Here is a 144,179-nt window from a genome sequence, read left to right as displayed (position 1 = left end):
TAGGCGTTACTATGGAGATAGAGGTTAGGGATGTGCTTTGCCTGCTTCTGCATCTTATTTTACTTACTGTCCTACTGGGATTGATGGGTTCCTCTTTGCTCTTGATTATTCTGCTTTGGCTTACATTGTTGCATGTTGTTTGTTTGGAATTTATTTTTGTCTTGATGCTGCTCCCTTGGCTAGGTCTCCATTGAAAAATAGATTATTTTTGGTGACATCTTTGATGCTAAGCAATCATTGCTGTGGTGTTTTTGCACCGGACTTCCCAGAAATCACTTGGAAATCAAACAGTGTGGCCAATACTGTGATGTCTCTTTGTTCGTATGTAAAGACACAAGATGTATTCCAGATAATAGCCAAAAGATCAGGAAAACAAAAGCTATAGAAAGATATGTTTTGTAACTGGCTGGTATGAAACAGTAAAGTAGCTGCGCTTGGCCTCACAAAAACAATGAAAACATTGGTAGAACATGATCTTGTAATTGCGCCTGATGAGCAGGGTGACGCAGTGAGTAGGGAGATGATCCTTCAACCGGAGGAGCCGGTTTCAAGCCCCCATATCAGCCAGCATTTGCCCTGCTGAAATGTCCTTGAGCAAGACACTGAATCTCTACATACTCCAACAGGTGCTATTCTCTTGATGATTGCACTCCCTGTGGAGGGGGGGAAGCGTAAAGCAAATTTCCCTTTGGGGGATCAATAAATTATTATTATTATTATTATTATTATTATTAATAGCCCAGTAATAAGTGTTGCACCATAAACCATAAATGATGTGCCACCACAGTAATAAGAGTCCGGGCTGACTGGCTTTGTTTTCAGTGAACTTGTGAACTTTATCCATCACTGTTGTGAATAGTGATCATCCGGACATGTAGGGAGGAGGCTGAAGAATGATGATGGTGTGAGTGTGTGTTTGTGTGTGTGCATGTGTGTGTGTGTGTGTGTGTGTGTGTGTGTGCATGTGTGTGTGCGTGTGTGTGTGTGTGTGTGTGTGATATTAACGTTTGTGTCTGAGAAAACACCATGTGACCTGAGGCCTGGGAAAGTTTGTCTCCGATTAACAATGCAGAAGCTTGCTTGTGAGAGGCCACACACACACACACACACACACACACACACACACACACACACAAATGCATATATACAAGCTTATATACAAGGGAACAGCTTCAGGGTAAATGGCCAACAGTCTATTCAGACATGACATTTGGCCTCAAACAGTCCTTTCTTCGAACCCAATAGATCAAATCTGATCATGCCGTCTCAGTGAATGGGATCATATTGGCTATTTTATTATGTAAGTGGCAAACAACTCTGCAGCATCTCTTTGGAAATCACCATCTCAACTCTCTTAAAAAAATACACCCTCTGCCATATAACGTCTTTGATCAACTTAGCACTGTGCAATGAAAAGATTGGTAGCATGTCTTCAGTATTTATTGCACAACAGTGCTTTTGAGATGATGCAAAGCTAGCTCCTATCATCTACAAAACACACACATTGTGCTACAAGTGGTACTATGTACACTAGTGAACAAAATCAATCCTGGATCTAAGAGCTTATTTGTCAAAAAGTTGATCTATTCCTTTCATTAGTTGATCTATTCTTTTCACTGAAAAGACAGCTTTTGATTCTCTGAAGACTCAATATCAAACTATAAAGGCACAATAAATATTTGTAGTGTCTAGAAAAGTGCATGACATATTGAAACCTCATTCATAATTTAGACGTTCGTTAAAAGCTCTTGCTTTAGTAGAAGGAGGGGGAATGTAATTTATCATGTCTTCGCTTTCACTTTACCATCTTGCTTTTTCATAGTGTAGATACACAAACTGAAGCCTTGCCCTGTCTATTCAAATTGTAATATAACTAATAACACTGACAATAAGCAATTTTTGGCGTTGGAATATACTGTTGCTATTTAACCATTACCATGAATCTACAGTATAATCACATTGATCTGAACCCATAGGAAATTGAGGCTGGCTGGAAGATGGAACATTTCCGGGATGACAAAATGTATTAAAATTAAAGACCAATCCTAATTCAACTTTAAAACATGCATGTAATAGCTTCTACAGTCTAAACTGAAGTCAAATGATTTGCATGCACATACTATGAATTCAAAATTACCTTTTCAGCTTATTAATCACTTGGGTAGTCAGTATGGATGTCTAAAGTTTAAATAGAACATTTTTTACTTCATGAGAAACTAAAATGAATACTCGTTCAATCATGTATCACATGATAATCGCATTACCCACAAACTGTTAATAGTGTAATTTAGTAAGTATGAAGTATAATTTAGTGAAAAGAACACATCAGAAAGCATGCTAAAACATCAAAATATATACACTATTGATCCTCCTGAGACATATCTCTGACATGACAGCAGCTTAACGTCAGCTCTGCTTTGTGCAATAGAACAGGAATGTCAGGCCATGTGGCATTTTGACTCAGCAAGGTTTGCCAAAAAGTCATTTCGGGGCACGCTAATCTGTGCATAAGGAGACTAACCCATGCCCCCGCACAGCCACTCCAATACAACAGACCAAATAACTGAAAACATTTTGGACAAAGCCATTCAGCCATTCAGCCAAATAGTATTTGCAAATACTTTTTAGGATTTGTTTCATCCTACTTACAGGCCAGATGGCTAAGAAGTGCTGCTTAGAAAAATACAAAGGACAAGTACGACTTGTCCAGTGGAGTTTGCCATATTGATAGCCAATCTTTTTTTCTTCTTTTTCTCATAATTCAGTTGTATGTGTACTACAGAGCAGATTCTACATCTCTGTTCATCCCTAAGAAAACACTGAATTATTATTTTTTTGCATTTGGAAAGAAATGTACATTATTTATTGTCTATTTTGGTCTTGGCCTTCAATAGGACTCGCTCACAAGTCATCTGTTCCTATATGAATTGTCCTGCTGCAGTAAACCACGCCATCTGGTAGAACAAGGACCATGAATTATGTTCAGCTACTATAGGGCTAAGATTTGGTGCTTATAGTTTGTTATGTCGGTCAGAATATACAGACTACAACTACAGCTATGGTCTACCATACCCTAGTTCATCAAGCGTCACAGTTTAGCAGCAACAGTCTACCATCACCACAGGCTTACCGTGTAACATTGATCATAATACAGCTCTGCTTGACTGGAGGTTGTGGTTGACTACAGTTTGTCATAGTGTTTAACATGACAAAATTGATGAAAAGGATAGAAAGATAAGTAGAAGAATGGTTGGAAGATGGATAAATGAAAGCAAGGGTGGATGGAGGGATAATGGATGGATGGATGGGCAGCAGAATGATGCTAGTGGTCGTACTGATGATGATTGATTGAAAAAGCATGAAGTGATAATGACACATGAATGGACAATGAGTAAATAAGCATAAACTAATTATAATGGACTCACTTGTGCTGAAATGGCTATTTCTGGGGTATGTATGTACTTTTACAACACACACAAAAATGACCCAATGTACCCAATATCAAATATGCACAGTTCCAAGAAGTAGTGACAAACTTAATTTCCGGGAGCAGACTTATCAACATAAATCAGTAACAGCTATCTGTATCTATCTGTGTAATCTCTATGACTTTACGTAGAACTCATACATATCTGCATAATATGCGCTTGCTCATTAATTCACTGGTTTCTGATAATGCATGTCTACTGCAAGCACAAGAAACAAATATCTGCCTCATAAAGGGTTTCTATGGGAATGAATTGGCTGTTCATGAGCCCCATGTTCAGTTCATTGAATAGGCAGCTGCTGGAGATAATTTGGTTGTATTCAAATGGGCTCAAAACCACAATAAGCTCTTGTTAACAATAACTGTGCAAATACATGAAATGAGATTAATAAAACATAAGAAGCGACACAAAATTTACAGTGGGCAACGTCAAAACAAATGTGTTTTAAAAAGTGATTTAAAAAATGGTCAAAGTCCTGCCCTGCCTAAGTTCTTCAGTCTTCCACAGCCTTCACTTTTAGTCTTGAGTCTTGCCTGATGATCTCAAACTGACCTCCGGCTCATAGGGAACTTAGAGGCCAGTTTCATCATGATTACTGAAATATTTTCTATATCTAACTGGTAACTAGTGGAGTGTAGGGATGTAACAGTTTGAGATTTTGATGGTATATAAACATGGGGAAAAGTCAAATGAGAATTTTAGAAGTTTAGAAGTTTTTATTGTATTGTATGTTTTGCGAATTGGATATAAGTATTCTTCTACAACCTCCTGGTCATTTTGAGGTATCCAAAAAGCGTGATTCACTCTCATGAGAAGTTTTGAGCCTCTCGTGTGCACATAAGGCTGCATTCAAGAGCACAGAACTGTCGACATAGATACCCTAGCTTCTAAAATGCTTAGAAAACTGGTATTTTAAAGCGCGGTTTATAGTGGCATCGGTTAATCACTGCATCCCTAGTGGAGAGATGCTTAAACTGATGAAATATGGTCTCTTCGTTTGGTGCCAGTAAAAATCCTAGCTGCTCCATTCTGAACTAGCTGGAGACTTTTGACTTAGGCAGGAATAGCGGGAAATGCAGCAGTCTCAATGGGATATAAAAGCATGGATGATTTCTAAACCTGCAGAAACTAGCCCTGTTCTTCAAAAGTCACTGTCAAAAAATCACTCCTATGTTTCTGGCCACTTATATTGGAGTATCGACTAGGATCCTTTTGAAATAAAAAAATCCCAGTGAAATAGCTAAACAAATATGAAGCCATTCATAAACACACCTGGATATATGACAATTGTATCATAGCTTGTGTGTAGCAACCGCACAAAAGGTCTGCCACAGGTTCATTTCAGAGACACTTTCAGACTAACAAAAGATACCAAGAAATGAATATCAACAGCAATTTTACCTCTACAAAAAAGCTTCTGCATCAGTGGAAAAGGAATTGCTCTGTCCTTCCCAGATTCCATCCTTCCTTTAATTCAAGTAGATTAGGTCAGATACAGACGCTGACAATGAACATCCCTTTTAATGGCCCATTAACAAAGTACATATCTAATTCACTTTCATCAAGCTAAAGCAACCGGGGAAAAAGGGCCATTGAACACTGCTGTCCACGCTCTTATCAAATATATGCCGTAGTTGTGCACAGTTCATTAGCAGAGTAGGAACTTATGGAGTATTTAATGCACCTAATAATGGCTCAAAAAGCATTTTCTACACACTGATTCAGCAGTGAAAGCTAACAACTCTCGAATATGAACCTCCCCCAATGGCCAACCAACGCAGCCTGTCTCGAGCTCAAGCACGAGTTAAATGATTGCAGTGGGGAGGAGGGACATGGGAAGAAAGCATGTCAGGGTAGGAGGGGGAGGTAAGAAAAAGAGAAAGAAAGAGTGTGGGAGGGAGGGGGACGAAGTATAAAGACAGGATAGAAATGAAGTGCTTGGGGCATTTATGTGCTTTTATAGGCAAAAAGCAAGGTACAAATTAGGCCACACTCAATTAAGTCTGTGAGACTTGTGCTCAGGGGACTTTCAGCTCTTAGAGAGGTTGTTGACAATACAGCGCACAACAAACTATGGCTTAATGTACTATGGCGGGGCGGAGTGCTTCCATATAGCAATTTTTTCCCTCTTCCCTCCTCTTCTCTGCTCTTTTGTATTCTCATTTACTTTCCTCTTCTCTGTGCTTTTTACATTTCTCCTCATCTGCCTTTTTTATCATCCTCCGCTCCTCGTCTTTTTTCTCATTTCCTCTACTTTATACCCCTTTCCCTTCTTCTCCTCTCCTTTCCTCCCCTCTCCTCCTTCCCTTTGCTCTCTTCTCTTCTCTTCTCTCCTCCACTCTTCATTCTTCTACTTTTGTCTCTCATGCATCACCCAGAGCATTACTGAAACTTAACTCAGCCAACGACTTTATGACCATCATATTGCTTGTTGTCTGTTCACCAGCAAAATATTAAAACACATTACACCGAGCAATTTACCAACTCATAAGCGAAGCACTTTGAATTTGGGAACAAACTCTGTCACAGTATGAAGATAAAGCCTGGTCATTCTTAGTTTTTTATGTTAAGTCCAATATGTATTTCATTTTGTTCCATATAAATCCACTTCTAAAAGACCTGATGTGCCCTGGGTTCACCCTGGGCTACTCTTTAACAACAGCCAGTCCAGAGTGCGTGCATTTTTTTTCATCCTATCCCCAACGTCGTGTGAAATGAAAACAGCAGGACGAGCGAGGTTAATGAGTTGCCACAGATGTGCTTTCCACATGGGGCCTCAACTTCCACGCTAACACTAATGATTGGGATCTATTCTCTGAAGAAGTGTGCTGGCTTGTTGGAGCGCTGGCAGCCTTCCAAAGACGAGTGCAGACCACAGAGCCATAATCTACAAAGGCCAGCAGCGTTATTCAGCTCAGCACCAGCTTGTTGAAATTTAACAGAAGGAAAATGAAAATGGTAAAAAAAAATCAAACGAATGGGTATGGAAACTTGCTGTCTCTCTCTCCCTCTCACACACACATTATCACTCTCTTTCCTACTTCTAATTTCTCTGTCTCTGTTTCAATTTCTGTCTTTCTGTCTCTCTCACCTCTTCTCTCTCTCTCTTTCTTTCCTCTCTCTTGCAGTGTCTCTCTCCCCACTCTCCACTCCTGAGGCTAGAGCTTGGTGGCAACTGTAGCGTGATGTAATGTGAGCAAGCGGAACCTGCGAGCGCTCGGAAACGGGCCAAGTAAACATCCTCCCCCTCTCGGCCCTGGCATGACCAATTTCAAAAAGGGACATTTATTCCCAATTAATTCAACTCCACCATAGTGGAGGAGGAATCGAGATAATGAAGAAAGGTAACCAAAAAAAAAAAAAAAAAAAACTGCTACGGCTGTGTCTCCCTTTGCTCTCCAGTTGGACAGTTACATTTTCAGGACCATTCTGTGCAATTCAAACCATCACCGATTTCTGGCAAAAAAAAATCACAGTGCAATAAATGGAGGAAAGTATGCTTGTTTAAAGCGCGCAGAGCTAGACTCACATTGGGGTCAGGCTGTGGGTGGTGAGTCAATATATCCGGAGAATTTTTATCTTCGTTTTCTGAATACTTGGAGAAAGTAAAGTTGAGTTTTGAGAATTGAAAACTACATTTAAACTTGAGAACTGAAAACTTGATATAAAGAGTATTGAAATCGTCAGAAAGTATAGGACACCATACTGTAGCTGTATAAATGAAGGTTAAATAAAAAATAAAATAAACTGATGACATATCAGAGGCACAGTGAGACTACACAATGGTTGTTCACAGCTATAGAAATTCCTAGTGACTAATAGCCATACGATTCTGATTTACAAAGCAGTAAGCTGTTTTTCCCACATTATTGTCCACTTGCAAATGATCACACTGATGCAAGATGACCACTTTATTATTTGCCAGACCATTCCTTGTGCTTTCTGGCAGCTAAACAGAGAACACACTTTGAATTTTACAAACAATTCCATTCCAACAAGAAAGCCACAGTGCAGCAAGTGTTTGTTCCTTTTTGCTTTAATCTGTGTGTAAGTCCTTTGTGTTTGTATCCTTTGACTTGAATGTAAGCCTGCAGTTAAAAGTGGGACTTCTATGATGGGTAAACAGAAGTTACATACCGAACACGGTCCGGGCCGGAACTGATTCCTTATTAATCCAGAAGGAGACTTGGGCCAGGATGACGGTCATAATACAAGGAATGTAAGTCTGAATCAGGAAGAAGCCCATTTTCCTTTGCAGGTGGAAGTGAACGGTCATGATGACATATTCACCTGAGAGAGTAAACACAGAGGGCATCCTGTTTTTCTATTGCTGGCAAATCACCAATTCATAGACACACAATGGGACGGCCTCATGTAACATCTAAATATGAAAGGGTCCATCCCAAAAATGCAAAATAGCCATTTTGGAAAAAAAAAAAATATTGATGATGATGATGTTTCATTATTAAAATATTACACAGCCTTTACATTTTTACTGCTTTGTAAGTTAGAGTCTCAAGATAATAACTCAATAATTCAATAGTTTTGCTTTCATCATTTTGTAACAGAATGTATTGCAATTTTTAGCTATTTGACAGATAACTCATTTTGGAATGAAACCTTTCATACATGAGATATCACATAAGACTGCCATAACCTCGGGGAAATGTGCTCTATGATTTGCATACTTTAAAAGCATGTCACACATCATTTCTAAGGTCGAAACCTACCGATCACAATGAAATATTCAGCTAAAGCTGAGACAGAACAAATTCAGAGTGATATAATCTGAAGATATACAATGAACTAGACTCAGTAGCCAGGGTTGTATGGTTGCTGTAAATGCTTGAAACACTATAAATGGATGCAGTTACAGTCACAATTAATAGATGCAAAATTGTATCTTGCTTTGTTAAATGAAGGAACCGTGGCTTGCAATTAATAATGTAGGTACACATACACATAGGATACGCTTATGTCATTTCCAGACAATGCTGAGTGGAGAATTAAATAATACGAAAAGCATAAAATAAATAAAAGAACACTGAACAACAAAGAGAAACCCCATTGGATTTCTGCATGCACTATTTACGTTACAGTACATAAATACAATTGTGCACATTGAACACTTAGGAAACAACATTTGGTATACTATGCAAATGCATACAGCTCATGTTACATTAATGCAATTTTATCTTTGTAATCAATCAGCAGTGGAGAATTCATGCAATCAGCACTGTAGCCATTGTTCACAATATCAATCCAGTACTGAGCACACAGTGGAAAAGCATTTACAGAAATCTTTGCTTACCTGTGTTTGACTTTAACCGCTCGCTTGACACCGTCTGACCAATGAGGTCATACTGTAGCAGGCTGGACGATTCCTGCGGCACCTCGACAGAAGACAGAGGGCCTTTCTTCCACGTGTACACAATCTCACTGATGGGGTAAGCATCTAGACAGGATGGGCAGAGGGTGAGCCGAATACAGGAAGAATTGAGACATCCACCACTTGAAAAAAAAGTGACGTCTACTCTCACAAAATGATTGAGAGCACAAAACTCAAGCAAATTGTGGTACTTTTTAAATGATAATGGTTGAAGGGGCAGTAAGTAAGATTTTTTACTGTCTCATAGCACAAAATTACCATAATATATCTGCAGGGATTGATAGGTTGATCAAAACCAATGACTCAACAATTACTTTGCCAGGTGCTGAGATTTCTGGCTATCAAAACTCACTTTACGGCCCACTGTTTTGAAAAAAAAAACTCCCAACCTTCAGAACACACACACACACACACACACACACACACACACACACACACACACACACACACACACACCTACACACACACACACACACACACACGCACACACCACCAACATTTGCATATTCAACTGCTCAGCAACGAACAATGCTGCTACGATTGGCATCGCATCTTTACCTCTTCACTAGACGTTTCTGTTGAATCTCTGCTCTAATTAGCTAGTTTACTAGTCTCTACTGTGAAAAGGGACTTTATTGTTTGTGTCAATTACAGACCACCGTAACTCAAAGGGACTGGAGGGGCTGTGGATGTTATTGCAATTCCTACTGGTGACCAATAAAGGTCGATAGGAGCCATAGATTACTTAATGCCCTTTTCAATTGAATTCCTAGTTGACAAAATGATGACATTTTTGCAATGTTGGTCTTCTATACTTCAGACATATTGAATGATCAACTCCAGGTAAAGATGTTTTATTTTTTTTTATTTCCCCAAATGTATATATGGCATTTTGGAAATGAATTCTTCGAATGTACGCTGTCAGGCAGTCAGTCATTCAGTGAGAGAGTGATCATCCGAGAGTGACACCATCTGTCAGACTAGTGAGGCTTAACAAAAACAACTTACAACTCCCAAACTTAAGCGGGCAGGCATGGCCGTCCATCGGGAAGTTCATCAGACGCATGGGGCACTCCGCATTTATAGTTAATCTGTGGGAAAAGACAAGAGTTGAAAAGAGTGTTTGATTTATATTTGATACACAAATACTGGCTAAGTAATGACAACAGTTTTAAGTTGAATCCCATCAGTGTGGCACCATGCTGTACAATAGCTGCCACACTGTTCAAACTAAGCATATTTGATGGATGGAAGATGGATGGGTGTACAGTATGTAGATGTAATAATTTGTTGTGTAAAGGGAACATATCATAACTTGTTCTCCAGAACAATGTTACTGTACCTCTTGCAAGGGTAATATTTGACAAAACATCATTACAATTTATATAGTTAATTACCAAACACTTTATATCCAGAGGGGGAGGAAATAAATAATTTTTTGAAATTCATCATCCTAATATTTCTAAAATAAAATGATCCAATCAGATAATCCAATTATTTTGTTCACCATGGACTTAGGTTATGCACTGCCCTTTAAAAATACTGTTTTCATTTTATTTTTGTGCCATCAATAACTCAGTAGGGGCATCATTTTTTTTTTTTTTTTAAATGGTAGATAACTCATTTTGGAGCAAAGCTGGAGGCTTGTTTGTCTGAACTGCTTTCCAGGCCTGCCTTCTGTATCAGATGGTGGATCTCTCATTTTTGGAATGGAGCTCTCTTCATTTCTTTTAATCTGTGTGAATATTCTTGGATGCTTGTTTGTTTGGTTTGCTTTCCAGGTCTGTGCTCTATTCCGGTCCTGGCTGGGGAAAGAGATATTGTAGCTCACTGTCCAGCACCGTTACCTCATGGTGTAGAGGATAGTTCCGTTCTGCATGATGCGGAACAGCTTGTTGGGGGTGGTCATGTTGTGAGAAATGGACCTCTTGCCATTCCGGAAAAAGGTGTCCGGTGTCCAGATCTTGCTGACCATCAGGTTGTTGAGCCGCAGGATCTCGATGGGGCCCTCAAATTTTAGCCGCTCGTCAATCCATGTCTGACGGAAGAACACGTCCATGGTGTATTCCTGTGGAGAAATGGCAGATAGGGACTGAGCCATGGATTCATTTACTCCTACTACTACTACTACTACTACTACTACTACTACTACTACTACTACTACTCCTACTACTACTACTACTCATACTACTAATACTGCTACTACTACTACTACTGGTGCTGTTACTACTATTTCTTCTTATCCTGGAGAGAATGGCAGGTGGGATGAGAGCCATGGATTCATTGTAACTTGCTGGATGGAGTATCGGCTACTGCAACTACTTCTACTACCATTATACTACAGCACTACTGCTGCTACTACTACCACCACCACTACTACAATCAACACTTAAGTTTTCACTCATTTATACATTTTGAGACCAAGAGCTTTAGACATTAGTAGCTAGTTTAGTTATTTAGCTATACGGTACATTCCAAGTTACTGAATATGTATTATCTATTTATTTTTCCAGACACACTGCATTGATTATAAAATCCACTTGTTATTGACAATTGTATGTAGTATATTCACTTCTTGTAAGCTCCTCAAAGTAGCAACAGGGTGATGTTTGTTTTTGATATATATATATATATATATATATATATATATATATATATATATATATATATATAATTTGATGGTCTATTCCCCCACATCTGTGTCAGATGTTTACAGGATAAGGCATCACAAACGGATGCCAAGAGGTGATTAAGCCAGTAATCAGAAATACAGTACAAGTACAGTATCAGCATGAAGCATGCAGTCTAATTCAAGCCTGGATGCTTTTAGATAAAATGGATGGCTTTGCTGCCCAGAAGAGCCCTTTACATGCCTGCCTATAGGACTGCCACTACCATATCACATGGCAAATCAAGTAGGCTTTAGATGCTGTGAAAAACAATATAGGGTGTAACAGAAATACAACGCTCAGCCTATCCCATGACAGGAGTAGACAGCCTATCCCGTCCCGGCATCAGCCACGTCTCTCCCTCTCTCTGACAGGGGGATTGTCAACCAGATTAAAATCCTAAGCTGCACTACTAATGACATCCTGCCCAAATGCTGGAATAATGAAGGCTGGGCGAACCGTGACTTGAGGCTGTACACATGGAGTTACTGGGAGAACTGTACATATTCTGTCCTGTTACACGTACAATGCCCTGGACGTGGCTAACAAGAAACACATGCATGTGTAAGACAGCTGAAGTAGCTTGTGTACTCAGAGGTTAGGGTGCGATACATACCATCTCAACATCTGAAACAGGTCCAAAGCTGGTGACAAAGATGTCAGTTTTGACCTCTGTAACTGGACCTGTATACAGCAGAAGGTAGTTGTTTTGATGTAGATAAAAACAATCACCTCAGATCACACATTACAATGTTTTAAAAATATGTAACAGTTAAAATAATGTTATATAAAAATGTATACATAAAAAGCAGAATTACATGTTTCTTTAAATAATAGCAAATAAAAATGAAATTGATTCTGAAGTGCCAACACAGCCCAGTTCCCCCACTATGGTAGGACAATTTTGAGCAAATTTGTTAGCTGTTAGTTTTGTACTAATTGCTTAAAAGAATTAGAAACGTTAATATTTAAGAATTTCACCAGAAGCACTGGAAGATGTGGTAGCTACTACCAAGACACTGATCTGCTCACAAGAAAATGAGTCACGCACAACTATGGGGAGTAAAACTTTTATCTTCTGACAAAAGGGACATCCATCCCACAATTTATGAAGCAACAGCTTGTTAGAAATACGAAAAGATCATTGCCATACCTCCAAATCCAGGTCGCAGCCTGTTGTCATAGCCGTCCAGTAATCTATCCAATATACGCGTGATGTTATCCAAATAAATACTGGTATCACTGTGCTGATTTCCCCAAACACTGCTCACACTGTAACTAAAGTACATATTCACATTATGAAAGCTCATTTCAACCGATAAAAAATGGATGCAAATTCAGAGTTTCTCAAATTTACATCCATGAACAGTCTTTAGTTGCCGTGCGTAAAAGTCGGAGAACAACACAAAAAATAGTTGAGATACTCACCAGGACAGAAATAAGCAAGTTAAAAGGAAAGCCATGCCTCGCAGACACCCCACAACTAGAAAGCCCTGGTCAACTTTTAAAATCAGCATATTCCATAATTTAAAACCATGTTTAAACGCGGGTCAGGTATTAGTTGTGAACCGTGCGAGGCTATTGCGCCAGTCCAGCACGACTTGACTTCCTCTCTAGTGCGGTTGCGCCCGCCTGTCTGAATCGCTCAGTTGGAAAAACCTAAAGAGTTTTTTAAGAGAGTGAAGAGGAGGGACGAGGGGGCATTAACATTAATCGAATAAGGCATTCTGCGAGAAATCCACTATTTTTTTTATTTTTTTGCAAAAGCATGGATATTTAGAAAAGGTTCCTTCTGCATGAAAATGATGATGATTTCTGTCTATTTGGCTAAGAGAGGCGAAGAGAGAGGGAGAGAGAGAGGGAGAGAACGAGCGAACGAGAGAGAGAGAGAGAGAGAGAGAGAGAGAGAGAGAGAGAGAGAGAGAGAGAGTTTACACAGATATTACTATCATATCAATGGCTAGTACAGCTGAGTGACCTTATACATATCAGTTTTAACTGATTTCATTTTTCTGACAGCCTTTTCAGTCTTTGATGCCGGTGTGTATGTGTGTGTGTGTGTGTGTGTGTGTGTGTGTGCGTGCGTGTGTACGTGTTTGTGCGCGCGCGTGTGTATGTTTGTGTGCGTGTGTGTGCGTGTGCACGCGCGTGCATGTACGTGAGTGCATGTGTCTGTGTTACCAGAGAGCTTCATCATAGACAGAAAATAGCTACTAGAGATAAAGCATGAAGAGCAGTGATTCATATAGTGGTTGGTTGAGGAGAGTGGGTGGTAGATACATTTACTGCAACTCCAAACTCACAATACCCATAGGCCGAGAACAAGGGGAAAATACCACACTGTCAAAGTCAACTATTCCAACTGGGCTGACATGACTATATTTCTGTTGCAAAACACAATTGAAGAAATTGCATCATTTTCACTGGTTCTCAGTGAAGTTGAGATTCCAGTGGCAGATCTAGCAGTGTGCACAACCATCAATGGATCTGTTATGGCACGCAGACAGAAGAGAAAAGCAAAGGAGGTTGGTTGTGGAGTAGTTTTGAGTTTGACAAGGCCATGTTGAATCTCCACAACAGAAAGTGCATTTGTGTTGTTACTTTATGGGGAAATTTGCCACCTTTTTTTTTTTTTGCCTAAAAAGCTAATTATAACCATAAGTAAACTAACTGCACCAGAGAACTTATGCCTAATTCCTTAAATAGTAATGAAAAAGATTAATTTTTGCAGTAGTGATTGTCAAGGATCTACTGATTTTTGACTTTACATCTGCTATCTGCTTCCTCTGCGCGTCCCTTCAGTGAGCATCTTCACTATGGTCTCCTGTGCTCAATGGGCTAGAAAACTTTATTTCAGCTCAACATTACTTTTTCATTATAAGTGGTATCATAGTCACACCATCAATAATTCATGTGAGGGAGAAAAAAATATAGGATATTCTTCTGACAGCATTAAAATGTGGAGACTGATTATGCAACATAATCCTTCAACTCTGGTCTCTTTGTACTCAAAACACAAGTTATATAATGATCTCGGAATATGATTTAAATCATATGCAAACCGACAACAATGGATCACTTTTAGATCAAGTGCATCCAGAGTTTGTCATATCAAGGATTTGAAAGAAGATTAGTAAGTTGTTATTGTAATGTATCTGATGAATGAGAGAGATTATTTTTGGTTTACTGTTTGGTCATTTGGAATGTCTTTCATAATACTAGATGAATCAAGTGCTCTTCTGTACAAGTACATCTAGGTAGTATTTCTAAAGTAATATTGGAAGTAGTATTGGTAAGATTACTACATTTTCAAGTTTGCACAAGGTAACTGGAATTATTCCACATATTCCACCTAGACACACACACAGATTCCTACATATATACGTTTCTTCAGGGTGCAAGGTCTCCTGCAGTGCAATGCCCTAGAGAAGATTAGGGTGCTGTGCCTCGTTCATGTCGACTTCGACAGTCACTGCTTTCCCTGTTTTATAAAAGCTCTATATACAAAGCATCCTGACTTTCTGCATTGCGGCCTGGGGAGGATCTCTGTCAGTTCAAAACAAAAGCAACCTACCACCCTAAGTGACTAATTCACATTGGACCTATTCCAGACGCATCACTAACGATCCCACCCATATCCTGTACAGTGAATACATCTTAATGCCTTCTGGACGGCGCCTCAAAATGCCTGCAGCAAAAACAAACAGGACTCTGAATTCATTTGTTCCCCGCAGCATCAAACTAATGAACTCGCACAAATGCACTTTACCCCCTGACCCTGCACCATGATCATGATCCTAACCTGCTGCAGCACCTAGCTTACCTGAATGTTGAATAATAATAATAATGATAATAAATATAAATGTCTGATTCAATGCTCTTACATGCAAGGCAAATTCCTGTACAAGGCTAAAATAAATGAAATCTGAAATCTGAAATAGACATAATACCAGTTACCCTCCTGTGTGCGCTGGAGATCAAACCAACAACCTTTTGTGTTTTTGGTCATAATCTCTATTCTATCTCTAGGCCAACTTGCCACCCAATAGTAATGGTAGGAGGAGAAATAGTAGTAGCAGTAGTGATAGCAGAAATATTAGTAGTAATAGTAGTAGTAGTAGAAGTACTAGTGGTAGGAGTAGGCGTAGTGGTGGTAGTAGCAGAAGTAGAAGCAGTATGCATAACAGTTTGTTAGTAATAGCAGTAGCAATAGCAGGAATAGGTGTAGGATTGGTAGTAGTAGTAGTAGTAATAGTAGTAGTAGTAGTAGTAGTAGTAATAGTAGTAGTAGTAGTAGTAGTAGTAGTAGGGGAATTCATAATAATAATTGTAGTCATAGTTATAGAGGGAATTGAGAATTTATTTTATGTCATTTGAAAACAAGTTTCAGTTTCTCTGTTGCCTTGACTGAATATAAAGTCAACTGACCCCAATTCTGTGATGTACTTGGGTTCTGATCTTATCAACAGTGAAGTCAATCCATCTGACCGACCACAGCACACTGACCATTATAGGCAACTGACCTGATTCACAGTGTTGGCATTAGCCGAGGTTGTGGATGAGCCAGGAGGGCTCTTAGGAAGCGGGCTTATTCTAGATCATTGGTGTGAATCTGCTCGGCATGCTATGTAATGCACCCATCATCACAGGCAAGCAAGCAGGGACATACACATATAAACACACACACACAGAAACACACACACACACACACACACACGCACACAAGTGACACAGGCAAGGGCCATTACTCCTTAATCCATTTCTATAGCTGCTAGCTTTAAGTACCATGCACTGGACACACCCACACATATACACACACACAGAAACATTATCATCTCTGCTTTTTATAAGGCATGTCATCCATTAGAAGAGGCTATTCAGTATTCACACACAGCGAGTGCAGTACAATGCTGAATTCACACTCAATAGAGAAAGGGGTCTTCAACCACTCTTAGTTAAGGCTGGAGAGGATAGCCATGGCCTCAATCAATGTGTGTGATTGGTCTGGTGAAGCATGATTCCTTTTTTTTCTTGCCTGCCTTGAAGCCTTTGTGTGTTTGCTTTCCTCTCTCTCTCTCTATCTCTCTCTCTGTCTGTGTGTGTGTGTGTGTGTGCCTGTCTGCATTGCCTCTCAGCCTCCCTGCCTGTCTGTCTGCATTGAGATTATGCTCCTGACTGAAAGACATACAGGCTTGCTGGCTGGTTCACTGGCAGACTGATGGCTGATTGACTGAAGGAATGACTTGCTGGCTAGCCGGGTGCCAAAATTGCCGGATGACTGACTGACTGACTGACTTATAGACTGCTATTCTAATGTAATGCCTGTCTCCCTGACTTACTCACTGTCAGACTGGATGACTGGCTGAGTGACTTTGCTTCCATGTTTGGTATCCAGGCAAATGTCCACCATAAGTGCTGCAGAGGGTACTGAGGCTGAGATAGATTGGTTAAATCGTGATGAGAGCTATGTAAATGCAGCTCATTATGACCCTTAACGGGAAGTGATATTAATTGGAAAATCCAAAAATGGATATAGAGATAATTGTCAGCTCTGGTGAATTCTGTCACCCTTCTTACTGATTGTCCTGACATGTCCTGACATCTCCTCTCTATTCTGTCTGCCCCAATCCAGACCTTTTCTGCAAAATGGTCATTAGTCTCTAGTGCCCATGTCAAGTGAACAATGTTAAATATGAGGAGACTATTATCTTTAATAGACAATATTTCTACAAAATATAATCACTGCTCTATTCATTAGAATTAAGGTTTGAATTGAGATGAAAATGGTGCAGCGATAATGGTGGACTGCAATTAGGTATGCCTCATTCTATGAGAACAATACACCTCATACGCCAGGGTGGGAAACAATTCAATTATGCCAATTTAGGAAAATACAATTACATTCAAAAGATAAGAAGACATACTTCAAAATCCAACGGGTTTTGATGAAGAAAAAACTTGAGTAGGAGTTTGTTAATTACTTCATTATTCAACAAAATAGGACTTAATTAAACAGGCCATGATATGCACGCTGTATTTGATTCCTCATAACTCTCTCTCTCTATTACAGCCTCTTGAGCAGCTGGGTGCATAGCTGGCAGATTCTCGCAAGAAACTTTCCAAAACTCACTGACCTTTGAGGAGAGGGGAGCTCTCACATGGCAGAACCAGAGGGGGTTCTTTGTTAAGCTGCATGTTCAGTACCAGTCATTCAAATTTTACTTTGGCACGCAGACTGACACTGACACGCACACAAAGAGAGAAATAGGAAAATATTCTATTCTATATTCTGTAGATAAGATGTACAATGCGTAGGTAGACAGACAGACAGACAGACAGACAGACAGACAGATAGATAGATAGATAGACAGATAGATAGATAGATAGATAGATAGATAGATAGATAGATAGATAGATAGATAGATAAGATAAGATAAGATAAGATAAGATAAGATAAGATAAGATATTTATTAATCCCCTTGGGGAAATTCAGGTAGATAAAGACAGAATAGATGAAGACAGAGTGAAAAAAAGAAAGAAAGAAAGAAAGAAAGAAAGAAAGAAAGAAAGAAAAGAAAGAAAGAAAGAAGGAAGGAGAGATTTGAATTGAAATCTGTATATGTTGAATGCTTTACATCTATAGTTCAGCACCATGGACAGTACCAACCTCCGCCTCATTATTACTACATTGAAGTATACAGTACATGGCAATGCAAAGTGAATGGTCACAATCCAATACACAACAAAACAACTCTCGCCTAGTACTGGTGTCAGTGACAGTTTTTGCTTGAGCTCTTCATTACATTTTATTACCTAACAAGTGTATTGTCTAAAACCGTTTCTGGCCATACCGCAGTGCTTCTATAAATACATGATCTCCCACATGAGATGGACCCACTGTACTTCATGAGCCTCACCATGTGGTATCTATGGTAACCACTTACAGTAGGAGAAACTCAGCATGTGTGAGGGAATGTGTGTGTGTGTGTGTGTGTGTGTGTGTGTGTGTGTTCTTGTATTTCTATACTTTTGAGAGCCAAGTGGATCACAAGGATAGAAATATGAAGAAAATCCTCCAAAGTGAGCAAAACCCGCTTCTTTAAGGTCAGGAGTTGGGTTTAGAGTTAAGTTTAGAATTAAAGCGTGTGTGTGTGTGTGTGTGTGTGTGTGTGTGTGTGTGTGTGTGTGTGTGTGTGTGTGTGTGTCTGCATAACCTCATTGCTTTTGAAGTTCAAACTTACTGATTTAGAAACTTTGGGTAAAGTCTCTACCTCTAACATACACATAGTTCTTAAAATTCTCTGCTCCTTAGACATGATGTGCTGCACCACCTCCAGTGGATGCAACGTAGGGAAAAAATTCCACTACAGTTTCCATGGAAACCGAACCACATCCTAGTAAGATAAAGTAAATGTTGATTTTGAGAAAGCTCTTGTCCTCACTGCCTCAGTTGACCTATCGCCTAACTGCAGCCAAAAGTTTCACAATGAACTATGGTGGATAGCTGCCAACAGCCAGCAGCACAGAAAGCAGGAAAAAAAGGCAGTAAAAAAAATACAGAAAGTCAATTCAATAAACTTTATTGCCTCAAGGTTTGTCTTTGTTATTGAAATGTAAATGTTATGCATACAATTATTGATTGTTCCTCCGAATGACTACAGAACCCAAAACTTGGGACACAACTTTCTGTAAATGCACAAACACACATTTTTGCAAACAAACGCATGCACACACACACACACACACACATACACACACGCATGCACATGCACACAAACACACACACAGGCAGACACAAACAGTACACACATATAATTGATTGATTGCATACATATAGCAACAAAATCACACACACACACACAGTCAAGCACACACACACACACACACACGCTGCACAAACATTTTATACACATACCAGGAGTGGATGGAAAAACCCATATTCCATGACAGTTTCTATGGTAACCAATCCCTTTTACTGAGATAAAGTTGATGTTTGATTTAAGAAAACTTTCTTTTCTTACTGCCTGAGCTGACCTATTGTAAAATGCAGACAAAAAAAAAAAAAGAAAAAGAAAAAACAATATTGGAAAAACTTTAACAGCATGCACCCCTGCCAACGGCTAGCAGTAAAATGCAAAATGAGTCACAACACAAAGTGAAATGAGCGCTGGCAAGTTTGTTGAATAAACTTTATTTCAATAAGCCTCTCGTCTCTTACTGAAATTTACATTTTTTATACTCATAAAGACCTTCCATTGACGGCATTCAGGTTTTAACCCTTTCTGTAACCAAAATAACCTAATCCTAAACCCAAATCCTAATCAAACCCCTTGAATATAGCAAAAGAAGCACACACACACACACACACACACACACACCAATCAGTACACTACCAGGGTGTGCAAGGGAGGACCTATACAGTACTTGCTTTGAATTAAACTTTTCATTCCTTTAACACACATTTGTTTACCATTTGGTTACATTTCATTATGTAAAACGCACACACCAGTTAGCTGATGCTAAATTTGTGCTGACATTCTGAAACATTGCTGTGAATTATGATATTCCTCCTACAGCAGATGTAAGAATAGAGATTTATTATACAGTCTCTATGGTTACCGCTCGTCGTTATGGAAAAAAAGGATCTCTAATGTCAAGTCAAAGTCAGCGAGCCTGCAGAGGTGGTAGTTGGCTAAACTCTGTGGCACTGTGTCTTCAAACTGAGCTGATCCGATTTAGTGCGACCTGGTCAAGGTAACAGCTGGTTCTCCGTCAAGGTTGCGGTCCGCTCACTTTCAGCTGAGTCCATTGAGGGGGTAGATTTCTTTAAAGTTCAAAAAAGTTCTGATTGAAACGTTTTCATTCCAAATTCATCATAAATCAATTGACAATGCATCGTTGGACTGCTTTAAAATCGGACTGCTTTATGAAAAAAAAAAAAAAAAAAAAACACGTGTTGTCAACCACCTTTCATTTAAATTGTTTTGTCTAGTCTAGTCTAGTTTATTTATATAGCCCTTCATGACAAGTCTCAAAGGGCTTTACATACCATCATATACATGCCATATACCATACTACATACACAGTATATACTACATATATATACACATCATATACATTTTATACTAGGTCATATACATACTTCATATACAACACACAAACAAACAAACAAAAGATTTAGTCTTTAGTTCACCTGACCAGCATATCTTTGGACTTCCAAATTTTGTTTCAGTTTTCTGCTATTCATCATACTGTAAGAGCAGGTCTCACTTATTTAAATGGTGGAAATCCCATTTTGAGACTAAACTTGACACTTTGAAAAGGCTGAAGTGAAAGCTTCACTGACTTAGCTCTTGATCTTTGTAATCTGCAGGTGGCATGGCGGAATGGCGATGCTAGAGGCCAACTGCTGTGTTATCATCCTGTGTCACTGACTAAATCACCACTACTGATGCCAAGACACCAAAAGAGGGGCTTTTGGCAGGAGCCCTCAAATAATCCCTCTATCTGTCCCTCCTTCCATCGTTCCCTCCATCTTCCCACCCGTTCCAACTGTGGCTAAAGCTGACACTCACCCTGGGCTCCTGTCAGCAATTCTGGCAGCGGTGACCAGCGTCTGTCAGGGATGGAGTGAAAGAGGGAGAGAGAGAGAGAGAGAGCGAGAGAGAGAGAGAGAGAGAGAGAGAGAGAGAGAGAGAGAAAGAGAGAGAGAGAGAGGGGTGGGGGTGGGGGGGTGGGCAAGGAGTTGGCCCTACTGTCTGTTTTGGTGTTAGCTTGGCAGTGAAGGACACTACAACCTTGAGGAGGTAGCAGGTGGCGCCTCCTCTGGTGGAGGGAGGGTAATGAGGCGTAAAGGTTGGCTGATGGACTCCGTTTGTCCTGCTTATCTACACTTCAGAGGTCAAAGCCACCACCGTGACATTTTGCCTGGGACAGGTGGAGATCCTGGCCAACAATAGCCTTCTGGTGGTGCCAAGGCTCGCATGGATACCCTATGGACCGCGACGCATCCAGGGGCATTTTGAGGGGATGCTGATGGGTTATTTTGCCTTCAGGAAAGGTGGGAATTGACAAACGGAGTGCAATCGATGTGGATAGCATAGTGGACTATATGGAGGTATGACAAATTGATGGCCATCACTGCTGGTAAAATTCAGATCATCAATATCAATCAGATCATCATAGCCTTGAACCCTGTAAATAGGAAAGATAGGCAACAGTGAGGAAGGCCATTTAGATACCGATTGATTATTGATAGATCAGAATAAAATTTGGATGACTAAATCGGGAAAACAGTGATATAAAAAAGTACTTTCAGAAAAACTGCTTGGCATGGGAACTTTTTCTTAAGTTTTACATTTTTTTTCTATTATTTTCTATAGTTTTCTACAGTAGGTGTAATAATCTACATTAGGAATAAACAATAAACAACAACCAAAAAACCTCTCTACATTAGGAATCGCATTGCTTCCCAAAGCTTAATCCAGCTCAGATACCACAAGATCATCAAACTCCAGGATATGTTGTGTTCAAGTCTCAAATAAAAATTAAATAAATAAAATCAACCATTTCCCAGTCAGCTATGATTACACTATACTGCACCGGCAGCTGTCACTTTTTTTGGTTTCCATGTTCGTGTTGCGTCTCAATGACCTAAAGAGCTCACCGAATACCTTGTCAGTAATTAGAAGGCCATCATTTAAATGCACCTTCCACAGGCCTATAATAGATCTCTCCCACTGAGTTAAGGAGCTTTAATCAGCGATGTCAATGCTGTAATTGCAGTGCATATAAAGGAGAAATACAGAGAGGTGTTTTAATTGCAGGGGATGGCAGAGTATGCAATTTTCATCCTCGGCTGACAAGTTGTGTTTGAAATTATTAGCTATAAATGTTATGCAAGTTAACTGTTGAAGCTTATTTCGTTAGGTAATTTTTGATCTAACATCCGAGCACAATTGTAATTTAATGTGTTCATTTGTTTAAATTAAGAACAAATGCCTATTCAGATACATTCTGTAGATAAGATGTATAATGCGTAGGTAGATAGATAGATAGATAGATAGATAGATAGATAGACAGACAGATAGACAGATAGATAGATAGATAGACAGACAGATAGACAGATACATAGACAGATAGATAGATAGATAGATAGATCGAGCCATACATACATACATACACATACATATACATATATGACACATACATAGCTAAAACCAGGTAGAGAAAACAATACAAACAATACATCTATCATCAAATTTCTATTTCTATTTTGAGTTTAATGTTTGAATGTTTTTGTTCTTTTTTTTCACAGTGTTGATGGCCGTTTCCAAAACATTCCCCTGAGAATAAGTGGGCAAAATGATGCCATCATATGTCTGCCATGTGCTTTGGCAGTCTATCGCCTCTCCGTCTCTGCTGATCTGGATCCATATCAGATAGTCAATCCACAGGAGGCGTTACCTGCTGAGAGCAGACCAGGTGCAGACTCCACAGTAAGACCACGAGCTGTAGAGGTTTATCAGCCATAACAAAGTAATCCATCCTCATCCTCACCACCGTCCCTCTGGACGTGCCTGAAACGTGTGAATAAATAAAAGCTGATTGTCTTGGCTTTATGGGTTTTGCTAATATTTGGTGAGGTTTTACGACAGCTTTAGCAAGGTTTACTTGAAACATTTGTAAATTGTCCACATGTTGGCTAAAGATTTTTTTTTTAAGAAATTTTATAGGCCCATATTTGCAAAGGGCAAACCCCATGTAGAGTGAGTGGACTTTATTCAGATCATATTAAACATGAACTTGGTCTTGTAATGAGGTCGATTTTTTTTTTTTTTCTGAAATGTAAAATGTAAAATGATAGTAGATGAATCAAGAAATCCCCCAAAAATGTCTTCAAACTTTTGAGTATCAAAGGAATAATCACAGCTATGACAAGATTGCATCATCAGAATTTACTTCAAAAAACATAAATATCTTTTTGATGAAACATTTATTTTACTTTGAAGAGTTCATAATTCTGTAAAAAGTGTTTGTGTGTGTTTGTGTGTGTGTGTAGAAATAAAACTTTTGACATTGAAAAATCTTTGAACGCAAAACCCAGCTAAACACTGACAGTATGTGACATTCTGTGCCAGTATTTATTGAGTTGTTGTTTTTGTTTTTTTTGCCTTGTGTTGTTTGTTGTAAAATCAGAAGCCAATGTCATGGCAGAGGATGCATTGAGATGTGTTATCTGTGTACACAGGCACAATGTCCACACACACACACACACACGCACACGCACACACACACACACACACACACACGCATGCACACGCATGCACACACACACACACACACACACACACACACACACACACACACACTCCTTCCCAACACATTCCAGCAAACAAACCCCAGTTTGCAGACAAAGGGCAACACAAATAAATGTCTTTTTCAAACACACATTGCGGGCATCCTTTTTTTTTATTTATTAGTACAGGACAACCTGAATTTGCGCTGTTTGAAATGCATGTTTTTTGACTGAGGGGCTCGGAAAAGCAGTCATTATTATTTTCCTCTTAGTGCAAAGATGCAGAAAGAGGTAGATGAAGAGAGAAAGGGGGAGAAAGAGCCCTTTTGGGAATGTTAAACAATTCAGGAAATCAGGCATTAAGAACAGCATAGGAGGTCAACATGTTTGGTTGTGAGCCTCACAGCCAGTTTCAAGGGGATGAGGACATCCATCCACTGACATTGGGAGAGTTATAATACAATTTATTTCAACTTTATACTCACAATATTATGACTGGCTGAACACTCTCAAGTCCCACCATCTGTTCCCCCAGTGATGAGTATGAGTGAGATATGGCATGCATACTCAAAGAGGTCCTGTCATGTGAACCCATGACTCATAGTGATCATGCCAATGTACTGCATGTTCCAATCACAACCAAACTCACATCCATTACTTGGATACACTGACTAGAACTTGATGCTCAAGCATGTGCATAAACTTGAGATTTTGACTTTGATTCTGAGATTTGGTTGATTAGAGAATGGCTGTAAAACATGGAACATGGCCCCAGAGGAAAATGTGTCACGATGATTGTATAATCCAAGTGTTTGTTACAAAACTGAGAGTATGGGCTGGAAAGTGAGTTTTGAAAGCCAGATTTCTCATCACCTGGCCAAGTAATCATTGAGTCATTGGTACTGATCAACAACCCTACCAACCCCTCAGATATATTATGGTCATTTTGTGCTATGGGACAAGACAAATCTTACTTACTGCCCCTTTAAATGATGTTTGGAATCAGACTTTTCAGATTTCAGATTTTACTGTAATTCTCAATTACAGCGCCCCCATCAGACCAAATAGGGCTGCATATATAATCATTTTTATTTTATTTTTATTTTTAATTTCTATTTTAATTAATAAAAAAAAAACACCTTCAACTTCTTCTGAATTCAAGTATTTAATGTGAAATCGGACTTAAAGTGATTTCTAAATCTCAAAATGAGGCAGTAGATCTAAATTGAGGTCAGTCATGATTGTTCCAGAGTATATCTCTCATCTTCCTGGTAGGACCACTCCTATCCCCTTCCTTCCCCATCCTCCTGGGCTGCACAGCCGCTGGGACACCTACACAAGGCTCACTGCTCTAGCATCCGCCTCTGATCCCACCATATCCATGACTATGCGTGTCCGAGTTTACGCAGTGGCGCACATCCTGCTCACCGGTGCGTGGAGCCACAACCGTGCATGGCTGTGAGATGTGGCGAGTGTGGGCTTCAGTGCATGCTGCTGCTCCGGTCCATGCATCTCACTTCATGCCCCGAGGCATTTCATTGACGCGGCGCCTCGTAGCGGATTCAGCCACGCTTCTCGCTTTCGTCAGAGGCCCGGATGCGTGGAGATCGATGCGTGAGCAACTGTGGAAGCTGTAATGCATTTCTAGTATGGACCCCCCCCCCCCAACCCCCTTGTGCGGAGACACTGAGGGAGGGAGGGAGAGAGAGAGAGAGAGAGAGAGAGCGAGAGAGAGAGATACCCAAATTCAGCACCATGGACAGAGTCATCAACTGAAAGTGAGGCGATTTTTGGAACAAAAGAGTGAGCAAGCGAAGAAAGGTATTCTATTCCCTCATCTGTCCCGTGGGACGTTTAGGACCGTTACTGTAGAGTGATAGAAAAGTCATCTTTGGATTACTACTCATTTCCTTTCATCACGCTGCCTCTGACGGCGCCCTTGTGCGCTCACCCAAACTACAAGCGCAGCCTAGTTTTCTATCACTCTTTTACAAGCTCTTCCTCTCACGCAGACACACGCACGTACACACGCAAGTACACGTACACACACACACACACACCCACACACACACACACACACACACACACACACACACACACACACACACAGGGAGGGGTTGATGTCAGTGCCCAATCTCAATATTTTTGCAGCATACTTAACATGAAATAAAACATCCACATTATATAATCTAGTGTATAATGATAGGCAGGTTTTTCATTCGCCCTCATTCTTTTCTTCAAAATGTGTAAAACATGTGTTCCACATTGTTTCATGTAAATATAAGTGGATGTTCGTGGTCAAAGTACACTAGGGAATGTTTTGTTTTTTTTCTTAACCTTTTTTTATCCACGGAAGGTCCACTGAGCATGTATGCTCTTTTCCTGCAATGTCCTACTTCACATTCATGCAGTTACACACATTTACACCTGGGAGACCAGACTTCTAGTGGTGGCCACTGAGCAGCAGTTGGGGGGTTAAATGCCTTGCTCAAAGGCTACTCGAAGGTAGCTGTTGGGGGAGAAACGAGCGAAAGGGAGAGAGACAACCCCACCCCACATTTCCCCAGCCGGTCCCGGGGATTCGCACCGACAACTTTCCGGTCCCAAGCCCGCTTCTCTATCCATAATAGGCTACAAACATATTGGGTTTAAAGAAATCGCAAACGGAGGGAGACCCCCGTCTGCCTCTGAGTAACTTGTACGCTTGATCCTCTTTCTCCTTTAAATTTCCTCCGTGGCTGGGTACTACCTCTGCCACTACCACCAGCAGCATCAGCGCTGCTCCTTGATGTTGTGGTCGGGTGTGCGCATGCGCCCGGCATTGGAATTACTGCACTGGCCAGAATAAGTTGGATCTCGTCTGTCTTCACTAAAAGAAAAAAAATAATCCCCCAAATTATAACGCAACTATGGCAGTGTTCAGAATAAGGAGAATGAGGTGTTTTGGCGTCTGGTCGTTCCCCCTCATAGTGGCCGTGGTGTGCGCGCAAAGGTAAGTGGTGGGGTCGGGAGGATGCTACACTCATTTTACTTAGTGTGACTGTGTTACAGACAGCATGGGAAATACTTGGACACTTAATGGTCCAAGAACGTCTCGTATCTAAGTATGTTGTCTTCCTTTTCTCCTTTTTTTCCTCCATAGTGCCGGTGTCAATGACCCTAGCAATATGTCTTTGGTCAAAGAAACGGTGGATAGACTGTTGAAAGGTTATGATATTCGATTGAGGCCAGATTTCGGAGGTAAATGAACTCATATTATCACCAACTCTGATTGACTTTGTGCCTTGTCAGCCTGCATAATGCTACAGTTTTTACTCTTACTACGATCGTCGCTGATAACCGCTTTCGGTTTGCATTTTTTGGAAAGTAAAAAAAAAAACAGGCATTCCTCATCCGCTTCTGCAGGTAGCATAGGAGCTTTTATATGTTACAGCAACAGAGGATATCGACATTAGGGGGGAAACACATTAGGACCTACGATTTATGGAGGGATGGGTAAAACAGATAACACAAGTTTGTATAGCCTATTTGGTTGAAAAATGATCATAGTAAATGGTGCTTATCAACTCTCGTAGCGTGCCTATTGGAATATTGGGCATATGTGTGTCCATTCGTGATTATAGTCCTGTTCCTATTCAGGTGTTGAATGCGATGGGAAATATGTTTTAGCCTAAATGATTTTATGGCAAGAACTTTTAAGGGGAATTATCGACACTTTCACCGCAGCTCAGCGCATCTATTCCCACCCGAAATGAACACTGTAAACTATTATCCGGCTGACAACAGCGAAATTCACCAGTGTTAATCTGTGCTGCCATCACGCACACAATATTAACTGTTTCAAACTCGTAACATTTTTGCCTGCATTGAACCATGACATGTCTTAGGCTGCAGATGATGTGTTTTTTTCCCCCATTGCTGACCGTTGTTTTGTTCTGTCCCAGGTCCTCCGGTTGGAGTGGGGATGAATATAGACATAGCCAGCATAGACATGGTATCAGAAGTCAATATGGTAAGTAGGCCATTATCACTTCTCCCTTGACGATTAGTGCCCATTCTGGACTCATGATCCCCTGCTATGCATAAACCCCACCAGGGGAAATACCTCCCCATACCACTGGGGGAAACCTGGGATACCCCACTTAATGCAAGGCTGTGAAAATGTTTTCTTTGCGATCACTCGCATTGATTTGTAGGTTTGACAGTACAAATACAATCACCGTTGTGTCCAAGGGATGAAAGTGAGTGACACCTCTCAGAGATTTTGATCAGATGGACATGAATGGACGCTTTCTTTTTGGTGTCATAAGCTGATTACTACTTGATTTGCTTTGCTGATACACAGTCAAGCATCACTAACTTCCCATTACAGTGATTTTACAAATACAATCCCATTCTGCTCATCTCTCACATGCCTTACAGATTGCCACAGTACATTTTATGAGTCCATGTCTGCAAAGGCCTATACAGTCCACCATTAAAAAAACACATTGGCTTATGTTCTGTTTGAGAAACAATGCTTTAGATTTGACTGTCTCCACCTTGTTTATAAGTACTTTACCAGAAATAGTTGCTGTGGAAGAACTTGAGAGATGAGAGGTGTGGATATTAGAAGTGGAGAACAGGTTTTGCTTCATACAAGAGCACCTCCTAGTGATGGAATCGTAGAACTGCGCCTCAGTTTATAGAGGAACCTCAAGGCTGGGTTTTTATCATCACGGAAGGTCACTCTTGACATTTATAAAAAATTGACAGGGTAAGAAAAAGTGATATTTATGGCCATATGCATGAGATTTTGATAGGTCCATTGTCATCTGAATGATTTGATATTGTCCCTTTCTGTGGCTGACCTCCACTATTTTAGTTGAACTTGTCAAGTTTCAAATTGCAAGTCTTTCTACAGTGTGTACAGATGTGTCTTGTTGTTATAGTTGTTTTGGTGTTACTAGCTGTGATGTGAGTCATGTTGTGATGTCAGAGGATGATTACACGCTGGAATATTTTTGGCAGCAGCACCCAAAGGCTGTTGTTCACGTTGTTATCTTTGTGCTCCTGTAGACTGTGTTGATGAGTACAGATGAGATGAGAAAAAGATGAAGCTGTCTCTATTTGCATGCATTTGCATTGACAGTACAGAAGAGCTGCACACACACACACACAAACATACAGAGGCACAGGCAGACACACACACACACACACACACACACACACACGACACAAGATCCAGGTCTAGGGCCCTCAACAATAGGGCTTGAATTCTGCTTGAGTTCTTCTGGATTAAAGCTGTATTACCAAAGCAAGGGTTTTTAAAGCAGCCTTACATTGTGTGTGTGTGTGTGTGTGTGTGTGTGTGTGTGGGGTGTGTGTGTGTGTGTGTGTGTGTGTGTGTGTGTGTGTGTGTGCGTGTGCGTGCGCACGTGCATGGGTTCATGCATGTGTATGTGTGGGTGCTCATATGCATTTGTGTGTGCTGTCTTTCAAGAATCTAACCCAAATATGACGTCATCCTTTTTGTATCTACATCGTAATCCCCTAATACAAAGAGCCATTTCATACAGTTTGTTGATTGATTTTCATTTTTTTATATCGTTAAATGCTTTCTAGAAATAAGCTAGGCAACCTACTTGCCAATGGTTACTATCTCAGCTTAATCATAGATTGACTCCTAGGTCATAGTGGTTCTCTTTATTGATTTATTCTGTTTTGATCATTTTAAGGCATCTCTGCTTTATCAGATTGCATGCAGTAGAGAGTGACAACCACAGGACAGGAGGAGAGGGGGCACAAGCCAGATTTCAACCCAAGATGTTACCAATATATGACATGTGTCCCAGCCTGCTGAGGCAACAGGGTATCCCGATGGCTGTAGTGCTTTGATTACTATTCACTTCACTACTATCATTTCCTCTGGGCTTCAACTATTAATGTGGCATGAAAAAAATAGATTCCAGCTTCACTATGCTTGCCCAGAAGTAAGTCCAGCGTTTACATTCACATGCACCCACATGGCCAAATAACACTTCCTTCTAGTCCATATGATCCATCCAAAATTACCTCCCTCCACCAAATAAACAACAAATCAAAGCCAGTACCACACAGCTCCTTTGATCATGCTATTCCTTTGTGAGGTTTAGCCCTCTAAACGCGTTCTAATGTGAAAGGTGAGTTGTTACCACCTGACCCATTGGACACTCGTGGAAAGAGGAGGCCACATGTGTGGGCAATGGTGCGGCTTCTTTGATCTGCTCCCCTTCCTATAAATGTAACCAATTTTCAGGATAGCAGCTGGTGTAGAACAGGAGCACTTTCCTTTTTTTTTCCATTCTTCTCTCCCATCTGGCTCTGTGTCTGCCACTTACTTTGGTGCAAGGATAGAACCACACACTGTGCACTTTCTTTAGAGAACAGACGAGGCAGAGGGAAGAGGATAATGGAGAGATGTAACTGAGTGATGTATCCAACAGTGCCCTATTACCCATTATGGAGGAGTGGGGCATCAGTGCTTTGATGTGTATTAGAACATATCCTTCTCCCACCCACTGCTACTACCTCACTGGCCCATGTTGAAGGCCTCCCACTAAAAGCAGATACATGAGGTACTGACAAATTTATTTGATTTTTCCAGGGACGCCATTAAAACAAGGGGCCACAAAGAGGTTTGTCTCGAACCATCTGTTTTAGCACTCCGTTACCGATGTCACAGAGCAGAAACCCATTTAGAAACAACATAGGCTTCTAGCTCACATTATATGAATTGCCAAACTAAAGTAAGCAAGCCTTCAAGCGTGACTGGCCCAGAGGACAGGAAGCCCTCTCCGGTTTTTGTCACGTAAGCAGTGGTGATGTGCAAACACACACCTTGGACTCAAGCTTGTCTCACCCCAGACCCCAGCCCAACTTTCCTGAAGCTGAAAGTTAAAGAAGGAGTTCTGGAAGCAGGTAGTGAGTGGTGACTGAACACAATGTGCCACAACTACAAAGTGCGGTACAAGTGTGAAATCCTATTCAATTTCTTTGAGTAAAACAACAAATCAACATCTTCTAGGGTTGCTTTTTCTATGTTCTAATAATTTATGCAAAATGTAAATGGTTTTGGTAATTGCCCTTAACCTTTTCACATCTGTCAAGCAACTGCATGATCATTATATTTTAATTATCTGGAAGTGCTAACAAGCTAGCAAACTTCCGTGCAAACTTCAGTTCAAGAGAGGAGTCGTGTTAGCATTTTGAGACTTCAAGAAAAAAAACATTTTAATGATCATGCTGTTGTTGGACACCCATGAAAAGGTAATAACAAATTATTTACACCATGAGCAAGCACATAAAATGTCAATTTATTGGTTTGCTCATAGAAATTGAATAGGGTTTCACACTTGTACCGCACTTTGCAGGCGTGGCCTTTTTGCCGCGTCATCGCCATTCTTATCTATGGTCTTCAAAGCGCAAGCCTAAGGTTAAAACTGTGCACTCATAGCTGTCTCCACTGAGTCATATAGCATGTAGCAAACTACATTACATATTATTTAGGCCTGGAGCCAGGCATGGAGTGAGGAGGCTGTGGCTGGTGTTCATTACATACCCATGAAGGGTCATTTGTTCCTGGGTGCTCCTAGGTTCCTAGGTCCCAGGCCTTGGAGGGTGAAAGAGGATGGGATATGGACATGTTTGACCTGGGGTTCAAGTATCTTACATGTGTGTATGTGACAGAGAGAGAGAGTGAGAGAGGGAAAGAGAGAGATAGGAGAGAGGTCTGACATTAACAACTTGCCATGTGGAGAGGCAGCAGCGGTGCGGTGTTGGAGGGAAGGTCATGTACCTAGTGCTGCTGAGGGTTCATACTGCATGACTCAGAGGTGGACATACAGAGAAGGACACCACACTGAATACCAATGGCATGTTAGACAATTCAACCCAAGGCAGGTGGTTTGGAAAGCCGTAATTCATGCATGGGTCAGAAGATGTATGAATGGAAAATAGAGATATAGAGGCTTTGGCTGACTGATTCTTTCTTTCTCTTTCTTTCTTTCTTTCTTTCTTTCTTTCTTTCTTTCTTTCTTTCTTTCTTTCTTTCTCTCTCTCTCTCTCCCAACACTGCCTCTATCAAGCCCTTTCCTCCACTGCCATTTTAGTGAGAGTTTGCTCTCGGTTGAGCTCCATAGCACTTGAATCCTAAGCCAACAGTTTTCACAGGGGAAGAAATACTCCTGTCTGAGGATGAACTAAACTTCTTATCCTCCTCCAAAAGGCAGAAATACCATTATTGATGCACATAAAGGTCAAGAGGAGCTTATTGATTGCTTGAGAAGGCACTAGGAATTCAGTACCCCCCATTTTAGTACCCAATGCCCTCCACTCCCCCCACCCCCCTGAGCAGCTCAACAGATCAAGATATCACTGATGAGATGTCTGCTGTATAATATAATATGTATAATATATAGCGATTGCACTGGACAGTATGTATTATACAGATGGGATAGAGTATAATGGATGTTAGCGGAAACACATGAGATTATTGCTTGCCATATGATAATAAAAGGAAAGAAAGACTGTGGATGCACTCATATGGTATTGCGTAATCTCTCTCTTCCGGACCTGAGAGCTTTAAAAATGATTAAGTCTTCATCTGTAGTTCTGTCTAAATCCATTTCCCAGCAACACTCCATATTATATTGCTGATGTGGGCATAACTGATGTAAACTGATGAGCAGTCAGTCTGTCAATATCGCTTGAATAGGTCAATATCACTTAAATGGGTTTGCATGGCATGGATTAAACCATTAAATGTTTAGTGTATGATGGCGAGGGTGAGAGAAAGATCACCATAATCAGCTCATTGTAATGTTAATGGTATTGATCAATACTGTAGATTGATGGCATGAGTAATCTCTGAAGGCAATGAATGCAACTTAACTTTATTTTTTTGACAGGATGTAGTGCCTCTAATGTCTAAATGTTTTGCTCAGGGTTTTTCCAGAGTTATGGACAGAGTTTGGTCATTGCAGTTTTCATGGCATTTCCAAAATCTTGCTCCATGATGGTTGCACAGTAGCTAATGAGTCTGTAGAGACAGTGATGCGGAGATTGACTGTCTGGAAGAAATTCCAGCTGTGGGGAAGAAAAAATAAATAAATGTCATGCAAACTTCCATTAAAATTTTTGATTTTTTTTTTTTTCCTGACACTCCAACTTTTTCCCGCTGTTAAATAAATTGTCAAAACTGTCAAACTGAGCTCCACACTATTTTAAAACTCCTAACAAGTTAATTAGCAAACCAGGGTCGACCTCATCCGCAATCATAATCTTTGATGTGAAGTATTTACTTTGTTAGGGAGTAGACAAGTAGAATTTAAGCTATTAATGTTATTTGATCAGCGAGTTGAGCTAGCTGTAGTGCTTTGGATATTGTGCCGCGCGAAGAGAAGCTGCATTTCAAAACACAAGAATGTTGTTTACCGTGGAAATCAAAAATGGTTATTTGCACTCTTGGAATACTTCTTGGAATGCTTCATGTATGGTTGGCTGTAACTGATGTATAAAACTAGTTGTACCCTCAAAAAATACGCCATTAAAGGTTTTAGAGTGGTTCCTGAAAGCATCCCCATCTTATCCACAGTCTATATCAAGCACACTGGCATATAGGGCAGACATGGAAGAACTTGTACAGTCAGGATGCTTTAGTGTTGTATGTCTCCACACACACACACACACACATACACACACACACACACACACTCTCTCTCTCTCTCTCTCTCTCTCTCTCTCTCTCATAGGCTACTTACACATACACACATGCATGCACATGTTCACAAATCCTAATCCCTCACTAGTCTCCAGTCATGTTTCGTCACAAACTGGTAATGTTAAGTTAGCCTCCAGGAAAGTAGCTGTCTGAGTTATGTAACGGGCACAGCAGAGACGACCTCAGCAAGGGTTCAGGGAGAAGAGGATAGATACTTGACTGGATGCTGTAGCCTAATGGAGTGTGGTGGGGCGAATATAGGAAGAAAGCCAGCCTGTAAGGATAGGATCACTGGTCAGGTTACATGATGGTATAAGCTTTGGTCAGACTTAAAATGCAACCTAGGGTGGGTTCCTATGCTTGCCATGGAGTAGAATAAGTCCAACATCTCTGATCATCTTTGTAATCAACACAATTTACAAATCAACAACATACTCTACACTCTTACTCGATCTAAACTGGGAAAACACAACATGAGATTTGAGCTACAGCTATCGGACGAGATTTCAAAGCTGAAATTGGCCTTGTGTGTGGGAGCCGGCGACAGAATCTTAAAATCACTGGAGTTGCGGAAGGTGCTGAAGGAGGCAACCCCACTCTTTTCATGGCATTTTCCAGAGGTACATCGATTGGGTTCACAGATCTTTAACTCCCAAACTAAAGAAAGAGGAATGTCGTTGCCCCATACTGGTCCGGCTGCATTATCTCACCCAGAAGGAGCAAATTTCTCCCCCTCACCAAAAGTAAAGGACAGCTCTCCTACCGAGACTCGCCTGTTCACATCCTCCCGGATCTCTCTCAGAAGTTAGCAAATTACGCGTTGCCTTCAACCCAGTGAAAGTTAAGCTGCGTGAGGCCAAGATCGAGTACAGCCTATACTTTCCCACTGTACAAACTCAACACCCCAGAGGGAGCAACCAAGTTCTACCACAACAGGATCGCCCTGCAGCCCAACTACGCTGCCTAGCAGACATCATCACATATCGGTTGATAGCTGTATACACATGGCTGGCCTACCAAAATGTAAGAAGCAACAGGTGATTTCATGTTTGTAACAGATGTCTAACTTTGATAATTGTATCCCCTGAATCAAAATGACTAATTATGTTAGTGGTCGAGCTGTCTCACAGTGCCAGTGTCTATCATTGTTAGCTCTGCTAATGTGGCTAAATATGCTTACGTCTCTCGCTCTAAAGTGTGGGGCGCAATGTCCAAAGAACCCCTGATGGGTTCTACTGAAGGAGTAGTTTGTTTCTTTATTTCTGCTTGGGTTCAGTTTTACACAGGACAAAAACATTCTGCTTTATGTGCAAAACGTGAACTGTTCCAATGGACTACGGTAGTCTAGTAAGTCATAACTTGTAATGGACAAAAATGGGGAATAGTGAAATGTTACAGGCCACTGATTAGTGGCAGCATGATTTGTAACATTTTATTTATGTCTTTTATTTGTTTTTTGTTTTTATCCTGTGGGATTTATTTTATACTATGCTGTGATTTAAGTTACTCTTTTCCAATATTTTAATTACAAGTGTCCTACTACAATGCTGAAGGATAGTGTAAATATAGTTAGTTAGTAGGAATTGAGCTGCTCCATAAATTGCATGCAAAGCTCTAAAGCTTCAGGACCCCATGGTTTTACCTCAGACTTAATTAATTTTCCCTTTACTGCTTGATATTTTTAATGAATCATTTGATTCTGGGACTCTTCCCCCAACTTTTTACTAGGCCTGCCTCTCTATTCTGCTTAACCAGCCTGCAGGTCATGTGCAGACCATCATTACAAATGCATGTTAAGTGACCAAGCTTTGTTCAAGCCCACAGAAATTTATTTTAAATTCTAGTCAAGAATTTGACTGTAACAAGGTCCATCACTGACCTATTCAAGTTGAATTTTAAGACTCTATTTGGATGTGCAATCAAAGATTTTGGCCCGTGGTCCCATCTCCCTTAACAGAATTAAAATTAATATTCTATGAATATCCCAAATTTCTGCTCTGGATAAAGAAATCTGGATAAACTGGATAAAGAAATTACTTGTTTTATTTGGAATAAGAAATCCCCTAGGATTAGGAAGGACTTTTTACAAAGGCCCATCCCATGCCCCCCAAAACCATTTGGGGGGCATGGGATCGGCCAAGATTTTACATTATTACTGGGCCTCTGATATAAGAGCCATCTCTTTCTGTGCACAGGCTCTTGCGGCAGAGGATCAACCCGCCTGGTTGCAGATAAAGCAGGCACTGTGTCACCCCACCTGTCTGAGTGCACTTTTGTTCTCCCCTTTACCAATCCAGTTGTAACACAGTCCCTTAAAATCTGGACTAAAATAAGACAACATTTTGGATGGCATGAAAGCTCTCTCTTCACTCGTTTGTGTGCAAACCACTTTTTTTGCCCCCTGCCATAATAGACTACTCATTCCAATTATGGACTCATAACTGTATTAAAATGTTGAAGGTTTGTACATATATATATATATATATATATATATATATATATATATAAATGGATCCTTACCCTCTTTTGAACTGCTCAAACTCATTTTTTTTCGATTTCTACAAGTCCACAAATTTGTTAGATCCAATACATTTACATTTCCTAGTGTACCTGATAGCAAACCGATGGAATTTCCAACAGCTATATCTCTAACTTACTAGATATTTCTCTGCTTTATGTGAAGTCGGGTTGGGAAGAGGATTTGGGCATTGAAAATAGAGCAATGGTAAGATGGAGGAGGAGGGGGTGCACTCAGCATCTATATGCACCAGGCATGGTCTTATACAGTTTAAGGTGTTGCATCGCATTCATCTCTCTAAAGTAAAACTTTATATGTATCCACATGTGGACCCACTATGTGACTGATGTAGAATATTTCCCGCCTCTTTGGGGCATACCTTCAGGCTTTGCTCTAAACTGTCAAACTTCTGGTCCTCTGTATTCAAACACTGTCTGATATTTCATGTCAGATGGTGCCTGACCCCATGTTGGGTTTATTTGGGGTACTGGAAGAGGATAGTCCTCTTAAAGGACCCATTGTAGCGAGGTTCATAACCCTTTTAGCATGCAGACTAATTCTCTTGAACTGGAAGCAAGCACAGCCTCCCACTCATGTTAATCTGATCAAAGATGTTATGCAGCACTTTAAATTAGAAAAACTCAGATTTACTCTCTGATGACAATCCATCATGGATTATGCAGAGGATAGGCTTTAATTTCCCCCTTAACTTTGTTGTTTGTAACTCTGTTGTTTCATTTGTGTTAAATGGTTTTGTTTTTGTTAATCTGTTTCTATGGGATTTTGTTAGTCTGTTTAATTTTGTATGTTTTGTTTTTATACATCATTTGTATCCAATGCCTTCTGTTGTCTCTTTTGTGTTTTTTTTGTGTCCTGAGGCTAACCAAAAATTGAATAAACATATTTAAAAAAACAAACAAAAAAAAACGCAACCTAGTCTCAGCTCACTGCTCCTGTTCCAAAGGCACTATTTTTTAATTGGCTAGAATGGAATTTGCATCTGAAATACACGCAAATATGCTAGTTGACTACCATATTGTGTGCAATGTTAAATAGACATGGAGAGTTAAGGCTAGGAGGGAAGAACACAGCAGTGCACAATAGTGTTGGCCTGCCATGATGTTAGCAGTGTCAACTTTATATATTTTCTGTCTCTGCTGTCACCAGAACCTAAAATAGGGTTAGGGTTGGGTTAGGGTTAGGTTTGTAAAAACTTGTAAAGACTGGACAGATGTCTAGGGTTTAGATCTGTAATCCTAACAAGCATAATGAGAGACAGGTAGCATTGAAGTTGGCTGTATCCACCCACACAGAAAAATAAAGGTGCCAAAAATGGTTCTTCGGAGTGATGCCATAGAAGAACCATTTCTGGTTCCACAAAGAACCTTTCAGAACCTTTCAGTTCCAGTTCGCACCTTTATTTTTCTGTGTGAGATGTGTATCACATGAATGGAAGCACAGCTCAGTCAAAGGACCATGTCTTCCCTCATGGGTGCCTTATATTTGGCAGGTATTTGGGTAAATTGGTTCATTATAAATTATAGATTTAATCCCTTCATCTCTTGATTGTCCAAAGTAAAGAAATGACTGACTGACTGCATCTCCAAGTTGTCCTGAAGGTCAATAGAACACAAATAACTGAGCTCTGATGCCTCAAATCCTGTAGATATTCTGTTCACATTCTGTAAACATCTATTTTCTTTTGATTTTCTATTTTAGTCCTTCATTCATCAGGCTTTGATGCGTGGTGCACCTTATGCGGCAAATGGTTATATTTTCAGCCCGCTTTCTCTAAGTAATGATTCCTTGGGCACCTTTCACTTTTCTGGGCCTTTTTTATATGCTATGTCTATTCCACCTGCCTTCCGCTCTCCCACCTGAAGAGCTTGGCTGCAACCTGCTAGGCTTATCAACAGATTGGGAAAAAAAAGGAAAAAAAGAAACACAAACACAGAAGCTGTATACATTACATATAGTATAGGTCATGCATCATTCAGAGAAAATATAGTAAGTTTTTGCAAGGGGAAGTCACGAGGGAGGCATGAAGGGAGGGACGGAGTGAGCGAGGGAGGAATAGATGGATTGTGTGAGCAGAGCACTGCAACAGCCCATGCTCCAACTTGCATTATTCATGCTGGTATGTTTAGATACATTTGCTTCCCTGCAGAGCTTTAGTAATCCATTTAGATTACACTCATATGGCACTTGAATGTAGTAAAAGGACAGGCATCGAGTGGATTGTTTTTGTACTGATAAGGAGATTTTTATGTCACCGCTAACAATGCAGAGCGTATGGGTAGGTGTTTGTTCATTAGCTGAACCAATTAACTTAATGTAAATGAAGACGGGGGTGGTGTTGCATTGCTAGTGACGATAATGATGATGATGATGATGATGATGATGATAGAAGGAGAAGAAGAGATACAACAAGTAAAATATGAAGTGTTTTTTTCAATAATCCTCCTATTCGAGGAAGAAGAACATCAACAAGAAAAAGTAGGACCATTCTATAAAAGAAGAAGAAGATTGTATAGCTCCCCTGATAATAGAAGAAGAAGTGTACATCACACATTAGATCACAGGGAGCACCAGCCTCCTCCACTGAAAGGCTGTTTCTTAAGATGAGGTACTGAGACCAGGTGAAAATAATGGCTGGTTTCTTAGTGTGGGCACAGCCATAAGACTTGGCATTTAGCTGTGTGCACTTCACAGCACTTTATCAATTGGTGATTTGGACTTGAGTTCAGCATTTACAAATGTGTGAGAGTGCGCTGATGCTACAGCCTGTGAGTCAGACCCATTTTCTTAAGTGTTTTTTTTTTCTTTTCTTTTCACTACAGGGGAACTTTTAAGAATGAATACAGTAACTTTTACACTCTCAAGGGGCCGTCTCCCCTCTCTGGATCACAGGTTATAGATCTTTGGAAATCTTTATCTTAACATTGTGTTTGAACTTCACATTATGCTCTTCTTGCTGATCAAATATGCAACAAACACAGATCTGCACAGTACTTTACTCAACCTACTGGTTAATTAAAAAGTTTCTTCCACTAGGGAACCAATCCAACGCTTTGTGGAATGGAACATGCCTGTCTGCTGACCCTCAAAAAAATATGGTGTTCTAGAGAATGAATGTATGATATGGTACTTATGTAACAAGTCCCTTTGGGAAGACATGCCTCGGCTTGTCTAAGTGGTTTTTGCTCATTTCGTTTATTAAATGAACTTCTTACAGTGAGTTAAAAGCTGAGGGTCTTTTTACAGTATCTTAAATACAGTATACTAAGGTATACTTTACTGAATACTAATCAGAATGCTACTGTAGCATTGAGCAAGGTGAATCTTTAATCTTACCATACAACAGCAGCTATCTAGAAATATTCTACATCTTTTTTTATGCCAAGATAAGTCATTGAAAACAATGAAACCGTATTCCAACTCAATGTTCCACTCAAGACCTGACTGACCTGATTTACAGTAGCTGCAATGGTCAGAGCATCATGGATAGGTGTATTTCCAGCAACCGCATCACTGTTGCACACTCCAGCAGTGACATTCTCCCTTCTAATTAGTCTAAAGTATGTGTGGGAGCAGAATCCCTCGTGTATTTAGCACCCATGGCTCTTCGGTTCACATTGGGGGCCCATCAAAGAGGGCTATCACTAACGTGGCTTGTAATGGCTGGAAGCGGCCACTTGTCCGCTCTGCACTAGAGAAGACCCTGCCATAGTTCATTACAATCAGGGCATGTTAGTAGTCCCTGTGAGGTCCAGTGTACTTCTGTGGTATTATTAGCCTCATAGTGTACAACACCATCAATCTGTCTGCTCCTTTATTTAACCCATAATGGTGATAATGGGCTATCATGCGCGCGTGTCACCAAAAAAAAAAAAAAAAACGTTTATCAATTCCTTCATCATCATCATCTGTCAGCATACCTTTTAAAAGATGGTGTCATGTTTTTATTGCTCAGATTAAAAGCCAGCGCTTGCCTTTTAGTTAGCTAGACAAGTCAGTTATTTAGCCATTATTTAGCCATTCAGCAACATAACAGCACCATAAAGCCAATTTACTCCTCTATTAGGTTATGCCCTGATCCTGGCAGTATTTTGTCATTTTGCTAGCATGCAGGCATCTACAGCAAGCCCTGAGACGCATGGTAATCAGGAAATATGTTGATCTGCTATTGGAATTGAAGATTTGTAAAGACAATGCAACCGAAAATCCATGTTGCATTTATTTATAACTTCCTGCCAACTCATTGTAGTGATTTGTTCCCTAAAGATTGCAGGTCTCAGTGGAATTAATGTCAGTATACAAAATACATAAAGGTCTTCCAGCAAGAGCTCCCCGCTAATGCCTGAGGGCTTGTCATGTTACGAGATCGCAGTTCCAGAATATACATTTTTTGGTAATACTTTACTTTTTCTGTCACTCAATTCATGGTAAATACCAGTAAATTTCTTTGTATATTTCCCTGAAGTAATCAAGATGCTTTATAGTGTTGAATCTGTAAATAAAATCAGTGACAGTCATTTTAAATTTGACTATATTTACCAACAAGCTGGCACGCAAGGCCTTGACAAAGTTCTCTGCAAGCAAAGCCATCCCAAAATAGCTGTCCTGAAACAAATACAGCCATCGACATATAACGTTAATATGAGTAAAACACAGCATACATGCTTTAAAGATCACTGCAGATTCCCACAGGTTTTGTGCAGTCAAAAACTCATAAGCTGTGTGTGCCGGGGCGTCTGGGTAAATGTTGACTGAAGATTTAGACCCCGATTATTTCTGTTCCCTCAGCAGGTAGCTTAGGATCTCTTTGAATCTCATCAATAGTCTGTACAACAGGTTCCTGCAGTCTCCCAAACTTTGGCTTTTTGTTCCTTGGATGCTCTTTTAAAATTACTTTTCCTCCATGTTCCAGAATAGTCTGCAGTCTAGCCGCAATCCCTTTCTTATTCCCTGCTTTTGTTTTTCACGACTGTGCTCATTACTTGCATGGCTTACCCACTTCTTCAACTTTTTCTTTTTTTTTCTTTTAATTTAAATTTTCTTGTCCTTTTTTCTTTTTTCTTTTCTTTTCTTTTCTTTTCTTTTCTTTTCTTTTCTTTTCTTTTCTTCACTCACTCTATTACTTAAGCACCTATATAGGTTCTTCTGCATATCCCTATAGGACAAAACATATGGGTGCAATGTAGAACCCTTTTTAATGTGTATGTCTCAGACTCATGGACTATTGTATGCACAGGAAACAAGTAAATGAAAACTAAAACTCAACTATGATGTGGGTGTATGCTGACCCAAAATACAAAACAATATATTTTTTTAAAGAACCTTCTCTCAGCTCTTTCATAGCTGAATCATTTACAAACTAAGAACCCTTTTGCAACCCCTACTTTTTTTAGTGTGTTCTAAATCTTCCTGTGTTTGATCAAGGCCATCTGAACACACTCAAGGCCGTGCAGCTGGGGACCCATTCTCCAGAACACCCCCCCCACCCCCACCCCATCCCCGACCCCCGTTTCTCAATAACCATTTCACTCAACAATGTTTCTTCCGGCTTATTTACCATTTGAACGGTTTTTGCATCTTGTCATGTTTCTCAGACTTTGGACATCTTGAGACAAAAGCATAATCTGCAGTAACTAATCTTGATAAATGGAGTGACATACAAGCATCAAAGCACACACACACACACACACACACACACACACACACACACACACACACACACACACACACACACACACACACACAATGCATGCACACCCATTTTATAAGCTGTGACAAAGCACCAAAGATGTACTGCTTACATCGTTATTAATGATACAGACACTGCTTATTGTGCAATTAGTAATAGTGCTCCAAATGTCAAGGGAAGGCAGGCGTGTAATCAATTCCCCCAGGTTAAACCAGCACACTAGTTAGGCCTCTGATTCAGTGTTGCCTGTGACAGTGAATGATGGGGTGGATGTTTAGCCATCAGGCAGCAGCCCTTTCCCTCCAGCTGCAGGCCTAACCGTTAAGCAGTAGCATCTTGTTTTCTTGTCAATGGGCTGAGCGTGGGGAGTATGGGACAACATATTGTCGTTGTGCCATTCGCTTATTGCAGGGCGATAATCTCCACACCTGTCCTCTTCCAAACGGATTCCCTCTTGCATGTGCTGTTCCCTCATCCCCCCTATCTCTCTCTCTCTCTCTCTCTCTCTCTCTCTCTCTCTCTCCCTGTTCAATAATGACCCGAGGCTGGGGCCTGTTGCAGGGAGAATTAGAGTCACAAATCAAAGTGGGTTAATCAGCGGGCCTACTGTTTCAGGAAGCATCTCTCAGCTCACCGGCTCCACTGCTGTATTTGTTTATGTGTAAGGGCACATTCACACACCAAGCATGTTCGAGGGCGGTTTATTTGAACTCTGGAGCGTTTACTCCTTTAGTTCAGTTTGTTTGAGATCAATGCCCTTTGAACTTGGGTGTGGACCAAATGACCGTACCAAGAAGGCTGAACATGTGGGTCTCAATCCCCTTCCAAGTGAACTGAGGTGTGGTTCCTTAGGAGTGAGAACGTGATCCAAACCAACTGCAGGAAACGACCCCACACAAAACAAAAACACAAGGTTTTATGGATTTAAGGAGACATATGTTGACATCTGATTAATTACTCATACTTGCAAAGCCTACCATAACAAAATGAACCAAGGGCAAACCGCAGTCTTGACTGATGCTCATATTCAGCTTTTCCTTCATGTGTCCTTAACTGGTATGAACACCATAGAAGATACATTATGACAAAGAGCATAGACAAGTCTATCTTGCTTAGTTTAAGTTGCTTAAGTTACAGGGACTGGAATCTGATTTGTTTTGACTCCTTCCTGCCGTCAAAATCTCTAACCTTGCAGGATGACAGTTTACCTGTCCAATAAACAGTAATTCCAATAAATGAGCTACTTGTGAGTTCAGGCGACAAGCTTCTAATTGGGCAGAGTGTCCATCATTGTGGCTCCCTTATACTCCTTCATCACTATGTTGTCAGAGGGGGACTGCTATAGCCAGAATCCCTACAATACCCAGGGAGATCAGTGACTGTAATGTAAGTGAAGTTTTAAGTTAAGTTGAGGTAAGTTTTCCCAACTCAAGTCACAAGTAATTTACCTCATGATAAACTAGGCCTTGTGATCCATCATCACAGTGTTGTCAGGGGGGCGACAGACCCAATAAGTGCTATACCCCTGAAAACCTCCACTGCTATGTGAAATGAAGGAAGACAGCAGGAAGGGTTGGCAGTTGGTTAAGGGAGGACTCAGAGGGTTACAGCTTCGACTTCGGGTGCTGAGAGTGCCCAAAATTACTAAAATGCCTCGACCAAGGGCACCCGACCCCAGCACATTTTCCACTGTTAATAAGTGTTGATTTTTCAGTGACAATTATTTGATGTTGACACGTGTTGATTGGAGCGTTGTTTGTTCAATCATAGAGTTGATATGGCTTCGGGGCGGCTGTTCAAAACTATCTAAAAGTGTTGAATTAACTCTGATGGGTTTGGACCTGTATAAACACTGGCATAGTGTTGATTGTTACACTCTCAGAGTTAAATGAACACAGACAATTTGCTCCAAGGACAAGTATTGGAAACTAGGTAAGATTTGTTAAAAGTACTACAGCACAATGCAATAGTTGTTGTCTTTGTCTTAGCGGTTGTATATGTCCTTGGAAAAACAAAACTACACATTGGCTTATACATGGGCTCGTAATGAACTTAGTCTATAGTTAGTAAATTAATGTCTAGTGAAATTGATTCAAAACAGGTTCTTTTTACGATTTAGCAATGATGAGGATATATAACTGATTGGTGGAATGACTTACACAATGATCCATACTTCTGAAAGCACATACACATCTAACTGTACTATCACCTGTCCCATGCGAGTGTATAGCCTACTGATACTGATGTGGTCCGTTCTGTTCAGCTCTATCTTACACTATCCAAGCTTAGTGGTTGTTTGGGAAGAGCAATACCATACTTGTTTCCCTGCTCACTGTTGTGTAGAGGAGATAGCACTCATCGTAGCATGGGACCTATTTTTAGATTGTTAATCAAGGTAACATGTTCAGACTGACACTCTCAGTGTGATATCCTATAAAGTGTGAGCAGAGTGAGATTGCTTCATTTCAGCTCATCTACCCGCAGAATGACCCAACGGAGGTCAAAATGGGGTGTGTGTGTGTGTGTGTGTGTGTTTGCGTGGTTTTGTGTTTGTGCGTGCATGTGTGTTTTTGTGTTGTGTGTGTATGCTTATGTCTGCACACGTGTGTTTGCGTGGGATGTATGTGAATTCATGGGATGTATGGGAACTGTATGGGATGTATGTAAAATCTCACGTGTACGTCGCTTTGGATAAAAGCGTCTGCCAAATGAGAAATTGTAAATTGTAATTGTATGTATGTGAATTCACATGTGCATATGTGTGTGTGTGTGTGTGTGTGTGTGTGTGCTGGTGCGTGTATGTGTGTACGTGTGTGTGTGTGTCTTTGCCGTTGGTACATACAAGCTGAATAAGATTCTCATTGCTCTGCTGTTGTCATCTGTTGTATTGTCATCACAGCCTTATAATTGGAGGTCTAGGGTGCCACCATATTATGGCTCGTGTCTGGCACTGACAGACAGATTTCACAGGGTTTGGACACTCATACTGCCAGTTGTCAGTGTCCCAGCATAAGAAGAGAGTGTGCTTTATCACAGCTTGTCAAAATACTAGCCGTTGATAATAGCCAAACAGAAGAGATGGTGGGTGTGGATTGGTTTTCACAATAGCTGGACATGACACTAGACATGGCCCGTATTTTCGTGAATCAAGGCATAAGTGATGACGCAAGGTGATGACATCGAAGGTGATGATGCAATTCACAGTGCTGGCTCACTTGGGTGTGACGAATAGAGTTTTGGTAATTTCATGACCAGAGACGCTGGCGCACCGGCAGCACAGCTGTAAAAGAGGTTGGATAAGGAGGAATAAATTACCAGTATGTGTGATAGAGGCTGGTTCAAGCATGGCCAATCAAATCAGCTCCTCTCATCCCCTTCATAAGCAATGCACTTCCCATACTGACAGTTTGGTTTCCTCTTGGTCTCCCATGAGGAAACCGGTATCCTTGTCTGGGTGGTGCAGTGTCGCAAGGCGCAAATATACGACACCCTAAACACACCGCCAAGGGCAGATGATGTCCCATTTAAAGTTACTAGAGATATTGATGTCCTTGTCACCATGTTTTACGTGCACAATAATACGCACCGACAGTTTTATGTTGGAAGACGATGATTCACACAATAACCACATGTACAGTTACAACTAACCTTAGTACAATAACATGTGTTTCCATTATTTTGTTAGTTGCCTGTAGTTCCTTTTACAATTGAAAAGGTTGCATTCAGTTAGTCATGTTTGTCACTATTGCCAATACTGCCAGTAAGGCAATAGTATGTTTATGCCTACATAACTCACAATTCCTCATTATAATCCTGTTTACATGACTAAAGTAGCCTACTTACTGTACTGTGATTATCCAGAGAGAATTGTGAAAAAAAAAAAAAAAAACTTTTTTGCTTAAAAAAAAGACTCCTGTCCTGTTACTATCAAATTAAACCAAAAGTTGCATCTGTTTTGGCTGTTACTTTTTCCAACACTTTACTGTTTCTTCAGTTGTCTTAAAAGTCACTGTAGTTGGCACTGTGCATTTTTCACAGTGAAAGGTGGTAAATTGACAATGATATAATTGTCATACACATATGCAGCCTCTTTGCTCACACTCTTATGTAAGAGCTCCCACTGTGCTTCCCTCCTTCTTTGGAGAGGAGGAAGTGGAGGGGAAAATGAAGCAAAGAACATGTATGGTGGCTGTGCTGTTAGAGGGAGAGTTAGGTTTTACATCAGCAGCTATGCTAAAGCTGAAGCCCAGAACAATTCCCAGATTTTTAATTATTCAGCCTTATATTGCCAGCTATGGGAGCGTATTCAAGGAAAAGATAAAGAGAAAAGAGAAACTGGATGAGAGGTTAGCCAAGCAGAGTAATGACAAGTGTTTAGAAATGGTTGTCTTCCTGTGGACGTAATTCCTCCCACTTACTGCATCTCCCACTCATAGATATTGCGTGCAAGCAAATGTGTGTGTGTGTGTATGTGTGTGTGTGTAGGTGTGTGTGTGTGTGTGTGTGTGTGTAGGCAAGAGTTGACTCTACCTTCAAACACTTGTCTCATCTCCCTCTATTCTTCTGCAGACTAGTAGTTTGGATATTTTAAGCATATTATGGTAACAATGCAATGCACACATAAGGCTCTTCTTCTATGGTTTTCTACACAGTATAACCCGTCTGCCTTCTGTTCAATCAGTATCCAACTTGGAATCAAAAGATGGACAACGATAAAAGGCATGTTTTTCATTGTTTGGGATTTTTTTCCTAAATAAAAAAAAAATGAGTACTGGTTGTACTGCTAACAAAAAAAAAGGTCAACAATCTTGATCTCCCTCACCAGTTAAGGAGGTCAGATGGGGTGAGATGAGATGGGAAACAACTCCCCTCTACAACAAATAACATGGCGAGGATTAGTGTTGACCATGATGTGTGTGTGGGTTTGTGTGAGATGCATTTTCATGACTGTATGGGTATTAGGGCTTCTCGATGCTCACATCACAAAGCCATTATTATTACCTTACATTTCTCAATATGTGGGTCATTGCATGTATGAAGCTGGATTTTTTTGTCCTTCTCTCAAATACCTTCTTAACCAGTGAATATCCCAGATTGAATTCACTGGGATAGAGAAGGGACTGATGAGTGAAAACATCAGACTAACAACAGTGATTTACATCAAACTACATCCTCCAAGAAGGTATAACTAAGCTGTTTAATAGGTAAAGTTTTAAGAATGTAAACAAAAAGGGAGAAAAAGACAAGGTGAGGTTATTGGTCCCTAAAGTGCAACAAAAATAGGTCAATGTTATTTTTCTCTCCATGCAAATGAATCTGTTGATTGTATCAGCATCACCGGCTACACCTTCATCAGGTTACAATGCAATCATCACCATCCTGATGTAGGCGTAAACATGTTGGTGTGGATACATTTGCATGGAGAGAGTGTGAGTTTCATCAGAACTGCTTTTGGTGTTAGGTAATATTTTATTGAGATATATGACATTCTGCCAGTGTTTGGCTTGATTTGTTGACATTTGTTGACAATGCACAGTGGGTGTATTGTTGTCTACTCTACAAGCTGAATAAGTTCATTTTAGTGCAATCCTTACATGATGCTGCTTTGCAGGCTTTTTTTTCATTTCAAATTATTGAATAGCAATGAATATTCAATTGCTGTCAAGCCAAAATGTTGGAAATCAAGGAGTGTCAGTTTGAGTAGAGCTTGACTCAGTGGTTGGTCAACTTGGTATCATGAAAGCCCTATGAAAGACCCACTAAAAGAATAAATAATTGCAACCATAGTCAATATGTGAGCTGAACATTTTTAAACACCTTTCTGACATGCCATCATCACTGGATACCTCACTTATGCTAATAATCAAATTATTATCTTTGTGAAAGGCAGAGAGAACATAGAAATAATTTTGTGATTACATTAGTGGGAAAAAATAGTATATTTTATGAGTGATGGGTAAAATGTTGCTAACAAAAGAATGAGGATGAATGATGAGTATCTCCAATTTCTGTTTACTTTCACAAAGTGGCACATGCACTTTGGGCTACAGTATGTGATGGCTCTGTAAAAAAACATGGATTGTTACCTCTAGAATGACTTGTAAACTGCAGAACCCTTAAAGAACTGCTTGGCTCTATACGGTACCTCAAAGTTCTTTATGTCACCACTTATGATTCTTGCAGTGAGGAACCATGTAATAATGAATAACAGTATAATACTTTATTGATCTTCTTAAGGATCTTCATGCTTGACTGGAACTCACACTGATTCAGTCTCTTACTCGAAGATACCTGCCTCCGGTTGAAGAATGCTATTGCTAACCACTAGACCACCCTACCACCCACAGAGATTTGAATATTTTTAGTGTATGGCAGCTCCCTTCAGAGAGAACCACTAAAGAGCTTATTACAATGGGGTAGAGTTGCTTTTTTTTTTGTCTCTTCACAAAATCAGAAGTATGGCAGGAGCAAGTTATTTTAAAGTCTGGAATGAATTTGTGTGAGAGCTCTTGTGCACGAGTTTAAGCTCCATCTGATTTGTGTTCAATGACATGCAACCTCTTTCCCCTTTACACAGAAGCTTGACCCACTTAGTGATTGTGTCCCACTTGTGCCAGCCTCTGGCAGTGCAAGATTACACTTGCCCCAGTGAGTAAAAAAAAAAAAAGCAAATTTAGAGATGCCAATGACATTCATTTTACCACCAAAACAGACCAAAGCCAAACACTGAAGACTATACCAAGACGAAGTGTTTGCAAAGCATTCCATTCCTAGTAAAAGAAAAAATCACAGTGTTCTCTTGTATTGACGAATGGCTCTTCAACTACCCAGCCATTTTATGTCTCTCACATCAATATCCCTGCTTGTGTTTTTTGGTAGGTATTTGATGCCTGAAAGGTGTGAGGATGGATTGAATCACTTTCTACAATAACATGGCTCTGTCGTTATCCTTGTATGTCATTGCCACATACAGTACGCACACACACACACTCTCACACACACACACACACACACCCACACACACTCGGAAGCTGACACCTTCCTAAAGCACCCCTGCGTCTCTTGTAGGTCAGTCCAACTGTGAGGAGATATTGCTTCTTCAAGGGTGTCCTTGCTCAAGGATATATGCAAGCCATCAAATCTGGACAATCCAGAAACACACACACACACACACACACACACACACACCTCACACATGGGGACGTGCATGGACACAAACAGATGCACACACACACACACACAAACTGGATTTGTGGGTCACATACACAAGATGCTTCTTTCTCCCGTTGATAACCTGTGCTTTGTTTTCACTCAGACTCCATAGCTGCCATCGATCCACAGATGTCTATATATTGCATTATCTCATTGTTGACAATGTGGAGACGTGGCGTGTGCTTCTTGGTACACTGTTCGAATAGCAATCAGCTCGTTCCTCAGTTCCCCAGCCCTCCATAATGTATGAGGTGAGGGACTCAGTTTCCTCCACTAGATCACTGTGTTTGTATGTATGTATGTGTGTGTGTGTGTGTGTGTGTGTGTGTGTGGGTGTGTGTGTGTGTGTGTGTGCGTGTGTGTGTGTGTGTGTGTGTGTGGTAGTCAAAGGACAGCTGTCTAGAGTTTTGGCAGCACCGGAGAGGCAGAAGTTTGGCAAGATAGCCTTTAGAAACACAGAAGTACACACCCACACATTTTCAAACATCAAACATTATAGACAAGGCTGCACAATGACTTAGAGACACGCACAGGTACATGTACGTGCACCCACACTCCCACACACGCACACACACACACACATACAATAACAACCTCTTCGAACTGGGGGAAGCAGTAAGTGGGACAAATGACGTGCAGGCAGACAGACTCTCATTTTTTACCGTTTCTCGTCTCTTTGGCCAGCTAACCTTCCGTCGTCTGTGAATGACAGCTGAGATTGAAACCTCCATCAACTTCCCCCCCTGTCTTCCACCGGGATTCAAAAGCACCCTAATAATCTGAGTCCTGCTCTCCCCCTTCTCTTCCCCTCTCCATCACCCTCTCTTCCTCTTCCCCCCAACCCCCCCCCCCCTCCCCGAATTGCCACTCCACTCTACTCCTCTCCAGGGACACAAAAGGGCCTGCAGATGCTCCAATCGACTCTAATAAATTGCATGTAGTCAGTTAGCTGCACGGCTGCCAACTGGCAAGCTGTGAACCCCCTGCTTTGGGAGAGCACTGAAAAAGGATCCCTAAATTTGATTCACCTTCAGCAGCAGGCTCTCTTGAAAGCCGTGTCCAGGCCAAACTAAATGATGAAAGAGCAGAGTATGGGGAGAAGAGAGGTGGGGGGTTTATATAGAGAGAGAGGGGGAGAGAGACATAGAGAGAGAGGGAGAGAGGGAGGTTAGACAAAGTACAAGTAAACAAACAAGAGTCTCTGCTTTATTGAAGTCCGTCATCTACTTTCCGACATGCCATAAACTAAGGAAATGGTCTTAGGGAGAAAAAAAAAAGTGGACTGACTCTAAGAGCTTTGTTCAGTGAAGAGTAATGCCCTTCTAGGAATTCAATCTCAAAGTCTGAACAACACACAACAACACTCTCACTGTCCAGCATTTTTCACTATTATACTACAAACACATACACATGTTTACATGTACACACACACACACACACACACACACACACACACACACACACACACACACACACACACACACACACACACACAGGTATAAACAGATCTAGATGACAAAAACAGATTAAATTGGTCCAGCTTATATACACACTACCAGTCAAAAATGTGGACTCACCTGATTGAATGTATTATGTTTTTCATTATCTTAGAGCCATTTTGATGTAAAGGCTTATGCTTCAATGCTGGAAATTTGTTTCTTAGACAAGTAGAAATAGTGAAGTTGATGCCTATGTATGAATTTCTTTCCAAAGCCTTTCCTTTCCATCAAGGCAAAGGATGGCTATTTTAAAGAATCTAAAATATAAGATAGTTTTGATTTATTTAACACTTTTTTGGTCACTGCATAATTCCATTTGTGCTATTTCATAGTTCTGATATCTTTATTATTCTTCTAAAATGTGAAAAATAGTAAAAATAAATAAAAATGTGTGTGTCCAAACTTCTGACTTGTAATTAACATGCTTTCCTATACATCTTTCAATATAATCATGGGATATTTAATGGTATTTTCAATGTACGGTGTCAACATAATGCCTTCCCATTGCAGATTTACGACATGCTGCGGACAAGCTGTTCAAAATGCAGAGTAGAATCCTAAGGACTCCATACACATCTCTAGAGACTGGGGAATTTATGTCATACAGCTGTGTGGGGATCAACTCGTCTATTATTAGGCCACTTTGCAAGTGCTGTGCCCTATGCCCATATCGTTGAGGGCATGGAGAACATGTGAGATGGGAAAATGAGGGCCACTTGTTGTTGGAAGGCTTTTTGGAGAAACGGAAGTGGGTGGATGATAGAGTGCGGTATAGATATATGGCGGAGGGATCACATTTCCTCCCCACTAAAGCTGTTTAAGAGAGAGGAGGAGAGAGAGAGAGAGAGAGAGAGAGAGAGAGAGAGACAGACAGACAGAGAGAGAGGAACTCAGAGTGAGGCTGCTTTAAAATTCAGTCCCTCTCTTCAAGGTCAGAGCACTATAGGAATAATTTAAAGAAACATGTACCCTTTTCCCCACTGTCCCTCTCAAAAGTTAATTTCCAAAATGCTACACACAAATAAAAATAAAAAAATGCCATAGAAGAACCATTTCTGGTTCCACAAAGAACCTTTTAATATCCCAAATTACCATGGCATAAATGTGGAAAATTTGGAAAAACCAAACCTCTCCAAGTCTAAGCAAAGGAGTGCAGAAATGGTTCTTTAAAGAACCTTGGTCTGAAAGGTTCTTGGTGGAACCAGAAATGGGTCTTCTATGGCATCACTCCGAAGAACCATTTTTGGCACCTTTATTTTTTCTGTGTGTATATATCCAGTCTGGAAAAAAAAAAAAAAAAAAAAAAGAAACATTACCAACAGGTTCATCATTCAATTTTTTTTTCTAAAATATAGATGATCCAGTCTGTAAAAGTATTATCATTTTGACAACCAAGGACTTACCATAATTTCTTTTAATTTTGGCTTGTCAATCATTTTTAAACACTAGTTGCCGTTTACTTCAATGACGAAAGTGTCGTTTTGTAACGAAACTCCTCTTATAGCGGTTACCAGCTTCACGCCAGCGAGCTTTGATGGTGAGATATTCAAATTCAAATGCTTTATGGGCCCTTCAGAATCCATCTAGCACCTCAGAGGCTGATCCAACACCTGTCATGTTCTCTAGACGGCTCCCTAGGCTGTGTCTGTTTAGCAGTAATGATCTAAGCCATTCACACTCGCCTCCAACGTGTTCCCGCTTCCCTTTTCCCCCACCGCATGCAGATAGGCGCAACAGGGACTCCTCGGAGATTGAGATGGATGGATGGAGAGAGAATAGAGGGGAGGGAAAAGAGAGGGGGGGGGGGGGGGGGGGGGGACGCTATTGAGGGAAAGTGGATGGAAAGAGATTCATGTGAAGGAGAGAGAGAGAAAAAATGGAGATGACAGTGGCGAAAAGAAAATAGGAACGAGAGAAAAAAGAGGAAGGAGTAGAGCAGATAAGGAGAGGGATAAAGAGGGGGGGGGAGAGGGAGAGAAAGTAGCGGAGGGAGGTCATTGCTGGTGCTGAAATCAGAGTCTGGAAGTGAAGAGCTGTGAGAATAAAAGCAATTTGCATCATTGCTCCGCTGAGCTTTCCAACGCCTTTCATTTCATTCATTTCACCCCTTCCAGCAAACTCACCACACCATGCCTTCACTCTAAAAACTCACATTAAGGGTGCTGGAGAGGATGGGAAAGGAAAGGAAAGGCAAGGAAAGGGGGAAAGAAAGAGATATATAATCAATATACACTAGTTAGCCATCCTCATTCGCCCTCCTTTTCTCTCTCCCTGTAGACTCAACCCTCCATTCCTCTTTCTCCATCCTTTGTCCTCCTCCACCTCACCCCTCCCCGACTCCTCCTCCTCGCCCTCTGTCTCCTCCTCCCCTTCCTTCTACCTGTCCTCCGCCGCATTGTCCACCTCATCCTCCTCTTCCTCTCTTTATCTTCCGCTCTCGTCCTTTCCCTCCTCCTGCATCGTCTCCCCTCTCTTTCTCCCTCTACTCTCCTCATCCTCCATTTGCGTTTTTCTCCTTTCCCATTCTGTAAACCTTGTAGACCCAGCCCAGGAGCATGTCTATTAGCCTCGGTTAGGGCGCCCAATTGGTTCCCAATATGTTCCAAACCCAATTAAGGGAGTGGTTAACGTGATTAGTTTGTATGGAGTGGTGGACTGGTTATTGTGGGTAGTGGTCGTACCCAAGAGTAATACTCATTAAAACATAATACACCAATAGAGACACAGTGGGAACTCAGCCCTATGGGATGGAGCTCCTATATTTAGCCATGATGCTGATGTTCAAGCCGTATATGGCAAAATACAAAATTAAAGCTCTGTGTGTGTGTGTGTGTGTGTGTGTGTGTGTGTAGTTCAGCATGACCCCCTCTAGGCTGTAATTGTCCCTGCTACCGTAACGGAGCCTGAGGCAGTTTTTTTAGAGCGAGGGCAGTTACCCAAATGCGTCAAGGCTATTCTAATTGTGGTTTAATTGTTAGTTTGTTGTTGTTGCTCTTGTTGCTGTTGCTGTTGTCGTTGTTGTTGTTGTTGTTTTTGTTGCTGTTTGTTGCTGTTTATGGCTGCTGCTTTTGCTATTCTTGCTAATGTTGTTCTCACTCTCAGTGTCGAAGCACAAACAACACAAAGAGAGAGTAATATCTTTTGACAACAACTCCCTTGCGAATATATATTTGTTTTTCGGCCCCAGAACACAACAGGCTCTCCTTTTTGAATCGTCACTCATCTTATTTCCGTTCTGTGGAGCCGCTTGATCTGCTGCTAGCACTTTGTTCATTGTGAAAGCAGATTTTCTGTCACCAATCCTCATCTGAAGGCCAGATCTTAGTTTCTCTGGCGGTTTATAGGACTAGCGAGATCACCTTGGAAACCAATCATGTGCTGTCGCTGCATCGGTTCAAATCAGGTTATTGCTCTTCAGTGACCATTGGAAACAAAACCATGAAGGGAACATGTTAAATAATCAATGTGGAACTCGGGGCAGCCGGGCGGCTCGACATGCCGGTGTGCCCCAATTACCCTCTTCTCCTAGGGATTGATGTGTTTGTTCTCCACAAGTTCAGGTCGATCTTCACTGGTCTGTTTGGAAAAGAAACAACATAAGGAAGTTGGACGTTTCAGCCTCCTCTATAATGCAGGAAAATTACCCTCCGCATGCCAGCCTGAGCCAGTTTAGCCCAGACTAGAAAAGGCCTGGCAAATTTTTAGACGGCATCAGTTAACATGTGACTTATCATTCATGTGAGCAGTGTGAGATGGTTAATTACCAACACTTCTGGTGTTCATGACTATCCCCGGCGGTCACATCACCAGACTCAAACTCTAGCAATGTCCATGGCACGAAAAGCCAGTATGAGACTTGGATTCCTGAAGGCACGTCCTCTTTTGTAAAACTATGATGACTGACCAAACACATAGATGACATTGTCTCGATTTTCTGCCTCTGTCTGAGAAATCTGCCCACACAGGGACACTGACGTAAAATGTGCCCTTCCAATGATGAAATACAAACTTGATGTTTGCAAGAGTACATATTGGAACTCATCAGCTGGGATTGGACCAGAGCGTGGGCTGGGCTTTGTCACAGATTGTGTGTTCAATCAAGACAACACAGCATTACCTATTTCTGAAAAGTCAGGCTCTCTAAGGCTACCTTAATGCGCTGGAGGCAGAACCTTATCACACTGAAAAAGGTGACCTTTAGATCCATCAAGTTTCACTGGCTGAGCTTTCAGCAGGGTTCCAACATACTTTTCAGTAAAAGTGCCTTACTTTTTCCAGACCTTCATTTCTTGACCAGACTGGAAGATTTTGGTCAATGTTGACAAGTCTCAAGTCTCATGTTTTTTCATGTAGCATTCAGTTTGAATTCAATATTTGTTCAGCAGTACCATACACTCTAAAAGCAAATAGTCATAGCTTAAGACTAAAGTTGACTTGACCCTTTGCCTGACTTGACTTTAGTTGGGAGGTATGCATGATTGGAGTGAGTGAAACTACGTTGACATAAAAAAACTCCAGCTGTTAACACCAAAGTGCTGCAGTAGCACAGTGTTGTAACTCAGAGAATTGCTGAACAAAATAGTTAATTAATGCGTTGACTTGGCCACTACAGTTAGAAAATCTACAAACTACTTCCTGGTATGTGGATGTACTATTAATTGGTAAACAATGTAGGAAATTAACTGGTTGTTACTTAACCATTAATAACAATGACTAAATATTAACATGAAAATTAATAATGATTAATTCACCATTTATCTATAATGGTTCTTGTTCTATATATAGTGATATAAGCATATGTTATATATACAGTATATTGATCTCGTGTGGTTAACAGGATCTGACAGTGTAATAGAATAGAATAAGAAATCATCAAGATGAGAAAACCGCACAAGCACAGCAAGAAGCATGCCGAGGCATTGAAAATTAGTTATCAGTTATTATGGATCGTCACGAAGCAACTGAGCAGCTTCGAGGGCGGGTGTGAGAATATAATGATCACTTTGTATTGTCCTCTCCTTGGCAGCTTGGCAGCACAGCACATTCTGCACTCATAAATCTAACATCATTCTACCCCCCCTCCCCCTCTCTCTCTCTCTCTCTCTTTCTCTCTCTCTCTCTCTCTCCGCCTCTCTCTCTCTCTAACATAGTTTATGTACTGATGCTTATTATGACTGTTGTTATGACAGCCTCCCTTGCACTTACATGCGCACAGCCGCAGCAGTTATTCTGGTGATTTACAACCTCCTCCTCCCACAGAGAGAGAGAGAGAGAGGGAGAGATAGAGAGAGGGAGAGAGAGAGGGGAGAGAGAGAGAGAGAGAGAGGGAGGCACACTAGATGTCTTTGAGGAGCGCTGTACATTCACAGTAAATTGGCCACAGTGGCACCTCCGCTGGGCCCGTCCGACAGAGCAAACCACAGCTAGCTCAGGTAGACGGCCCTCCAACAATATGCCTCTCATGGATGACAATGGCGACATTCAGTCAGCTTAACAAGTCCGCCCCCAACGTCATAATGCGCTCCTTATTCCGCCATGGCTGCTGGTCTCGCCAAACTTTTGACAGCCACTTAAGAGTACTTCAGATTGAAAAAGTGGACTCCGCGGTGGGGAGAATTATGCACATGCCAGAATGGCTGAAGGTTTCCACGACTGCGATGAAGCTTATTATCGGGGTGCTAAGGCTGTGTGATGTAATACAGAAGATCATGACACTTGTTATCCAATCCCTGCTGTTACGTATTGCGTTGCGAGGGATTTTATAACAATGGGAAAGCTTGCACAATCCCCGGGGTCAGGTGAAAATCAAAGCTGCACTGTTTTCCCCGATCCCTCTGTTCACCCCAGGGTGCGATCCCTGAACCGCAACACACACCCGCACTCACACAACATATACACACACATGCACACACACACACACACACACACAGGAGACAGAAACATCGTTGAAATGTATAGAGCCATCTCTCGTTTCTTGCTGTAGTTTCTTTGAAAGGGATGTGATACGCCGTACTGAGACAGGCAGTCAGAGAGAGAATATTCTCAATGTACAGACAGACAGGACGTGTGTATGCGTGCGCTCATAAGAAAGAGAGGTAGAGAAGCCTCCCTGATGTTTAATACATCACAATAAATCCTCTCGTTTCATGGTGTGTATTGATGAGTGCAGAGAGGATAGATTTGGAAAGACTACATGGCAACAAGCATCTCTTCTGCCGCACGTGCCGCGGAGCGCAGCGTGCCAGAATGAGCGGAGCGCGAGCGGTTACATAACCCCCGACCAGGGATGGAAGGAAAGCGTTGGGAAGGCAGCACGTGCAGCCAAGGATCGGTTGTGTGCAAGTGTATAGAGCAGAGCTGGAGTCCACTTCTTATTTTATTGCTCTTTGAGGCTTAATCTTAATCTCTCAAGCCAATATGATCTGTTTGAGTTACAGGATGAACAAAGACTTAAGAATTGTGTGTGTTTTACATTGCTCAGTATACTGCCAAGGCCTGAAAAAAAAAAAGGAAAGCGTCTTTATTTGTGTTGAATCTATAGCAGGATAATGTGAAATGAGCTTTATGAAACTCGCTGTTTGACACTTGTTTTGCTTGGGTGATTCTCTTGTGATAGGACATGCAAACAGCTAGTAACCTCAAAAATAGATGGATTATCCTCATTATATGGCAAAACCATAGCAATCTGGAGAGAGATGGTCAAGTTGTATGCCTGGGTTACTGGCTGTTTTTATACATCTGGATTGTAGTAATGGTTTTGGATAGCTGTATTTGGGAGTATATATGGCTTTCCAATCAGCAGCACAGCATCTGTGTGTGCTGTGTTGTTGGCTGGGGAGTTGTGCACTTGAGATACCGTTTTATCCATATATCAATCAGTATCCATGACTTGATACCTGTTTAACCTTGGACACGGTGTGTTCAAGACAAATATCCCTTGGGTTTTCCTTATCTTATCTTATCTTAACCTAGCTGTGGTGTATACCAAGTATTTTTATTGATTTATTTTCCCTACTCTTGTTTGATCACTGTTGCTATAGTAACAGTGTCTTGTAAGCCCATGTGGGTGGGACACCATAAGGAGAATGATACTATAATAAAAAACAACCATCTGATCATCATCATCATGACCATTATATGCCTGTTGTGCTTAGATGTTACCTGAACAGTGTTGTGCAAGATTCTTCCACAGGGCAAAAAGTGATAAATTCTTAAGGAATGTTTCCCTATAGGAGATTTATTTTGCTGCTTTTTGCTTTTTTCTGAAAGTGAAGAAAAATACAGCTTCAGTCACCAGTAATATTCTGTAATTTGCATGTTTTTTTTTTTTTCCACTGCCTCATTTTTAAGGTAATCTTCCAGCATCCCACTAGGCCACTGCACAACCCCCCACATTTCCCTTCAAACCACCTTAAAAAGGCATTTCAGTGTCGCTTCATGATGCCCCTTGTGTTGAAAAAACAAAAACAAAAAGAAAGACATTTTTATATCATCTACCACTGTGACACTTCCTGTGAATGTCAAAACTTGAACTTTTAACCCTCCCATACAGTTTTTGACCATGATTGACTTACATTTTTCTATTCCCATTCCAATTCCAATTCCAGTCCTGAACCCCATAATTGCCGCTCTTAAGCTATACTGTTGTGTAGGTTTTTGGGAAGTGAATTCTTAAACTTGTGGTTGTCAGCACCCCCAAGCCAAGTACGCTACAAACAACAACAACAACATGACAAAACCCATTTAAGTCAAACAAAGACTTCACTGTGCAAAGCTGTTCCTTTTCCCCGACTGCATCCAGTCAATATCCAAGCCTCCAGTTCCCAAGGTGCAGTGGGATGTCAGATCTGTAGCCGACAGGCATAGTCAAAAATGCATGTTCAGCCTCTCTGCTAGGAAGTGGATGTGCCAGTCATGACAAAAAGTTCCCTGAGACAGCAAGTTTATTTAACTTAGTTTTTCATGGATGGATTGCTATGCATCTTACTTTTAGTGAGCTACATGAGCAGCCGGCTGCTGGCTTGACTGTTTTACTGTGTCCTAAATATACCGCCGGGACATTTTACTGTAAATGATCAACCTTTCTGTATTTGTATATAGGAATAAAATATGAACCTGTATGTATTGTGCCTGTATGTGTGTGTGTGTGTGTGTGTGTGTGTGTGTGTGTGTGTGTATGTGTGTGCATAGGTACAAGTCTGAGCACATGTGCAGTGATGTGTATTGGGGGGTATTTGTGTGTATAGTCTATGGATGGAACCAAGAATATAGTTATAGTTATAGTTATCGTTTGGGATGTTTTTTTATAGATATAGTTATAGTGTGAACACAGACATTCTATTTACTGAGAACAATTTGAATCTTTTTTATGTATCTCTGTTGGCATATGAATGAATCTGTCCATAAGCTTCTACTTCATCCTTGCCGTCCCTTAATAAAAAGTAATAAGGAAATTGCTCATGATGCTCATGCAGCTGACTGCCCCTTTTCAAAAAAAAAAAAAAAAAAAGAAATAGAGTTCATACAGCAGCAGAACTACTGGGTACATTTTTTCTTTTCCTTTTTTTTTTTTTTTTAAGAAACTTGCATGTTATGTAATGGTAGCAGCATATCCAACACACTTTGAACTCAGACTCTGCTATGTAATGCAGACATATAACTCCAAGGCTGTGCTGTCTGTGTTGGACTTGATGTGATGTGAGCGCACTGAGAGGAAAGGGGATAGTCTGCCATTCTGGTTGTGGGCAGAACAGATAGGAGAAAATGAGTGAATATGTTATGCAAGAGCAACACAGTGAGCCCATTTCACAAACAATACTTCCCAATAAGACAACCACTGTCAGAGCAAATAGAGCATATATGAGGTATTTTGTAAAACAGATTTTCGGGGGTTGTTTCAAGGTTATCTTCTTTCGTCTGGACCATGTGCTCTCTCTCTCCCTCTCTCTCTCTCATACACACTCGCACACACACACACACACACACACACAGTTGCACAGATAGACAGAAACACACAGCACACCCACCCACCTAGCCACACACACACACACACTATACCCCCTAACCATACATTAACACACCCAAACTGACACATGCACACACACTACACGTCCACCATATCTCTCCCTCTCTTTCTCTCTCTTTCTCTCCCTCTCACACATGCACACACACACACACACACACACTTTCACACTGTCGTACTTACCTCATGTTTCTATGAACAGAAGGAATTCCCCGTTGCTCTGTACTGCGAGTCTTCGGCCTGTACTGCTACTGCTGCTCCGTTTGATTTTAAGTGAACTTCATCCAATATTGAAGCCTAGTCTGGTCTAATCTGAGAGCTAGCAGTGGAACAATCTTACAGCACATCTGTGTAAAATGGTTCCTTTTTGAAGTAACCCACTGCTTCTCTCTTTCTCTGTCTCTCTCTCTCCATTTCTCTCCTGTTTCATCCCTCTCTCTTCCTCCCCCCCCATCCCACTTCCTCTGCTCCCCCTCCTTCTTCCCCCTCTTTCCCTTCCCTCCCTCCTCCTCTTCATCCCTCTCCCTCCCTCTCTCTCCTCCTCCCCTCCTTCTATCTCTCTGTGCCCTTACAGGACTACACATTGACTATGTACTTCCAGCAGGCCTGGCGAGACAAGCGGCTGTCCTACTCTGAGATTCCCCTCAACCTGACCTTAGATAACCGGGTGGCTGACCAGCTCTGGGTGCCTGACACCTACTTCCTCAACGACAAGAAATCCTTTGTCCACGGCGTCACGGTGAAAAATAGAATGATCCGACTGCACCCGGACGGCACCGTGCTGTACGGCCTAAGGTGAGATTTTAATCTGGACAGGACTGTTTGTTAAAGTCCCCATGAAATGAACTCCCATTACTTTTACTTGCTGGAAAACAGTGTATCTTTAATGGTGACCTCATGCTGCACCAGTAGGCGTAAATTAAAAATTCCAACCAATAAAAACATCACAGATTTTTGAACAATCCCGCCCCTCCGCACCCCTCCCATCAAATAAAACTGCCTTTCTCTCCCTGACTCAATTTCCATTGGTTTAGACTTTTGAATGATCCCTCACTTCAATATGTCCCGCCCCAACATCCTGTTTCAACAGGAAATGCATCAAATCAAGGAAGTAAAGATGTCATTTCATGGGGTCTTTAAAGTAACACTATTCAGTAGACAGGATCACATGTGTCATCGTTTGCATGTGCAAATAAACTAAAGTAATGTAATATCTCCCACATGCTCGAGGCGGGAGAACAACTCCTAATGATAGACTGTACTGCCAAACTCAAAGCGCTCTTATATAAACAATATTAATCTTCACTTCACGCTGCTAAACACTTCATACCTCATCTCTTTTTCTTGTTTTGTAAGTGTACTTTTTATTTTTCAAAAGCAAGCAAACCTAGAAAAAAAAAGAAAATATAATTTTTACCAACTTTGACATCACAGTGAGTCAACAATCATTGCTGCGTTGCATCTAGTCAGTAATTAGCTCATTAGAATGGGATGAAGAAACGCACTGATGTGAGGTGCAACATCGCCCCTGAGCGAAAACGATCATGTTGATGATGAAGTGACCTACTTGTGTCCTCATTCACAGGACATGTGCAAATCACCAACTAAATGCTTCTATAACACCAATTTCTCCGCCTCCGCATAACTTACATCACCCCAAAATTATAAAACAAGCAAATTTACCCAAGCACATTGTTAGGGGTAAAGACTTGGAAATGCAATCTTGTCAGATGGTTGAAATAGTCATCCATCTTAGTCATCCATCCTAGCAAATAACACTTTTAGAGCAGATGGTTCTTATTCTTACACTCTTCTCAAACTCACTGTGATGGATGAGTTTCTTGAAGACGACAGCTGTCAACATTCAGTGTGTCTATTAGACATGTACACAGAGCAAAGACTGAGGTACTGCTTTTACAAAACATTAAGTTGAATATTTCCCCCTATATATGCTTTGGGCAGTGATCGCTTCATTTGATATTCTGAATATTTCCACAATCTGAGACTGTTACAGCATAATATGTTAACACGACATGTCCCACCTGTTTCCACTTTGCCAAAAACAAATAGGCCATATTACACTGACTTTGTAAATTGATCGATCCATTCCACTGAGTTTCAACCTCTGAAAGTTATTGTGATGACAGTGCACTTTTTACACCTCAGTGATGTCTCATCAGTTCATTTTGCAAATAGGCCTCTGATGCCCAAACTCTATAAAAAGTTATTGAAAACCATAACAACTTAATGGCCATCATGGCAGCACATTGGCGCTGCTGTGGGGAAGTGAAATTAAACACTGAATGAGAAAGAGAGAGAGAGACAGAGAGAGAGAGAGAGAGAGAGAGAGGGGGGGGTGTTGAGAAAAGAGGCAAATTAAAGGGTTAGAAATCTTGCCAATATTGCTCTCTTCGGTCTTCTCCTTGAGTGTTTTCTCTCTTCATTATTCACCCACTACCCTGTTAGATTGTTTTTACTACTACTACTACTTTACTATATGTTAGCATTCACTGTGATGGCTCAGGTTTTTCATGTTACACTATGTCTCTTTATCTACCTTGATCACAGAGGAGAGTGATTTGCCAGTTGTTCCGGAGAAACACTAATTGTTCATTAAAATATGTCAACCGCAGAAACAACATCTCTGCCAAGGGTAGATGAAAGTTAGGTGTTGAAGTCCAACATTATTTCTGCTCCTGATTCTGAATAGCAGCAAATAAGCAAATGGAAGGGAAAGAAGAGAAAAGGGGTGGAGTAGAGAGGGAAATCCAAGGGGACACATCTTGCCCTCCTTTACAGATTCCACTTTCCTGGACTAATTTCCTATTTTTTTTTTTTTTCAACCTACAACTATCAATTCCATTTTCCTTTTCATGAAATAAACACCAAGGCCTTGAGTTGTCGGCAGCCCATTGTAGAAATATACTGTCCAATATCTCTAATAAGAGTGTCTCTTACAAACACTTTATAACTAGTTGAGGACTTCTCTGCCAAACAAAGGCATGGTAATTGGACCCTCAGGCCTTAAATCATGTATTATTGCAAAACGGAAAGGAACTCTTCCCCGAATATGGCAAAGTGTCCAATTATGCCCGAGTATTCACAATGTTACAAAATGAATCCCTACATTTCTTTTTTCTTTGTCCCAAGTTGGCTCTTCTATGTTCTTTGAAAGATGTTATTGCCTTCAGACTAAATCAGAAATTCTCTGGCAAATGCCAAATGTTCCTGACAAGAACAAACTTTTCTTAGGAATTTGCTCCTTTCTTGTCTGAGAAGAAAATATCTATAACAGTGACAAATGCAGTAGGTATTACAATTAAGTGCACTACTCTTACTGTCCATCCTTTGACATAATAGATGTGTTTTATGTAGCTTGCGCTTGGCTTTGTAAAATCGTGAGGCATTATAAATCAGATTGCTGAGCACAATAGAGTAAACATGCCATCAAATAAAATGCTCAGTGAGTCTTTGAAGAGGTTTGATGGGTTTGTATGTTGTTTCTTGAGTCACACTGAGGTCCATTGCAGCAGGGAACAAAATACTCAAAGTAAATTACATGAAAGCAACGGTAGCCCAGGACGTACCCACCTGCAATGCCTTGGGACATCAGTGTGACATCTGGTACCTAGCAACGTATACCATTCATTCAACAAGCATGGTGCATGGGTCTGCCAGTGTGCACACTGATTGCAAGTTCAAATGTGGACAAAGGCTTATAGCAGGAAGACAGAAAGGCACCAGCAGACTTTGAAGGTCAGATTATATTGAAATAGAACTCAAACAGTATGAATCGGGCCTACGTCGGGGCATTTGAGGTAAAATGGATAACGAACAATATCAGTCCAACTGTTGAATCCAATATGTGATTGAAAAAGCCATAATCACTTGGAATAAGGGGTTTGAACATTTCCCATACAGAGCAGAAGGTGTGACCCAAAGTCAGTGTAATATAAGCAAAATTTTACTCTGGATAAATTGGGATTAGATTGAAGAAATCCCTTACCCATGACACTTAATATCATGTAAGGGTGACCAGATTTTTACAAGCCCCAAACTGGGACATGGGATCTTGGATATTGGGCCATTGCAGCAGCAAGTAGTAATAGGATACATTAAAGAAAACAGGATATAAATAAGAACAAGGCAAAAGGGGGTTATATAAACAGACGCAACCAACAATTCCAACAAGGAAATATGTATGAAAATGTGCAAAAAAGCATGGATTCCCACATTAACAGGACTTACAAAAACTAGTAATATCAGTAGCAATAGAACTCACTGAGACAGAAAGATAATGTAAAGTATGTGCATTAAGAAAAAGTTGAAGAATTATTTAAAAATCTGAAAAAAGTAGTAGCAATCCAATTCTGGGACAGAAATGTGTTAAGTGGTACACATTGGGTCACAATATTCATCATCATATAAAAAACAACAGGGTTTCAGCAGCTCTTGAAACCCTTATGCTTTATGCAAATATGTATTGTGTTGAAGACCATTTAATGTGGCCTACATTTATGATATCCTAACACAATCTTCCAATACTCCAGGTATGTAAGCCATGTTAATACATGAATGAGGATGATAAGACACCGACTGGATGTGCAATGAAATGATAAGACAGGCTTAAATCTATCTGCAAGAGAAGCCTAATGTGGAAGGCCAACTGAAATGCAACCTCTTCCACTTACAAGTTTGTCAAAATCCCAAAGTACTTTATCAGAATTGCCCTGAGTTGTTAGAGGTAAGGTTACCACATGCACCAACCTCAAGCTAGACCTACTGGACATCGACTCCAACATAAAAACCTTTTCAAAATCGAAAAACTTTTTTTGGATTCTGTTTTATCATAAGAAACTAAAAAAACGAAGGGCTTTTTTTTTATGTTATTAGGTGAGTCTGTTACTGAGGAGGTGTCTGATCTAATGCACCCTCCCTCCCTCCCCCCACCCTCCCTCACCCTCTTTCCCTGACCTGTGGTCAGGGAAAGAGGGTGAGCCAAATCATTCCCATACACAAACAGTGCAATGCATTGTAGAGAAGGGAATCTTTTCATTGAGGCCGTTTATTGGAAATGTAATTGGATGCAGTGGGTCCATAGATGCTGATAACAGACACAGCCAGACAGAGAGTGTACAAACAAATGATGAATATTCACACACACATTTATTTGCCATTGAGCTGCCAATTCATCCTAGGGATTCATTATGGTGGCTTGAAGGCAAACTGCACCGACCCTTTTTGTGAGCTGCTGTGTATTCATATGCACACATCTGTTGACATACAAAGTAGTGTTTCCCTTTTTTAACTTGTAGCACCACTGCATTGATATTCAAAGCTGAATCCACCATTTAAAGGACATTCTTTTTACTGTGACTAAACAACAGCAAATAGCAGAAATTGACTTCAGAAAGTAGAATAATAATGATACAAACAATAATAATTGCGTAAAAGCAAATGGTAAGAAATTACACAAAAAATAAAAGAGCATTTCTATAATTTTCAGGCAGGCCTGGCCAGGACAGCCACATCTAAAAGAGGGTCTTGTCTTTGTTCTTTATATGGGTTATTTGCTGCAGGCTAGGCCTCTGATTTGAAAGCGAATATTCTTCCTTGAACTGACTAGTGTGTTCGTGACTGAGGATTAGCAGGCACTGGGAGACCGCAGGGAGACTGCAGAAGGAAAGGAGGTATTCTGAGAATTCAGCAGAGAAACAAGGGTGCAGAAATAATGTCCCATTTTGCAAATCAACATCAGATTGAACAGACTCACCAACAAACTCAACAAATCATATTTTGCATATGAAAATTTTCAAATAACATACATTTCCAGTTAAATATGAATCTAGCTTTACAGGTCATTGAAGCTCACCTAACCAACAATCCTAGATGAGTATCCCTGCTGGCCTAGGCGTCTGAGGGATTTTGTATCCCATGCATCCTACTCCCCTACTTTTCCTTGGTGGGCTGTATGTTGGAAACAGCTGGCTGAGGGGACTGAGTGCTCTCTGAATGCTGTCATCCTCTCCTCTCCACTTAAATTAATCATTTAACTCCAATGCATGCATTTCATATCTTCTACCTCAATTGGTAGAACTCCTGGGTGGATCGTGAGTGCGTGACTGTCTACTCTACACCTTTCCTTGGGTTGAATCCCATCGAATGCTGGAGGCCCATGAGGCCACTTGGCCCTGATTTGACCTCACAAGTTTGACCCAATCCAGGGAATGAGTCTTACAGCAGAGTCTGGTAAATATGGAGGGTCACTGCAGGTGATGCAACATATGGGGCTCAGTTGGCGCAGTTGGCAGTGCTCTCAGGCAGTAACCAAGCAACCAAGGGCTATACTGGGACTGTGCAAGAAATGCTGCTGTGCATCATTTAATGGATGGGACAAGAGGGAAAGCATGAGAGAGTAAATAAAGAGCCCTTCTCAGGCATGACAGTGTGTGTGCAAACAAGCTCATACACAAGTATTCATCCACACAAAAGCAAATATACAGACAAACAGATGTGCATGTACTCACACACAGACACGCACAGAAAGAGACAGACACAATCAGACACGCACAGAAAGAGACAGAGATACAATCAGGCAGTCTTGCACATGCACGCGTACACACACACACACACACACACACACACACACACACACACACACACACACACACACACACACCTTAACCTTTACCTTCCTCACACACAGTCTTTCCTCCACCAGGGGCACTTGCTCAGAAGTTCTACACCATTGACTCCATCTTGACACAAAGATCAGAAAGTTACCAGAAAGTAACCGGCAATTTGCTCCTTGGTTAAACACTTCGAAGTCGTAGAGCCACATCACCTGCAACAAACGCATCAGAGAGAAATAAACGCTGACAAAGACGGGGGACACCAGAGAGAAAGAATAGGGGAATCTATCTAAACCTCTTAGGCTCAAAGAACCTTCCTGCCTCACTCTGAGGGGGCAGAAACCCCTGGGGTGTGTAATATGAAACAGCAAGTTAACGCTAGAACTCTTCCTTTTGTACTTCTGTATTGCTATTAAATGGAGCTCTGATGATAGTCTCCTTGCCTTCTCATCCCACATGCTGGCATCCCCTCTCCTCAACTCACCTCTCCGTTCCTCTCTGCTCATCTCTGCACTCCTCTCATCTCTTTCGCCTTCCAGTCCTCCCTTCATGTAGACATTTCAGGAGACTTCATATTCACACGGATGTCCACAACATCCCATTCAGGGCCTATTGTCCCAAACCTTTCCTTTTGCACTTCACTAAAGCCAGAGGTGGAAAGTAACTAAGTACATTTACTCAAGTACTGTACATAAGTACAGTTTTGAGGTACTGGCACTTTACTTGAGTATTTCAATTTTGTGAGACTTTATACTTTTACTCCACTACATTTCAGAAGGGAATATTGTACTTTTTAATCCGCTACATTTATCTGATGGCTGTAGTTACTGGTTACTTTGAAGAATACTGCTTTACTGGCAAAACATACAATAAGCTCATAAAATATGATGCGTTGTTAGAGTTTAAACTCCCCAATGGTATACGGAGCAGTTAGACCTACAACATTAAAATACTTCTTACAGGTTAATGCATCAATAATGTAACACTCTGAAAGGGACCATGCTTCAGAATGAGTACTTTTGCTTTTGATACCTAAGTACATTGTACTGCTAATACTTCTATACTTTTACTTAAGTACATTTTTGAATGCAGAACTTTTACTTTTAATGAAGTTTTTTTCCCATTATGGTATTGCTACTTTTACTTACGTAAAGGATTTGAGCACTTTTTCCACCACAGTCTAAAGCAATAACACCAACCAAATCCATGTGAGGCAGTTTAAACCGCATTCATGCTCCCATTTTGCAAACCCAGTCATTACCATACACTTCACTTTGGTAAGGATGTTCTCTTTATCAAGTTAATGACAGAAAGACGACAGATGAAAGAGAGAGATGCAGAGAGAGAGAAGCCATATAGAGATTGATTTGAACCCCTAGAGCTCAAGACCATTAGATGAGTTATATCGCTTGGACATAAACACAGACGATTTACAGACAGAGCAGGATGTTGAGCAATTCATTTTTTTCTCCCAGATTATCTGGCTTGCTGATCCACAGGATAACCCAGCATCCAGAAGACATATGAACAAGCATAGAACTATTTTGGCTTATGCTTTCCACCAAAATAGCCTGTGTTATGTATTATTGTATAGCTGCATCATCATTTCACAAGCTTGCTGCCACATTGTATCAAACATTTTGCTTTCCAATATGGAATTACATGCATCGTGTGTACTATATGTGTTGTAGGCTTGGATTTCAGAATTGGGTGGATGATAGGATGGGACAATTGTGTCATATGCAGTTGTGATAATTGCGAAACAGGAATGTAAAAAAAAACTGTCCAGTGTGAAGATGTGAAAACATTGCAGAGGCTGTAGGCCCAAATGATAGGGGATGAAGAGCAAAGAGGGGAAATAGAGAGAGCAAAGAGGGGAAATAGAGAGAGAGAGAGAGAGAGAGAGAGACACACACACAAGGGTGATTATCTTTGCAGTGTAACACAGAGGATTGGACTCAAGATGAGCTTCTCCTCTGGCACAAATTTATCTATGTTGTCAGGTGTGCCTAGATGATTACCCACCATGCCGTGCTGCTCTGTGGCAACTCCCACAGTGGGAGTCAAGTTCTCACACAAGACCAGAGCCGGGGAAAGAATGGCATCCTATTACTCACAGCCTCTTTCTTATGTTCCCTTCACAAAGTCTGATGGACAACATAACCTTATCTATTGACTCATGGCTGGCTGGACTTATTATCCCATATCATCCATCCCTGGCTATTTGTTTTGATAATGTTTGGAAGGGTAAATGCTATTATGCTGATATTTATGCACAAAATAAGATATGGGCAGTAAAGCAGAAGGCTAGCTCCTTAGCCACTGCTATGTGTTAATAGTACAATAGCATTAACCATACTAGCACATATTCTGATAAACACTCTATCGAGGGGTTTGCAATAAATAATGTTATAGATTCAAAACTACTCTGTTCTATGTGCAATTAATTTCAATACAATCGATGCAGGTGATTTGTAGAATGGAATTTCAGTGAGAATTATGAAGGACATGGCACTGACTTTGGCTCTCTGGGTGCCCTTTCCTTTTTGGGTCACACAAACAAGGTGCACAGATACTGTCAAACTACACATGCTATTTGAATCCTTTTTCTGTTATTATCTAGAGGAGTAATCAGAACCTCAAAAGGCCTTTAGTGTTTTTACTCTAAGAACATGATGCTGTCTGATAGTATAATTTGCCTCAGCGGGCTAGACATTTAGATTACATAAGACTTTTTTTTTAGAGCTGACTTTTGGCTCACTTGGCTACTATGTCTCATGTAGTGTAGACTGAAAAACATGTTCAGTTCAGTTTGAGGTCATGACGTGATATTCTCACACAAACAGAAAAGCCATCCAAAATAGAACTCAAATAGAAAAAGCAAATCATATAAAAAAAAATTAATCAAAACTGACATTGTTTTTCCATGTTTCTCCATGCAAGTAAACACATGACCAGTTTCCTATCATCATTGACTGTATTGAGATATTTGCCCTAGCCTAGGTGATGACTTGTTTTTATGTCAGAAATGGATTCTGCCAGAGGAGAAGTAAAATAGTTAGGCCTCAGGTGTCAGCTGTATGCTCCACTGTTCCCTTTTGGGTCAAGCTCTTGTATCTGTCTATACAATCACCCTCCAAGCCATCCCAGTTGAAATGAAGATAATAATCTACAGACTTATTGATCTTTCTCTCGACATACTCCATAGAGTCAGGTATTGTAGATTTAATGGTGTTGTGGCACCTCAGGTGCTAGACATGAAAGCTAGATCCATTTCAGCCTTCCCTAGGGTAATATGATTTCCATTTGTCATTTAAAGCACTTCCTTAGATAAAATTTGTCAACCGAATTATAACTCTGAGACCTTTTTGTTAATGAACAATGCAGGCACAAGAAATATACCAGGGTGTTAATATGGAAATGATTACAGCAGTCCAATGTTTATCCATAACTCCATTGAAGTATTGTTGAGATTTCATATGTGCATATCACATTATATTTTCTATGTTGGATGCTGAAGTCATTAAACTCTTCTTTAGTGTCTCGAGATACAGATTGAATTGATACAGTAATCTGAAAGACTGTCACCTCTCAACATAAATCACATCTTATATTTTCTTTGTGCCAGCGCCTCAGATGCTCATCCCTCTCAAGTTGAGGCTGGTGGTTAAGAGCTTTTACAAGATGGAAAAAGCTTCAATTCTAAGTCAAGACACACAGCAAAGAACACCTCCCACCTCCCCATCTCTTTTATCTTTATTTATTCATATTTCATGGCTTTTCACACAAGAACGACAGCGTTCACCAAACAAAGCACTGTCAGTCAAACCAGGAGAGGGAGGGATGGACAACTGTGTCACAACATTACAATTACTACTGTGCATGCCACTCACGCAAACCCTTGCAAAGCTCAAACTTAATTAGACTTTGAGTTTCAGTTATATATACCACATATTTGAGTTATGAATATTACAGTTATGACACCTTTTTTAGGAATGATAATAAAATAGCAATAATGAATTTTGATTAACTCAGCTGTGCACTGAAATCTGTTTAAAACACTTTCAAATGTGAACGTGACCGACCCCCTGATACAGTAGACCAGGGGTTCTCAATGCGGGGTCCAGGGCCACCAGGGGTTCTTGAGGGGGTTACAGGGGGTCCCCAGCAAATTGATGAATTGTTAAACTTAACCATTATTTCATTTACAAAAAGTTACCGCAATTAGAGAATGTAGAAGAATGATTATTTTGATCATTATTTCACTGTTATCTCTCTACTTACAATACAGACAGTCATGGAATTCTGGACAAAATCATCAAAATTGTATCAAAAGGGGGTGTGTGGCTCTAATGTGTACTAAATTAGGGGTCCTTGATATGAAAAAGGTTGAGAATCACTGCAGTAGAGTATGCATATTTGACAGATACACAATTTCCGGAAGGCCATCTCTTCAAAATTCATTGGAATGTCATCAGGTTGTAATCCCATGTAGTGCATGAATGAATGACATAGAGTTGTCGGCGTGTCAACGCTGCCACTGTTATCTGCAGCCTATTGCTGCGCTGCTGCTGTCCCACAGACTTTGCTCCCTACTGTGTGCAGCTATGATTCACCTCTCAGGTAAGGCCTAACAGAAGACCCGCAGGATTATCTAAACAATGTTCGAACTGGGACACAGGGATTAGGTTTGGCCCTATAATCCCTAACAGACCCCCCCACCCCCTTCACCCACCCCCTCACCCCTTTAAGGCTGCTGCATTTGTCCATACAGTGTGTGAACCATGTAAGGCTTGTTTAGTTAATCATCGTTTCCTGAATATTACATGTTCACCAGTAGGGATGGGATGATATGCTTATCTCACAATATGATTCGATACGCGATATGGGGCTCACAATTTGATACAACAATGATACGATGTAATAAATAAAAGTTCAATGACAACAAAGTATGACTGGGCAGAATTATGTTTATTTCTGAGCCACAAATCTTTCTAGCAATGCCATTGGCTGGCTAGAATGCAAACAACATTTCAAAAATGTCATGACAAAGTGCAAATAATATCATTTGGATGGAGAGCTTGTGAAATTGTGATGGTCAAGCCGTCTCATTTGTGATTACTACAGCAGAATAAAATGGAGCTAAAATTGCGATTTATTTTTCTGCCCCACAATACGTATTTTCACATTTTTGTATTGCGATATATTGAATTTCGATATATCGTCCCATCCCTATTTACCAGAATTCTTGGAGAAAGGTGATTTGTCGTAATTACAAGTGTTTATTTATGGATAATTATATCCCCAGAATAATTTAATTCACCATTATGTTGGAAGTTTTTTTCTTTGAATTTTAAATAAATTTGTAAAACCTTTTGTCATGACACCTTGGAAAGGAGTTTGGTCTCCTGTTTAAACTTCCTTTAAAGCTTGGTCCTAAGTATCTGTAGTGCAGAAAATGGCTCTTGAATAGGGAAGAGATTATCTACACATCTAACTCCATCCAGTGGTGATTCACCTAAGGATCACTAACAGTCTCTGTGTTATCAATGTCCTCATCAGGCTATTAACTTTATCTATATACTGTACATTGACAAGATATGGACCCAATATATTACGGAGGGCAATCCCAATGCAACTATAAAAAGCAGAAGCCATTAAGCAGCAGCATGTGTCCTTGCCTTGAGGATGCAGTTATCTGACAAACCTGAGGCTTGAGATACCGATTGAGATTGTGATCTTATGTTTTCGCGACATGGACCATCAGCTTCACTTTTGCAAGTAAGGGGAAAATATAGGTCTCATATTTTTGTCATCAGTAGAGAAGAACTTGAGTGAAGAAAAGCTTGGTCTGCCCAGTGTGACCCTCTTTGGGAGTGGTCAGTGGTGTTCATCATATGAAGGTGGATGCCTGTATTATTGAATCCCGCACAATATCTTGCGGGTATAATGTATGGGAATAATTCTTAGTGCTGTGTGCGGGAATGTGTGGTCTGAGAATTAGCTGCGGGACGTTGAATTCTTCTTAAAAGTTTCAGCACCACAGGCAGGGACAGCGCCGGAAACCACCACTTAAAGTCCCTGTGAAATGAACTCCCATTACTTCTATTTCGTGGAAAACAGAGTATCTTTCATGGTGACCTCATGCTGCACTAGTAGGCGTAAATATACATTTCTAACCAATAAAACAGATTTTTGAACAATCCCACCTCTCCACACCCCTCCCATCAAATAAAATTGCCCTTTTCTCCTTGACTCATATTCCATTGGTTTAGACTTTTGAATGATCCCTCACCGCATTATGTCCCGCCCCAACATCAGACCCATGCTCAGTTGTCATTTGACTTCAATTGAGCCAAATACCCCTACATTTGATGCCTTAATAATCTGTTGAAGTAATCTGTTAAAGTAACTGAAACGTCAATAACAATCTATTTGAAATACTTGATTTGAGCTGGGATGGTGTATTGAGTGACTGCCCTTCAGCTAGAGGACCCGAGTTCAAGCCCTCATATCAGCAAGCAACCCCCCCTGCTGAAGTGTCCTTGAGCAAGACACTGAACTCCCAGCTGCAGGGCTGCTGCTCTGTAGTTGACCCGGTGCTCTGACCGGGCTGCGGAGGGGGCAAGCTAAAAGATAAATTCCTCACTGGTATCAAAAAAGTCTCACATTATTATTGAGTACAAGTCCAATGTTCTGTTCACACTGTGGCCTGGAAAAGCCATACTGGCCGCCTTCGCAGGGTGTCAGTCAATGCAATGACAAACTGCCTTCTCGTTACCATGGTGATTTTGACAAATAAGAGACTCAACCATTCATTGTGCATTCATACAATAACTGACTTTAATAAATGACTTTTATGTTTAAATATCTAATTTCATTTCAAAATGTTTAAGCAGTTAAATTGTACATAACTTAAATTAAATATGATTCCCACTGTAAATTAATAGGAAGCCTCACAAAGAATTGGAGTATCTCAGCCAAACAAAAATTTTGCATTCTTTTTTTTTTTTTTTCAAATGGACAGTCAGGAAAGGAAAGCTTTTGCTTATTCTCTACTTCAGCTGGAGAACAAGAAAACAGCAGCAGATGGACAACTGTATGTACGTTCATCCATTTTGCTAGACTTTTCAACATTCGGTTTGTTTTCAACACCGCAGCAGAAGGCAAATGTTATGAAAATTCTAAGTCAATTTGCGTTAGTACTTTCTGCCACTGATGGTGGAGTTTACTGTTGTTTTCTTATTGCAAACAGTGAACATCTGGTTTGCCATCTACCGCAGACCACCACAATGTGAACGCAGCATAAGAGTGTGTCCTCTCTTTTCAGGATCACAACCACTGCCGCTTGCATGATGGACCTGAGGAGGTATCCACTGGATGAGCAAAACTGCACACTGGAAATAGAGAGCTGTGAGTAATCCCTTCATTCATTTATTGATTATTTTATTCTTTCATTAATTTATTCTGTTTCTTTGTCAGTGATGAATTGTATAAAATCCCTAGACTGCTGTCAGTGGTGGTTTTGATAGCTAAACATTGAAAATAATTATATAGCTTTTCAACTAGTATATCCTTTTCAATCTATAGCCTGGGCTGTAACTGACCTGTAACTGGGTCCTGGAATTTATAATATAACATTTGATGGGAAGGATTCCCATCAAATTTATAATATGTTCCCTGGTAAAAGTAGAAACCTTTTCCTTTGAAAACAATAGGCTTCAGCTGAGTAAGTTCTTTTAGAAAAAATGAATTAGAACAATTCAAATAAATACTATGGAAGCATTTTGATTGTACAAAAAATAGGTCAGAGAAGGGAATGTCAATTTCACATACTACACTATGGCGTATAGACACTAGGAAGAGTGTTGGGAAAGTTGAGCAAAATAGTTCTGCTTAGCCTATGTTCTGATTAGCCTAATTTGTATTTTGGTGTGTATCAACTCTCTGTGGGTTGCTAGTAGAGACTGGTGTGGAGGAGCTGGGATTGCCCACACCAGATGAGCTACCAGCCACGGCTCATTTGGTGGCCCCTACCTCCATTCATGTGCTATGGACTGCTTTGTGTGTGTACTTTGTGCGCTGTCCACGGTGCTGAAATAGAGCTCTAGCGGCATCACTGAAGCCCATTACATTGCAAAAACCCAGACAATTTATGACCAGTTAACATCACAGGATGTTGATTTTAATTTAAGAAACTCTACTAAGCCATGCATAGTAGTAGTAGATAGTAGGTGGAATATGATGATGCTGCTGCCTAGTAGGAACAAATTATCTGGTGTCAAGCAAGTTGATGCCTGTTGCAATGGCTCTTGCAGTCTTTTCTATTCTTCTGTTTTTTCAGGGGCTTTTCAGCACTCAGACAGTGTTTAAACACTTAACACTTTTCTTTTTATTTAGTGGTACTTGTATTACTTTTTCTCACTTTACCACTGCAGTCGGACAGTATGTTGTCCTACACAGCTGATTGCCTGGCTGCAGGTCCAGGGCCAACGAATACACTGTCTGAGCTGCTGGCACAGTGGAGAGGGAAGACAGCAGTGCGAGGGTGGGGGAGAGAGTGAGGAGAATGGAACCTTACCTTCCATCGATCATCATGGGGAACATGAGATTGCTGGGAAACAAGATGGATGAGCTTGGATGAGCTTAGTCAGAACTCAGTTGGATTACTGTGAATGCAGCCTAATGTGCGTCACATAGACATGGATACAGGTTGACACACTAGACTGTGCGATCGCGCTGGAAGGTCTTCAGCTGGTGCTAGCAGACAGAGAGAAATAGAGCGTTAAGAGGAAAGGAGGTGGTTTCGCCATTTTTGTCAACTGGCTGTGGGCTTGCAGTCATATTACCTGCCACGGGAGTTTTCAGATGACATTGCTCTTGTTTACATTCCGCTTTAGGCTGATTGTCCTCACATCGCGTGACGGCATTCACTCAGTCATCGCAGCATCCCAGCACCTTCATGGCAAAACTCTATCAATTAGGTTGAAAAGCTCCTTCCAAAAGTTATCTAAGGATGGGCACCTCCAGGATACATGTGCATGATTAGCTACATCCTCCTCACATTCTCTCCAACAAGTACTTCTGATTTTGATTCATCCTATTCACAATAAGAGGAGTTCTGAAAAAACAGCTGACTACTTTCCACTGGAACTCTCCAAGAGTTTGCATTTGCTACTTACGAATCTCCTGTTCAAGTTCACCTTCCCATTTCTGCCTAGTATGAGATGTGTTATCTTGCCTCATGGCTGACAAAGACCTGTGCAAATTAGTTATTGGTTTCCCAACATGTTTGTTACATTGAATTAGAGCAAAATATTGCTCAAGAGGAGAGATCAAATCATGGATCCTGACCCATTTTGGATGTCTGCATAAGAAACTGTGAATCTGGATTCTTTGGTGATTTTGAGCATGTCCCCCTCTCCTCCATACTGACTAACCCAATATGTCAAATGCAAAACAGGGGAGTATAAGACCTGGGAGTTGTTGTGTGCAAATGCAAAGGGTGTATGCAGCTCCATCGCTACAGATCACAACCTGATACATCTGGTAGTGCCCAGATACAAGCCAATCGTCCAGCAGCAGTCTATTGCTGCCAAGACTGTGAGAGTGTGGTCACAGAAATCTATGGAGGCTCTACAGGACTTATAGCTCAAGGACGAGAATCTGTTCTGTGGGGTGCGTGATGAGGATATTGGAGGGCTCTCCCACTGCACTACAGATTGCATCAATTTCTGTGCGCACACTACGATTGAACACAACCATGAAAACAGTCTGCTGTGTTCCAAATAACAAACCCTGTATCAAAAAAAAAAAACATTAAATCCATCCTCAGCAGGAAAGAAGGGGGTTTTCAGTCCTGAGGATAGGGAGAAAGTTAAGTCTGTCCAAAGGAAACTGAAAAGGAAAATTTAAGATGGAGAGGATTGGAGCAGCAGAATAGTGTGAAGGAGGTGTGGAGCGGGATGAGAAAGATCACTAGCTATAAGCAGCCAGGCCACATGGGGGGAACCAAGAGAACCAGCAGAGGGCAAACCAATTAAACCTTTTTTCTCAACAAGTTTGACAAGGTGACCCCATGGCAGCTACCCATTTCTCTGTCTCTCCCTTACTGATGACGGTGCAGCTGCTTACATCACGGCCCCTTCCCCCCACCCCAGACTGTTCATCACACCAGAATACAACACCACAGCCCCTGTCCCACCTCCCCAGCCTGTCCATCACCGCTACCCAGGTGAGCAAGTGAGTTGGGGAGGCTCTGCACAGGCAAGGCAGTGGGTCTTGGTGGCATAAACCCCAGCATGCACCTGTCAGGTAGCAGAGGTTCTCTAGCACCTCTTCAACCTCTCATTGAGTCTCAGGAGGGTTTCTCAATGATCCAAAACATTCTGCATTGTCCTGCTGCCCAAGGGGAGATACCCCACCGTCCATACCAACTACACTGACATCGCTCATGATGAAGAACTGTGGCAGGCTGTTCCATATGGAGAGGCCTGGACACATGGTGACAATCATTCTCTGATTTATCCAGTGTTTTCAACACCCTCCAGTCCCTCCTGATTGGGGAGAAGATCAGGTGGACAACGCCAGTGTTTCCTGCATTACTGAGGACCTCACAGAAAGGCCTCAGTCATCTGCGATGCTGTAAAGTAACGTGTGGTGCCACAGGGGACTGTACTGTCACCTTTCTTGTTCACTCTCTACACTTCTGATTTCATATTCAACTCCGGGTCATGCCACCTCCAGAACTTCTCGGATGACTCTTCTATTGTGCGATGCATCAGCGAGGGCAAGGAGGAGTACAGGAGTCTGGTGGAGAGCTTTGTCAGGTGGTGCAAGGAGAACCATTTGCAGCTCACTGTCAATAAGACAACAATCTGGTTGTGGATTTCCGATGGAGCACAAAGTCACCGACAACTGTTGCCACCCAGGGTGAGGAGTTAGAGGTGGTACAGTCAGGGATACAGGCGTGATCAACAAACTTGAACTCCATCTTAAACAATACTGCCCACACCTTTTTAGCTGATGCAGCTACAGAGCATGTTAGTCCTCCACCTCATCCCTCCAAGGCACAACACAGGGCGCTTTATGCCAACTGCCATCACATTGTACAGCGCTAACATGGTCTTATTGCATATACTGTATTTCATATTCTTGGTACATTTTCATACTGTGCATATTTTTCATTCATTTCATTGTCTCATTATCCTTTACTAACTACTCTAACCCTTCTATACCTTTAACACTTTATGTAATCCATATATCAGATACTTTTCATATATCTCTATTCTCTAATGCATCCCCCATTCATATTTCAAATCAATTTTTATTTTATATTACTATTTGCTGCTGCAGTGACCCAATTTAACTATAGGGATCGTTAAAGTTTCATCTTATCTTATCTACTAGATAGAAGCATTGTTATAGTCAGACATATGCAAATCACAACTATGCTGAAAAACAGCAAAATAAAAAGATGCAAACATGACAGTGGAAATGCCCAGAATAGCTTATATCAATGCCCAAATGAAAATGATATATTCATCCATTTGTACCACAATATGTTAAGTGGCCTATTGCACAATATGTTTCACAACAAATAAAATACTGAGATGCACTCTTATGCATAAGGTTGCAATAAAGATGCTACAGAGTATCTCAAAGGAAGCCATCAACAGTCTGTTGGTTAAGTAAATAGTAAAAGAAATACACAATCAAATATAAAAGCAAATATATAATCACATTTAGATCAATATACAATCAAAAAAGACACCATCATCAATTGCTCTCAGTATAATACATCTTTTTCATTTCATTCATCACTTGAAGTTAAGAGCACAAAGAACCACTACGCTTGTCAAAATCTTTTGCCATTATCCTCAAAAAATATGCTTAATATATTTTGAAATGCCTCATCTGGGAAAAGCATAGTTTTGTGCCTCATTTTCCACAAAGAATTTGTTCTACTGTTCTCACCAAGGCTACACCAAAGCTACATACAGAATAAGGTCACAGACTGGGGAAAGATGAGGACACAAAGTATTGTAGCAGTTCTATGTTCACGCTACCCTAATGAGGATGACCTTCATGCTGACATTACTCTACACAATACTGCTTGCCTGTCATCTATTGTTTCTCTTGCCAAGGGGAGCAATGAGCAAAAATGCCTTAATCAAACATAATTGGGGACCTGGTATGCCTCTGGTAAGTTGGCGTAGAGCTTGTAACTGCAAATGTTACCTCATACTGCGCAGTGTTCATTTAAACTACTTGTTTGAACATAGTTCAGTGGATGATGGTAGGCAAGTGAGGGGGAGAGAGGGACATTGGGAGTTTACAAATGAGCATGGCTCACAGCACACCTAGTCATCAGCACCCCAAGCACACATCCCTCTCTTTTAATTTGGTGACAGGAGGCTTTTTTCACCAAGTTTAAAACATAGTGGCAGGGGAGTAGTAACTGTATGCGTGTGTATGTGTATGTGTGTGTGTGTGTGTGTGTCTGTGTGCATGGATGCATGGATGTGTGTGGTTGTGTACATGCGTGTGTCTGTGCTGGCATACATGTGTGCGTTTCATTTTATGTGGAGTTGAAAATGCGATATGTCTGGCTGATGAAAGTGTGAAAAACACACAAGCCCCCCTTCCGTTTCATCTGTGCTCTGGGAGTCGAGGGGCTCGTGGAGCTGCAGTGTGACGGGGGTCTCTGCTGATTTGGACTGTTTTAGATCTGGTCTGTTGCCTTGATGACTCCACTCAGTGGTCTGGACTTTTTATGCAGCTGTGTTCTTTCTCCTCTCTTCTCTAAATCCCTGAGTGTGGCTGTTTTTCTCACTCTATTGGTCTCCACGTGTGCCTCTCTCTCTCTCTCTCTCTCTCTCTCTCTCTCTCTCTCTCTGTCTCTCTCTCTCTTCCTCTGTCTCTTCCCCACATTTGCCATTGTCATAATTTCATACTCTACTCTTTCTCTGTCTCCTGGCTTGTTTCCAGTGAGTTTGATTGCTGCAATGTCTCCTAATACCCCTGGAATTGAGCCACTGAATGATGTCTGTGATTTAACGAGCTTTGACAGGTTGAATATAACTTCAAGCACTTTCAATTATGGATCAGGCTTTCATTCCTTCATGCTGACCTTTTCTAATTCTTTTAGACAAAAGTTAAATTGCTGACCCTGATTTAATTAGCAACTTTTAATCAGGGAATAACAAGCTGTTTCAGCATGGTTGTTGCTGTATCAGCATGGTTATTTTGTGCAAAGAGGGATGGACCTACCGTATTGTTTTCATTTCCACAAGAAAGTTCATTCGTCTGTTATAATTATCAAATTACCATACACAAAAGTCTCAATAGAATATTAATCATGTTGAAATTTTCCTTGTTTCCCAACCTGCAAAGGTCTGTCGCCTGTTGAATGAAAGAGAATTCAGGGAACAGAAACATCACAAACACCTCAAAGGGCACATTGAAAATTACCATTGGACTGTCCCTGGAGAAAAGAGCATGAAATGTAAGAAATAATGCCTTTCAAGGAGCTCCTCTGTCTGCTTGGGTGTTTACAGGCAGAGTTCCTTTTGTAAACTGTGCCTCACAAAATCAAGCTTGATTTCCTAAGTTTAGTGACAGCTTGGTCACTGTCTTTTGTCGATAACATTTAATTGCTTTTCATGTAACTAAACAGTTATTGCATCATTTTATAAAACATGTTTGATACATTTGTATAGTGTATGTATGGTTGCCCTTAGGCACCGTCACTTCACGAGTTTCAGTAGCCCATGCTTCCCAAGCAATGGCCACTTGTTACCAATCACCTTAGAATTACACTGGCAATAAATAAATAAATAAGGGCCCTAAACTATATCATCCTTAGTCTTCTGCTTAGACTGTTTAATAAGAGAGCACTGCATGAGGATCTCAGGCTGTGTTTGGGCTTATAAGGGGTTAAAAGCTCAGAGATAGTGCGTTATATGTGAAAAATAAATTTTTAAATTCAATTCCAAATTGTAAAACATATGGAATAAAGCTCTGAAGCGGGGCTGTTAAACTAGTCTTGTTATTTATTTATTTTCCAAAACTTGGGAGAGGTAAGGCAATTTCAAGATTGGTCTGTAATTGTGTAGGGAAAAAAAAAACTGATGACAATAACAAACCATTTCCAAGACTTCCTTGAACTCTTGGAAGAGAGCAGAATATCAATGGGACAGTTAGAAGGCTTCATCTTTGATATGATCTCGACTATAATCTGCAGAGACAAAATCAAATCATCTCCTCAGTATGTGAGGAGATGTCACGGTCTGTGTAATGCCTATATATATATATGTCACCAATAGTTGTGGTAAATGCTAAACTCTCTCTGTAGTCTAGAGCGCACTTAAGACACAACACAATTAGTGTGTTGTGATTATTCTGTCTGGAGTAAGTAATCCTTCTCCTGGGTGTCATTTGAGAGCAGTGTAATACTGTACATCCAACATGACAGCACACTCATTCTCTTCTTAGGAAGATTAGTTTAATGATCAAATGTGTTTGCAGTCCCTCCAGGATTGAAGCAGCTTTTTTGGACCACACTGCAAAAAGAAATATCTATCTGAACAAGTCATTTAATCTAGTATTGAGTCAAACAAGTAAATAAATCTGCCAGTGGAGTAAGATCATTTTATGTTTCCAATGCAACAAAACTTATTTCAAGATTTGTCCTGTATCTAGACATTTTCTTGATATTGGTGGAATGATCTGCCATATTCTAGCTTTATTCTATAGTAGTGTGGCCAGTTCTGAACCAGAAGTTGTACCCCTCACCTACCCTCTTTAACAATTCATCCTCCAAGGAGAAGCTCCAGACATTGTGTTAACTCTTGTAGCATTGTGTGTCGGTTCTTCGATAAACATGGGCTATAATCGATCAGCTATAAGTGATCAGGATTACTGCCCCTCTGGATATGAGAGCCAACATTTACGTAGCAGGTAAAGAGAATGCCTCTTTGTTTGCAAGGAGTCTGTTATCTATCATGCTATTTTTTTACTGCTAGGACTTGATAAGAAGAACACTACTACTGATATATTTTTATTATGAGCCAAGGTAGATTTAACCTGGACCCCTGGCCTGAATACCGCACTACCTCAACTGATGTTCAGCAATATTGCATGAGCGCTAGGTTTATGACCTTGCAAGCCAAACTCCTGTCAGCCTACATTTGTTTTGTTGCTTCTTGCTCAGCCACTCTATAATGCATACATAATCCAGGGCTTCAGCTAGTGCAGTAGGCCACACAAGACTTTACCTCAGTGAAATGAAAGACCCTCCTTGCATTATTGAAAAATGTCAAACTCCTGATGTTCTGGGTCACTGTTACAGTAATGTAGTTTACAATGTATATGCACTGCGGTAGCTCCACCTTCACAGTAGGTTGGTTCTAGTAAAAGTGGATGCAACATTGATTTCACAAGTATAGCAGCTGTGCACCCCTTCAATAAATCATAGCAGAGGGAACAGTCACTCACCCATTAAAAGCAGAACACTTCACAAAAGCTTTTTGACATGAATTGCTGCTTTGGGCCCATACATATGTAACTGTATGTCTTATAGTCAACCCTTCAGGAGACAGCAAAATAGGTACATTAAAGTAAAGCTGTTTTGAAAAAGAGACACACAAAAATCCCAGACACACTCACCCACACATTCACATCCACACACATGTACACACACATGTACACGTCCCAGTTTTTTCTGTATATTGAGAGTGGCGTGCAGGCCACATTATCACTGTTATTTCACACAGTTGTCAGTGCTGTCGCAATGAAACTATCATCTCATCACAGCATCCCTACCAAGTAATAGTTATATTTTCTGCACCAGCGATCCACATCATATGGACAGAGCCTCCACCGCTCTCTCACTCGCTATCTCTGCCTATCGGAGCCCATTTTTAGAAACTGCAAACATCCTCTGGGGTGTGAACGGTTTGTACACTGAGGTTTGTGTGGTTTATTTATTTATCTAGTTTGGCTTTAGATGTTCCAGTCCCTGTCCAGGCATGCAATCAGCTGCAGCTTACTGTGTACCGCAAAAGTTTGGAGACATTTTTTAATTGGACACCAGGAATAAGATTAAAGTGGCTTTGAACTGTGTGGAATCAAAAATTCATCTGAGCCATATTTAAGAGCGGAGGAGTCTCCTTAGCACACAGAGGGGAGTAAGAGGCAGGCTGTTGTTCAGGATTTTGATTTGACTTGTCCCTTTGTGTATGTGTGTGTGTGTGTATATGCCTGTGTGTGTGCACATTTGTGTAAACACTGCACAGTGCATCTATGTCTGTTGATATGCATTGAGTTTGCATGAATTCCCTCTTGTAAACCGTGAAAAGAGCAAGCCTTCCCAAACCATGCATTGTTAAGGTTACAAGTCTGGTGTTAGCCTTTTTAATGTATGTATGAGGTGTCTCTAACTCACAGCCCCCTGGACTCCTTGTGTTCTTTGTAAACTAATCCGGGGGCTTAGTTGTTAGCGCAGCATTGAAATTTCACAATTTTGGTATTCATGGTAAATGAATCATGGGAGTTGTGGCATCTTTTGATCTTAGGTTGCTGTTTTCTTCTGAGGCTTGTACACCATTGTATGTGTGAAAAGCCATCTGTTCTCATTTTGATGCGAAGGAAATCGGATCAAAAGGCTTTTTGTTCCTATTGTTGTTGTTGTTATTGTTGTCAATGCTTTTGCATGGCTCGTAAGATGTATGTCACTATCACAAAGGTGTTTATTGCATATTGGAAAAAGTAGACTATTGTCTGACTTTTTTACAGGTATAGGGTGTTTCACAGACCCCTTTATGACTGAAAAAACCTTCTTTATCCCTGATTGTGTTTTGCCCAGAGCAATATCAAAGCCAGCATTTTATCTCCCTCCAAAATCCTCTTTGCCCATTAAAACAAATCAATTGAGACATTATTTCATAAGCTTTATAAAAGGGCCTGGAGTCAGATTTGGTCAGGAAGATATGCCAGAGTCCCAGTTAAATAGCTTTAGTATTGTATTGCTATCTCCTCTGATGCTATCACGAACAATTTCATTTATTTTTAGCCTGTCAACGTTCCCAGACTTTGGAATCCCTGAGAGAAGACTTTGTGCTAGCGTAAAATATGTATTGTCATATCCATAGAGTTTATACTGAAGGCAGCCCGTGTTTTACTGGTTTGAGTTTGCATCTCTTGCCACTGACAGAATCAAGGAAAGCCTGCCAGTGGGAGTATTCTTCTTTCTTCTCTCTACCCCCACATTTATTTTCTTTCTCTTGTTTCATCACTTTTCTAGTTCATAGATATACTTTAGAGTACCTCCCTCTTGTTGTCTGTGATGTATTAAATATATGGGAGATGCGCTCTCTCTCTCTCTCTCTCTCTCTCTCTCTCTCTCTCTCTCTCTTCCAGTTGATGTCATGCAGGCCATGAATCAGGAAGATCCATTTGAGCCAAATGCCGTGAAGTAATAACTATGACAACAAATTGAGGCAAAATATAATTTGCAAAGTCAGGCTCAATGACATAGAGACAATGGAGTTAAGTGGATGGGAGCAGCTCGACCAACAAAAACACAAAGACCAGAGCAGATCTTTAGCAAAGACTATTTGATATGTGTATAGTTTGTGCATTTACTGCTCTTTACTGGAAATGTGTGTACACAGGTCTGCTGTTGTATGCTGGCAGTTACAAATGATGTAAATAAACTATTCCTGTAAACAAACAGGGCGTAATTGTCTCCTAGTCAGATTTAGCTCATTGCTGTCATCAAATCACCTGTCATTTCTTAATAGTGTTAGAATCATTAGGTGTCAGTTTGTATTCTTAAAGAAGTTTTATTTCCTCCATTGGAATAAATTTAGATTTTTAGCTTATCATGCAGGCGCAGCTTTACTATAACAAGAACAGCAAAGTTGTTTCGGGCTCTGTGAGGCTGGCTCCTACATTGAGAAAAAAAAGTTTGGTCGGACCTAGGTAGATTGTCAGTGTTAAAAGGTGTACCGGTGAAGGGAAAGACAGGTGGTGGTGTAGCCCAGTTGTAAGCATTTTAAACTGATGTTTCAAAGTGTGAGGCGTGCCTCCACATGCCCCCCTGTGGAGGCACGCCTCACACTTTAAAACATCAGACGTCCAGAGGGGTGCGGGCACACGGAAGAGATGGTGAACCCACTACTTGATGTGAACGAATGTCTATGTAAGATATCTACATTTATCTAAATTCAGAGACTCCAAAGATGCTTTTAAGTGCAATTTCAGGAAAACTTTCCAGAGATGGTCTCAAAAACAATCACAGGAAAACTTCAGGTTGCAGCCAAAAGCAATGTCACGGTCATGCAGTGCAAAATGCAAAGGGAAAAACACAACTCTTACCAGTGACTAAGCTCTAGCCTAAAAAAATAGAAAACCAACCTGAAAGATTAAAGCTATGTGTGATGAGACCTTCAGTCGAAATCTGAACCAAAAGATTTTACAGTTCAGTGTGCACCACATTTAAACTTAGGTTGCTATACACATCTCACTTATGTCTACATGTAGTTAGCGACAAGGCATCTTGCATTACATTTCAAGACAACATATTTTAATAGAAACTTGTGCAAAATGCCATGTAGCAAGTTAACGCAAGATGCATTTTCTCAAACTATATACTGTGTGTAGATGTGTTGAAAATAGCACATTGTTTTTTAGAGAGTAGTACAAAGTGGGAATATATTTGAATGTAGTGAACGGCCAATTCCATTGCTAGTCATTAGAAATAGGAGAAGTCATAGTGTGAGGATGTTGGAAGCAGTCACTGAAGAGTCTGCTTTAATAATTCATGGCAACTAAATAGGTCACACAAGTATTAATTAAGGAGAGCAGGGCATGGGGGAGAGAGGAGAAGAGAGAAAAGAAGAGTAGAGAGAGGGAGAGTGAATAGGGAAAGACGGGTGGACAGAGATAAGAGTGGAGATAACAGAGAGAAGAGAGAAGAAATGTGCAGAAAGATAGAGAGAGAACTGTAATCAAATGGAAAGAAAAAACAGTGGTGGGGAGGAAAGGGAGAGAAGGAGAGAACAAGTGAGAGTAGAAGAGAAGGAGAGGGAAGGAGAGAAAAGGAGACAAGATGAGAGAAGAAAGAAGAGAAGAGGAGAGAGGGGAGTGTGGTGAGGAGGCTTGTATATTCAGGACTAATCAATGAGACAGTGTGGGAGTTCCCTCTGAATTATTCTGTCAAACATCCCTTTATTCTTGATCCAACCCCATGCTTCCGTCACCACCACCCCCACACACATATACATATTTGTGCAAAGCAAACACACTCTCATTTTCTCGCTGTTAAATCTGTCTTTCGTCAACATACAACATACATGTAGTAACAATCACACACTGTAATACAAAAAAGAATCAACTTCCACACATGCAAGCAAAATGATATAGCAATATCAATAATACACCGACACGCATGCAAACACGGCAAAGAATATCAGGATATCTCAGCAAACATGCAGTGGTTGTAGCCATCAGAAATTATTATTATGTTGCATGTTGAGATAAAGCAAAACATTCCTAATTCTTGTTTAATCTGTCTCCTGCTGTTTAGTTAAAATGGGATACCACACATGCACATGCACTGCCTTTGGACACACCCGATTGAATGTACTATGTTTTTCATTATATTAAAGGCATTTTGATCTAAAGGTGTATACTTAAATGCTTGAAATTTGCTTCTTAGACAAATATTAGTATAATATTATAATATATTACTATAATATTATATAGTGAAGTTGATGCCTATGTATTAATTTCTTTCCAAAGCCTTCGCCTTTCCATCAAGGAAAAGGGTGGCTACTAAATCTAAAATATGAGATAGTTATTCTAAAATGTTAAAATAAAGAAAAATGTGTCTCTCCAAACTTTTGACTGGTAGTGTACATCAGTAATCATCAAACTTAGTGTTACAAAACCATAAAAATCTACTTGCAGACTTAAGTTGCCCTTCTGTTTGGAAGACAGAAAAACATGTCCGTTTTATGATTTAAAGCAACAATATGCAACTTTTTGCCTTGAGGCAGCAAAGTGTATGGCAAGTCCTGCCCTCCTCCCCCTCAGTTGGGCAAGTTCACACTCCAACACGTCAATCATCTTGATTACCTGTCAGAGGAACTCTGGGGGATTATGTAGCACTGCTAGCTTGCTATGTAGAAAATGTAGCAAATTGGCTAGCATCCTCTCTGTCAAACAGTCTACAAGCTAGTTTTGTGTTGCTTCTCAGCCCTTTCGTCTCCTTCAGACAGCGCCAGTGTGGAAAAGCCACTGCCGTCATCCATGTTTTTGAACGAGCTTTAGCTTCGCTGTGCTTTCTTTACTTACTGCTTTCCGCCATTGTTTTTGTTGCTATGATTTCCCTGCACTGTAGCCGCTAGCCTCACCTTGATAGTGACAACCCAGCTCAATGCTGGTCACACAAATACAATATCCCCAAAACAAGCAAAAGGGGGGTTAACACAGGATCCCAGGTGAAAAGTAAGCTACTGAACTGGCCATCTGCTTTTGGCTGATCTTTGGTGCCAGGTGATGTTACCACCTGTTGTGCTCTATTAAAGGTGACATCACCTGGTACCAAAGACCAGCCAATAGCAGATGGCTAGTTCAGTACCCTACTTTTCATCATGTCAGGCTTCACCACAGATTTGGGTTTGGGGTTTCGTTACTCTTTAATGTTATTTTAATGTGGAAAAAGTTGCATATTGCTGCTTTAATTGACTTCCATGTAGTTCGGCACAGTTTCAATGGTGAGGTGCCCCTCTGTAGAAGTGCTCTAACCCCAGCCGCCTCCTGCCTCTCCTCATCTCCTCCTCCTCTTCTCTCTGAGCTCAATGCTCTTATGCCCTGAAGTCAGCAGACATGACAACTGCACCCGAGACAGTAGGCAGTGGATTATGCAAGAGCCCAGTTTCATGGTCTAATGAAAATTCCCTACTTTTCTTCTTCCCTTTTTTTTTTACAGGACATGTCATCAGTTATAACTACAGTGTACCATGTTACTCAATCATTTATTGCCCCTGTCCACCGGCCGCTTAGCTGTCCATGTCTCCACTTATTTGGCTAGAATGAGAGCAAAAGCGGAGGGAATAGCTTTGCTTCAGATGAATATTAATGGATCCCGCTGCTCATCCCTTCACGGATTTTATTCGGTTTTAGTGATGAAAATGGAAAAAGTTTGGTATTTATTCACTCTCACTATTGGTATTAATTATTGAGTGGCACATGGGACAAAACATAATAAAGTTGACTCATATGGTCAGTCACATATATGCAGGACTCCCTCAGCTATATTGTGTGGTGGGACACTGCTGTATGTAAAACCTCAAGCTAGTTTAATAATTTAGCATTTTACAGTCTTTAAATGCTTTTTCATAATTCAGTTATTGTCAATAATGTATCTGCAGTACCAAGACATCAATTTTGAGGTGTAGGTGTAACTTAGGTCTTGACGATGATGATGATGATGATGATGATGATGATGATGATGATGATGATGGTGATGAGAACTATAATAATCATGATGTTAGTGATGAAAATGATGATGATAATGATGGTTTTCTCTTACTACTTGCCATAAATCAACAAAATAAATTACCCAACATGTGCTTCCTTGTTTGAGTCAAGGGGTGCTATTACATGGAGGAGTCAAGCAATTGTCAATAGCATAAAAGTGGATCATGGGACAAAGAGCACAGGACACATTTATGCTGGTACTTGAAAAAGTGTCAAAGCATCAAAAAAAAGGTTTTTGAACCACTTCCATTAACTGAATAATCATGAGATAGTTACACTACTTTAGCTTCATGGCAATCAGATATGATTTTCTATGTCAAGCTCACTGACTCCCATTCATTCCCACCATTCTGGCCTAAACGTGGATGACACCTACTGAATTAAATGCAAAGAATTGTGGGATAGATGTGTCTGGAAAGGTTGGGTAGATATATATATACATATATATATATATGTATATATATATATGTATATATACACATTTCATCAGGGTACACACTCATCCTTTGCCTGTGGATTCCCACATACTGCATAACCATATATTTAGATGGCCAGTAAACCAAACATAAACATCTATTTTGTATTTTTGTTAACCTGTCATGATATTAGCTGTGTCGAATTTTACATGTTTTGCTGTGTCAGCTGTCAACAGACTGTAAAAAGGTAAAAAAAATGACAACTTTGTGATGTTGATCAATTAATAAACTGTACCCCACACAAGTACCGGAGGGGCCATTACTGTGAATACATAGAAACCATTGTCAATCATTCTCTTGATGTGTGTCCCCCTCTCAGATGGTTACACTACAGATGACATTGAGTTCTACTGGCGAGGAGGGAACAACGCCGTGACGGGGGTGGAGAGGATAGAGCTGCCCCAGTTCTCCATTGTGGACCATAAGCTCATCTCCAAGAATGTCGTCTTCTCCACAGGTAATGTTCTATACAGCTCTGAACTGGCCAACACATGAATCACCCCAGTGATAAAACTGACTCGGTCTTGTGTTAGTCTAATCTAGATGTAAAGTATACAGTTTACATATCTCCTTCCCCGCACCACTATTCTTTTCTGAAACCCAGTGTGAGAAGAAATTCAATCCAAATTGCAGGAGCCTCTGCCAATCATCTGTGATTTATTAAATGGTAACATCCATAAATCATGTTCCTTTCCATAAGCATAAGGGTCTGCTTTTTAGTGACAACTCATTTCTTGGCAGAACCAGCCTCTGCACTGCGAAGAAATGCCATTTTAAATTAGTCATTATTGGTCATTCAGCATGCCATAGGCCAACCTAGACCACAACACACTGCAGAGACTGCAATGTGTTGTGGCCATGTGTGTGTGGGTGTGTGTGTGTGTGTGTGTGCATACCCCCCCTTTCCCTTCTACCTCGTGTATATCGGTAAAGTGGTTCCATTAATAGGTCAGACTGAGATCACGGTCTTTGATCTCACATGTCATTCTGAAATTGACTTTCCACTGACTGGCTAGCACATACACCACTATGTACGAAATCTTATGACCTCCTTCCAAATATGATGTTGCACCCCCTTCTAAACAAGCCATGTCTAAATTGCCTCAAGATAAAAAAATCTCTTTTTAACCCATCTCCTCCCCTTTGTTTTGTTTCTCCAATGGATGCAATCAATAAGGGATTACAGATTTCAGATGGATTAACCTGGCTAACCAGTTTATTTCATGGGCAGATAAGGTGGTCCTGATATTCTGTGCACTCAGTGTATTGTGTAACATTGTGTGTGTAGTAGTATCTCATATCTACACACACTTTACTGTTTCCCTTCATTTCCATTAAAAAAAAAAACATTTTATTCTTTACTAGCTCTTAGGCTTCTTGTCCTTGCATTTCATTATCATTATACTGCTTGCAATGATGGCAATACACAAATGTTGACTCATTTCGCTGTTTGCACTTATTGCTGTTAATAAACGTGGATGACACCTACTGAATTAAATGCAAAGAATTGTGGGATAGATGTGTCTGGAAAGGTTGGGTAGATATATATATACATATATATATATATGTATATATACACATTTCATCAGGGTACACACTCATCCTTTGCCTGTGGATTCCCACATACTGCATAACCATATATTTAGATGGCCAGTAAACCAAACATAAACATCTATTTTGTATTTTTGTTAACCTGTCATGATATTAGCTGTGTCGAATTTTACATGTTTTGCTGTGTCAGCTGTCAACAGACTGTAAAAAGGTAAAAAAAATGACAACTTTGTGATGTTGATCAATTAATAAACTGTACCCCACACAAGTACCGGAGGGGCCATTACTGTGAATACATAGAAACCATTGTCAATCATTCTCTTGATGTGTGTCCCCCTGTAAGGGATTACAGATTTCAGATGGATTAACCTGGCTAACCAGTTTATTTCATGGGCAGATAAGGTGGTCCTGATATTCTGTGCACTCAGTGTATTGTGTAACATTGTGTGTGTAGTAGTATCTCATATCTACACACACTTTACTGTTTCCCTTCATTTCCATTAAAAAAAAAAACATTTTATTCTTTACTAGCTCTTAGGCTTCTTGTCCTTGCATTTCATTATCATTATACTGCTTGCAATGATGGCAATACACAAATGTTGACTCATTTCGCTGTTTGCACTTATTGCTGTTAATAAGAGCATCAGCTAATTGCCAAGAACGTAAAATGTTATGTAAATGTACAAACACACATACGAACGTTCGAATCAAGCCCTGCCCTCAGAGACACAAGACCCTCATGACTTATTTAACAGCAATAAACAAAAAAGAATGCTGTCTGATACCATGATTTATTCATCTCTCCTACATATTCATATGAATTTGTCATGCAAGCAGTTGGGAGACGGGCAGTGGTTCTGCTGAATACAGTTTCTGGGGGAACTACTCCACTGAATAAGAGTGAAAAAATGAATACAATAAGATGGTAGAGGGACTCCAACGATGACAGTCTCAGGAGCCTGCCTTGTCTGCAGTGGAGTCACAGCTTCCACACAGCCCTATTAATAACTTATTGCCTCCTGATGAATGCACAATGTGTGTGTGTGTGTGTGTGTGTGTGTGTGTGAGAGAGAGAGTGAGTGTGTGCGTGCGTGTGAGCATGTGAGGGCACGTGCGAGCCTAGATGTGCATCTGTGTGCATATTTGTGGTTGGTTGTGTGTGTGTGTGTGTGTGTGTGTGTGTGTGTATGTGTTTATGCCCTTACGCAAACATGCATGAAAGTGAGTTTGTGCATCTGTGTGTACATGTACGCGTGTTTCTATGTGCGTGTGTGTCTGTGTGCATGCTGTGTGCCTGCATGTGTGTGTGTGTGTGTGGTCAGGACTGTATTATGTTACACTGCGATACGGAGGACGGGGGATTCCCATTTAATGTGCTGTCTATTGCAACAGGGAAAGGACTGACCCATGGGTCACTCAGAGAAGCAGACATCAGCAGAAGCACTTGGCATTTATCCAATACAAGTGCTATGTTTCACTCCGAGGATAGGCAAAGTCCTTGTTGCCCTTATGAATAATAAAGCTTTACTGTTGCACCTCCATTCTGTCATTTTCTACCCACGCGTACCTCATGAGGAAATAATTCAGTGATTCACTTGGTAGCACAGCTAACCTTACCTAACTGAAATAGCAAAGCTAAGTGGTGACATTCTAAGTGGAGATGAGCTTGGGGAATTGTTTGGTGCTTTCAAGTAATAGATTTAATCCTCCTCCTGCTTCCTCATCCCCTGTTTCTGCCTGGCTTCACATTATACATTGCAGTGTATTCTGGCTCCTCTTATGGTGCCTTCTCCCATCCAGTTGTAATTTGGTTATGCAACTCACACCAAAATACAGCCAATTCCCCAAGGACAGAAATATGTGTGCTGACATAATTTGACTTCACCAGGGCCCTGCTGTGGGCTTATTTCAAATAGAGCAGAGATAAGCAAAAATGGAGGCCTCTACAGACAAACCATCAACCCTCTCGCAATATCGTGTATAAACACAGGCTTCGGAGAACAGGTAATTCTGGGGAGTGCTGATGCTACAGTGCTTTGGAGACAACAAATATGCCTTTCTGCTGAGTGCTTCTGCTGTGGAAAATCCAGGGATGAGGGAGAGGTGCTCCTTGAAAAAACATGGGTGGGCCTGAGCAGTCCAAACACTGCTTATGTTCTCACCAACTCAGTGGAAGCTAATGTCAATAAAAGTGCCTTGCGGAAGAGATATTGAGGGAGAGGAATCTCTAAAATAGCATAATCGGGATCCATAAAGGCCCAGCGTCTGTGGAAATACTCGTCATCTAACGTTGATTCTACTTGCTCTTTTTCTCCCTCCCTCCTCGCCTCTTTCTACAGGTTCTTACCCTCGTCTGTCCCTGAGCTTTAAGCTGAAGAGGAATATCGGCTACTTCATCCTGCAGACCTACATGCCTTCCATCCTGATCACCATCCTCTCCTGGGTCTCCTTCTGGATCAACTATGATGCCTCTGCCGCCAGAGTGGCTCTGGGTGAGTATCTGCAGTACAAAGAGTAGAGATAGACTGGGCACATTTAAAACAAGAGTGGACACATTTAAAAGAAGATTTCCGTGAAATAGGCTGATCAGGGGAATCTAAGTGAAAGCTATGATCACTCATTCCCTAATTTATTTTATCATTCACATGAAAAGGGAAACCGAGATGAAGGTGTGGAGACAAGCTGAAGAAAGCTTTTCAAGCCTTGAGGGAAGTGAGATACGGCTAGAGTAAAAGGGGATGCATTTCAATAATTTCAATAAGAAGATATTTCATGCATCAGTGTATATTACACCTCAAGATATATTTCACCTCAAGATTATAAGGTCTGAGGATTCGGAGAGGGAAATCTCTATATATTGGAGGTATTGGGAAGGGGGTATGCATCAGTTTGTATGTGTGTATGTGTTGGACCTGATTGGCTTCTGTCCTGAACATCATCGCCTGGATCAAATATGATGCCTTAGCTGCCAGACTGGCTGTAAATGAGGTGTGTAGATACACATTTTTCAACAGTATCCATCACCACTAGATGCACTTTCCAGTGTTGTGAAGGGGACCATTTGTCAATATCAAGAATCCTATTTATATCCTCAAAGAATATACATACCTCCTGCACAACTGTCTCAGCCTCTGAAACTGTAACAACAAATACATGTCCTGTCTTGTTCACCATCTATATCAATGAAATTGTCTCTTCCCTGCATGGCTGCCTAATTCATCTTTATGCAGATTATACTATTCTTTACTGTATTGCTGATTCTGTTCAATTAGCCATTGAGAAATTGCAACTTTCCATTAATGCACTGCAACATGCTCTTATTAACCTTAAACTGGTACTTAACGCAAATAAAACAAACTTCATGGTTTTCTCGAGATCCAGACATGAACAGTGTAGAAGATACATACCAGTGCAACAAATGCCGCTGAAGCCCAAGCATTGGATGCTATTGAGTGATGGATGACCAGGTTGATTTGTTTCCACTCTGATTTGAGTGCCTCTGTGCTTTTTTGGAAGTCACAATTTCCCTCCGTCATCCTCGATTATGTAAACCCCATGTAGCCTATGAGGTTTGTATTATGGTTCTAGCTTACTCTGTGTTTATCGGAAGCTCCCTGTCTTCCTTTCACCCACCTCCATCTACCCACCGCTCCATCCGTCCTTCTACCCATCCCTCGCTTTAGACGACAAGGCAATCTCGTTGATTGAAGACTGACCTGCATTTAGTGATCCGTGAGGGAGGCATGCATGGGATTTAATGAAAAACAGTAATGCTCCATAATGGAGACAGGTCGACAGAGTTAGATTGGGAGATGTTGGGTCACCCCCGATCTACACTATGGTCAGGAACCACTTTACTCTGACCTGGTTTCAAGCATTAAAGTGGAGCTGTAAAGACTGAATCACATGGCCGCCGTGCCGTAGAAATCCTTTGTTGTCATTGTTGAGCTGTTGCAGCAACAGCTTGGGAAATTTGCCTGAATCCTGTTTTGAGCGGTGGTCGCCTGACAGCTTTGCGGCAGCTGTGTAACAATTCAGTTATTGTTTGCTCAGACACTCAATAGAAGTTGCGCTAAACATGCTGTGTGTGCTTTGAAAGTAGAATATACAGGTGTGTGTGTGTGGGAGTATTCGTGACACGCTATAGGAGTAGGCCACGGCACACAATTATTTAATCATGCATGGAAAATCATATTTAAGCTTTCAAAGCGGGTTTATCATGCTTTTTATATATGGCATTTATAATGCATTGAAAATATAAATTTTACTGTAGCTTGTGCATATATGGATTGCTCATAACACGTGTATACACTATTGCATTCAACACACATCCAACTGCCAGTGCTAAGCTGAGAAAAAATGATACTGAAACCAAGCAGAAATTATTTTTTTTTGTAAAAATAAATAAATAAATAAATAAAAAAAGGCCAGTTTGTTTAATAAGTCAATGTGACAGTAACTATCCCCTCAGCTTGGTGGTCGAGGCTTTTGAAGGTTCTCAACAACTTTTCTCTGCAGGAGTTCTCTGCTAATGAACAAGACCAAGGTTGAGATATGAATTTCAAATCACTTAAATGCTTCAGGTGCACTTTTACCTTGTTTCGCATGCATACTTTGAAGCCACGGTGCACGCCCTGTGGCTCCATTGATCCTGGCAGGCTTAATCAAGCACAAAGCTCAAGATTAAAACTGTCATGCACAGAACTCGAATGCAATTCCTCAACGACTTGTAAATCAACCATCCAACTAGTTAGTGCTGAGATGCTTAAACAAAGCCCAGCCATGAATAATAACAAGACATAAAGTTCCATCTTGTCATTCTAGTGTTTCTCTTCCTTGCAAGTAAACATTCAGTATATACAACTAGGCTATATCATACAGTATACAAAATACATACTAGTATATAGAGCATGCTAAGTCTGTTGAATTTCAACTACTGATATCTACACTATTTGATACTTTGAACTCGTGATTGGACGATATGCTTATCTCACGATGCAATTCAATATGTGATATGAGGTTCATGATCCGATACAACCACGATACGATGTAATAAATAAAACCTCAGTGACAACAAAGTACGACTGTTCAGAATTATGTTTATTTCTGAGCCACAAATCTTGCTAGCAATGGCATTGGCTTGCTAGAGTGTAAACAACAATTTAAAAAATGTCATTAGAAAGTGCATAATATAATTTCTATTGAGATTTTGTGGCATTGTGATGGGCGAACCGTCTCATTTGTGATTACTACAGCAGAATAAAATGGAGCTAATATCGCGATTCACTGTTCTGCCTCACGATACGTATTGTCACATTTTTCTATTATGATATATTGAATTTCAATATATCCCATTCCTACTTTGAACACAGAATATGGGAATGTCCACATACTAAACTTGACACATACAGTTGGCACACAAAGTCTGTTCTAGTACTTGCAGGTCATAGCTACCCGAATGGAATTGCTCCCACTCTGTCATTTCCCCCCTTTCAAAGTTCCAAACTCTCACAATTTCTAATGTATTCTATTTAATATGGTCTGCCTCTCCCAGGTATCACCACGGTACTCACCATGACCACCATCAACACCCACCTGAGAGAAACACTCCCCAAGATCCCCTACGTCAAGGCCATAGACATGTACCTGATGGGCTGCTTCGTCTTCGTCTTCCTGGCCCTGCTGGAGTACGCGCTGGTCAACTACATCTTCTTCGGACGGGGCCCTCAGCGCCAGAAGAAGGCAGCTGAGAAGACAGCCACGGCCAACGAGAAGATGAGGATGGATGCAAACAAGGTTGGAATAGCTGATCTTTATTTGTAAGCTATGGTACAATGATATAATCTCCATGACTCATACAGTGCTTTTTAGACCTGTATCTTATTAGCATTTAGCAAAGAATTTCTCCAAACTTTCACACAATAATTTAAACAGGCAATCTTTATCTTATGTATCAACTGATGTATCAAAAAAAAAAAAAAAAACAATATCTGAAAGCAAGCAGTGGATGTAGATGAGCTCATATGCACATTTTCAAATGTGCATATGATTTGTTCTGGATTCATGAAATCAGATGTTTTCTTTATTTTGCAGTGAAATTAGGGCTGGGCGATTAATCAAATTTTATTTTCGATTACGATTTTGGCTTCCCACGATTATGAAAACAAGAAAATCGAGATAAAACGATTTTTGTGCCTCATTCCGTTTAGCAATGTTGCTCTCGTTTTGTCTTGTGTTGTAAATCCAGCGCACCCCTTTCCTCCGCAACGGTGCGCTCCGCTCCGCCCCTCCTCCAAAGCCCAAACATGCTGTGGTATAGTTTCAGCTGGAGTCGGTAACAGAGAGCCGGCCGGCGCGTTTCTCCGTTTATTTTTAAACCTTCCTTGAAGATGACAGAAAGAGAGCCGTTGGTCGACAGGAAAGGTAAAAAAAAAAAAATCATTGGTGTGGAAACACTGTACAGGCCCACGGTGCGTGTTCAATTGCACTGAAGCACTGCGACATGGTTAAATTACCTAATTCCACTAACGTTACTTAAATACCACGAGGTAACGTTAAAGTCACCTACCGTTTAAGTCTGTATGGCAGCGAAGACAAGTTACTGTCTACAAATCCCCATTACTGACTGTGGTATGTTAAGTTTCACTTTTGTTTTCACACCGCGAGACCCCAAATTACAGACGTGATGTGATGCGACATCAGTCAGTCAGGTGCCTCTGTTACCTGACTAAGTGACTGACTGAAAGAATATAGAGATATAGTTTACCAATATGTTGAATATTTTGCAGTAGGTTGTGACAGTGCACTACAACATAGTCGGTGTTATTTATTTTTTATATATTATTTATTTTAGTTATTTATTTATCTCATTTTTTTTACTTTTATTTATTTATTTATTTGCATTTATTTCTTTGTTTTTCAGTTCAATTATATTTAAAGTTCAAAGAAATCCAATGGGTTTTTTTTAAAAGTTCAATAAATGCATGATGTTCCCAAAGTCAATGAGTAATCGTGTTAAATAATCGTGATCTCAATATCAATCAAAATAATCGTGATTATGATTTTTGCCATAATCGTGCAGCCCTAAGTGAAATATGAATTCAATTATTCATAAAACCGTCCAAGGAGCTCAGAATAATTAAAACCAAAAAGACAAGATGAAATGTCACCACTTCAAATGGAGGGTCGGCCTAATGTTTCCTGCCTTCTGTGTGCCAAGTAGAGCCAGCCTAATAAGCTTGTACTACCCCTGTTTGAAATCCAAATGAGACGCTGCCAGCTGAAAGAGAGGAAAAGACGGTCTCTCTGCCGCTGTGGTTCTTTGTCTTAATAGAATGGCTTGCGCTCTCTTTCCCATTTTGTGTTCCCAACTGAATTGAACCAAATGCTTACTAGGAGAGATGCAAAATGGCCACCATAAAATGGCTATATATGGGCACAGTGACATCAATTGAATACAAAATGCTCACTAGACTGTTCAAACTGTTCTCTGCAAAACGGTTGCATTAAGCTCCTTTGACATCAAGTGAATGCAGGATAGATTTAAGGATATATTTAAAAGTAGAAAGATGTATGGACCCCTGTGTTAAGAGTGTGGTTTAGGCAAGAGCAATATAATGTAATGAGGAACTATAATAGGATGAGAGTTGGGAGTTCACATGTTTACAAGCATGTACAGAGTTATTAGTGAATGCAAAGTTTAAATTATGTCCTAAAATGTACATTGTTGCCGACTTGTACCTGCCTCCCCAAACCCAACCCCAACCCCATTCCATTACCTTTCCATGGCTCAAGTAACCATGGCAATTTTGTATGCTTGCAGTGGCTGGTGGGGAATGTAGTTGGGAGAGATGATACTCTGTATGCCAGAATGAAACAAAGGGATCTTGATGGTCATGACTCAATGTGGGAACCGATCTTTGTGGATGATGCGGCGATAGGACTAGGCGATCAAAAAAATAAGGTACTGGTTTAAACCCATCTGAAAACATACCATGATCACAATGTCAAATTAACTGGGTTAAACTGCTATTATAAACTACAATATAAACTATTATTAATTTGATTTTCCCTACTTCACAGACTGTGGATTGCTATTGTCTTCCCCAACAAAACATAGACACTGATCAACATTTGCTAACTTTTTTCTTTCTTTCTTAAGTAGATAGTCATATTTTTAGGGTCTTCACCTTTATTAAACATGATTTTGTTTTTTTATTAGAGCAATGATGTTTCTGCTCCAGACAAACTTCATTGTTTTCCTTTGGCAGATGGACCCACATGAAAACATCCTCCTGGGCACCCTGGACATTAAGAATGAGATGGGCGTTTCGGAGCTGGCTCTGGGTCTCAATGACCCACGAAACACCATGCTGACATACGACAGCTCCACCCTGCAGTACCGCAAAGCGGGGCTGGCCAGGCACAACTTTGGCCGGAACGCGCTGGAGCGCCACGTGACTCAAAAGAAGAGCCGACTACGGAGGCGCGCGTCGCAGCTAAAGATCACCATCCCAGACTTGACTGATGTAAACTCTATTGACAAATGGTCGAGGATGATCTTCCCAACTGTCTTTTCCTTCTTCAACATTGTTTATTGGCTTTATTACATCAATTAAAAAAAAGGACTTCAATGAGGGCAAGAACAAACAACAAAATATGTTGCTCATTTACGTTTTGTATCTGGTTTGTTTCATTTTTATGTGATCTTGCAACACAAGACTGAATTATTATACTGAACATCAGTGTCAGGACTGAATCCATCTTACCTTGGAACACCGCAATTGCTGGCTAACACGTGAAAACCTTATAGGAGAGAGATTAAAAACATATATGGTGCCTGTTCCTGAGTAATTGTTTAGCATTTTACAGATTTAGTGAATTGTGTATTTTGCCATTTTTAAATGTTTGTTTGCATATATTTTTATGTTTTTATTTTGTTAAATTTACAGTATATTTAATTTGTTGCCAAAATATTAGTTAGAACTAAGTTATATTGATATATTGGTTTTAAATTACCTAATAATTTTATTGACACTTCTTAAAACAGATAAAGCAAGTTTCAGGTCAACAGGGTTTTCTATAACTCATTACTTCAAAGAAACAAAATCTATTGTTACTAGAATTTATTTCATCTTTATATTATGAAGGTCTGCATTTCACATTTTACAATATCATGTAATGTGAAATTATTCTGAAAGGGATTTCAGATCAACCTTTTTCTACTTTAATATAATGGGAACACTGTATAATTTGTTTCTAAGCATTATCTCAGTTCCATAAAACTTTTTGATAGTTTTTAAGACGACATCTGGTGATACAAACTAAGATCATTCCAAACATTCCAGGTTCCGATGCAGCTTGCATACAAGAAGCTCGTTGATGGTTGGCACATTAAATGCCAGAGCGTAGAGAAGCCTTCAGCTATTGAAAAAAAAAGGAATTTGTTTTGTTCTGTCCAGTCAAATTGTTGAAATACAGAAAAACAGAATAAAATTGAAAGAGAGAGAGATGGAAGAAAGAAAATAATATAAGTATTAATATAGTTATTGCTATTGAATTTTGCCCAAAAGGCACATATGGGTGTCTTTCAGAGGGATTGTATCTAAAGAAAATAGTTTCCTCATTCCTTAAGCCACTGTATATGTAAATATCATCTATATAACATTTTTTAAAATATTATTAATATACCCCACAAAATTCCCTTTTCAGCTCTCAATTCTCACAATTTTGGATGTGTATTTTTATTTACAACATTGATTAAAATAGTTAACTGATAAAAAGGCAATTAATTAGTTGTAACAATTCTTGCTTGATTTATTTAAAACAGATAACAAAGCTGAAATTCCTATCTTCGAAAGAATGCATAAAAAGCACAAAATTGGTTCAAATATCAGCTAACAAGACTGTCATCTTTTTACGCAATGTTTCTTCTTTTGGTTGCCAATACATTCCACAAATCTACTTCTCCTGCCAGATTATCATAATTATCATGTGATAACAACCTCTTTGTTATACATTGTTTCAAGATTCAAAAATGGGTTGTTGACCCTAAAGGAAATGCCAGTAAATTAAAAATCAACTTCTCAGAGATGATTGCAGATTATTTAATAGTGATGCTCCGTCTTTGACTATACAGTAGGTAGATTTTATACAACTTTTTGCACACAAGTTCTTGAAAGCCATAGTGGCTGTACAGTAGTTGTTCTAATACCTGGTGCTTCTGAGGCCCTGTGTTCTCCCTTATGGGGGCTGTCTCAAGAGGAACATCATAAACATGACTACGGTTACACTTTATGTTTCAATCACACCGAGAATTATCAAAGCTACACTAGATTTTTATGTAAAAATACACCTGTCTTATCAGCCTAAATCACAAAGTGGGGCTGCAACAGAGAAGAACGTCCCATCCCCTACAGATTTGTCCTGTTTGCCCAAATTAATGAATTCTGGTGTTGGGTATGTTCACTTTTCTGCCCACAGAAAATGACGAATTGAAACACCAAAATTTGAACTGTCTCCTAAACAGCAGTGAGCGAGCGCTCCGTCCAGAGAAAAATTAACTCTTTAGTCTCTCATCCCTTTGGTATCCTTTGGTATAAAGCGATCATAGACTGGCAAACATGAGTGTTAACAAGATTTCTGGGTAGTGAAGTTCACATTTTTGAAACCGTTACCTCTCGCTGCTGCTAAATCTACATAATCTGGAAACACTCCAGCTGCAATGTGTATATGAACAATATAAAGACATGGAAAGGAAGAGCAGGAAAAAGTAATGCAATCACACACTTGAATAAATACAGGAGATGCATGGTGGGTTTGTGGACGCCATGTGATTAAATCTCATAAAATAAAATTAAGTCTCCCAAAATCTCATTGAAATGACAAATGTAACTGTAGCATTTGTCTCACACGCTTCCTAAGAGCCCACCTGAAACAGCAGGGATCTCTCACAGAGGAATAATTTGGCTCGGTGTCACATTCAGCTGTTTGATTGTGGAACAGTGAGTAACACTCAACCATGAATATTTTAATTGCTGTCTACTTAAAATGTAGCTACATTATCTCACACTGCATGCTCCAATTCCTTCAAACTCACAGTTTTCAATCACGCTCTATTTTCTCACTTTTAAATCAAATTAATTGTCATTTGATTTGTGTTTTTGATCAGGTCCATGTTTGTTTTCTCCCTCCACAACTGAAAACAAAGTATGTCACCACAATGTTACTGCAATTAGATGATTATAGAACTAGGTAATTTGTTTGAGATATATGGGACAGTAAATAGTTTAGAAAATGAAGTTTGCTTTTTGTGTCCTTCCACAATTTCAGAAAGTATGTCTGATTGGTTTTATTATTGTTAACGATAACTTTAATAAAAGAGTTTACATTTTTATATAATAGCATTACAGTAACAGTCACAGCTGTGCTGAAAATGCAATTATCCAAACTAATTAACAGAGAATATGATTTTAAATGTATTTCCAATGCACTGCCCAGCAACTGTCACATACGTTTACATTCAACGTTGCATACAGACATCACAGTTGTAACTTAGAACAAAGTCCAATTCAGTTTGACCCTTGGACTTTTACCTCACTTGCATTTCATGTTACTCACCTGAAAACTCAATTTTACTTCACAATGTTTGAAGTGATCACTAATAACAGAAAACTGGATAATATGATTAGTGAACTGATAAATTGATAGTGTAGGTGATTATTTTGACTTACAGTAATTCAAACTGAATTCTCTTCATCTTGTATTTCTTTCATTTAAATGTTACTTTATTCTCTGACTTAAATTTGTTTATATGTAGGTTTATAGAAAACACAAACTCAAAGGGAGACTGGAGTCTGGCTAACTAGATTCTACCTTCTATTAGAAAAATCTTTATTGGCATTGTAAATTTTTCTACAGACAGGGATGATGTCGGACTCACATTTGGTCCCAAAGTCCCAAAAATATGTATATATCAGATAGTCTATTATTAATCATCAATTGGAACATATTATTCCTGTAAATAAATAACTGAGATTTCTAATGAAAAGACAAAAGGACATTTTCAATGTCATTTATACTGTAATGTAAGGAGAATGCAAAGGCTGATGTGAAACAAATAATGTAAATAGCCTATTTTACAGTGTCACTTGATCACTTCGTGAAATTATTATATTTCTTTTTAATTTTGCTCTACTTAGTCAAAGCACATTTCTTTGGTTTTGCCAAAATGTAAAATGTTATCAAGAATGTAGTTGATATTATTTTGCAGCACGTGTGAGCTGTAATGTGTCAGCAAAAGTATTAACATTTCTTGTACCAATGATCAGCTAAATATATTACAATATAAGCTACTTTTTCAAAAATACACACAGACATACACACACACACACACACCACACACTAAGGGTCAAGTGAAAAAGAGACTGATGATGCGTCTCTATCAGATAGCGCTAAATTCACCCATCTCAGGTCAACACGATTCACACTAACAAACCTGTACTTTAGGAAAAGTACCTTACTCAGTCTTGGATCAAATAGTATTAAATTAGATTGTTTCAGATATTTTTGCTGCAATTGTTTGGCTTTGACTGATGAATACAAGCCAGTATCATATTTTTAAAAAATGATGTCCGTATGCTGCTCCAGGCAAACAAAAGCAAAACTCAAACATTCAGAGTATTTTAAAAGACGTCAAAGTACTATTAGATCCAGGTCTGCCACTGACAAGTCTCATATTACCCTGTAGTGTTACTGTATGAACAGTACATTTATTTCTAAATTTTCTGAATATTATTATATGGTATGATATGGTGTGTTTGAGTGTGAGAGTGTATACTGGATGTATACTGGCAAGAAAGGTCTGCTTCATAAAAAAAAGGCTCTACACTTTGAATATGTGTTTGTACATCACAGCGCTTTTTTTCTTTCATATATTTTTATACTTCTATACTCCTGTGTAAAAAAATTATCAAAACACTGTTGTCAGGCAAAAACCTTGTAAATCCAATTTTGGTGATTTTCACGTTTATACTTGAATAGAATGATTACATTGTCGTCTACAGGTTGAGAAAATTTCATGAAACCCTTTCATAATCCCTTGTATAACTTTAAGAATACATGGTTGTTAATCAAAAAATATGGCTGTTTTTTTTCCTAATTCCTGAAAAGTTGGAAGTTTTGGAAATACAAGGTTTTCATCGGACAGCAGGGTCTTCTCTGGAGAACGACAAAGGAGGGACTGACATCCTAAAAGCCTAAATGACACAACTTGGTGACAGTGTATGTTTGCACACACTCACAGAAGAAGCCTTAGCCTCCTGCTGTCCTGGACTTCACTCCAAGCAGCATCTTATCCTCCTTTCCCTCTCGACCCCCTCCACCTCCAAATATCCTTGTACGTGCCACTCACAAGAACATTCCCAGAAAACCAGAGCTGTACCTTCTCAAAGATAAGCCCTATAACAGTCAGTGTCTGTCTTTACTACATGAAAAACCTATGGAGATAAATACATTGTCAATAAATATTGTATATAGTTCTAAATCTGTGAGTCGATGTGTTTATTTTCACAATGCCACTTTATTTGCTGAGAGGGAAACAGAGAGAGAGAAAAAGGACATTATTCTGTAGGTGGGATGGGAAAGACACCAAGCATGTTTGGAGCGGTTTATTCAAACTATTATTATGCTAAAGCATATACTCATATAGTTTGGTTCATTTGGGCATGGTGAGAACATTTCCATTCACAATTGCTTGTGCACCAAATAAACACACCGAGGCCCTGATTTGCTAAAGCCTTTCATGGGTGCAAAAATGTTTAGCATGTGCAAATGCCAATGACATAACTCCTGACTGGTCAAGAAAATTGTCTTGCACCTATCACAAGTCTTAGTGCTGACTTTGAATATTGCAAAGGTTTCTGTACCCACTAAGAAAGACTCTTGACACAGTCAGTGACAAATTTGAAATCTACAAAAATGCATTTTTGTAGGTTGGTGCAATATGGTATATTTTGGAAAAAAAAAGATGTTTTTGCTGTGATATTGAGGTACTTACATAACTTAATATGAATTGGTAAATAAATAGGCCTATGCCAAATTTCAGCTACATGCTCATGTTGTTTTGACAGCTCACTGGGAATTAGCTCTACATTTCCTGTAGCTTAATAGTTGTGGGTTTTAACTGTAATTTTATTACGCTAACAAAGTTATTATTTTTTGCTGTTTTAGACCTATAACATTGCTGGTTGGGTAGACAGAGATCACAACTATAGCTTGCACCCATATGCATGAAAGGCTACTACATTCATAGTTTAAGAAAGCTTGTGTACTTTCAGGTGATGTATAACATACTTACCCCAAAGATATAGTATGACTATACAACTGCAAGTAGTATGTTGGTTGTTCAAAAAAATGTAAAATTGAATAAAGTATTATATAGCTGCAGGGTTACTTTTAGACTGACTGGCAGTGAGTGGCTTCATTTTTCAAAGTCGCCCTGAAACACCACTCCTCATGCATTTGCATTTTCAATTCCAAGGCTTTACATCACAGAGATCACCATTAAACATTAAAATGTTGAGGCAAATGATGCTTATCCAGAGTTAAGAGATACTACTAATACTTAAGTATTTTAAAATCACCACATTTCTACTAGTCAAAGCATGAAAGCTGTGTGTATATTTCTCAAGGGAAAGATGAACTCATGGGGCCTATTTTATAACACTCGTCTTAAATTGTGAATAATTCAAACTCATGAGAGTACTAGCAAAAGTACCTATGATATGAATTGGCGAAAAAGCTGGCAAGTGGAATACAAAGGACCAGGGTGCTTTGTGACCTTCACAAATCAAACTTCAGCGAAGAAGAGAAAGAGAAAAGGTACATCTGAGTTTAGAATCATGAGACGTTCTATGAAATTCAAACACGGTTCACAAATTGATGTATGATGCAAAACATTTTATTAAAGTGGTAATATATGAGACCCTCAGGTTTTTTTGGCGACATCTTTGGTAATAAACGTTCACTGCTGTGGTGTCTTTGCACGGCCCTCGCTAGAGATCCGACACAGTCTCATAAAGTTTCGTGAAATTAGCATGAACTCTGAAATGCAGATTACGTGTTGTGAGCACGAATAATTCGTCCACCTCGAAAGGAATTATGTGCGACATTTTCACCTGTTCGTCATGTGAGAAGGTTAGTTACCAGCAAATAAAACAATGTCAAATTACAGCCCGTTTCTAGTTGTGTCTCCCTCACATAGTCCTGTTATGGTGGGGAAATGTATCATTACGACCCTGGCTCGGAGGGAGGTAACATACAATTACACATACTCAATACCGTAACCCTCATCCTTGCTTTGAAGCATTTTGATGTGTATGTTGGCTCTTCCACTTTACCTACTGTGGTTTATACCGACCACAACCCTTTGGTTTTCCTCTGTAGCATGATTAACTCAAACCAAGCTCTATTCCTGCAGGGGTACAACTTGGACATCCGCCACATCCGTGGAAGGGACAATGTGTTGGCGGACGCCCTCTCAAAGTCGTAAGTTGTAGTCTGCAGAGTTTGCTTAAAACCTAATTTAACATTGTCCTGTGTTCTTTTCCTGTGTGGTTTTAAGGTTGCCATTTTAGGGGGGGGGGGGGGGGTGTTATGTATGAGAGTGCTGTCTTAGTCCTCCCACCCTATAGGTGGAGTAAAAGATGTCTGACACCGCTGGAATGATTGACAATCTGCCACACGTGCTCCAGCCTGCATAAAAGCACTCCTCCCCCCCACCAGACACTCTTTTCCAGCAGGAGCAGTGTTCTCAGGCACCTCCCCCCCTCCTTTTGGTTTTGGCAATTATTTGTAGATAATAAACCACTTCCTTTTTGCAACTTCATTTTGACATATGAGCAAAGGAAAAACAACCTGAATCCCAATTTCTCAATGCAAAACCTGCTCAACAAGGCCACTAAGCTCAACCAGCAGCTGCCGTGCACCACTGTCACATACGTAACCTAATAACTCCCCTCTTGCCATGCTTCCTGCAAGTACAGCACAAACAAGGAGTACCACCCAGCTAGCACTCTGAGAAACCCCAGTTCCTAGCTACCTATCCATCAAACTACATACAAACCTAACTGTCTTCTTTGAGGCGTGCCGGGCTCAAGGCGACTTTAAACGCTGAACTTCACTGACCAGCAACCTATAAGACACAGGCTAAAGGCCCTGAAAAGCGTACCCCCAACAGAGACTAAAGTCCCCACCCAGAATTACCTCAAAACAAAAAAGGCAAAATAACAAAGTAGTGAACCAATGGATGGACTGTTAAATAAGCCCAGCTGGAACACTCGCCGGCTAACTTACCAGGGTTTACTCAAAGACCAAGCAAAACAGCCTCACCTTTACTTGCTCCAGTGACCTATACAACACCACAAGCACAGAGAGGAGTCAAACAAGCAAGCCAACACACCATCACAAAGCAAGGGTAACAGATCACTATCCTACCAATGTCAGTCTAGAGGTTTTAATCAAACGAATCCAGAATTAACTATCCCGGACGAGCCCCCAATATGTTACGACCCTGGCTCGGAGGGAGGTAACATAAAGGGACACTGACAACAAAATGAAGTTGCAAAAAGGAAGTGGTTTATTATCTACAAATAATTGCCAAAACCAAAAGGGGGGAAAAGAAAGGTGGTGGCTGAGAACACTGCTCCTGCCACCTGCTGGAAAAGAGAGTGTCTGGTGGGGGGAGGAGTGCTTTTATGCAGGCTGGAGCAGGTGTGGCAGATTGTCAATCATTCCAGCGGTGTCAGACATCTTTTACTCCACCTACAGGGTGGGAGGACTAAGACAGCACTGTCATACATAACAGTATATCTGTCATTTTTCGTGCAGGGAGCACGTTACTTGTATTTTAAGACATGCTCATTTCCAGAAATTTCGGGAGACTGGGCTGCAGACATCACTTGTCAATCAAACATTGTGGCCAGTGCTGTGAGGTCTTTTTCCTTGGATTTTCTGTTGATGAAGTCTAAGTTCTTTTCTTTGTCTGTTCCTTGGTGGCTATCGCTGCTCATGCTATCTACCCAGACCTTGATGCATCTATCACTGGACTGGATGCATAGCAACAGTGCCTTTACAGTGAAGTAAGCCATATCCTGTCCTTAGTGAGACAGTCAAAGCAACATAGCAGAAACACCATGTTGCTGTTTTTCAATCAGCTGAGCTATGTGAGCAGTGTTCGAGTTATGCACAGTATGAATTACTTCCATCTCTCTGAAAACATTTCATGAATCACAAGCAGCACATGCGACCCTAACACACCGTCTTTGATCTTTCTTTGACAAATAAAACATTCTCAATTAGAAGCTTTTAATATTAAGACATTTGTGTTGGTGGATTTAATCATTCATATCTGAATATGACCTTGTTCAGAGTGCATTTCCAAGAGAGTCTGTCTTTTTTTTTTTCCAGATTGCTTGTTAGACCAAACCTAGAGAACCCAACTCTCCCATGAGGACGCCAAACTCCTGCATTCCTACCGAGAAGAATCCTTGGTAACACAAGGCATGGCTTCACACACATGGCTTTACATATAGAGACAGAAAAAACCTCAAACCCCCTTTTTCTACGTCTAATGACGACAGTGAGAATCCACAGTGTGCGAGTCGGAATGGAAAAAGGTTGTAGCTGGCTAGTTTATGTATTTTTCAGAGCGCACTTAAAGGTGCATTGGGTTGGAAGCCAAATGAGAGGTTGTAGTATTTTGTTAGAATGTGTCGTAACCTAGGGACAACCTCAGGCTGTACATGTAAGTTATGACCAGCCAAAAGAAGAAAAAAAATCACTTTCCAGGATCACGTTGTTTTTTAAAGGCTTCTTTTTAATAGATTATTCAATACATGTGTGTTACTTGAAACCACATACAGCACTGACCAGAGAGGCAATTTAAAAGCACTCTCCTAAGGAAAAATTGTACAGTTAAAAGGAGCACATGTATGTACATTTCAGTAGATTCCAGTGCATTAAGACAGCAACGCTGCTAGAAAAAAATAGATTAAATTGCATTTTTCTCATTGGTGGTTATAAAATGCCTCTACTCAACTATTCAGCCTCATGACACCAGGCAATTATCAATAATAGCAGTTGTCACTTACTGTATAGTGCAGCAAAAATGACTTCACTGTCGCTCTGAATGAAACGTGCTGCAAAGGTCAAAGGGGCAATGTTGTTTTGAACAAAACCTATGTAGTGATCTCCGGTGTAAACAAGGGTTCTCGTCAGAGGATCCTGGAGCTTTTAACTCAACAAAGAAGCTGGCAGTTTGGTTCATTAAATGTGTGAAGAAGGCAATAATAGCTGCCTATTCAATTATGGAGGTGTGAAAGACCGAACAGACATTTTTTTCCAACTGCAATCCGTTCAAAGCTGCCCCCTCTCCCATTCTTGCATGTCCTAACTTAATACTGAATTTTCCAACTCCATTTAAAACATTGTGTGTGAAACACAAATCAATTTTCACACCCCAAAATATCTAGACATGTATTAAGGAATTTTTGCATTCTAGATGGCATACATGTTATTTTACTGGCTGCTGGGATATGGCCCTCTGCACACAGAAAGATAAAGGTGTGAACTGGAAACAAAAATGGTTCTTCGGAGTGATGCCATAGAAGAACCATTTCTGGTTCCACAAAGAACCTGTCAGACCAAAAAAAAAAGAACCATTTCTGTTCTTCTTTGCTTAGACACCTGCATTGTGTTTTTGTTTATCTGCCCTTGTATAGCCTCATTTGCAATTGCACAATATATACTATGGAGGTCTGTTTATTTTCCACATTTATGCCATCACCCACCATCCAATAACTAAGAAAGAACCATAAATGGTTCTTTGGGATATTAAAAGGTTCTTAAAAGGTTCTTTGTGAAACCAGAAATGCTTCTTCTATGGCATCACTCCGAAACACCATTTTTGGTTCCAGTTTGCACCTTTATTTTTCTGTGTGTGGATATTTGGGCCCCAAGAAATACGCTCCATGTACATTACACTGTGGGATGGAGACGTGGGAAGGTGGAGTGCCGGGCATCAAGTAAAGCTCTACTGCTGGCAGGCAGAGGCAGAGGAAAGTCCCAGCTGAGAAGTGACCCATGTGTCTTCTGTGGGGCTTTTCAAGTTTGGATTGAGGAAAACAATTGGTCGACCAATACAGGTTGAAATGCTGCTGCTGCAAATAAACACCAAGGGAGCATCATTCCATTGTGCCGTGTTCTTTCTTTTTTATGGATTCATGATCCAATACCAAGCACCTGGCCTACTTTTTGGATGTGCATTATGCAATATCTTTCTGCTGCAAGTTTCGACTGAGGAAAATGTCATTTGAATGCGAGGTGTGATGGAAATCATACAGAATAGGTCCATTTAGTTTTAATACATACAGTACATTTATCATCCCAAAACTTCAATAGCTATACTTTTATGATCTAAGAAATATTCTAACCAAATGATAAACCTGCCCAAGCATAAATCCAGCCTCATTTATAAAACCTTTCAGAAAAAAACAACCCGAAACCAGCTTAAAACTTTTCACCATTTCACTGTTTGATGAAGGCATCACCTTTGAGCGTGTACGTTCATTATAGCAATTTTCACACTTCTGAGTCATCTATAATGTCTTTTCAATTTTACCATGCCGTTTTCATAGAATGCCACATGATCTCTAGATATTTCACAGTGGCAAACCACATCAAAACCACTAATAAATTAGTGGTTTTGATGTAATTTTATGTCTGGCGTAATACCCAACCTGTCAAAACTGAACTGAATATCTGAAGTTACTGTATATCGCCAAGGGAAACCAATAACTGAGCCTGCATAGCTGGATGGGTAGACTATGGCATTATCACTGCTGAAATAAGGAGTTTCAAACTGGCCCATGCTAAAACTGTTCTGTAAGATGCTTTGGATAAAAATATCCACCAAATGCCATATTTAAAGAACCTTATTCATTATTTGGGTTGATTTTTCCTTGAAGGTAGGAGCTCTTTCTGACATGAGTGATACCCTATGGAGTTTACATGGAAGAAATGACATGTCATCTCTGCTCTCCCTTCTCTTTCTTCCAGGCTTCCATGCATACAGACAGGAGATCAAGGGACTTCTCCTGCCTCTGAGTTTCCCCTCCAAGTCATGTGGAGGAGATCAAAGATTCCCAGTATAGCATATTCCTGGGTGTGTTACCTGAAGACACACACAGTAAACTGGCATTGATTTGTGCCCAGCAAGTGCCATATGTGAGCAGTTGTAGTATTGTGGTGAGAAAAGCAGACTCATGTCCAGGCCCCTGGCTAAAATCCTGCCACTGACAATCCTGAAAGAAGAAATGGACATCAATGAGAAAATGTGGTTTCTGGAAGACAACTGGTATCACTGACTCCTGATATAAAGCAACACCTCATGACTGCACCCTTTGAAATATCTTACAGAACCTAGCTTCTCAAGAAATAATGCCAAGATGAATTAGATGCTACAAAACAACAACCATAGTGCCCTTGGGCAAGGTGCTTAAAAGTCCAGGAGTTCCGGTGGCTGATGCTGTGCCACATCCAACTTATAATGGTTGGAAAATGCATACATAGCAGACTGTAAGCCTGCTAAATCAAAACATTCCATGGAAGCAAAGATCCTTTCAATTCTAAATCCCCCCCCCCCCCCCCCCATCAGCGCAGTGTGTTATTGAGATTTGAAACCGAGCCACGTCGCTTTAGAAATGGAGCTCTGGTGGCTCTGGATAGGAGAGGGACATGAGTCATGACACAGCTTTGTGGGCCGGTCTGGCATTACTACAAAGACATAAGAGAGTCTGTGATGCAAACACTCCTTTTCATCTGTCACCCACAACACTCCTTTTTAGCCCTCACCCACAGCCTGTGTGTGTGTGTGCATACTATCCATATCATTTTGTTCCTAGATTATCCAATGTTTCAGATTACACTGACAAAAGTGAAACAGCGTTTGCTCAGCCAAGATAACATACCAGCATTATTGCTAAGGGGTGACTCACCTATGAAGGAGACTGGAAGCATGACCTCATGGAAAATAGCATCCGGAGCCATAGAAGAAGGTGGGCCATCGGAAGTATGTGCCTGTGCGTGTGTGTGTGTGTGTGTGTCTGTGTGTGTGTGCCAATGGGAAAGCATGCAAGTTTCCATACTGTATATGACTTGTGTGAATCATGTGTTTGACACCAGAAGGCTAGTTCTAGCAACATTTCCATTGTAGCATGACTGATCGGTCTGTTTTGTACCTTCCCTGCAGTAACCTTAGCCAAATCTAGCTTCCAAGCACTCCAACATGGATACACCAGGACATCAGCAACATAAGCAGTGGGTTAGAGTCTGGCAGCCTTATCAGTGATGGCAGATAAGCCTCCAGTGACTAATTGTTTACCATACAATTAAATAATATGGTGGTTAAAGCCTCATTCTCAGAGGAAACGTCCTCTGTTGTCTTTACTTTGAATCCTATCAGGACATTTTCTTCTGTGCTTCATCGTTATGTTTACTACAAGTCTGTCTTTATGCCTCATGGAAATACAAAGTTAAAGTAATCTGTTCCAATTTACAGTTTGTGACAGCAGAGAAAAACATATAAGTTTGTCATGTAAGTTGTCATGGTTAACATCATGGCAGGCTAACAAAAATATATGGTTGAATGGGAATCCATGGGTGGAGGACAAGTGTATACTCTCAAAGGTGTAGCATCATTCAAATCATTGCCACATTAAAGTTGACACATTGGTATAATTACTTAAAAAAAAAAACCCACAACCATCACAGAGAAGATTGGCAGTCGCTACCGGCTTCTATACTACATTTCACATTGTGTGGCACATGAATGGATTTTGCAGGAAATCTGCTGGATTGCTTTATGGAAAAAAAGGGATATTGGTTTACAGCACAAAACAGGAAGAGGATGCTGTTCGTCCAGCGCAAACAGAGCTAAATCTTTCAGGGTTTCTCGCAATGGTGGCTGGTGGAATAGGTGAAAGGCCCATGGAAAAATCACTTGATCTCACAATCAAGAGAAAACCTTTGACCAAAGAAGCAAAGATTCTCTTTGTGACAGGAACAAACAGGTTTTAAGTTAGAGTTTGGGTAAATGGGGTCTTAATTTTGAGAAACATTAGCACTAACAATACAACTGGCGTGAGATAGAGGCTACCAATCATCTTGAATATGGTCTCATTTGTTCACAGTAATTATACCAAGGTAATTTTCCAGTGTTACATCTAGCACCTTTGACCCTTCCTCTCCAAGTGTATGTTTTGTCACTGTGATGACAAAAGGTCCACACCAAAGGACAAAGGACACCAACGTTGGGAGCAGTAACTACATGTTACTGGCTGACTTGACAAGGCCAATTATGACACAGACAAACACGAGTCTGGACAGAGTGCTACAAAAATAAAACTGACTATCCATTCACTTTGGTTGGAAGGCAGTGAGCTGTTTTGCTGTCAGCGATACAGAAAGAGCGAGTAGGGTGCCAGATCAAAGCTCTGCATGATGCCACCTGTTGACACCCACTGCGTCACCACAGGTCACAGAGTAGCCTAAAAGCATAAAGAGATTTTCCTTCGGGGTGGGTTTTTACTTTATCTTTTTCTGTTTTGTTCATTTATTTTCCTGTCTTCTATGAAACTTCAAGCAGCATCTTTTATTTCTCTGTCTCTCTGTCTCTTTCTCTCTCTCTGTATGTGTGTGTGTCCCTGGTTAATTAGGAGGAATATATGTTAATGGGACGCCGCTAGCAGACTAATTAAGATTCTGATTAGAGCGAAGATACTGTCAGCCAGTCTCAATGTGTGTGCCTGTGTGAGAAAGTGTGTGTGTATGTGTGCGTGTGTGTATGTGTGCGTGTGTGTGTGTGTGTGTGCATGTGTGCGTGTGTGTGCGTGTGTGTGTGTGTGTGTATGTGTGTATCCCCATGTGTCTTACTTGTAGGGGAAATCACCCCAGCTCTTACATGCACTGGAAGAACAGGATACACAATGTACTCTATCTGTTTGTTCTCCGGTTAGAAAATGATACTGATTTATTTTTGTATTTTTTAATAAAATTGGATGACCATACTTTGGAAATATGAGAGTTTCTAACTTATTCAATCAGAGAATATTGAACTTGACTTTTTCAAGTAGGAAAAAGTTGCCAACTGGGTGCCAACTCTTAGTTCTGGCTGTAGAAGAACACAGGCTGACATCAAGTCAGGAACACAGTGCGCCATCTAATCATGGGTCTGTTTGTGTGTTTGTGTGTGTGTGTGTGTGTGTGTGTGTGTGTGTGTGTGTGTGTGTGTGTGTGTGTGTGTGTGCATCCCCAAGTCACTTTGCTGTGTTGGAGGGTGTCAACATAGCATGCTACAATGTGCAGGCAGGACACGTTTTTCAGTGCTAGGAAAATCAAAGATTTTTCCCTCATGTCGTACATCCACCATAGCAACAGTGTCTTGAGGAGAGACAAGAAAGTCGCATTAACATTTCTCTGTGTCGGTTTCTGTCTAGCTCTCTTTCTCTCCCGGTTTCTCTTCTTGTGAGCCTCTCTCTCCTTCAAACCCCGTTTTTCTCTCTCTTTCTGCCTCTGTCTTTCTTCCCCCCTTTTTACTCCTCTTTAAACACTCCTTCCATGTTCCTCTTCCAGCTTCCTTTGTTTCATCATCATCATTTTCTATTTTCTGATGGATTTTCTCCTATTTTGTATCTCCAGCATTGCCCACATGCTGTGCCATGTGCATTGCTAAGCTGAATCGAAGGTCTAGCAGCTGTAAGGACTGACACTCTTCTGGCGCAAACAACTCCTCTGCAGAGAGAAAATGAGTTTCACTCTCTGCTTTCATCAATGAATTACACGTATGGCATATTGTGATTGATGTGTGTATTGCCTGCTATTAATTAATGAACTGCAAAGAAAGAAAGAAATAAATCAATCAATCACATTATTGTCCCATAGGGAAATTGGAACAGAAAGCTACACACAATATAAGACACATATACATAAAGTACAACACTGTATCATCCTAACAGATGCTCCAGATGATACTCAGCTGCTTTTACAAGTTTCTGAAGTCACTTACATTGGGGTGAGCTTCTCCAGTCATTGGAATCTGAATGGCAGACATCCATTCATGTTGGATGCAACAGGATGAGATGTTAGTTTCACATCTCAAACAGACTTTGAGATGCGATTGTCAAAGAATTAAAGCATGCAACTAAACCATGGCTTAAAAATGTTTTTAGGATTAAAGTGTGAATGTACACGAAAGACATGGTGTGTATGCATGTGTGTTTGTGTGTGTGCATTTGTATTTGTGTGTGTTTATGCTGTGCTTCATGCATTATTGTTACTGTGTTATAAGGTTGTCTGGAAAGATTAGGGGTAAATGAGGAGTAACTACAGTTTAGAGCTCAGACACGCTCGTGTCGTTGGACATTTCTCTCTTTCTTCTTATTCTTCTCTTCTCACAGCCTCAGGTGATGATTAACATTAACCACTATTACTATTCAACATAGGAACCATGAACATAAAACAGTGGCATATATTAACACAGTGACCAGCAGTTATTGGGGTTTTAACCCCTGAATTAAAACAGGATATTGTGTTGAAACCGTAATTGATAACTGATGGTCACAAAATTAATATACAGTTATATGCAGCTATTCTGTGATCTCTGGCAAAAGCTGGTTGCTTTGTCACAAAGTAAAATTTTTGTAGCTAATGTTAATTATCACCAGAGGCTATGAGCATAGAGAAATATTTCCAAAAGCCTTGTGGGCTCTATATAAGGTAGATGATACCTTTGTGATTTGAGCATGATATGCAAAATACACATCTGTGCACTGGCAGCATGCACCTATTCACAGACACACACACACACACACACACACTGCCATCTCTCTCTCTGTCTCAATTCAATTCAATTTAATTCAATCCAAATAAGCTTTATTGGTATGACTGTTATACAGTGTTGCCAAAGCAGTATGGACTATGTATAGTCATACATGTCATGTCATACATTAAAATGCAAAAAGGAAGCAAAGAAACAGAGAAAAGGAAACTTAAGATGCAATATTATAGATTAAGAAAATAGGAAATAACAATAACAAAATGGTAAAAAATGTAACAAAATAGTAATATATACCATATGCCATTTACAGAGTCATACATATTTACAGTCAATAGCTATACAATATTAATCACAATGTCTTGAATGATGTAAAGCTGATATATATTTCCCAGCTATAAATGTAGTATCATCTTCCTCTCCAAGTATCACAGCTTATGGGAATCAGACAGCAAAGAAAAACTCTCCTTTATGTTCTCTATCTCTCTGTCATACACACTCACATTCACTCACAAACACACACACACACACTAATCCAAGGCTGAGAAGACTTCCCTCTACCCATTGAAAAGCTCTTGGTGTTACTTGTCCTGGCCAGAGAACAGGAGAACATGAGAGCATCCCAGAGCACACTATATACACAGTACAATATTGTACATGCTGTCACTGGCAATTTTCCACTGACAAAAGATGAAATGCCATACCTTCTTTCACAGATTTTCTAAGCTTTCCACAGCCTAGAAAAATAACTATACAGAACACGCTGTAAGCTGTCTCCCCAACTTGAATAGCGCAGCAGTTTCCACATGTTTCAAAGGCGAATGCGTCTTCTTCTCTTTACCCACTAGCCTCAATGAGGGAGTCACCGCAGTGGAGAAAAATTGAAGAATGTCCCTTCAGTATAAGCCTTCACAGCTGGCATTCTGTCAGCTGTACATTTTGGTGTTTGACACATCACACAGAGGTGGCGAGGGAACGCATGGCCCCCAACAGTATGTTTGAAGTGAATGCGATCTATCCAAAAGACATAGGAGCGAGGCCTTGGGTGACTCCGGTGACACCAAAGAGACTGATCTTTGCCTAGCAGGGGGGTAACGTACATACAGTACCATTCACATACGCCACACACATGCACAAGCACACACACACAAAAACACACACACACACACACACACACGCATGCTGTGCCTAGCCTTCCGGGTTTTCTTTCTTTCCATGGGGAAGCTAGAAACCTCCCGCCATCTATTCTCTCATCATTATACATCCTGATCCTAAGACACATACTCACATCTCTCACACTCACACACACACACACAGTTCTCCCCAGTTATCCAATAACGGGTTCCTTCTGTTTCATTCCGCTCAGGCAACAGGGGCTGAAGTCATGCTGTCTGTCACCAGGCGGCCGTCACAGCCATTTGAAATCCTCCGCTCATAACCATGCCACTCATCTCCCCTCTCGCTCGTCTAAAAAGCCTCCTCTCACTTCAGATTGGCAGCAGAATCCTCAATAGACGAGAAAAAAAAAAAAAAAGGCTGCTTATGAACCTTAATACCAATATGAATTTCAATAAGGGTAATCTGTTCTGTTCTAATGATTCCGGCTTCAGTTCAGTAAATGCCAACCAAGAGGCCATTCCTTACATGACAGATGCCTTTACTGTCTAATTTGGTGCATCCCCTTATGAATGGATACCAGGCTGTGACCGAGGCCAAATGTCCATTTATCAGCCGAGAGCCAGATAGACCAGAGGGCAATGAACACACACACACACACGCACATACGCACCCGCATACAAACACACAAGATGGTTTATCCACTTCACTGTTTCCCGAGGCATGGAGCTCCTTTGCTTGGTCCTGGTCATGCATATTAATCACATGCCCTTTGAGGTTAAATGTCTATGCGTATAGCATAAGCATAAATGTAACAGCATGCTCGGTTATATGTGCTGCCATCCATGGAAAATAGTTGCTGAGAGTTTATGCAAATAGGTCATTCCTGATGAAGGAAAGGGAGCGAGAGAGGGGTGCAGAGAGAGAACGAGATGAGCTAAACGTGACCTTCTGAAGCGATGGCAATAATGGAATGAGATGTGCAGTGCAGACACACATATGCGCCCACACACACACACACAAGGATATATTTCATAACAAAACACACACAGACACATAGAGACTTTTTCTTCAGTAGACGTGGTTGTCCATCCATTGTTTCTCACACCAATCTCTCACCATCTGCTATAAATTCACCACACACACACACACACCTTCAGGATCACTGCACCCACATTTTGCCGACCTCTAACATTTGGCAGCTAGCAAAAGCCATCACCAGGTTTTAGGTCGGTGAGGCATGAGTAAGGTAAGTTTGTGTGTTTGTGACAACAAGACCTCTGGCATAGTAGGTTATGGCACGAGGGTTATAGTGAGGTGACCATACATCATTCAGCTGTTAATACATATGTTGAATTTTCTTCCACAGTGTGTTTTGTGTGTAGCAAATTGAAGTTGATGTGCAGGTCCAGGGATTCTTATCGCTGAAAATGTTGTTTTGCCAACATTATTGCCAATACTCATGAGGGAAGTTATGGTTATGTTATGCTTACAATATAAGGTTAGTGTTAGAATTAGGTTTATATTATGGCTAGGATATTAGGATCAGATGAATGTAATTAGGATTAGATGTAAATGAAGATTTCCAAAATTATATAATATACTTTATTATGTTACTGTGGTAGGCTTTCCTTCATAAAGTATAATAATGTGTTTTAATTTTGTATCAGTCATTAGTCACTTTGTAAGAGTAGGTGTGACCTTGTTCAAAACTGAATATTTAATTTTGGAATGAAACTCTGTACAGTATATGAATGGTATATCCTCACAAATGTAATAGTGCATGTGTGACCAGATGTTTATATGTGCATGCTTATGTCTCTTTGTACACGTGCTTCTCGTTGTTGTTTTTTTTTTGTTTTTTTTTTCACATCAGCTCAGAGAATAATTGCAGAGCAGCTTCCATATGGCAATTGATGGATGCTTTTTATCCAAAGTGCGTACCCTGAGTGCATACATTTTCATTATGGGCGATTCCAGTGTGAATCAAACCCATAACCTCAGCAGTGTTAGTACTGCGCTCTATCCATTAGGCTATAAAGGACTAGTCGAGAGAAATTGCATCCATTGTGCTTCGTTGTACACTGAAGGTGAATGCAGATGAACATGCTGAAATTAAAATGTGTGAACCCTTTTATAAGTTGAGTTGTTATGAGTTGTAGTTCTTATGTAGTCTTTGTGAAACAGAAAAAACAGCAACACACACGCACACACACACACACACACACACAGACACACAACACTGTGTGCTGTATCAGATTGCAGTTAAAACACAATGTGTATTTTTACTTGTATACAGATTTCAAGGCTAAAAAAACAAAAAATTCAAGCAGGTGGGCCTCTCTTTCAGGGAAGGAAAAATGGGTGATAGAGTATATTAAAGGTTCTTTGATTTATGCATGTGGATATTGTAGAAACCCAATGTCTTACTTCTTTCCGCATTGTAGCTTCCTCATTGGAATGAAAACACATTTGGAATTGATATTCTGTTCACCTTGAAGCTGCCACGCTCTGTAAGGACTTGTCAAGCAATGCCTTACTTGAGAGACATGAAATTTGTTAGAATATGCAAGAAGGGCGCATGTGTCACCTGGTGAAATATAAGCCAGAATCGGAGACACTCATCACAACTGGAGACATTCTGTTTGCAACTTTCTAACCGTCACTTGTTGAAAAATAATCTGTTTGGTTAGCGCTGCAGTGGGATCACAACAACAGAAGTTACCTCTCTCTTTCACCAGCACGGATATGAGGGAAATGAGATTTTGATGATTTGACAGTCAGCATAATAGAATGCCAAGCATATCGCCAGTGATGATGGAGAGGTTCCAAAACGTATTCAGAAGTATGTGGGTGACATATTGACTTCCCCTGCACATTATGCTTATTCAGTTCTGCTTTGGAGAAGGAAAAAGGCTGTAGAGTCCACTGCATTACAAGTGCAGAATTGATCCAGTTTGACGAGGACCGTCTCTGTATCTGTATTGCAGTAAAGTGTAGTGAATTTCTATGTGCAGTACAGAGGGGGTAGACATACAAAAATATACTCCGGTAAAAGTTGAAGTACCATTTCAAGTCCTTTACTTAAGTCAAAGTATCAAAGTACATGGTCTTAAATGTATCTAAAGTATAAAAGTAAAAGTTGTCCTCTAAAAAAGGCATTTACTAAACTGGTTCTCTATTGTGCGTTCCTCTGAACCACAAATGAGAAAGAGTCTGCATCTCAAATCACTTCGAGCACAGCTGAATTCACTAACGTTAATTCTCTACTCTTGTCAAAATCAGCTGATGATTTCCCGAGAGTAACAAGTCTGTTTTATAAAAGTGGTAGAAAGAGTAGAAAGTATACATTTTTCTTTTGAAATGTAGTGAGTAAAAGTAAAAAGTTTTAAGACAAACTTGAGTAAAGTAGATAGTTGAAAATATTACTTACAGTAACTACAGTTCTGGTGCAGAACATACACTGTGCTCCATAATCAACCATAGAAGAGGCAATTTAGTACAAACAAATATGTCCATATTGCAAAAATATAATAGCCGATCAGTGTACTGCAAAAAGACAGAATTGGGCCACTTTAAAACCGATCTCATCACAGAACTCGATGCTATTCAGTAAATGCTTCTGAGTACAGGAGAATTAAATCACAGCTGACCAAAAATAGCACTAATGGAAAATTGCACATTGTAACCATCCAAACCCCCACTGGCTCTGCTCTCTAAAAACAGACGTCAGTGACGGGATCAACACTCGTGTCCAGTGTACAGTAACGACGCCCATGGAGTGTCGGGAGGATGAGGTCATCATTTTAACTTGACCCCCACTTCCTGCGAGTAGCATGTGCAGAGGAAGAGAGGCACTGTGAAAACCACACCATGGGCTGCTTGTGCCAGGTGGGTCCCACTGGGAACCCTAGCTGTGCACAAATGTTGTATAATTATGTGTTAATCTGCCAGTGTGGACAGGAAAGACGAGCGCAGGGGGGAAGTTGAACCTAACGGACCGGACTGTCTGTCTGTCAAAGCCAAGAGAATGCCGCATTAGCCACATTCGCGCTAAATTATATGTCTGAAGATGTCCGAGAATAGCTCCGATTCCACTTAGCAACACATGTGCATCAGCCTCATTTGCACAGCTTGCATTAATGGCATGTAAAGGGACATCGGTTATTGCAGAGAGCGTTGGACACACTGATTGTGCGGCTAACCCTTGCCCCTTTGTATGCTTGTGTGAGTGTTTAATATCTGTTGATTATTCTCTTCACCAAAGCATCCCTTTGTACATATAAATATATTTTAAAAATGGAGTGAGTGCATGTCATTCTTTGTCACCTCAGTAGTCCACTGGGAAAAAAGTGTTTTAATTTTGAACAAATTGGTCTGAATAGGATGATCCACAAATATAAACAACAGCAACGCATGCTTTCTTTTTCGTCCCTAATCTCCCGAAGCGTTTGATGTCAAGTATTGAACGCAACCAGTAAGTCTTTAATTATAAATCCTTTCAGTCTGCCAGAAATACATTTCAATAAGTTAGGCAGCTTGTGTCTCTGATTGATTTCATTTTGGAGGGATCTAGGAGAACAAAACAAAAATAAACAGTATAAAATAGGAATGTTTGAGTGGGAGGGAATCTCCACAATCTCCTTGCATTAGCAGGGATTTTGGAATCTGCAGGCGTAATACAAAAAGCACAAACACATGCACATAAGCACACGCACACACACACACACACACACACACACACACACACACAAAGATTATTTTCAGTCTGAGATTTTGCAATAAGAAACGAATCACAAATGATGAAATATTTCTCTGGATCCAACAGCTTTCATACACTTTCTTCCAGAAACATTCAGCTACATTTAAAGGATGTTTTGAAGTGGGTGTGGAGGTTTCCACTTACAGTTAAATGAGCAATAGAGAGGGGAATGTTGTGGCACAGCATGTTGCCTCGGTTTCAGCCCACAAAGTTCGATAGCGTTATTTATATGCAATGAGACATGAGAGCCAAATCGAAAAATATCAAGCGAGCCAAGGATGCAATACCACAGAGCGTTGTTTGGCATGTGTTATGACATGTATGGCATGAATATAGCATCCGTTTTGTGTGACTTGAACAACAGATGTACAGTGCATTAAAAAAAAAGTGCTTTAAATTTGCAGTATAGCCACTGCATTTTTAATACCATACCTTAATACCATGCATTAATACCAACATGTGAGAACGGCATCTTGCCTTCATTTCACTTTCCTCATTATGCAGCACTTCTGTTAGCATTATGAATGGCAGCCTATCACTGTTCGATCAAGACACTGTATAAATTAAAGCAGTCATTCTGAGACTATACAGTAGATTTGGACGCTCGTAACGTACATGGGAACAGTTGATGTGGCAGCAGTGTGGCAGATCCTGTCAGTCTGCCAGCATGCATATTATCAAAGTTGATGGCTCTCGGTTTTTATAATATTATTTGTCAGCATTACTTTCCAACGAGACTTTGAGTTTCTCAGAACAGAATAGAAGGATCACTTTTGCAATATTTGATCGGTTTTGACAGTATGGGAATTCTCTGAGGAAGTCGAGTGTATAAATTAAAAGGTAATAATGGATATAGCACAATGAAATGCGTTTGTTTTTCTGCCACAATTTATTTCATCATTTTGATTTGATGCAATGTCTTCCTCTGGCTTTATTCTGACGTCCATGATGATATTTGGAGGGCCTCTGTTTTCCTTTTCCCTCCACTGATGATCTGATTATTCCAATAAACATGACAGGTAACAGATGTAACATGCCAACGTTTCATCAAATAAACACAGGCACATTTCCCCGACACCTCCATCTCCAAGATAAAAAAAAAAAAGAGATAAAATACAGCGGGGTAACAAATAGGATGATCAAAAATATACAAAGCACTGACACCTCATCAGATGTAGATATTCATGCACTTTGTATGCAGCATTGATGTGAAGCTAGAAAGAATATCACCAATCACTATATTTCTCCCATTAGTTTGGAAGAATACCAATCCTGGCATGGAGTAAAAAAAAAAAAAAAGAACAAACGCTATCATATCAAGTGTTATGTTATAAGCCCCATAGCTTCCCTGCTTTTAGTATGCGATGCTCCAATGTGGATTAAGAGTCACATCCGTAATCAGGAATAAACATCCTCATTTGCGTATAGATGATTAAAAGTCAGTGACCTTTCCCACAGCGATGCAGGCGCCGTGTGTTTATCCTGTGCCCTGTGTTGTAAATAAATCTGATAATATTCATTCCGCCGCTGACATTTTACTTTAAACGGTATTTATTTGGGGATTGCCGGCACTCCATATGCAGTCACGGAAGACAACAATAAGATATTTATGGGACTATCTTAGCTGTGACAGTGATAATGCCAGGGATAAAACAAACTGCACTGTTATAGCCTCAGCTGTTGTGTAAAAGCTTTCTGTTTTGTTTTTGGTTTTTTGTCTTTTTTATCAAGACTGCAGTGGAAAATAGCAATGGTGGAAAGAATGTGTACCTTAATGCATGACAAGGTTTTCTATTCATTCAGTTGGAGGGCTGTTTTGGTAAAGATAGTGGGAGTAAGAAGTATTTAAAGAGGGTTTTAAACACAGCAAAACCTTTGTTTGACTACATATTAACAATGAATGAAAACTGCCAGATATTACTGTTGTAATCCCATTCCTAGCATTTCCTAAAGGCCAAACCCAAAATGTATTTGGTTATAAAAACTTGTGTTATATTCTCTAGATTCATGAGACCTTCATGACTCATACATGTCTCATACATGGCAAGCAAGCTTTCCTTTTAAGATTAGACATTTATAATCCCTTAAAACTCAAAACACAAGTCTGTTACACTTCACTGTTTTTACAATTTACCAGACAAACCAACTTTTACACCTTAGCCATGCATGTAAAACTTGTATTCGTATTCACATACTGTTGGGTGCTTGTATCAAAAGTTCAGACAGTCAAATTTGGAGTGAATATGACCAAGGAATTAAAACATAAACAAACCCAGCAGCAGGGCAAAAAGGGTCTCAAAAGTGGATTACAGATTGGGCTTTAAAGGATGATTTCAGTTTTTTCATGTGATTGTCAGATCACTTTTTGGCCTGAGACCAGTGTACCCATAGCCATTACTAATGTTAAGTAAATGATAATTGGAGGTGAAAACATAAATTTCCTATGTGTAAATGTCATGTTGTGCATTTGAGTTAATTTAAGATGATTTAACCATCACCATTTGTTTATTTCTTAACATGTTATTCCTGTGACTACCATTCATTTTTTGCATCAGCAGTGCATACATTTGGTTGTTGTTTTTCAAATAATGAACTATGACGCATTACACATCATTTTAATCAAAAAAATATGGGCCTTGTCATCAACTTAATTGGTTTAAGGAGTCAAACCATTATTAAAATAATTAGGCAATTCAAATTTTGCTCATGATCCTGAAAAAGCAAACCAGCTGTTTCTATTTTCACTCAACGCTAATTAAATGCTTATTACTCTTTATTTTTTCCACTACTTGTGACATGTATCACATATATTACATGATTTATTTGAGTATGGATTTATAAAGGCATACTAAGAAAGCAGCTGCCAAATTTGTTTTATTGCACTATATCTCGCTCAGGAATGATTCCCCCTGCAGTCGTTTCAGTAACCGACCATTGCCTCCCAGTCCATGATGTCTGTCCTATGTGAAGTGGTGCATCTGGCCTATAGCTTATGCATGCATGGCTATATGCTGATTGATGTGAATGTTAATGCGCTGTACCCCCGCCACCTCTAACCCCATGTTTGTGTGTCCTCTGATTAAACCATGTGGCTGTGCAGGATGAGTCAGTCAGTCGGTCAGTTAGCCAGCCCCTCTTGGCTCATCCTGAAGGCCATTTGGTTATAGTGGATGCTTGGCCATTTAACCGGCCGATGCTGCCATGGCGCCGCGGCACAGACGGCTCCCGCTGAGTGCCTGCTCTTAGCTCATCAGTGGCAGCAGGCTCACGTCAGCCATCACTTCTGTACTCACTCTCAGCACGCCCGCTTCCAGCCGGCAGTGATTGCATTATGCTGAGTTTAGATTATTGGTTATTGCCTATTTATATGGAGATGCAGACCTGAGCCAGACAGGGCACATGGTGCAGTGAATAAGTCAGTCTGGAGAGCATAGAAATGATCATTTGGCAGAAACCCCAGAACCACCTACAGCTCCAGTTTCTATTTATTTGCAAAGATTAGAATTGGCTGTGTTGCATTTTGTTTTTCTCATTCAAATTGTTATTAACTTGGAAAAGCTATTTATGAAAATCTAAATATTGAACTCTAGGGATAAAGCTTAAATAACCAATTTCCTGTATGTTTGATCATTTGTCTTAGTAGTGTTCTGTGTACTGCTGTAATAATAATGTAGTAATGTTGTAATAGTAATGTACTGTGTATATGTATAGTCTTTACGCACTATTTGACCCATCTGAACAAGTGATAACTGCATCTAAAATACAGGAAGATAAGTAAAATCTAACATCAGAATATCAGCAAAATGTTTTCATGAATCCCTATAGAACTTTAGTAGATACCAGACCACCAAATACAGTTTAATGTATAGCTTATCCCTCAAATAGGCCACCAGTATAGTGATCCACCTTGCTGTCACCATGTTTTCCGGCTAGGTTGTAGTGGCTGTCCAAAGGATTTAGTGAGCTTCCCATCGCTGTACAGTATCAGTCTCCTATCTTTGTCAGACAGTAGAGGGTGGTTAGTGGTCCCGACATTGACCCTTTGTATAGATCTGTGTGTTGGAAAATGGCAAAGCACCAGGGTTGATCTGATAATGCTCTGTGTGACTTCCTAGTCTGATAGATTATAGGGGAAATAATTAGGGCTGCAAAGGACAGAGACAAGGAGCGCATGGCAGGGCTTAGAGTAAGACCGATGTATCGTTTAGCCGATATCTTGGGCCGATATTAACGTTGAATGAAATATTGGAAAAATCTGTGTCGTCCGCCTCCGATATAACAGTCCCTGTCTGACTATATAACAGCAGCCTGCCTGTTAAACCTGACATTTTATTCATTTTATTGTTAAGTCATGGTTTTTGTGAATTAATTCCTCATTTCAAGGCCTAATGTAGGTTATCCCAGAGTTTTCCCCTGACATTGAATAGGTGGATTGGGTCACGTTGTTTTAAAGAGCTGCTAACCCTAGAATAATTTCATTAGTAAAAGCTCTCAGGAGAGTTTTAGTGTTGCATGGTCTAAATGCTGTTTTGCAGGCTTCTCCATCCTGACAGAAACACTGAACACTTGTCATTTTTGGCATGAAAATGGTCAAATTTGAGGATATTGAATATCAGCATAAAATATTGGCAACTTCAGTCTAAAAATATTGGTATTGGTTTTGACCTTCAAAAACCCATATCGGTCAAACCCAGTGCAATGAGAATTCATATTCATTTTTTCATTAAACAACCACCTGACTTTCCCCTCTGGAATCAATAGAGTTTGTCTTATCATATCTAATCTTATCTTTGTTGAAAAAAAAAAAACAGGTGTTTCCTATCAAACACCAGGTGTTAGTAATAAAAAGGCAGGTGCTATAATTAAATGGCAGCCACCACCACTGAGCAGCATATGGCACTGCACCATAATGGTGGGAACTGCATGAAACGTCACAAGAATGTAGTCATTATGTGCACTCAAAGTAGTCAAACTGCTAACAGTTATGGATCAGAGATATGCCCATATCCTCAAAGAATCACCCCTGAATGTGCCACAGTGTCTGTGAAGTCCCCACTGACAGTGAAGCAACAGCAGGATGTTTCTTTTAATCATATTATCAACAGAGGTTTCTCTTTTCTTCTAGCTTTAGGAGGGACTTACTTAAACTACTACCTGTAGTATTTGAAACTTGATTACTCTGGCAACCCCTTGAGTCTCTTAGTGGTACTGTTTTATGTCAGCTGTTGCTAAGAGACTCGCTACTTTTTGCCCCTCTGCAGACTGCAGAAAGACAAATACAGCGTATACAGAAGAGGTGACGTGAAATTGTCCTCATGTACACTGAATAATGGAACTGGAATTAACTTGTGTAAGGAGGCATTATTTTTTCCCATGGCACGATTTGTTCATCAGGAGCCAAATTCGGGTCAGTCAGTCCATCAGTCAGTCAAACAGCGCTTCCTCTCCTCATACTCAGTGATGCTTGCTCGCTTGATGTTAGGTACAGCTTTGCAACTGCCATGGCTAATCTTTGTGGCAAACGTGGCAAATATTTTAGTTACAGCTATACTGAGCTAGCAAAGCAGGTTTTTTTGTGTATCGGGTTTGGAATTTTGGCCAATGCTAATGAAACGGTATCCCAATGTGTGTATGTAACTGTGGTGGCTAATATATGTGTGACAAAAATATTTTTTGCAGGTGAATACAACTAGACTTAGCTAGCAAAGCAGTTTTGCCTAATAGTCAGATGTGGAGTTTATTAATTTTGGGCAATGCTAACGAAGCATTTTGGCTAACAGGCCAATACTGAAAGAGCGCTAACCTACCAGAGCGTAGCAGTATAGTAGAGTGGATCTCTTCCTCTTGACAATACATTAGTGAATGATGTGGTTATCCTGATTAGTCCAGGACTGTAGTAAATTCAGCTACAGCAACAGCTGATGCTGCACACCTAGCTAGGCGCTGTGGGACGGGACAGCATCTTTTCTTGTCTGTATATTTGTTTGCCTATAATATAATACTTCAGTGTTACAAACAAGTAGAGTGAGGCAGTCCTCTTCATGGTTGAGGCCCTACCTTTGTAGTCAGTCCTGCACATTTCCACCAAATGTACTCGACCTGGGGACACATACAGTAAACACATTGAAAGCAACACATCGAATTAACCAATTATCACCGCTATGGTCTCATTTTTCTACAGCCATTATGCTATGCTATGAAAATTAATTTGAGAATGATATATTGAGGTAAATATTCTGCACGTAGGGGCTTTAATGGCTCTGTGGGGCCCACAGCAACAGCAGTGAGACACATTAACACTCCTAATGCGTGCATATGTTGCTGTTGCTGTCTTCAGCAACCTCAAATAACTTGCACTGGGCCAGATGCAGCAGGATAAAGAATAAACGAGGTAGAAGTTTTCCAGTAAAGTCTTTCATATGCCCCAAAACATGAAAAAAAGAAAATAAACAGTCCCTCACTTTTGACTCATCTCCCAAATTTTGTGTCTAGCTTGGATTGTGAAACTAAGTTGGCAATATGTTTGTTCTTTTGGAGTGTCATGGGAGTCTGAGATGAGAAGTCGGGAGAAAAGCTTTCAACAAGACGTCTAACACAGAGTAAATCCCTTGCGTGGATTGTCAGAAAATTGAATCAGAGCCCGCATTTATGGGTTAGCTCTATTGAAACATTTCTAAGCATAACTTATTTCAAGCAGTAATTAAAATGCAAAGGGGTCAGAGATGCAGCTCTCTGAGGGTTGAGGTGGAGAGGTATTTAAGGGATCTATGGGTTTTAATAGGATCCGTCAGATCTATCCCTGGTTGTTTATTTAAGCAATAACAGAACAGCCTTATTCACAGTGGCAACATAACTGTTACTGTATGCATGCCACAGCAGAACATTTTACTATTTTATTGCTTGTATACAACTTCATAGCCCTTTCAACACAAGTCCATAAATGTATTGTGTTTTTAAATAAATGCAAAACTTCTTAAAATGTTATATAATTTTGTTAATTCTGTCCTCTGCAAAGAGGATACAAGTAAAGCAGGTGTAGAAGGGATCAAACAGGTTTTTGACTCATCTTGCTTAAGGGGGGTGAAAATCTAAACATTTAAGTGTGAAGTTATTCACAACACTCATGTTGCTACCAGCTATTTCTCAGGGAGTTTTGCTGTTGTTTTTGTTGTTGTAGTTGTTGTTTTCATGAACATTTTTAAATGTATTTTAGGCTTCAGACTATGCATCATGATGCCATGCTACAATCTTACAAGTATAAATAAGTAGAATGAGAAAGAATTATGGCCTATATTATCTGCTTTGAGTACCAAATGGCTAGGTACATTACAACAGCTGAAACAAAAAAAATATATATATAAAATGATGATAATAAAAACAAACAACTTCTCTTAATGAAGTCTTTAATGTAGGAGATAGGGTTGGTTGAGGGAACGTAAAATATAACATCCTCCAGTGACCCGGGCCTTTCCACTCAGCCACAGAGCATGGGACGTCCTAATGATTTTACAGGATATTTACTTAATGTCTTTGTCACCACAGGGGCCCAGGCTTCACTGCAGTGATACTATTTCATAACATAATATCATCTGCTGCTATCCCTTACCTCAGATGACAGAGCATAAAGGGGCCTGAAAACATTAGAGTAGTTATCACTCACAGTTAAAGAAATAAAGTCCTTTGCCTTGATTATCCTCCAAATTCTACAGTATGAATATATAATGAAGGGTTTCAATTCAAAACACTATCTATCAAATATAGTTTGTTCATTGTTCAGTATTTCCAAAATGCTGATTATATCATATAAAATGTTGCTGTTTTGTAAGCACTGGATTTAGAATTACCAATAGCTCCAATAACACACTGCAAAAAAAGTCATTTAGTGCTAGTATTGTGACTTAAAATCGTATATTTCTGAAAAAAGTGAAACTCTGCCATTGGGCTGAGATTTTTTTACTTGTCTCCAATGTAAGCCTGTTTGTTTCAAGAATTATCTTGAATCATACATCTTTTTTGGGACGGTAAAGCCAGGTCAGTCAGTGTCCCTTAAACCAGTGACAACGAACTTAGTTGTGTACAATTAATGAAAACAAAGTGTGAAACCTTAGCTATGAATGTTCACACATTAGCTCACTTTTCATTGAAACTCACACAGTCCTTCTTCATATGAGGAATCTAATTGGTCGTCCGGCTGTTAGTTTAAAGAAGTCCTTTCAGTGAGCCGTTAATCCCGAGTCTTTCAACATTCCAAGGTAAATGGGAGGGGGAGTGCTTTTTGTTGTCGTTACAGTCGATAACATTACTGGCAGTTATTTATGTCAGTACGTCGCAGTTGCTACTGAGACACTTAGAGACACTTTTATGGCTAGTTCCAAGGTAAATAAATGTGTGTGTGTGTGTGTGTGTGTGTGTGTGGAGGGGGGGTGTTGCTGTTGAGTTGATAACTTTACTGTTGGTTTTGAATTGACAGCATTCGCCATTGCCACAGGTCAATGTCAACCCATTGTTTGTCTTAACCCAGAGGCGTGCAAAGTAATTCCTGCTGTACGAGTGTGGTGTCGTAGCCTAGTTGATGTTACCATAGCAAAGGGCAAAATAAAACCAATAGACATAGCTTCATAGCAGGAGCTAGGTTTATCATTGTCGGATTTTGCTAAACACGTACACATTGGCTACGTCTTGAAAACAAATAATGCAATGATTACATGTTTAATGTTTACATGCGCAATAGCAGTAAATAACCCATGTATATGCCATGTTGCATAACCTTGAGTATTCAATGTAGAGGCTATACATCTGCAGCCCCCTCCATATTCTATAATGTATTATACATAGGTTAGAGGCTAATATAGATTTTGTGACATCTCCATGTGAGCATTTCCCTCCTTTCATTCAGCCATGATTCTCCAGTGCAATGCCCTGGTTGTAACTTTCCTATAGTGCCATTGGACTGTACAGCATCTGTTTTTGTTTATAGTGGAGTGATCTGCCTTGTTTCAAGATATTGACACTGTCTCTACAATTATGATGTATCACTCAATGAACACTTCACCAGCTCCTGAGATTTTCTGGATTTTAAAACCAATTTTCCCGGCCCGTACTCTCTGTTTTGGAGCAAAATGCCCTCCTCTCCCCACCTACTTACCACGCATTTTCAACTGCTCAGCGCTGGAGGACGGTGCTATAAGCGAGTGACCTGTCTCGCAACTGATTTTAGCTTCTCAAGCCAAAAAAGCAAAAAACAACAAATGTGTGCTGTGTGAGACACTGTATGAGATAAGTCCTGCCAGTGTTGTTGCAATTCCTACTGCTCACCGATAGACGTCATAGATTATGTACCCTTATTATTTTTTTTTTCCTGGCATGTGGTTTAGTAAATGCTTGATCTCTCATTTTCAACAGAGTAATAGCCAATAATTTGGTTTCTCTCTAGTGGTGACTTTGAAAGAAATAAGCACACTGTCAGTAGACTTACTCAAATCAAAGAACAATTTCTGCTTCTGGGCCTTTGTACACTTTTGAGTGAGTAGATCCTCTTGAAGCAAGTGTATGAAATTCCCTTTGTGCATAATAATCTCTTTTAGCGCAGACTTTTAACAACGGTTGCAGATCTTTTTTTTTTTTTGGTATTATTTTTGTGCTTCAGGAGCAAAACTCTATGAAAGAGAGACTTCAGGCAAAATGTTGGAATGAATGATTGATGGTGTGAACAAACCGCTTCATTTAGTGAAATTTGCATTTCATTGTATGAAGTGGCACTTTTTCTGATTCTTTCTGACTGGCCCTAATGGAAAGAAAATGACTTCTGAGCAGATCAGGCCTAGTCTAATTTCCTATTGTCACAAGGCTTTATGAAACAAAAGGTGACCTTCAGCTTCCTACACTGCCATCTCTCTTTGTGTTCCTAATTTCTCCCACTCTAGTTAACCGGTCATTTGATGGGCGCTAAACACACACTGCTGTGACCAGGCTTATTCCTTTGGGTTGCATGGTAAAAAGGACTGGTAGTGGAGGCTATAAAACACAGACCTGCCTGCCTTGTACAGTCACAGAGGTCATCAACACAATTTGCTTTGCTTGAAACAAATTAAAAAGTCATCGCTGGCGTGCCTCTCACTCCTAAAAAGAATGTCAGTTTGAAATATTCCAGCGTTAATTAGAATTGCCCTGCAGAGAAAATTTCTGAGTTCATAGCTATAGTTTTCTTGCTATCTTTCAATTGGAATAATCCATTATGCCCTCCCACGATAGAATTTTGCTTCATCGCTGATCCTTTTTCAAAGACAATGAAATGTAATTTGGCAAAAAATAACAGATGTTCTCTTATTAAAGATACTTTTGTTTCCTCAGAAACATAAAGAATATTCAGAGGGTGCATTCAGGCACTGATTCATTCACTGTGGCTTTTAAATACGCAAATTGTAATCTCGTGTTCCTCGAACTTGGTCTCAAACAAACTGCCGATTCCTGAGGGAAAGCTATGCATGGTGTGTCAGTGTGCTTTCAATGCCCTGTGTAATGTGACATCAGAAGAGAGTATTAATATTTTAACTGATGCAAATGTGGTGGTTATGGTGTTCAAAGAAACATAAAACGTTGCAATGTTTATATGGACGTCAGTATCTAAGCATTCATGAAAATATATCTGAGGATGATAAGAGCAGAAAAACATGGGTCTGCTAACCTTGAGTTTCCCCTCAGGGGACAAATTACCCGAAATATAAAAGCCAATCTAGTAGCTAATTATAACATGTAACCTGCTCCTGCATGCCATGGGGGTGGGGGACAGTCATCAGAGACAATACAACCTTGCTAAAAAAAACATGTATTAGAGACACTTTAATTACGGTAAATGTGATGGGAAATTCATCAATCTTTTAAAAAGCGCCTAACTTTGATTAATTAGCGTACTCCTGCCTTTAACCATAATTGGATTGTTATAAGCCGATGGGGAAATGTTTGCTACATTACTTACCAGGTATTACACACACGAACAAACTGCTAGGGTGCTATGGGAGTTTTTACTGTTCAGTGTCATAGATCATGCTAGCACCTTGATTAGTAATCTAAAAATTGTGAAATGTTGCCTCATAGTTTGGTGGAGTATCACCAGATGGAGTAGTGGGGAAAGTGGAGCGAGAGAGTCCCTTTGTGTTGCATTTATTTATGAACACCAATTAAATATCAGTATCAGTAATCAGCTCAGCTGGAAGTCAGCCAAGGATGCAGCCTATTCCCCAACATTCAACATGTTGACATCTCATCAGCATGCATGCGCACGCACCTCCCACGCACGTGCATTTGTGCATGTCTACAATGTGGTGTTTTTGCATGTATGTAGAAGCAATGTAGAAGTGTACAGGGACTTAGAGATTATTTAAAATTCATGGCATCTGTACTCAATTGTTCCCAGCCAACATGGTGCTGTCAAATAGATGTTGTTACATTGGCACTAGTGTTATATGTGTAAATACAATTCTAAAAGAAAGTTGATATCAGTTCAAGTTTCCAAAGCTAGTTTAATATGGATTTTGCCACACCATAATATCATTTTGTGAAAATATTTTGCTAATTTGGGTTGATGTTGAACTTGGCCACTTCCTGCAATGCTTGCTGGGTTACTACATGAAACTAATTGCAATAGAGGGCATGTCTCAGAGGTACAATACATTTTCTGTATGAGCCAAGGTCCCCTTGAAGACAACACATCTGAGTGCAAGACATGAATGAAGCCAAATAACCATAACTAAGGGGCTTATTTGTCCATGGCTGAAACACAGCAAATAATAAACCATACAGCTCACATATCTGTCCTCTGGGTGACATCTTTCAGTCCCGGCCCTCCTGCTGTGTAGGTGGGAGCTGTGGAATCATATTCATAAATCTAACAGGAAGAAGGGCATTTTAAAATGGGTTCAGATGGCCAATACACGTCAGAATACTGTGTCAACTCTCTGACAAGCACATCAATTAAAAGGCTTTGGAGTCATGGTCTGTAGAAGCTTTATTTTCACTGTGTGGAGTGACATCTAGCATGCTACTAAGAGTAGCCAGTTAGCTTGATCCTATTTGGGCACTGTTGTAAACATTTGAAGATTCATGCACCTCCCCTCTGGCCAATGCACCAAGTCCCTCAAGCAATATAGGAATATGAATTGTGCCCGAAAACCGTCCTTCAGCCAGAGGAAGGGGGTCCATGCCCCCGTGTCGCCAAGCATCTGCCCTGCTGAAGACAATGAATCTCTAACAGCTCCAGGGAGGCTTTTCTGTAGCTAACTCTGCACTCTGACCTCCCAGTTTTGTGGCAGACTTTGCCTGAGTGCCAATATGCAGTACAAACACACCAAACATTTGAATGCTTTAAACCAGTGGTTCTCACTCCTGGTCCTCGGGACCCAGAGTCCTGCTGGTGTTCATTCTAGCCGTCTAATCAGGGACTATTTTACACCTGGGACACCAGGTGAAAGCAATTAACTGCCATTAACTACCTGGTAGGATATGCCGTGTTCAACATCATGTCAGATGTACCGAAAATATGAGCTGCCACCTGGGAAAAAAAACGTTGACGTCAACCTCCTAGTGGTATGTTACAAGTAGAATATGTGCAATTTTTTTGTGGGGTCTGATATCTCACAAATTGTCTGTGTCAAATGTGTGTCAACACAGGCGGGAAACGCTGCAGCGAATCCATCATTGTCGACAGTCCAAGAAAATAAAGAATCAAAATCATCAGTTAAATCCGCAGTAATACAACCCCACTTGTGAAAAGCTAATAATGTTTGCTGCAGTTTGTTTATGGTTATGTACTCTGAGGACCAGGATTGAGAACCACTGCTTTATTAAAGGCATGTGGTTGATTTAGCATTTCCTTGTTAGTATGTGCAGTCTAATAATAAATCCCCTTTGGTCATGAGCTATATGACACACACTCTAAATAGATTAGATTAGATTAGATTCAACTTTATTGTCATTGCACAGAGAACAAGTACTAAGACAACGAAATGCAGTTTAGCATCTAACCAGAAGTGCAAAAGAAGCAGTAAAAGTGCAGTGCAATGTAATGTACATATGTATAATATATAAATAGAATAAGCTGTAAGGGTAGTATGAATGTGCTAAGATATATACAGTATGAACAGTATTAACAGTATGAACAGTATGAACAGTGGATATGAGTATGCAAGATATATGAATATGCAAGATGTATATAATAATATATATAGTATATTTAGTATGGTGTATATACAGTATGAACAGTATTAACAGAATGAACAGTATGAACAGAGTGGTATGAATACGCTAAGTATATAAATAGAATAAACTGTAAGGGGTAGTATGAGTGTGCAAAGATAAATAACAGTATAAATAACAGATAAATAACAGTATGAACAGTATAGTATGAGTGTGCTAAGATAAATAACAGTATGAACAGTATAAACAGTATGAACAGTGGATATGAAATGCAAGATATATACAGTGTATATATAGTATAAACAGTATGGTGTATAGTATATACAGAATGAACATGTGTATAGTAAGTATGTATAGTCACTGGAGGAAGGTGTCTGGGTGTTGTTGTGTGTGTGTGTGTGTGTGTGTGTGTTGGGGGGGGGGGGGGGGGGGGGGGGGGGGGGGGGGGGTTGTTACCGGTGCAGTGGGGGGATGGGGAGGTATCCGGGGATAGGGGCTATCACCGTGGTGCAGAGTTCAGTAAAGTGACAGCTGAGGGGAAGAAGCTGTTCCTGAGCCTGGAACGGAGATTCCTGTAGCGCCTCCCAGAGGGGAGGAGGGCAAACAGTCTGTGGCCAGGGTGTGAGGTGTCCCTGGCAGGGAGTGGAGTACTGGTGATGCGTTGGGCAGTTTTTACCACCCTCTGCAGTGCTTTCCGGTCTGAGACAGAGCAGTTGCCATGCCAAACTGTGATGCAGTTGGTAAGGATGCTCTCGATGGTGCAGCGGTAGAAGTTCACCAGGATCTGAGGAGACATGTGGATTTTCTTCAGTCTCCTCAGGAAGAAGAGACGCTGGTGTGCCTTCTTGACCAGGGTTGAGGTGTTGAGGGTCCAAGAGAGGTCATCGGAGATGTGGACACCCAGAAACTTAAAGCTGGTGACACGCTCAACCTCCGTTCCATTGATATGGATGGGGGTGTGTGTGCAGCCTTTGGTCTTTCTGAAGTCCACAATGAGCTCCTTGGTCTTCTTGGTGTTGAGGGCCAGGTTGTTGTTGGCGCACCACGCCGCCAGGTGCTGGACCTCCTCCCTGTAGGCCGACTCATCGTTGTTGTTGATGAGGCCCACCACCGTTGTGTCTGCAAACTTGATTGTACTGTATTCACTTGATGGTATTGGAACCATGTACAGGCGTGCAGTCGTAGGTGAACAGGGAGTAGAGGAGAGGACTCAGCACTCAGCCCTGTGGAACGCCAGTGTTCAGGGTGAGGGTTGAGGAGGTGTGATTGCCTAACCTAACATACTGAGGTCTGTTGGTTAGGAAATCCAGTATCCAGCTGCAGAGGGAGGTGTTGATGCCAAGGTCACCGAGTTTGGTGATCAGTTTGGAGGGGATGATGGTGTTGAATGCTGAACTGAAATCGATGAACAGCATTCTCACATAGGTGTTGTTGTTGTCCAGGTGGGAGAGGGCGGAATGAAGCGCTGTGGAGATGGCGTCCTCTGTACACCTGTTCTGGCGGTAGGCAAATTGGAGAGGGTCCAGTGTGAGTGGTAGGCAGGTTTTGAGATGAGCCAGGACCAGCCTCTCGAAGCACTTCATGATGATGGGGGTGAGTGCAACTGGGTGGAAGTCGTTTAGGCTCGCTGCAGTGGAGTGTTTTGGCACTGGCGCGATGGAGGTGGTTTTGAAGCACGTGGGGACAGCTGCTTGGGCCAGTGACAGGTTGAAGATGTCACTCAGGACCTCAGTCAGCTGCCCAGCACAGGCCCTGAGCACGCGTCCGGGGATGCCATCAGGGCCAGCAGCCTTACGTGCATTAATCTTGCTCAGCGCAGCACACACGTCGGTGGGGGAGAGTGTGAGGGGCTGGTGGTCTGCAGGGAGCACAGTCTTGATGGCCGCCTCCTGGTTGTCCCTGTCAAAGTGAGCATAAAAGTTGTTAAGCTCATCAGGGAGGGAGGCGTCGCTGGTTGGGGGGGTGGTGTTGGAGGGTTTGTAATCCGTAATGGCCTGGATGCCTTGCCACATGCGTCGGGGGTCGCAGTTGTTGTTAAAGTACTCCTCAGTCCTTAGCTTGTGGCTGTGCTTGGCCCTCTTGATGCCCCTCTTCAGGTTGGCTCTGGATGAACTGTAGGCTTGCGCATCACCTGATCTGAAGGCGGTGTCGCGTGCCTTCAGCAGTAGGCGGACCTCCCTGTTCATCCACGGCTTCTGATTTGGGAACATTGTAATCTGTTTGAGGGAGGTGACACTATTGATGTTGGTGCTGATGTAGTCCAGAACGGAGGAGGCAAAAGAGTCTATGTCCGTGTGAGTGAGTCCAGGGTGGCCTGAGTGGAAAACATACTTCAGTCCGTGTGTTGAAACAGGTGCTGTAGTGCGGAGTCTGCCCCCTCTGGCAACACTTTAACTGTTCTCACTGATGCTTTCACACGTTTGATGAGCGATGTGTACTTGGGGAGTAGGAACAATGAGAGATGGTCCGACTGTCCCAGGTGGGGGAGGGGAATGGCCTTGTATGCCTCAGCCATGTTGGTGTAAACATGGTCCAAGGTCTTGTCTCCTCTAGTGGGGCAGGAGACATGTTGGTAAAATTTGGGGAGTACAGTCTTCAGGTTGGAGTGGTTGAAGTCACCCGCAACAATAAAGGCTGCCTCCGGGTGTTTACTGGCAGCAATTCCTTCATTGCAAGCTTAGCATTAGCATCCGGGGGGATATATGCTGCAGTCACAATAGTAGATGTAAACTCTCTGGGCAGATAGAAAGATCTACACTTAACCATGAGATATTCCAGGTTAGCAGAGCAGTGACTCTCGATTACAGCAGTGTCCGTGCACCAGGCTTTGTTTATATAAATGCACAGACCCCCACCTCTGGTCTTACCGGAGTCGTCTGCTGTCCTATCTGCCAAGCACGTAGCGTTCCGTTAGCTCAATGGCGCTATCGGGAACGCCGCTAATGAGGATGCTTTCAGCTAAACTCTTAGCCTCTCACTGACAGGCCATTACAGAATAAGCCTTAATTGCTGGCTATTATTTTTCTTACAATGAGCAAATACTTACATATGAGCATCCTTTGGGCAAAACTCTTGGGTACACACAGTACAATTGTCCATACAGTATATGCAGTATAATAAATACATTATTGTGTGTATCATGTTAAAACTAATGATTTGGAGGAATATTGTGGGCAAGTAGCCTTGACCTCTTGAGGATCTCTGGAGGTGTAGTTTCTGTCACATAGGGATGATGTGACTTGTGGATGTAATGTACTGTATGGTGTTAAAAAAGGCAACAGCTGGCCATGAAACCCAATTATCCTACAAACTGCTGTTACCTGATTTTCAGTTCAAAAGAAAACTCTTGTCCTGTTGCCAGATGACTGTGTGGAAGCTTGGCCCGACTCCCTACATCATCTGAATAATGCTGATCTACAATTAAAAAGAGTGAATGTTTGTTTTTTCCAAGGACAGCTTGGCTTTGTGATAACTATTGTTTGAAGAACCTGGAAGCAGTGTAAATTAAAATTTTGGCATTCGTAGTGTTTTGGTGCTTTCAGGTAGATAAGAATGATTAGAGTGTGAGGGTCAGTATTTCATTTCAGGTAGAAAGTGTGTGCATGTACATGCATTTGTGTGTGTGTGTGTGTGTGTGTGTGCGTGCGTGGGGGTGTGTGTGTGTGTGTGTGTGTGTGTGCGTGCGCGCGTATGTGCATGCAATGTTTGCTCATGCATGCTGTGTTGTTTCTGTGACAGACCCTTTCCCAGATTGTAGAGGTCTCCAGACATCCAGTCATTCTGACAATTCTTCTTCAATGTGTATGTGTGTGTGTGTGTGTGTGTGTGCATGTGTGTGTCTGTGTGTGTGCGTGTTCAATTGGTATGCTGTGGCTTTCAGGTGAGCAACCTTCCACGGAGGCCACAGCTCCCGAAGCCAAGCATCCATGCTGTTGTGCTCTGCTTTCAGGCTGATAGACTGTTGCTCCTGTACTCCTACAGATCCATCCGTGTGTGTTTGTTTGTTGTTTAGACGATGCTATTTTTGCTGTTTGGCAGTGTGTGTGGAGTGTGGGTTGAGTGGGTGGGGTGTGTTGTGAGGGGCCCAGGCCCTCCATATGCCTCTCCTGGAGGACGAGGTAAATTGGAGACTGTATTGGCATTCCAATGTTTGGAGCAATAAGCATGGCATACAAAGTGTGCTCTAAAAGGATTTGTTGGTGGTGAAGTAATTGTTTGATAAACTAAACAGACAAATGTTACCAATTAAAGGCCACTAAAACTCTCTGTACTCAATAAAAAACATTGATAAACAAACCACAGGAGCTCTGCTGGCAATTATCCAGATCTTTTAGAGGGACTTTTGTTTTGGATGTATTTTGGTTGAAATGATTTAAAAATAAAAACAGTTTCAGGAAAATTCTCGTGCCTTTGTTTTTCATTCAATAGAAAGTCCCATGGTGCCCGCCATTGAAGGTAGAGCCAAATCGATAAACACTGCAACGTGCCCAGCGAGAAATCAATAGGGGCGCCTATCATTCCCACAGCCACACCCTGCTGTTCGACTTTACTTAAGTTTGATAAATGGCCCTGCTCATTATCACAAATCTTAGAGCAGTTAAGGCTGTAGCCCAATAGCTAGATTTATGTTTGTGTGTGATTTTTTTGCCTCTCGCGTCATATGAAAAGACACGCGAAAGTCCAGCAGGTCTTGGTCACTCATGAATCTAAACTATTTCTTTAGCAACAATCACAGAGACTAATGAAGGCCAAGAGACCGAAAATGTTTTGTCTACAATGGGAATAAAGTGATCCATCACACAAAGCAATTTCTGTCGAGTGCGACTGTATTTATTCAATACTAAATTCTACTGACAGGATAATGCACCGCCCGAGTGCAGCGGTCTCTACATGTAGCAACAAGTGTAACCACTGCTTGTTGAACATATTCTGTTTGCTCTCCAGTGTAATCACAACAGCAGAAATTAATAAGTGAGATTTAATAAGTGACTTATTGTCATTCCATGATCAAGGACACAGGGAATGAGATTTTAATATTTTAATAGTTAGTATTAAACAATGCCACACATTTCCAGTGTTACAATTATTCAATCAATGTAACATATTCACTTTTACTTGCAGCTGTGCATCCTTTTCAAGGAGATTATACCACCTGAATCAGTGGGTAGTCAATATAACCAACTAGTCATAATTCAGCAATCAGTGTTGTTTGTTTGGCCGTTGAATTCTGAACTGACTAAACTGACACAAATGGCATCAACAAAGAGCATTGGGAGGGAGCACATATTGTATATGTTGCCTTCATGTACAGTAGATAGATATGGGGAGGCTGGGCTAAGCATTAAAAAAAAAAGTATTGAGATATCATAAAGTCTATATATCCCTTTGACAGACAAATGGACATACACAGCCCAATCTCTAGATTTAATCATGTTGGGGGAAAGAAAAACAGACTGACAATTGGCTGTTGTAAACATTTGAACATTCTGCAGATCCAGAGACTTCTGAGGGGAATTTGTGATGCACAGGTTACATCACAGACCATGACAAACCAAGGGATTGATCACCTATTGGGCAGCAGAATGGCCAAGTTAGTGGAGAGGCCGCCCTTCAACCAAAGTGTCCTGGTTCTAACCCCTGTGTTGGCGAGTATCTGCCCTGCTCAAGTGTCCTTGAGTAAGACTGAATCTGTAGCGGCTCCAGGAGCATCTGACCCTCACCACTGACCTGCCTGTGGAGGGGGACGAACCAACAGGGATCAAGTATCACATGATCTATTACCTGAGACCAGCGATCACTGGACAAGAGCCAGGCTTGTGAAGTCTCAGGTCAGTTGGAATAATCATCCTCCATCTCTGCTTGCTGTGATGACTTTGCTTATTGAACAAGGCCATTTGTTATATTCTTGTCCCTTATGACGACTGAGATGTTCAAAATCTGAGCCTTGGTGTGCTTACTCCGAGTTAAGCGGTTGCACACTCCATGTACAATAGAATTTGATTGAATGAAATTAGACTGCGCTCTATCTCAATTCTCCTATCATTCACTGGAGAGAGAGAGAGAGAGAGAGAGAGAGAGACTATAGGCCAACACACATACACACACTGCACACACATACACACACACATACACACACACACACACAGGGAAAAAAAGAGCTCTGGCTAAGCCGTTCTTATTTCACACCTGACCTGTGTTTAGATGGATGGCCAGCAGGCCGGCAGCGGAGGAACTGCTTCCCTTGTTTGAATTCTACTCTGTTTCCTCCTCTTCTTTGGCTGCAGACGTCACTTTGAGGGATGGCGAGGAAGGTGGGAGAAGAGGAAAGTGAAGGAGGAGTAAGAGAAGCAGGAGAATGAGGGGGAGGACGGTGATGAAGAGGAGAACAAGGAAGATGAAAAGTGGAGAAAAAAGGAAGGAGGAAGGGAACAAGCGACCAAAGGGGTTTCCAAGAGGTTAAAGATGAAAGAACGGTGTGAGGAATGTTGAAGGTATGAGGGGAAGTGATGAAGATGATGTCAATAAGCAAGCGAGGGCATTCGTCTTTGTAGAAGGTAAAAGAATGGAAGATAATCATCAGTCCTGAAGTCAACCTCAACATTCTATTTACAATTTCTTCAGCTGGCACTTAATGGAAAAATAAATCATTAGCCTGCGCTCCAAGGTGATCACAACAGAATTTTGTTTTTCTCCATTTCCTTTGTCTTTCACAAACAAGGAAATGTGGGAAATTAGATTTTGACGGTTCCCACAATAGAATGCCATGCATGTCTTCAGTAATGATGGGCTGTCTCAAACGTGTTGTTGGCGTATTGCCTTTCATTGTGTATAATGTTGATTATGAAGGATCAGGATGACAGAGTTATTGACAATGAAGATGCCAATCAATGTTAACTTTCATTGTTTGAGTTCTTGGTTTTCTGTCTACTGGGCCAATCTGTTTTAGCTACCTACTGTTTCTCTGCCTCTATAGTGCCTTCCAGAATGAGCACATTGATTTGTTTTCTTCCTCAGCACAAAGTTGAATTACTTAACCCATGTAGGAGTGTGTTCCTGTGTAGGAGGAGTGTGCGTGTGTATGTGTGTGAATGTGCATGCTTGTGTGTGTGTGTGTGTTTGGCGTGTGCAAGGATGTGTGTAACATACTGTATGTGTGTGCCAGTGTACATCAACAATGCCAGGGCTGATTAACATGCACAGCATCTGCCTCAGCTCCCCTGTGTGATCCACTGTAGTCCCCTATCAGTTTGTGCTGTAGTTGGTGAACCTACAGTAACAGTATAATAACAGATTGTTATTTATAGTGCTATTCTGTGTTTCATCCACTGATGTTATAAAGATATTCTATTCTTATCATGATATCATTCTGAGGTCAAGCCTCTTACATAGGCCTAGCTCTGGGCTAGAACATGAAGCATCAGTTTATTTTCAGTTTATTTTTCACATTTCTTTCTATCCTCCCTTATTTAAAGTCACAATGAAATGAAAAAATATGTTTCCTTTGCTAACTAATTATCCTTATCAAAACACCTATTTAACAATAAATGCCAAAACATGTACAAAACTTTCATTTTTTCGTATTTGTATACCAGAATCTCATTACTTTTATTTCCTGGAAAACAGTGTATTTTTAGCGCTTACTTCATGTCGTACCAGTAGGCGTAATTAAAAATTCTAAACAATAATACGATCACAGATGTTTGAACAATCCGCCCCTCCCATCAGATAAAACCCACAACTTTCACAACTTCACAAAGTGACATGAGTGGCAACATTGTACAGCGATTCATTTTTGGCCTCATGTATCAGGGGACAAAATTTACACACCTGGGAGCAGTTGGGGGTTCAGTGCCTTGCTGAAGGGCACTTTGGCAGTAGTTGTGAAGGTAGGAAAATGTTTTTAATTAATTCAACTACTCTAAATTTTACACGTGGTCCCAGAATTTGAGCTGGAGATCTTCTGCACTTGAGACCTTCAGGCTGCTACCGTCCCTAACATCGCCACTCTTAATACCTATGTGGTTCTCACAAAATTCGAGTCATATCCTCTATTGAGAAAAAGGTTTATCAAGCATCATCGAGCAGGTGGAATTGGACAACCTGTGGGCGTGTGCTTGGGAATTGAGAGTGGTCTCTACAGTGGTTGACAGAGGCATGGCAATTCTTGAAAACACATTAACGATAGCCGGAGTGGCGAAAGAAACTCAATCTACACCACCAATACAGCAGGGACGGCCCTCTAGCTTTGACGCTAATAAGAAGCTAAGGCAGTAATTTCGGGGAGGGTCCCACGAGGAGTGCAAAAGTCATTTTGATCCGTTTACAGCTTCAGGGCTCACGTTCAGCGTCACAGCCCTGAAGTGTTCTAGGGAAGTAATTATTCTTCAAGCTGCTTCTCAGCGAACCAACATGACATGCCAAACGGCGTTTTGCGAGCCACGCAGAACAAGAAGATTGTCGGAGAAAAGTGTTCTGTGCCTAATATCGTGGTTAAAATGTGGAATTAGGTGAGAGGCCAAGGTGTGACATGCTTCAATGACCTGGAGTTCAGCGCACACACCAGTGGAGCAGTTGTTGTTGCTGCAAGGTTTCTCTCTCTCTCTGTCACTCTCTCTCCCTCTCACTCTCTCTCTCTCTCTCACTTTCTATTTTGTCTCTCCTTCATCAGCCTCTCATTCTCTCTTTCTACATCCCTCTGGTCTATACCATGTGAGCGTACAAGCTAGTGCAAGCAATTAATATTCATGGTTTGTTGTTCTGCATGGCATAAACAAAGTAGTTTTTTGGTCATCTTTCACACTTTATTTCTCCTCCATAATCAATCGCTTTGTGCCAGAGAGGAAAACCAAGGCCTCAGCTCGGAGACAAATTTTACTAAGCAGTGTGAGTACGACTGGCATTCCTTATGAGCATGTGGATCACATAGTACTTCGGGGCAAAGCTGCAAATTGCACATTTCAGGTTGGATTATCTGGTCTGCACAGCTAATGTTTAGCTACTGTAGCACATAGCTGCTTTTGCTTTTATTTATTTTTGCTGCCCAAGGCAATGCATAAGCCTGGGAGAGTTGACACTAATTCAAAAGTGTTTTTCAGTGTAAATTAAAGTCCACTGCCACGACTTTCATGTTTAAACAGTGGCATGTAGATTATGTGGTCAGTGTTTTCTTTGTACTGCTTTACTAATATTCACTTTCAACTGGTAGGATTTGTCATTTTTATTCTCGTTCTACTAACAAACTGCATATTTATCTTGGGTTAATTAGTGTGTACATCATAATTGGTATGCGTATATGCCTCTGCACCAGTGTGACAAAGATAAATTCCTCTACAATTTATCATGCTTGTTATTCTCATTAAGTTATTCTCATTAAATTCTCGGCTTATCTTCATTCTCATATTCTCTGATTCTGATCAAAGGTATCACGGATTTGTTCATCTCTACTGACGCTGGATCGCCCCAAGTTGACATTCAAGTCACTCTGTAATGTTTGTCCCTTGTGTGCAATAGAAGACTAATCTCCAGACACTCAGGGAGAGGTTTGTTTTTGTTTAGCAGTGATGTTCACTCAGCTCGCTGACCTTGTGGCTCAAAATAAACCTGAAATGGTTTCTAAATCCCAAAACTGAGAGTCAAATCCTCTCTCTATTCACGCTGCGACTCTATACGTCATAACAGATGCAGCCACATGCGCACGGATACGCATGTGCCAATGAATCCAAGTAATAAATAATCTAAACGTACACAGCAGGCAGCTGCAGAGCCCCTGCCCTTTTGCCCAACACCACACACAACGTGCCCTACAAGAAAATGTTCATTTATGTATGATTTATGTATGCAAAAAGGGTACCCTCTCGTACACTATATACACAGCCACACAAATACACACACACACACACACACACACACACATAATCCCACACAGAGACATAGACACATGTGGATGCATGACAAAGCACTGAATGTGTGTGTCTCTCTCTCATTCTCTCACAATCAGACACACACACACACAAACACACACAAGACAACCAGACAACCGTGTGAAAGCTCCCAGCAACAGGCATGGATGGCCATCTGGGGTTTATTATTTTTCTTGGCTGTTTGAAGGTTCAAAAAGAAAACCATAGCCTGTGGTGTGTCACACTTTCTGACCGTATGCCCCGTTTGAGGCCTGGACTCATCCACTCCTTTGTGTTAGGAGAAGAAATATGAGCAACTTTAGAAGACAATTTAGATGATAGCTTCTCTCCATTGGAAATTATAATGGAGGCACTGACTGAAATGTTCTCATTATTTAGTGTGCATAGGCAGATTGGTGTGTAATGGAGTAATAATGTTATGTAGATGTAAAACACAAAACGATTGAGAAAATGAAAAGAAAAATGATTGGATTAAGAGTCGCAGAATGGCAAGAGGATGTTATTGAACTACCTTTGCATCTGTATGCATGGACACAGATCTTTATGTAAAGC

The 144,179-nt window shown here is 40.6% G+C and overlaps 2 protein-coding genes across 4 annotated transcripts in view; one reads left to right on the top strand and one right to left on the bottom strand.

Moving 5' to 3' along the window:
- gabra6b (gamma-aminobutyric acid type A receptor subunit alpha6b) overlaps positions 1–13,063 on the bottom strand; it is a 19,836-nt gene extending 6,773 nt beyond the window's left edge. The window contains exons 1-7 of the mRNA XM_071906157.2: positions 12,975–13,063; positions 12,700–12,818; positions 12,163–12,230; positions 10,725–10,945; positions 9,886–9,968; positions 8,800–8,943; positions 7,626–7,778 (exon numbers count right to left, since the gene is read on the bottom strand). Of these exons, the coding sequence (XP_071762258.1) occupies positions 7,626–7,778; positions 8,800–8,943; positions 9,886–9,968; positions 10,725–10,945; positions 12,163–12,230; positions 12,700–12,818; positions 12,975–13,063 (877 nt within the window). The remainder of the gene's footprint in view (positions 1–7,625; positions 7,779–8,799; positions 8,944–9,885; positions 9,969–10,724; positions 10,946–12,162; positions 12,231–12,699; positions 12,819–12,974) is intronic.
- Positions 13,064–26,753: 13,690 nt separating this feature from the next.
- gabrb2b (gamma-aminobutyric acid type A receptor subunit beta2b) lies at positions 26,754–98,367 on the top strand. 3 transcript variants are annotated; one of them, XM_071906175.1, is made up of 10 exons: positions 26,754–26,836; positions 26,987–27,084; positions 27,789–27,856; positions 60,116–60,336; positions 73,504–73,586; positions 88,518–88,655; positions 92,089–92,241; positions 95,304–95,545; positions 97,572–97,712; positions 98,020–98,367. In XM_071906175.1, exons 1-10 carry the CDS (start codon positions 26,754–26,756, stop codon positions 98,365–98,367), a joined length of 1,575 nt encoding a protein of 524 aa, XP_071762276.1. The 3 variants fall into 3 exon arrangements, with proteins under 3 accessions (XP_071762276.1, XP_071762267.1, XP_071762284.1); XM_071906166.1 differs by having other exon boundaries at positions 97,993–98,367; XM_071906183.1 differs by lacking the exon at positions 97,572–97,712 and having other exon boundaries at positions 26,766–26,836.
- The last annotated feature ends 45,812 nt before the right edge of the window (positions 98,368–144,179 follow it).

Source organism: Centroberyx gerrardi, chromosome 11, assembly GCF_048128805.1.
Source record: "Centroberyx gerrardi isolate f3 chromosome 11, fCenGer3.hap1.cur.20231027, whole genome shotgun sequence".
NCBI classification, from domain to species: domain Eukaryota; kingdom Metazoa; phylum Chordata; class Actinopteri; order Beryciformes; family Berycidae; genus Centroberyx; species Centroberyx gerrardi.
The sequence above is the reverse complement of the archived record's forward strand: the minus strand, read 5'-3'. Positions and strand labels throughout refer to the sequence as shown.

Excerpts from the sequence above, each read along its gene's own strand:
- gabrb2b (XM_071906166.1), top strand. The coding sequence starts at position 26,754 with ATGGCAGTGTTCAGAATAAGGAGAATGAGGTGTTTTGGCGTCTGGTCG. Across the intron at positions 95,546-97,571 it reads TGAGGATGGATGCAAACAAG|TGGCTGGTGGGGAATGTAGT; the intron begins GTTGGAATAGCT and ends GTATGCTTGCAG. Across the intron at positions 97,713-97,992 it reads TAGGCGATCAAAAAAATAAG|ACAAACTTCATTGTTTTCCT; the intron begins GTACTGGTTTAA and ends TTTCTGCTCCAG.